This window comes from Carex rostrata, chromosome 21 (genome assembly GCF_964058835.1).
Source record: "Carex rostrata chromosome 21, lpCarRost1.2, whole genome shotgun sequence".
Lineage (NCBI taxonomy): Eukaryota > Viridiplantae > Streptophyta > Magnoliopsida > Poales > Cyperaceae > Carex > Carex rostrata.
The window spans coordinates 4,058,520-4,202,698 of NC_135938.1; the positions used below are offsets into that span (position 1 = coordinate 4,058,520).

At 32.3% G+C, this 144,179-nt stretch overlaps 8 protein-coding genes, 2 long non-coding RNA genes and 2 other non-coding genes across 18 annotated transcripts; 9 read left to right on the forward strand and 3 right to left on the reverse strand.

Moving 5' to 3' along the window:
- Positions 1 to 23,506: 23,506 nt before the first annotated feature.
- Positions 23,507 to 25,495, forward strand: LOC144573456 (uncharacterized). Of its 2 annotated transcripts, none has more exons than XR_013517978.1 (3): positions 23,507 to 23,665; positions 24,095 to 24,173; positions 24,630 to 25,495. It is a non-coding gene; the product is annotated as an uncharacterized LOC144573456 (long non-coding RNA). The 2 variants fall into 2 exon arrangements; XR_013517979.1 differs by having other exon boundaries at positions 24,095 to 24,169.
- A 1,769-nt stretch (positions 25,496 to 27,264) lies between these two features.
- SRR1 (sensitivity to red light reduced protein (SRR1)) lies at positions 27,265 to 28,820 on the forward strand. Its single transcript, XM_078323013.1, has 2 exons — positions 27,265 to 27,879; positions 28,287 to 28,820. Exons 1-2 carry the CDS (start codon positions 27,298 to 27,300, stop codon positions 28,629 to 28,631), a joined length of 927 nt encoding a protein of 308 aa, XP_078179139.1. The 5' UTR covers positions 27,265 to 27,297; the 3' UTR covers positions 28,632 to 28,820.
- A 5,239-nt stretch (positions 28,821 to 34,059) lies between these two features.
- LOC144573019 (uncharacterized) lies at positions 34,060 to 38,573 on the forward strand. 2 transcript variants are annotated; one of them, XM_078322682.1, is made up of 3 exons: positions 34,060 to 34,809; positions 35,226 to 38,180; positions 38,268 to 38,573. In XM_078322682.1, the coding sequence occupies exons 1-2, from the start codon at positions 34,392 to 34,394 to the stop codon at positions 38,108 to 38,110; spliced, it is 3,303 nt and encodes a 1,100-aa protein (XP_078178808.1). In that variant the 5' UTR covers positions 34,060 to 34,391; the 3' UTR covers positions 38,111 to 38,180; positions 38,268 to 38,573. The 2 variants fall into 2 exon arrangements, with proteins under 2 accessions (XP_078178808.1, XP_078178807.1); XM_078322681.1 differs by having other exon boundaries at positions 35,226 to 38,173.
- Positions 38,574 to 42,034: 3,461 nt separating this feature from the next.
- LOC144573275 (kinesin-like protein KIN-5A) lies at positions 42,035 to 51,397 on the reverse strand. 2 transcript variants are annotated; one of them, XM_078323014.1, is made up of 23 exons: positions 51,244 to 51,397; positions 50,476 to 50,656; positions 50,259 to 50,388; positions 49,686 to 49,847; positions 48,769 to 49,248; positions 48,229 to 48,326; positions 47,986 to 48,142; positions 47,833 to 47,902; positions 47,655 to 47,731; positions 47,497 to 47,550; positions 47,305 to 47,385; positions 47,107 to 47,218; positions 46,733 to 46,819; positions 46,124 to 46,299; positions 45,405 to 45,566; positions 44,909 to 45,016; positions 44,596 to 44,754; positions 44,415 to 44,498; positions 43,985 to 44,190; positions 43,682 to 43,783; positions 43,137 to 43,246; positions 42,677 to 42,828; positions 42,035 to 42,589 (listed from the first exon to the last, which is right to left on the reverse strand). In XM_078323014.1, exons 2-23 carry the CDS (start codon positions 50,640 to 50,642, stop codon positions 42,356 to 42,358), a joined length of 3,168 nt encoding a protein of 1,055 aa, XP_078179140.1. In that variant the 5' UTR covers positions 50,643 to 50,656; positions 51,244 to 51,397; the 3' UTR covers positions 42,035 to 42,355. The 2 variants fall into 2 exon arrangements, with proteins under 2 accessions (XP_078179140.1, XP_078179141.1); XM_078323015.1 differs by having other exon boundaries at positions 50,476 to 50,627; positions 51,244 to 51,359.
- An 11,794-nt stretch (positions 51,398 to 63,191) lies between these two features.
- LOC144573662 (F-box/FBD/LRR-repeat protein At1g13570-like) lies at positions 63,192 to 64,022 on the forward strand. Its single transcript, XM_078323435.1, has one exon. It carries the CDS (start codon positions 63,192 to 63,194, stop codon positions 64,020 to 64,022), a length of 831 nt encoding a protein of 276 aa, XP_078179561.1.
- A 6,852-nt stretch (positions 64,023 to 70,874) lies between these two features.
- On the forward strand, positions 70,875 to 70,947 carry TRNAE-CUC (transfer RNA glutamic acid (anticodon CUC)). The gene has a single exon. It is a non-coding gene; the product is annotated as a tRNA-Glu (tRNA).
- A 2,535-nt stretch (positions 70,948 to 73,482) lies between these two features.
- Positions 73,483 to 73,555, forward strand: TRNAE-CUC (transfer RNA glutamic acid (anticodon CUC)). Its single transcript has one exon. It is a non-coding gene; the product is annotated as a tRNA-Glu (tRNA).
- Positions 73,556 to 73,606: 51 nt separating this feature from the next.
- LOC144573334 (uncharacterized) lies at positions 73,607 to 75,384 on the forward strand. The gene is made up of 3 exons (XM_078323088.1): positions 73,607 to 74,165; positions 74,360 to 74,574; positions 74,921 to 75,384. The coding sequence occupies exons 1-3, from the start codon at positions 74,067 to 74,069 to the stop codon at positions 75,198 to 75,200; spliced, it is 594 nt and encodes a 197-aa protein (XP_078179214.1). The 5' UTR covers positions 73,607 to 74,066; the 3' UTR covers positions 75,201 to 75,384.
- Positions 75,385 to 75,587: 203 nt separating this feature from the next.
- On the reverse strand, positions 75,588 to 80,299 carry PDE149 (integral membrane TerC family protein). Of its 2 annotated transcripts, none has more exons than XM_078323086.1 (12): positions 80,166 to 80,299; positions 79,541 to 79,617; positions 78,952 to 79,039; positions 78,311 to 78,391; positions 78,137 to 78,193; positions 77,927 to 78,008; positions 77,273 to 77,322; positions 77,048 to 77,104; positions 76,896 to 76,974; positions 76,758 to 76,816; positions 76,594 to 76,651; positions 75,588 to 76,020 (listed from the first exon to the last, which is right to left on the reverse strand). In XM_078323086.1, exons 2-12 carry the CDS (start codon positions 79,579 to 79,581, stop codon positions 75,920 to 75,922), a joined length of 753 nt encoding a protein of 250 aa, XP_078179212.1. In that variant the 5' UTR covers positions 79,582 to 79,617; positions 80,166 to 80,299; the 3' UTR covers positions 75,588 to 75,919. The 2 variants fall into 2 exon arrangements, with proteins under 2 accessions (XP_078179212.1, XP_078179213.1); XM_078323087.1 differs by having other exon boundaries at positions 80,149 to 80,271.
- Positions 80,176 to 81,334, forward strand: LOC144573336 (uncharacterized). The gene is made up of 3 exons (XR_013517930.1): positions 80,176 to 80,308; positions 81,044 to 81,142; positions 81,203 to 81,334. It is a non-coding gene; the product is annotated as an uncharacterized LOC144573336 (long non-coding RNA).
- A 12,036-nt stretch (positions 81,335 to 93,370) lies between these two features.
- LOC144573476 (Nitrilase/cyanide hydratase and apolipoprotein N-acyltransferase family protein) lies at positions 93,371 to 96,642 on the forward strand. Its single transcript, XM_078323258.1, has 9 exons — positions 93,371 to 93,595; positions 94,048 to 94,184; positions 94,725 to 94,853; positions 94,959 to 95,017; positions 95,448 to 95,560; positions 95,656 to 95,748; positions 95,856 to 95,958; positions 96,061 to 96,143; positions 96,376 to 96,642. Exons 1-9 carry the CDS (start codon positions 93,398 to 93,400, stop codon positions 96,415 to 96,417), a joined length of 957 nt encoding a protein of 318 aa, XP_078179384.1. The 5' UTR covers positions 93,371 to 93,397; the 3' UTR covers positions 96,418 to 96,642.
- A 9,579-nt stretch (positions 96,643 to 106,221) lies between these two features.
- Positions 106,222 to 110,671, reverse strand: LOC144572975 (APETALA2-like protein 3). Of its 3 annotated transcripts, none has more exons than XM_078322618.1 (10): positions 109,546 to 110,671; positions 109,418 to 109,443; positions 109,283 to 109,313; positions 109,093 to 109,180; positions 108,848 to 108,993; positions 108,360 to 108,404; positions 108,134 to 108,237; positions 107,841 to 107,941; positions 107,429 to 107,503; positions 106,222 to 106,704 (listed from the first exon to the last, which is right to left on the reverse strand). In XM_078322618.1, exons 1-10 carry the CDS (start codon positions 110,184 to 110,186, stop codon positions 106,447 to 106,449), a joined length of 1,515 nt encoding a protein of 504 aa, XP_078178744.1. In that variant the 5' UTR covers positions 110,187 to 110,671; the 3' UTR covers positions 106,222 to 106,446. The 3 variants fall into 3 exon arrangements, 2 of the variants coding, with proteins under 2 accessions (XP_078178744.1, XP_078178745.1); XR_013517853.1 differs by having other exon boundaries at positions 106,608 to 106,704; positions 107,750 to 107,941; XM_078322619.1 differs by lacking the exon at positions 108,360 to 108,404.
- Between the last annotated feature and the right edge of the window lie 33,508 nt (positions 110,672 to 144,179).

Consider the following 144,179-nt stretch of genomic DNA (forward strand, 5'->3'; position numbering starts at 1 on the left):
AGATAGGGCAAATATATGAGTTTGTATAATTTTCAAGGATAAATATGTAATTACTGATTTTGGAGGGATAAATACGTAATATTGAAACTTTTGAGGGATATATATGAAATTTCTCCCTTTTTTTACAAAAACAATAAGAACGGAAATGCCATTTTGGTCCGAAAATGACAATATATATTTTTGTTTTTTTTTACCGAAATGACAATTCGGTCCGAGATATTTTCACAAATTTTTCAACGCATTTTTTTTTTCTCGAAATAGGTTAAAACGACTCGGATTGAATTGTCATCTTGGTCCCAAAATAAAAATGGGACCAAAATGACATCTCAGTTCTTATGGTTTTCGTAAAAGCCAAAGTAATCAAGTTAGTTTGATAAAATCTATTTTTTATTTATGGTTTCTAAAAAAAATTCATAACAACCTACCGTGTATAATATATTTATATGTATTATTTACGTTGAGAAAGGTATCGGTCCTACAATTTTGTTCATCAATGTAGAGAGTCAGTATTACAGTGGCAAAAGACTGTTTTTTGTGTGTTCAAAATTCAAATAGAAATTCTTCATGATTATTGAAATTTTGAAAGCTAAATGTCCGTATTTATCTAAAAATAATATAGATCATGAAAAATCATTTAATTTCTTTTTGAGTTTTTTTTTTTTTCGTAGATTCTCCAGTACTCGATCAATATTATTTAGTATAATTTTCTTAAAATAGTATCTTTCAGTCCATGCAAAAAAATGAATGACTGACGAAATATAAGAATGCGGCACGTGGGTTTATACTCACTAAAAAAAGGGAGAGAATTTCATATATACCACTCAAAAACTGTGAAATTACATATTTACTATCCAAATTTCTATAATTACATATTTACTATCTAAAAATTTAATAACTCACATATTTATCTAATTAATCAAAAAATGATATTAATTAAGTTTAAGATTATATAAAATATAATTAATAAGTTATTTAGTCTCTTCTCCTTCTCTGTCCCTTCCTCTTTTACGCACAGATTTTTCTCTTGTCTTTTTTAGTGTAACTTTCTATTTTCAGCTTTTCGCTTAAACTCTCTCCTCATCTCGTTTTTTCCACTTAAAACAAAAATACTGTTTTTTTAGATGGTTAAGATTTACTGATTTTGTACCTATCTAAAAAAATAGTAAAAAAATTCCTAAAAATATAAAATTTGGTCTCCAAACATATTTTAGTATGGAGGTTAGGTTGAGCGGTTCGGATCGACTGTTTGAACTTTGAAAATGATAGAGAGAGATAGAGGCATGATGGAGGCACAAAAACATGGAGGCATTTGAACCCTCCTCTTTTTTAATACATGATGATGCCGCAGTAAAATTGTTTAATAAATGGGTATTACCTTCAATTTATTTGCTATTTGGTAATCTTCTCGTGTTGCATTTGAAATTAGATGTTAGTTTATTTCTCCTTTTTCTTTGTATGAAATTTTGTAATCTTGTTTCGTTTCTACTAAATGTTTCTTACTACAATATTCTAAAATAAGAAAGACTAATGATTTAAGTGAAATGATCATTATCTAAGGTTAAAGATATTAACAGAGCAATTTTGACTAATTATCATTATCTAAAGAAAGAAAGACTAATGATCATTATCTAAGGTTAAAGATATTAACAGAGCAATTTTGAATTTATAGAATGCACAAATCATATGCATCAATGCATCATTATTTTGACTTTATTATTTGTACACCGTATGAAGCCAAAACTTCGCTGTCAATATCTTTACGCATTATCTATTTGTAATTTTCTTTTTTACTCCTAGCCGAAATTTAAAGTTCTGTGTAATTAATTAATAATTTGCTGCCCGGTAAAAATATTCAAAACTTTGCATTTAGCAACAGAAAGTTATTTTGAACAATACCTGTTAAGACATTAAATAGAATTTAATCCATTTAAAGCCTGTTGCATAACATTGCACATTGATCACAAAATTAATTAAGAAAATGAATACACTTTAAATGTGAACTGTTGAAATCCAGCTAAGGGTTTGTCTTAACTAAAATCTTTAAAGCAAACAGGAATCTAATTAATTACTGCCAGCATTAATTTTTTGCACTAAATACTGCAGACTTTATATTGGATACAGAGGGGGAAGCAAATGTAATAATTCTCTAATTATTTTGCTCTTATCATTATATCAGTATCAGACCTAGCTGGTCTTATAGTCTCTCCTTTCACTTCAAAATAAATGCTACAGAATGTTATCATTTTGTGATTACTCTGACAAAGAATCCAAAGTAGTTGCACACTTACATTTGGGTAAATTTTGTACCCCCCATAACTAAATTTGACTTGATTTGTGCATTAATTTGTAATTGCTTCAATTTTTATTGTGTTGCAATATTAAATAAAATATTAAATAAAATGTACAAAAAATCATAAATATAATTACTAAACACATGTTTTTTTAATCAAATTTTATATATTACAAAATAATAATAAACTTATTTGTTAAATTTTATTTGAACTCATTCACATAATCCGTAAACACTTTAAATAAAATTTAAATGACATTTACACGATAGATCATTTCTTTTTTATTATAGCCACAAATACTGCATGAAGATACCTGATTACAATTTACAAAACATCACAATACATACCAGTTTCATGTAAAACAGAGCTACAATCATACCACTACCAAAGCACTCACATCAACTAACTAACACATAAGCAACTAGACACATTAAGTCTGCCCATATGCAACAATTCAAAAGCACAATAACCATAGCATAAGCTTAATTATAGCACAAAAGCTGTAGTACTATAAGATATTCAAAACCAGCATTCAGAGCTCAATTAAAAAACATAAATCAATCAGACTCTGCATCGCTAGGTGGATCCTCTTCTCCACACATTGATGGAGAGTACTGGTCCTACCCTCCATGTCTAATTTCAGAGGAAGATTCTCGATTTCCTAAGCTAATTAAACTTTACACGATAGATCATAATCATATAAAATAAAATAAAATTATTTTGATCAACTTAACAATAATTTCATTTCCAAATTATTTATATCAAATTTATAGGTATGTTGTGAATATAGATAATCTGACAATCAAATTTCAAGTATTTAAATATTGTTTGATAATGCATCAAGAACTGTTAATTTTATATTATTGTTGAATTCACTTGACACATGGTGAAATATACATCGATCAAATCTCATCATTTTTTATAGACTTCATACAATAATGTTCAAAATAATGAAAATAAGAAATTATCAAAGTAACCCCCTAATCAATAAAAATCCTTCACGAATAAAAATAATGAAAAAAACAAAAAACATACATGCGCTATTCTATGATTGTACCTGCATGCACTGCAAACATTTAAACTGTGATTTACATTCTTTCACTTCAGATTCTCCGTGGTCCCAAATCTCTGCTCCTATTAGTTATTTTTTTTGTACTATAACTCACAATTGTCACTTACAGAGTTATGCTCGTCAGTAATTAAGTGGGGCCACACATTAATTTGTAGTCGCTGCAATATTACTATAGACAAGATGATTAGCTGGTCGTTCAGGTCTGGTTTTGTACCACTGCCACAGATTACAAGTTTGACCTTTGAATTATATTAACAAGTTCCCATAAATAGTCTTTGGCTCTTTACCCACATTTTTATTAATATCCACTTTAAAATATAAAATTACAATTCTATCCGACTTTCAATATTTAAAAAAAAAATACCCAAACTGTATCCTAATTATGTGGTTTGGATTAAAAATTCAAAACCGCATAATTAGGATGCAATTTGGGATTTTTTTTTGTTTTGTTTTTTGAACTATAAATACTCTGTTTCACTCTCCTCCCTCTCAAACTCACCAGGATTGAAAGAGAGAAAGAGAGGAAGAGAGAAAAAAAGAAGGCAATTTCTCAAGCGAAAAGGGCTTTTTCTTTATGTGTTATTAGAAAAATATAAATATGCTTTGAATTTGAGTTATTGATCGCGGTTTAAAAGTCACTTTTAGGTAATACATAAAATATTGCGATCTTTATAGTACATTTAATTTCTAAAAAGTTATATCTATTTTGAAAATTCTTTTTGAATAACAATCATTAAATAATTTAAAGTTTTTTTTAAATAGATACAACATTTTATAAATTAAATGTATTAGAAGGATGACAATGTTTTCTGTATTTACATAGAAGTAACTTTTAAACCGGGATCAATAACTCAGAATTCAAGTATTTTTATTTTTTTTCCAATAACACATAAAGAAATATATTAATTTTTTCTTACAACTACGAAAAATCCGACCTGAAAAATATTGATCTGGGTTATTTGTCACAGTATTTCTAATAAATTAAATTATATTGTAATCCATCTATTTTCAAAGAAATATATTAAACATTTCTAATATTTAAATACAATAAATAAATAAATTTTAAAAAAATCTGTTTTGTAAAAAAAACAGATAAACAAAACCGGTGAGAATCTCATCGGAAAGAAATTATAGAACCGGTGAGATTCTCACTGGTTTGGGCATTTTCCGAAATTCCGCTGAAAAGCGGGTAGAATTTGAAATTTTTTAGTTTTTTTGGATATTAATAAAAATTTCGGAAATTTTTCATTTCACCACTTTAATTGTAATATGTAATTTCTTGTGGGGTGGATCTTATTATTTACTATTTTTGTTTTTGTTTATCTATATATTATTCAAATTAGATTTTTTTTTTTTTTACTATTTCATCATGAAAATAAAGTACGTATTGAAGAATGAATTTAATTTTTAAATTAAGACAATTGTGTTTAAATAAAATGCAACATCAAAAACTATATAAACTTCAATTAATAATTACATGATAAAGTAATTAATTTCTTTATCGAATAAAGTATACACATTATCAAATACTTATTAGTAAAAAACTAAAATAAGTTTAGTCACACGATTATAATTTATCAATAAATAATAATTAATATATTGATTAACAATATTTAATAAGGGTAAAAGTTTTAGAATGAAGTGGCAATGTGGCATTATAAAATTTTACTTTTTGGGTGTCGTGTGGGACTTGTCACAAAGAATAGCAATTCAGTCCCGAAATTATAAGAACCGAATAGCAATTCAGTCCGAGATATTTTTAAGAATACGCGCTCATTACAAAAATTATAAGAACCGAAATATCATTCTGGTCCCGAATTTTTTTTTTCTTCTCTAGGGACCGAATAGCAATTCAGTCCGAGATATTTTTACAATTTTTAATGTATTATTTTCTCGAAATTTGTGAAAACGGCTAGGACCGAAATAGCAATTCGGTCCCAAAAAAAAGACTCAAATGGCATTTCGGTTCTTATGGTTTTAGTTTAAAAAAAAAATAAAAAGTAACCATGTTGGTTTCATAAAAATCTTTTTTCTAATTATGGTTTATAAAAAAAAAATTTACTCTTACTTTTTCATTTGACAATAGGAGGAGTCATAAAATTGACTGATCGTAGGTGAAGACTGATACTGCTGTTCTTGGAGATGTCACAAAGTTCTTGCATGAGTACAACACGTCAAGTCACGCGTGTTGGTCACAACGTAACACGCACCGATTGACATATCTCTTCGCATGATATATTTTGTTCACCTTAAGATAACATGATACAACATGTTATGCAAACTGATCTGGTCTCGTGACGTGACGTGATAAGTTTTTTCAACATTATTTCTTTTTTAAAATCTTTTTTTTTACTTGTTCTATTTTTTAAAATAAACTAACTTAATTATAATCCGTAAAAACTAATTAAATTAACATGACCACATATGACGTGGTTGTTCCTAATTAATTATTTTGATCATGTCATGTTAATTAGAGTAGATATCTTTTACGTGACCTTTTTTGTACACTACTTCTATAACCGTTAATTACACAGATGGCTACACGCTGCACATCCGAATCGTTTAATTTAAATTTGCACAAATATTAAATATTAAGCGAGCCAGTATATTAAATAGGCCTGAAAAAGATTTTGGTTCGACTTTGACTAACAGCTGGTTATTACCCTATTGATCAGTCTTTCATTCCTCCTCTGCAACGAAGCAAACGGCCTGATATGGCTGTATGAATTCCAGTTCTTCCTTTTCCTGCAACCGTTAGCATTTCCAGCCAGTAAGCGGACCCCACAACGAGAGCGATGCCTTGACATTTCATGTCTTTACCCATAATTAATCAAGTACTGGTATTGGTATGTGGTCTTTACCCATAATCAAGCCAATATGTAATTCTTTTTAAATAACTCAGCTACAAAACTCATCTGAGCAGGAAGGCTCACATGGATATCTCTGGCTCGTCTTGATTACAATAACACTGTGTGTAAATATTTTTCTTATCTTAATATATTGTCAGCAGGCTTCTTGCCATCTGACCTTCAAAAAAAAAGATTACAATAACACTACTTTGTGCTAATGGTAAGAAATTATACAGATTCACAATCTACCAATCTGAGCATGAGCACAAAAAATAATGCAAGCTCATTATATACTGATCCGAACGCAGTAACCCTTGGTTCTGCTTTTTTTTTTCTTCTAATTTTTCTTGTCTACTTTTGCAAAGGGGTTTCAGTTGTAATAGTGTAAGTACTGGTACAAGTGTTGTATATACTAGTACGAAACGATATATAATTAATTTTGTTATGATTAATGAAATATTACCTACGGGCTTTCAACCAAAAAGAAAAGAATCAAGCCAATATATCTGAAATGCACGATTATAAACTTGTACAACTCTAGATATGAATCCAACGACTGAGAACCAATTAGCGTCATAAAAACTACAAGAATGGGAGAGTATTCGCGAGAATAAAAGTGACTATCTACGAGGGTATACCGAAAATGCAAATAAATAAGAAGATAAATGAGTAAAATGGTAAGTAGAATGGCAGAGGAAGGATTTAAATATATACATATAGGGATCAATATATGCATAAAAATTTATAGAATGCAATTTTTATTCTTTGAAACAAGTATGGGTCAAGCTTAAATAATTTAGAAAAAAAAAATAGAAGTCAAATTTAAATATACATATTGTTTATATTTAATTTTATAATTTATAGTACAAGTTTAAAGAATTTTTATAATAAATAATTGACTCTCATTTGACAAAAGTAAATCCGTCCTACCATGGAATTAATCTCAAGAGCAGTAACTGCACAAATTAAAAGGAAAATAAAACATCCATTTCTTACTTCTGGCAACATAATTAGGCCTGCATGCTTCTGGCAACATATAGGTTCAAAAATGACCATTGACTCAACATTTAGAACTATGAGTCTTCTTAAGCTCATCAAGTTCTTTGATGAACATAACATTACAACCTGTCGGATGAACTTCGAATAATGAATCAACACCGTTGAAATTGATCTACCTCACGAGCAATGCATTTACGTGTCAAATTTACAGATTTTTAAATTAATTTAGTATAAAATCAAACGGTAAGAACACAATAAAAAATAACATATTAAAATTAACTTACAGACCTTATTTTTGTGACTACTTGACTTTATATTAAATTAATGAGCAAAGTTAGTGTGTAGTGCTCATCAAGAGAGTTCAGTGAGTACAACTTCAAATATTAATTGGATTGGATTAAAATGGCGAATCCAAACAATTGAAACCGATCTACTTTACGAGTGATGCATGTACATTCAAAATTTTAAAATTTTTGAATTCATTTAGTACAAAGTCAAGTAGTAAAAATATAATGAAAAATGAGTGCATAAAATAACTTAGGAAAGGTTAATTTTCTTTTTACCTCTTGACTTTGTACTAAATTAATTTGAAACCTTCAAAATTTTGCATGTACAGTTGTACACACATTACTCATGAAGTACATTTGTTTCAACGGTTTGGATTCCTCGTTTGAAGTCAATTCAATAGATTTTTGGAGTTGTGATCACTACACACTGTAACTTTGCTCTATATTAATTGAAAAAATTATAAATTTGATATGTAAATGCGTCACTCGTAAATTAAGTAGATCAGTATGAACAATTTGAGTTTGTTATTTGAAGTCATTTTGATATATTTTCGAGTTAAACTCACTAAAGAATTGGTGAGCTTAAAATCACTCTATTCTACTCCTACATTTATACTAAAGTGTAAAAATTTAAATTGTAAATTTATTTCTATGATTCAGATATGTTGTATATCAAATCTGATGCCAATAAAACTCAACTATTTTTAATTTTTTAAACCGCTCGGTGGATAATTAATTGGTTTTTAAAATTGGAAATTTAATACACTATATATCTATATTTATAGAGAATATATGTATAGCTTTATTCTTTATAATAATAACTATGAGTCAGTTATCGAGAAACTATTTTATTATCAAGCATATTTATATAATCAATATAAGCAAATTAAGAGAAACATTCCCAATCATAACAGCAGAATCTGAGGACTGTATGCGGAGCAGACGTACATATACTTGACTCTGAATCAATTAACGGCTATGATCTGTTCTGATGCGCAGTGCTATTTTGATTATAAACAATCCAATCGAACACAGTGATTCAATCTTAAGAGAAAAAATAATAATTCAAAGATGGACAAAAGAAGCACAATATTAAGTACTAATAAATTAAATTAGTGCATATTAATAGTTCTGAATAAAAAAAAAAAGCTACATATATATTGTCACAGGACATGGACCTAACAAAATCTAACTTCACTAGATTAATTAGCATTTGATCACCAAAATCTTCATTTTTTTTTTGTTATCTAGAATTCTACTTCAACGCATCCTAGAACTAGTTTAATTTGTTATTCTAATAATCTCCAATATAAACGAAATTTTGGATGATCAAATACTATAACATCTAACAAAATACAGCAAATTATATGTATCCATGCATATAAGAATGCACCTTTAGCAGTATGTAATTGTGCAAGAAGAAGTGGATTTAGATGAGGTGCATTCTTCCTTTAATCCAGTGCTCTTTGTTGGAAATAAGTCAAGGGTCTTAAGGGGCCGGCAGCACGGAGACGCCGCCGATTCCAAACCCATCACCTTCATCAAATCATGATAAGTTGGATCGTTGGCATGAGCCGGCAACACGTGTGCTGTCTCCCATGGACGTCTGTCCGATCCAATCAGAAAGCTTGCGGCTGGCTCGTTAATGACCGCCTCCTGCATTGGTTCTGCTCCTGCCTGTGCCAAGAAGCAATGTAAAAACATGAGCTATATATGTATATGCAGTATATTTAGGTCAGATGTAGTATCTACATTCTTATCGCCAAAAATTTTACAGTTAAATTATATGAAAACAATCAATTTTACTGAATATTGTATATTTTTTGTTGTGCGTAAAGAAATTAATTCTATTAATGAATTCACTGAGAGATGTTAATTAATAGAGCCGTTGCATCAAGAAATGATGAAGACATGATTGATATGTCTCTCTTGAAATGAACAGGATTGACCCCATCATTAATACTGCTTTATTTTTTGTACTGGTGTGCAAGTTGTAAATGCATGCATGATTCACAAATCAATATATCAAGAAAACAAGTCATGGATTTAATGTAGTTATTAAGTAAATCTACACAGACTAAATTAAGTCTAGTAAAAGCTTCATTTCCTTTTGCACTATATATTTATGATATACAAATGTGATGAAGTTTACACAAAAAAGTTCCTAAAAACTAATGTATATGCCTAAAAATTTTCAATACAAATGATGGATTAATGATTTCTTTATTTCCTGTCTTTTTCTTTACATTTTCTTTTGTATTCATGAGCCTTAATTTTCATTGAATTCTATAGCATGACTAAGAGTACAGCAAACCTATAAATACAGAACCATTAAAGATACTTAATGCCTACAGAAAAGCTTTGTAAGCATCCTCATTTCATTCAACCAAAAATATATATACTACTTCATAGTAGCTAGCGACACCTAAGAACTAGACCTTAATTAAAAGCTGCTTTTCCTAAATAGTTATATATTAATTAATGCAATAAAATATATGCTAGGTACAGTCAAATTTATTTCTTATACAGTTTTAGAAATTCTGTTAACATGCATGCAACATTTAACCAACACCCGTTAGAACTTAGAACAATGACAAATTTATATAAGGTAGTGCCACAGTGGGCTACATTTACCTAGTTAGTCACAAAAGCCTCCTTGTTCATAACTTCAATACCAATAATATATATGTTGTTTTGGATAATTGGATACATCTGTTAATACTCTTTTCAATGCTAGTCAATACACTTTGTACATGCCTTATATATATGTATGCTATGTTACAGCATCTGAAAAGTATATATTCTGTATGTTTCCTTTCATTCTAAACATAAAAGTACAATACCCATAAAATTTTACTGTTCATTTTTTATTAGCACAAGTACAGTTAGAGTTTAGAGTTTATATCATGTTACTTGTGAAATAGTGTCACATGAACAGTTTAGTTTAGAGTTTAGCACAAGTACACACAAATTAAACAAATTATTTGAAAAAGAAAATTTGCATGTGGTCTTTAAAAATAGTGTCACATGAACAGTTTAATTTGCATGTGGTCTTTAAAAATTATTTGAAAAAGAAAATTATATTCATCTATATTTAAAACAAATTAATGAAAGCTAATTTATTTACTTTACCTGGTGGAGGAAGGGAACCGTAGAGGCGGTCTGAATCCCCATGAATGGAGGCAAGAAAGTTGAATGAGGTGAAACAAACCCTTGGTCCATGAATTGATGGTGCACCAAGTTTTGATAACGGGACTGATGAGCAAAGTAGTAGCTCATGGAGAGCCTCCTTCTAAGCTTCTGCCTATCTCTTGCCTTGTGGTTTTGAAACCAGTAAAAGACATTCTTGCCCTCTATCCTGCCATAGCAAGACAACTGCCTTGTTATTTGTTGGATCTGAGATGCATTTGGTGTTCTCAGACCGTTTCTATACATCTCTTCTAGTATCATAAGCTGCTCTGGTGTGGGGCACCACCTTGTGGTTGGACCTTGTGGCATGTTCTCTTCTTTTCTTCTTCTTCTTCTTCTTTGTTATCTTTTTTCTTGCTTTTGTTTTGTGTTGGAAGGAGACAAGAGACAAAAGGGATGGTATAATGAGAGGGGTTGAGGGAAACAAGATGCAAACTTTGGAGGTTATAGAAAACGACTATCTAGAGAGAGAAAAGGAAAGAGAGGAAATAAATACAAATACTGTCATGCTGATGTTATACTCAAAAGAAGAAAGACATTGATTGTGTTTTTCTATTTTTTTACGAAATTTTCTATGTTTCTCCTGTTTCACCTTTTTTTTTCTGACTATTTACTCCAACTTTTGTATGGATATGAGAGAGAGAGAGACTGAATAAGTCTGAAGAGAGAGAGAGATATGCGGAGCTTGTCAATTTGTCGTCCCAGTGGAATGTATATATATATACTCTCACACGACAAAGTCTGTCTGCCTAGCTTAATTTGGAGATGCTAATGCAAAAATCATGAGGTTATCATGATCAGAACCTGAACCATGCAATGTGATATATATAGTGCTGTAAACACTTACTTATTGTATACTTGATAGTCTTTACCAAGTATTTCAAAAAAAAAAAAGCAATGTGATATATATATAGGAGTTGGCTATGGTGCTACGCGTGGCATAAAAGGTCTCTATGCAACGGCCCAATATTTGAGTTTTCAAAATCCTAACAGTCGATCCAAACCGTTCAACGTGATCTCCATATGAATATGTACTTGCAAACCAAATTTTGACATTTTTTAGAAATTTTTTACTATTTTTTTAGATAGGTAGAAAATCACTTGATCTGAATGGTACCGTTAAGATTTTGAAAACTCAAATATTGAGCCGTTGCATGGAGACCCTCTATGCTACGCGTAGCATATTAGCATTTTCCACACACACGCATATATTGTTTTATTGGTGGATTGTTATTGTCAAATTAAAAAAAAATTATCATGATTGTTACGTGCATCTAATTTAACATTAGTTTGATTATCACTCTTTTAATACTAAAAAAAATATTTCTTCAGTGTGGAAACAAGTTTGAAACTTAATTAATTAAGATAATCTTAGTGAATATTTAACTTCAAAAGTTTGGCCTTTTTTTTATTAAAAAAAAAAGTTGTCATCGGATCGATTGAAAACTTTTTTAGGCCTGATGCATGCATGCACTTCGTACAAAATTAATCATACAAAGTTGTTCAGATCTATTGCCTATTTATTATGAGTCATCAAATTTCTGCTATGAAGAATTTAATTAATCATTTGATAAAAGACTAAACAATTATGAAACCGGTCTAAATTTAATATACAGTTCACAAAAAAAAATAAGACATACATGTAACTAGGGGAATAGTAACCCTAAACCCTAAGTCAATTGAAAATTCTATTGCCCATTTATTATGAGTCACCAAATTTCTGCTATTTAGAATTTAAATCATTTGATATATAAAAGACTAAACAATTATGAAACCGGTCTAAATTTAATATACAGTTCACAAAAAAATAAGAAGTACATGTAACTAGGGGAATAGTAACCCTAAACCCTAAGTCAATTGAAAATTCTATTGCCCATTTATTATGAGTCATCAAATTTCTGCTTTTAAGAATTTTTAATCAGAGGCAGAAAACGGTAGGGCTCTTGGCAGATGAATCTCTGTTGAAGACAAGTAGATGGATAATTAATTGCTAATAATACGCGCTCATTAATGGAAAGAAGGGATAATTACTGATTGTTGTTGTATATTTATGTTTCTGTCTTTTAACAGTTTGTAAATAACTGTTTATCAATGGAAAATCGTAAGAAAGGCAATTGCGCGCCTCTTGTTATCAAAATAAGAATTTAAATCATTTGATAAAAGACTAAACAATTATGAAACCGGTCTAAAATTTAATATACAGTTCACAAAAAAATAAGAAATACATGTAACTAGCCAACTAGGGGAATAGTAACCATTTGGCTATATATATACACACACACTTAAAATATTTGTATGATAAAAGTCAAATAGGAGGGATCGAAATCCCAAAAGAACAAAATGAGAGATAGGTGCAATAAAAACCCTAATAGCTAGCTGTTCTGTTCTAGTAGAATCTAACGAGAAAGTAGGTGTATATTAGGGGTTTTTGGTATCAATACCGATACCTGATACCGCTACCTGTTGATCGTTTTGTCATGCATCACAATCAGACTAGAGAACTAGGTTCCAAAAAGAGCTGTTTTGCTTGTCTCCTATACACAAAAAAAAGTATAAATAAATAAATTATATACAACTTCTCAGATCTGAATCTGGTGCAATAGTTAGTACATGTTGTCGTTGACATGAACGATTCATAGTCTGTACTCTGTACGGATAATTCTATCAAATTTCATATCACATTGAAGTTTCTTTTTGGTGACAGCTTTTTTGTAAGTAACAGGAGGATATATGTATGATATGATAGAACTTGTTGAAAAAAGAAAAATTGTAAGATACATACAACATTGGTTTTGTCAAATTCGGTGTTGTTTGACCGGTGCAGATTTGAAATTCTGTAGTAGTGTGGGTTGTTGTAGGTAAGTTGTTTATCGGTAAAATTAAGTTGTGTGCAAATTAAATTTGGTCCTAAAATCTTATCTGAAATTTAAACGCTTGGCCTAATTCATTTTTTCTGAAAAAAAAAAATCAAACAAGAAAATAAATACTCATTCACAATGAAACGTGTTTTTTTTTACATTCAACAATATATTATTTTATTTTTTTAATTGCATACTCAACATTTAATATTCTATCCAATTATTAATATCAGTAGTTGTTAATTCTATGACAGGTAGAAATTTAAAGTTACAAGATTGACAGGAAATATATAATATTATATATAGAATTTTTCCTCCTTTAACAAATCTACAGTCCACACTTATAATTAAGAAAAAAAAATTGTTCATGCTTCTTTTTCTGATCATGAGCTGTCGGAACAATTCTCTAGAAATTTACGGTTTCTATCTTTGCTTTACTAATTTAGCTCTCTTAAATTTGTAATAAATCGTGTGCATTAACTTTTGGCTTGTGTTTTTGTGAAAAGTTCTAGCTTGGTTTGAACTTTGAACGGAGATGATAGAGAAATTATTGAATACAGTATTACACCGGTTTATGTGAGCCAGGTTTTTCTGTTGCACAATGATATAACTATCAATGTAACGATACTCTCTTGCATCCTTGTTTCGGTTAAAAACATTCAAATCTGCATCTTTTCTAAAGGAAAAAAAAATTACCTAGATTTGCTTCACAAATCACAATGCTTTGGTTAAAGGAAAGTTGGGGGTGGGGGGTGTTTGAGAATTCACATCCTCCCTGGTACTGTAATAGAAAATCTTTTACAATTATTGGATCTGGATCGTTCTTTTTAACCTGGCATGAATCTCAAAGCCTAGTAATGCTGCCCCTTGTGCTAGCCTGAATCCCAAAGCGGCTGGGAGTAAATCTTAAACCGTAAAGTGAAGGAAATTTTTTACAATAATGGAGAGGATACTTGTTCGGGTGTTTGAGCCACTAAGAGCATACTTGACCAACATCGATTATTTGTTTCAGAATTAGAAAATTTTAAAGGGAGCGAACTGAGATGATCTGACTGTGGTTACTAGCTTTAACACCGGTTACTTGCAAGTGATCGAGATCAACTGCGTGTATAAACTTCGTAATTTGCTCAGCTCTGATTCAAAGTGTATATGAGGTGAACTCTCTTGTGTCTCCTCTCATTTTTTTCGTCTCTTTCCATTGCGCAAGTATTTATGGAGCACAATCTTAGTTGAATAGTTAACTGAGACAGAAATATAAATGGTTACTATCTTTTCTAAGATTAAAAAAAAATGCACAAGAATTGAAATTTGAGAGCTCTTGAAGGACAGAGAAAAGAAACACAAAAGGCTACAGGTATTAGAGAAGCAGGAGATCCGAGTTGAGGGGTCAGATCAATTGTAGAATTCAAGGTGTAGACGCTAGATACTACTTCTAAGGAGCGTATCCGTATCTAGCATTTATTTTTACCTTACTCTTTTTCCCAGAGAATTCATATGGCCTATGATTTGATTGATCAAGGAGTTGACTAGGATACCCCCAATTGAAATCTTTAATGACATTTAATATTAAATTCGAGAAACTAATTCTATTAAGTACGTTCAATTCTTAAAATTTGAACTTCTAAGTTTTCTAAATTTCGTTTAAATAACATATATCACATAGCACAAGCATATCTCTCTCTTTTCATTATGATAATTAATTTAAAGATATTTTTATATGACTAATGCAACATGATTGGCTAGGAATAGTCACAAAAAAAAAATTCAAAAGGTTTGTTTATCTGGGGATAATGTATAAGAATATAAGAATCTCAAGGGTTGTTTTTGCAAAAACAAGAACAAGGAATATATAAGGGTTTAATGTTCTCTGGGCTTAGGTCATAGATTGGGCTTTTTGGGAAAAAGGTCTATGAACAGTACATATCTGAGGAATTGGATTGGAATTTCATTCTCATTTATTTATTCGAGGAGCAGGTTTTTGTTTGAATTTCAAAAAATATTGGAACGCATGAGCATGATGCATGAAATACCAAATATATGTATTTAAGTTAATCAATTTTTATTGGTTGAAAAAAATAACATATTTAAGGATCCATTTTATAAAATTGGAGCATAAATAATTTTCTTTTTTTTTTGGCAATGTTATATGGAGTCTGGCTAGTATGACGTCAGTGTCATTTCAGCCTATATAACACCAGCTCCAAATCCTACCGAATTGATTTCAAACGGTGAATCCAAACCGTTCAAATCCCTCTATTTCATTAGTTGTGTGTTACATGCAAAATTTATAATTTTTCAAATTTATTTAGTATCAAGTCAAGCGGTCAAATGTACGAGTTTTTAAGTTAATTTTAATGCATTTATTTTTCAACATTTTTGACTGCTTGATTTGATACTAAAATAACTAGAAAATATTAAAAAATTGCATGTAAATGCATCACTCATAAAATAAATCAGTTTGAACGTTTGAATTAGTCATTTGAAATCTATCCAATTAATTTTGTAGTTGGTGTCATAAGACACCGATGTCATACTAGCTGGACTATATTGGAGTCATATGATTAGAAAAGTTTAAGAAGTTTTAAGAGTATTTAAAATAATGATGATGCAAAATAATTAATGGACATTAACTTCGAGCAATATATATTAAGTTGGCACACTGACGAGAATTAAATTTTCATCTAACCAAGCAACTGTAACTCGGAATAATAAATTTCAATCTGCTGATATAATAACCTAGCATTCAATTAATAACCCTAAATAAAAGTGGTTAAATACATTGACCCTTTCTTAAGGGGGAATTCCACGTATACCCCTTAAAAACTTCAAAATTACTTATTCTTCCCTTTAAAATTTAAAATTACATATTCCCCTCTAAACTTCAAATACTCACAAATTTACTTATTTTATTGTCTTTTATATTAAAACTCATTCTAAATTTATAAAATACTCATTTTACCATTTATTAAAAGCATATAAAGTCTATCAAACTGAAATTTGAATCTGAACAATTCCTCTACCGTCCAAACGGCTTTTAGATATGCGCACGCAAGATCAGCACAAATCTTGATGCGAACACGCACGTATATTGAAGCGACGTGCACAGATTTTAATGCGATGAGCACAGATCGGGATTGCTTTAAGATCCATGCAAGCTAGATCAGCACAAATATTGAAGCGCTACGCATAGATCTTAATGTGATGTATGCGAATTGAACGGCAGGGAACCTTTTAGATTTAAATTTGAGTTTGATGGGCTTTATATGCTTTTAATAAAGGATAAAATGAGTATTTTAAAATTTTAGAATGAGTTTTAATATAAAAGACAATAAAATGAGTAAATTTGTGAGTTTTCTAAATTTAGATGGAAATATGCAATTTTAAAATTTAGAGGGGGAAATACGTAATTTTCAAGTTATTCAGGGGTGTACGTGAAATTCCTCCCTTTTTTATTAAGCCATCTTATCCACTCTCTATTCCTAGGTAGGTACCATATATACTACATTCCATCATGAAAAGTACCAGAGAATATACATCAATCTTTTTATATGAAAATAAATATACATGTACATTTCACAATGTACAAAACAATGAATTAAGATGAAGTACGGTACCTGACCATGTAGAATGAAATGATCTGAGTCATTTGTTTTAATCTGGCCTGACTATCAAAGAGGAGGCCCTAACCTCTATTTTTCAAATGAATTCCAGAATGATTTGTTTGGTCAAGTACTGATTTATGTCAACGATAAGAAATTATGTAGACTCACAATCTATCAATCTGAACATGACCATAGAAATTATGCAGGTTCAATATATATCTATCGATCTGAGCGCAAAAACTCCGCGTTCTACTTTTATTTTCTGAATTTTCTTGTCTACTTCTGTAAAGAAGTTCAATTGTAATATTTTATGTACTGGTACAAAACTATATAACTAGTTTATCCTGATTAATAAAAATATCGCCTAGACTTTTAACCAAAAAAAAAAAAAAAAAATTTGATTTTCGCTTGATACAAGACACTGACCAATTAAGTCTCTCACAGTTCAGTACAAATATTACATTACATTGATAAAATTGAAGCTTGGTTCAATATCCTCGTTCTATGTTTAAAAAAAAAAAATATGAGTCCTCTTCTTCATCTAAGTTCTCTCACTAGGATGCTAGCTGGAGGATTTTTTGTAAGTCCATGATTAGTTGATTACACATAATTCAATTTGTTTTAATCTAATTAAAGTTAGATTATGAGCAACATAATTCTCATTAAATAAACATATATATCTACCTGATAGAGAAGGTTCAACAAATTCAAAATAGACACCCTTTCTTAAAGGGCAATTTATGTATACCCCTCAAAATCTTCAAAATTACGTATATCCCCTTGTAAACTTCAAAATTACCTATTTCTCCCTCTAGACTTTTAAAACTCACAAATTTATCCATTTTTATTAACTTTTATATTAAAACTCATTTTAAATTTATAAAATATTTATTTTACTCTTTACTAAAAGCATAAAAAAACTATAGCTCGTTCAAGAAAAATGTCGGCCTTATATTTGATCGATTTTCGAGGACAAAATTGATATTTTATAAAGGTAAATGGTATAATGAGTATCTGGTTTTCGAGGTCAAAATGGATATTTTATAGATGGTAAATGGTATTCGATGTTATTTACTTTACATACATATAAAGAAATTGTATAATATTATGGTTCCTTTTTTATGTGAACTAGCAACCTAAAAATTCAGCATCAAGAAACTTTCAATTGTAATATACTTTTACGAGTTTGTAATATAATTTTAATTACGAGCACATGATCTCAATCAAAATAACATCGAAATAACATACATACTTATAATTTGTACGTAGAAAAGGAGGGCATAAAATATTTAATAACTTCGTAGATAATATATTCCAGCTTTAGGCTTAAAGAGGAGGGATCGGATGACATCTTTTTTGGTGACATCGGATGACACCGTGCATTTTCAAAGTCTAAACAGTCGATTCAAACCGTTCAAATTAATGAATATGTTAGAATGTGCTTGCAGATCAAATTTTTCATTTTTCTGAATTTTTTTACTATTTATTAAGGTGGGTACAAAAATTCAACGGTCTGAATATAACGATTTTGTTAAATACTTAATAAATAGTAAAAAAATTTAGAAAAATGTAAAATTTGATCTGCAAGCACATTTTAACACATCCATCAAGTTGAACGGTTTGGATCGACTGTTTGGACTTTGAAAACTTTGAAAATGCACGATGTCATTCGATGTCACAAAAAAAGGTGTCATCCGATTCCTCCTCTTAAAATTATTGAAGTTTTAAAAATAAGACGTAATGACCAATTAATGACTTTTAAATATTTCATAAAATAATTATTTTTTGTTCTACGGAGATGTCCATTGTAGTCATAAATGGAGAAGAATTAGCAAGGAAGTACTGTGGTTGTCCAGTTGACGTGAGAGAGAGAGAGAACTCAGAAGAAGTTTAAAAAAAAATAAAAAAAATAAAAAAATAGGATACTAGGTATAGCTGTGCCATTGCCATGACATGAATGCCATGCCATGCAGAATTTTATAGAATAGGAAAGAAAATCATAATTTCATAATCTAGCGCCAAAAGAAAGGTCGTTCTTTATCCTTATCTTTCCTGCAATAATTTAGGTTGAGCTTTTTTGTACCTATGTATATATCCTAATATTACAAAAGCTACTTCAATGAAAGCTTTAAAAAGTTTACCAAAACTATGTTTGTTTGTGTCAGTTCATGCACACCACGTCGCCAATTTTGTTTTGTGTAGCGCGCCGCGCTCCGTGTGAAAACAGCTCATTTGTAGCCACACGAGACTAATTAATACTAAATAGTAAATAGACATAAATTTGTGAACTATTCGAACAAAACATTTTTAAATATATAGCGTAATTTATTTCATTTAGTAGAATTTTATCTATTACCTTTTGGGGTATGTTTGGATGTAGCGAGAATAGTGCTGTTCCGAGTCATCCAAACATACTCCGGAACAGCGAGAATAGTGTTGTTCTCACTGTTCTTGCTATTCCTACAAAAACATGGAATAGCAAACATACTCTCTCAAATGTTCAATCGTTGTTCTCGTTATTCTAAATGTTCAATCCAAACAACTTCCGAATAGCTTTGAGTTAGCACTATTCTTAAATAGTAGCTATTCTAGCTATTTTTAACCTACTATTCTCAACAGTAGCTATTCTAGCTATATTCTCAACAGTAGCTATTCTAGCTATTCTCTAGTGCCTGTTAGCGATGATGAAGGGGCAGTATTATTTGTGCTTTGAGATTCGTGCCAAGTTGAAAATACCAATCTTGGACCGTCCGATTTAATTCTACTGTCAAGTAACCTAAGGGGATAGGAATTCATCTATCAGTGCATCTGTGCATGCCTGATTTCCTTAATTTAATGCACCTGTACCCCTCTCTGATCCAGTGATCCTGTTTGCATCTCTCAAATCTCTCTTTGTCTTTACCGATAACATTCCCAAGTGCCCACTCTCTCTCCCTCTCTCTCTAGACTCCAGACTTTGTCTCTCCTTTGCTTCCTTTGGAAATGCAGTAGCCTTAATTGCGCTGAGGAAGCAAAAGAGCTAATAAGCTAGCACTGGGAAAGCAAATACAGTATATTATATAATATATATTTATTGTACATATTTTTAGTATATCAGGCTTTTCCATAGTAGTCCCTGAAATTCTTATATCTCTCAATTAGTATTTTTTTTGGGGGTCTGAACTATCAATTATTTAATAAATAAACAGATGGAAAAGCTATTTGAATTTTGAAGTGATAAACTTTTAACTAAAAATTTGTTGTATTTAATTACTTTATTTTAACTAAAGGTGGTGAAATTATATGAATATTAATGCTTGCCTTTTTCTGCAGACCAAATTAAGTACAAAATTAGGTTTTCAAGAGCCCAAAATGAGAAATAGATGGTAGGACTATCATAAAATATATTTCCAAAGATTTTTTTTTATTGAAGTATTCTGGTATACCCCAGCATTTGATAGTGTTATTTTTGAAAATTTAACATCCGTTCCTGTGTACAGAGACGGAACTCGCGCCACTGTACTGAGCCCTTAGTTATTCAAGGAAATATAAAAGAGAAAATTTAAGTTGCAGTCCCTTAAACTGTTTCAAGAGATTCAATTAGTCCCTCAACAAGTTATTCTTTTATATTTACTATACAGGAGCCAATTTGATAAAAGATGCACCAAATTATTTCTTATATTCAACAAAGGTTAATTTTGCCTTAAATATCTTTAAAAAGAACAAAATAATCCTTTTGTTAGTTGAGTAATTTGATTTTTTTTTCTTCTGAAAGTTCATGGTCTGACTTGGATCTTAAAGGTAAAGATCATTTAAAAAAAATTCAAGAACTGACTGAATTTTTTTTTTTAAGAAAAAAAATTAAGGATCAAAATTAGAATACTCCAAATTAAATAAACTGAGAATGATATCAACTTATGGGCCTTTTTTTCTCATAATAATGGACCTTGAATTGGATCCAGCAACCAGTTCCAAAAAAATTGTACGACAATAAAAAATCTCTATTGTATCGACAATAAGATTTGATACAATTTGTATCAAATTGAAACCAATCCTGCTAATGTAACTTGATACTTTGTATGCGCTGATAGGTTAATCTCGGCCGTGTAATTAAATCACACGGACAGGAAGCCGCAAGGTCTGTGGATTGCACTCGGAGAAAACGGGAAAATTTCTCTAGAACTGGTCCACCTTAATGTTTCACACTCTAGTACACTGATTGTGGGGACCATCTGTCTGTAACAATTTGCTTAGTGTGAATTTTCTTCATACATCCCCAAAAAAATGTTTATTTCCAAACTGCAAACTGAGACCAGGAAGATGAGCACTATTTTTTCTCTAATACTTTCTCATTTCCTTTGGTAATTTTGCATGGTTTTGGTTCAAGAGAGAATATTTTTTCCTATGTCTACTTTAACTTGTTTAAGTATCATATATAGTTTGTTTCTAATTATGATTGTTTTGTTACGTCATAAATTGTTAGCCCTAATATTTTAGATCGAAGGCCGGTGCAGATTTGCTCTTAGTAAATGAGAGTCAATTGACTACTATTTATTTTGAAAATTTTCATACTTGTACATGATTTTTTTTATATAATTTAGAGTAAAATATCATGGATACTATAAAATTGTAAAATTGATCACATTTGTAATATGAAAATTTTATATAATTGACTCTCATTCATATCTGTCCCCAAAGTTAGAAAGTTTGACTCTATCCCCGCTTGTGTAGTCAATTTTATTAAATGCAATTCCTATTTTATGTCATATTAAGTAACAACTTTATCTTAATTTTCTACTGTTTGGGGAGGGTCCCCCCTAAGGTATGGGAGGGTACAATTAGAAAAGAACAGTATAGATTTAGTTTCAGTCAGGTTAAAAAAAAATTGGTGCCTATTTTAGATATAGAGAATTCATCTTTACATGGGCGGAGCTTTAGGCAAAGATGACTAAGCCACCTCTATAATTTTAAAATTTTAATTTTGTATATTGAAATTTAATTAAATTTTCGTTTGTTTAAAGTTTTTATATAGTTTTGCCTCTCTCGTAAAATGACAGATGCGTACGTGTAGCCTAGCAGTTAGAGTTTTACTTAGTGTTAATGAAGTCTTGAATTTAATTCTCACTTTTGCAATAACCATACTTTTTTAGGTATGTCTTTTCACATATTATATATTTTATAGATTAGTTTCTCTATTCAAATTTTATAGTTCCATTATTACATCTTGAAATTTATGTCAGGGTTAAAGAACGGTTTTTATTTAATAATTGTACTCTCCGGTACCTGGGAAATCTGAATTCAGAGGGGGGAGGGAGAATCTATATCTTTGCATTAACTCAAAAAGAAATCTTTTGAGTTAATGAATCTCAAATCAAGATGTGCTTGGAGATCAAATTTTACATTTTTTGAAATTTTTTTACTATTTATTAAGCCACTTTGAAAATCGCTGATCCAATGGTCTAGAAAATGTAAAATCAGCGATTTTCAAAGTGGCTTAATAAATAGTAAAAAAAATTCCAAAAAATGTAAAATTTGGTCTCCAAGCACATCTTAATATGTAGATCACATCTAACGGTTCAGATTGACTATTCGGACTTTGAAAACGGAGAAAAAGAATTTGAAAGATATGGTGCATTTGGATGCACAAAAATTTGGGTGCATTTGAACCCTCCTCTCGTATCTTTCATTTGATATTTTTATATTTAATTTACAGATAATTGCATTATTATTATATCTGTGTCACTTCGTATTTCTGACGGTTTGATTGTTTTTTTCCCCTTTCTATAAAGCTATTGTACTTTTTTGCATTCTTATCATATATACGCTGTTGGTGATTTTCATGAAAAACAAGTTCGTTTAAATTCCTCATGTTTTCTGCCTATTATCAATATTACCGTACCTTAGTGAGAATGGAGGACATTTTACTTAATTATATTTGTAAATATGCGATGAGTTTTACAATTTGAAATAATTATCCGCCGAAATTTTTATTTGTAGCAAAAAAAATAAAATAAATACCCTAGATTTGGAGATTTCTATATTTACTCAGGCTGCACAGCTAATCTGTGACCCATTTATTAGGGGGGGAGCAGGTTGGTTTAGAGGTCCCCAAAAGCACAAAAAATGCACTGTAATATCGAATATAGTTACGTTTTGGGGATTTCTAAGCCAATTTGCGGCCCCCCCATAAGGAACCGAATCCTCTGCCCCCTTGTGGGCAGGAAAATCCTGCCCACATGTGGCTTTGACCGTTCGATCTGCTTTTGGATTCGTGCTGTGATGAAGCACTTGATGAAACGGAAAAAAAAAAAAAAACTGAAAAGCTCCGTTAGCTCTCTGTTCCTGGGTCTGATCGATACTTTCCTCTCCCCTCCCGTTCATCACATTTTTTTCCTCTCCCCTTCCACTCAACACCTCTTCTCACTCACGAGCTACGCTTCTTCTCCTTTGACTCTCTTTCGTCCAATAGAGAACGAATCTGCTCCATGACTCCACCCCCCTTCCAATCTGTTCTTCCCATCAATTCGATCAACTGAAAAGTATTTTCTTTGATTGATTTATATTTTTTTTTTTGCACAGGTCTTTATCATAGTTAGCGAGCAAATATTCGTTTCATGGCAGTATTGTTGAGTACTAATTTTGTCCATTAAACTTGTTTATTTTGATGAATTTAGTAACTGCAATGAAGCCCCTTCCACCTAGCAATCCCTCATTAGTTTGTTTTCCTGGGCAGAAATACTGAATTCAAATAAACAAATACAAAAATCAATTCAGTGGGGAGCTACAACATTATGCCTCTCAACCCTCTCAAGTGTCAATCCGAATAAAAGCCCTAAAATTTCAAAAAATAAAATACCTAAACTTGTTAGTTATGATTTATGTTAAATTCAACTGGTATGCAATATGTATCTGGTAAATAGCTGATGTTGATAAAGTGTAAAAATGATATTTTCCTATTTGTGTATCAGGTAAAAATAATGTGCCATTTGCACCATGATCATCTATGTCCTGTTTTCCATATTTCTAGGAGGATTTTCACAGCTGTAAGTATGTATCACAAACTTGCTCCTAAAGAATAAGAAGCATTGCAAACTTATTAATTTTGATTTATTTATATTTTTCCGGAATGTAATGTAGTTCATGCATCTGTACCTTACAGCTGTGCAAATCCAAAATTAAGAATAATATCAGACAAACCAGCATCAACTGCTAAGCATTCTAATTGAATTACTATCAAATTTTCATTGGTGATTTATGTTTTTAAAGCACAATTTGATTTTGGCCATTGCTTTTTATAAATTTGAAATATCTTCATTTGGTCAGAATAGATATTAGCAATATATAATTTCATAGGTGGCTACTACAAATTGCATGAGATTATCATCTTGATTTGTCTCTAAAAGTTCCTCCTTCATTTACCAGTATTTGCTTTATCCACCTCTATGCATTGTAATTCCGATTCTACCCTTGTGCTTAAACCTAATTCAGATATCTCCATTGCAGTTTGACTTGATCGAGTAGATAATCCAGATGCTTCCTCCATGAGTTCCCTAATTTGTTTCAACCTTTCGAGCAATTATGTAATTGTTTTACAAAAAGAATAGCAGAAAATGGGGAAAGCATCAATTTTACTGATAGAAGAAATAAAAACACAATGACACTACTTGAATTAAGATGACAGGAGGGGAAAACATCAATTTTACATTTATTGTACTAAGTTTATTTTGTGTTTCTTTTATTGTCTTAAATCTTTTATTTTTTTTTAATCAGGCTCACGATTCCTGAGCCTTCATCCATATTTATACTATAGGTTTCAGTTCAAATTAAACCTGAACTTTTAATCAATACGAAAAATGAGGACTTAGATCCTCATTTTTCTTCAGAATTTTTTTTTTTACTAAAAATGAAGCCACTAACAGAGATGTATAATTAATTTCCAAATTTAATCAGTATGAATGATATGTTAATTTAATAATCTTATTTTTTAGTAACTAGGTTCAAAGTGTAGTAAAGAAAACAGTGAAAATGACACCTCGTAGGAGTTTATGTTGACAAGGCGGCCAGCAATACACTTAGGTGCTGTCGTCTCTCTTCTGATTTTTTAAGTGGGTCTGTTACTGGCAGATTTCCGGTCAAGGAAGTTGTACAGTCGTGAGATCTGCTGAACTCCGAAATTTATATAGTTTCAATTTGGTCAGTACATAGGAGCGGCACGAAAGAGAGTCAAGGAGAAGAAGCATAGATCGTGAGGGAGAAGAGGTGGTGAGCGGGAGGGGGGAGGAAAAGATGTGATGAGCGGGAGGTTGAGAGGAGCAGAGGTGGTGAGCGGAGGGAAGAGGAAAGTAGCGATTAGACCCAGGAACAAGAGAGCTAACAGAGCTTTTCATTTTTTTTCCGTTTCATCAGTGCTTTATTACAGCACAAATCTGAAAGCAAATCAAACGGTCAAATCTACATGTGGGCAGGATTTTCCTGCCCATAAGGGGGCAGAGGATTCGGTTCCCCCCCATAAATGGGCCGCGGATTGGCTGTGCGGCCCGGGTAAATATGGAAATTCCCCAAATCTAGGATTTTTTTGGTTTATTTTATGGTATTTAAAAAAATTTCAGAATTATCCTGTTGTTAAATAATACTATATTGAATATTTCCTTGATACCCATAGCTAGTGAAGTAAAGCTAGCGTATACTATGCTCACTGAGAAGACTTAATGAGCATAACTCCAAAATCTAAATGACAAAATTCAAACTTTTGAAACTGATCAATTTCATGAGTGATGTATGTACATACAAATTTTTTAATTTTTGGAATTCATTTAGTACAAAGTCGAATGATTTAAAAAAATGAAGATTTATGAGTTATTTTAATGCATTCATGTTTCATTATTTTTTGACCGTTTGACTTTGTGCTAAATAAATTTGAAAATTTGAAAAAATTTCATGGACATACATCACTCATAAAGTAGATCGATTTCAATAGTTTAAATTCGTCGTTTGAAATAAATTTAATAGATTTTAAAATTATACTCCCCAAACCTTCTTGGTGAGCATAATGCAAGCTAACTTTCCTCTAATTAGTGTTAAATAAAGAATGGTGAAGTTTTATGCAATAATTTTGTACACCTGTTTTCTTATTATGTAACACTGTCTGCATGATTAATTGTATTTTGAGATAATATATCCGGTAGGGATCCGGCCAAAATACATGGAGATAAAATTTAAAATTCATGTATATTATAAATATTTTGAATTTAGTTAAAAAAAATGAAATGTAACATCTGTTTGCATTATGAATTGTGAAGATATTTGACAGTGAGATTATGTTACTTACTACCTAGTAAAGTACGGATCAGTTCGAGTTATCCATTTATATCTCACTTTTTTTTGTCTTTTTAAAAAAAAAAAAAATAGTTTGACAACTGCTATCAAGTGCATATTTCTGTTTCTAAAGTCTAAATATTCAATTCGAACTGTTTTAGATGTTTTATGTATGAAAATATATTTAAAAACTAAATTTTACATGTGTTTAGAATATTTTACTATTTTTTTAAATGGATAGAATATCACTGCTTTCGGATATAGTTCATAATATTTAGATAATGTCATTTTCTATCTATTAAAAAATAGGAAAAAATTTCAACAAAATATAAATTTTGTCTCCAAACATTTTTATATAGCAAATCACTGGTCTCAAGAAAAATAAGTGCTCAACTTATATATTCAATCAACATAATATAAGTGCTGATACAAAATCAAAATTTTGTAAAGTTGATTTGTTGTTTCTAACTGTACAAATTAACCAATTACCTACAGTGTTGAGAGTTTGCACTTGGAACTCTTGGCCGTTGGAATTCACATCCCCTCAGGTTACCTGACTCAGTACAATTAAATCGGACGGCTTGAAGTTGGAATTTTTAACTTGGCACGAATCTCAAACCACAAATAATACTGCCCCCCTACTGCATCCCGAGCAGGCACCGGATAAAACTAAATCTGGGGCGTCCATGGTGCCTATTGAAGCGGGGGGATTTGCTTTGAGATTCGTGTTAAGTAAAAAGAACAATCCAGATTTGACGAGGTGATACGATTCATTTTAGTTCTGACTTCCCTCCAAAAAAAAGAAAAAATTTCTAAACTTTGCTTGTTTTATCTACCAAATCATCGCTTTCACAATATGTCAGCTGCTCCGGCTGTTTCCTCCTCAAACCCTAATCCCAGTTCGAAACCCGACCATGACAGCTGGACTATCGTCGACCGCTCTCGCCGCCGCAACCGCTTGCGCTCCACCTCCGGCGATCGCCGCCTCTCCCAAAACCAAACCCTACCCTCAGATCTTTCCTCGTCTGATCCCACGCCATGGACACCCATGGATCCGGTCGTTGATCATGCCAGATCTGTCTCTATCCTTCGCAAGATTCAATCCACAATCGACCGACTTGAGAAATCAGAATTCTACAGACGGTTTATTTCTAGCTTAAATTATTCAGAAATTCAGGATGGGCTTACTAAAATTAGGGTTTTAGAATCGGGAGAGAATTTACGGAAAATTTGGATAGTGGCATATGGTATTGGCAGTATTGAATCGTACCCAGCTCCGCGGCTCCAATTAGCTTTGATTACACTGCTAAGACGCCAGCTCGGTGCTGATGTAGCATCAGCTGAGATCTTTGACCCTGTGCTTTCTGCAACTGAGTGCCATGTAGTAGAGCAGTTGGGGTTCAAGATGGTAACTACTAATGAGCATGGCTGTAGAAAGGTGAGGCATATTTGTAATAGTGTAGGTTTTATAATTTGACAAATATGTAGTGCTGGTATGAATTTAATGTCTGTAACTGATAGTTGGTATTGACCATTGTTAGTTTCCAATTGATTAGGATCCTGCAAACAGTTGTGAAATATTATGCACTGAAGCAAATAAAAAAGAGCCCAATTATACTGATATCATGTGCAAAATGTTAAAAGCACCTCAAGGTATGTTACATGTAGTTATGTACTAAAATATTAGCCATTCCAGTTACATTAGAGAGGCCAATAACAGTAATGTGGTTCTATCCAGTCAAGGTGCATGAAGCCTGGCTATGATTCAATTATGTAAAGCCGTTGATCATTTTGTATGGTACAGTGTCCTCATTTTCAAATTAAAATGTAACATCGATATTATAGGTAACGCCTGAAACACCTACACTATTCTTCATGCCACACTGTGAAGCTGTCCTGTATGACTCTCTGCTCAGAACTAATTGGCAACCGTCGAATTTGAGAAGAATGGCTGTGATCGGCAACAGCTTTACAAAATATGCAAGGTATGTGTCAGAGGCTGGCAAGTCCATCGGATCTGTGAAAATACAGGAGGTTGCAAGATGCGTGCTTGAATCAAGAAATTTTGTGAGGGAAGTAGGGGTAGAGTGGGAATTCTGTGGGGAGGAGACCGGCTTAGATCTTTTCCAGGCATTTCATGATACCAGTTGGCATTTTTTTAATGTGGAAGGCGGTACTGATTTGTTTTAAGATAAATGACTGAAGTGATAAGATTGGGTTGTTTTTTTTTTCTCTCGATGCGCTGTAAAGTTTACCTATTATTTTGGTATTTTTTTGGCTGCTGGGTATCAGTTTATTTTTGTTTGTTTAACTGACTTTATGAAGCGACGTGCATGTATCAAATGTTAAAAGTTTAATAAGACTGGTAATTTTACTTTTTGGCAAAGCTTTCATATTTTATAGTTTATACATAGTATTCTTGATTGAATTTATATCTTGAATTCTGGGCTGATTATTGGTCTTATAACATTATACTGGTTTCTTTTTTTTATTTTATTCAATCAATATTATATCTTAGATGATAGCTTTCGGTTTGTATAAACCATTATCTAGATGGAAGAGGGGAATTTGAGGGCTTTCGATACAAAAGTGGATCATTAATTGCTTTGTTTAATTAATAAATTCTATTCTTAAGTTCTATACCATGCACCATTGCTTGTATTAAGCCTTCTGGTCCAATTCCACCGGGTGTTGCACAGTTTCGGTTTGGTGGTGAAAGTGAATGGCAAAGCTCACGAGGTTTTGGATTTGGCCAGAGGGCCTGCCGCTTCGAGTGAAGTGAGGCACATCTGATGCCGACTTGGAACCATTCGATTTGCTTCATAATTCGTATGTGTTTGATCAGCATGGATATTGAAGTGCCGAGTACAAATCATGAAGCGAATCACATGGTTTCGAGCGGGCGTGGGACCGATTTGGATCCGATGCCTATCAAATGCACCCCGCTCCCTGCTTTCAGAGGCTGAGGGAATTGAACCATCAAAGCATGTGCAATTGAAGTGGGTGTGCCAGAATACTGTGAAGAGGAGAGGTCTCGCGAAGATCATATTATATACTGTGGAGGAGCTGCTTTAAGATGCATGCTGAGTTAAAAGAACGGTCAGGATTTAATACTTGCACCTCAGCTACCTAGGTACCTGGAGTGATACGGATTCAATACGATCTTTCATTTGAACAAGCATAGAGGCTAAAGAACAACAGTACCAAAGAGATGCTGATGTTTTACTTGCTCAGGTTGTGAATGAGAATGCCGCATGAGATGCTAATTTATGTGTCGAGTTTTGAATTTTGTTGGTTGTTAACTTGTAACACCTTGGGTCTAGTAATGGTAACAATGATAATAGTAAAAATAGAGTAGAAGTAGGGTGTTCTTAAGCTCAAGTCTCTTTGTGAATTTAATTCAAAAACCCATCGGATTGATTTCAAGTGACACATCCAAACCGTTGAAACTAATCTACTTCACAAGTGATGAGTTTACATGTCAAATTTATAAATTTTCAAACTAATTTAATATAAAGTCAAGCAATAAAAATTGATGAAAAATGAACACATTAAAATTAACTTATAAACCATTTTTTTTGACCGTTTGACTTTATACTAAATTAGTTCGAAAATTTATAAATTTGACATATAAACGCATTACTCGTGAAGTAGATCAGTTTCAACAATTTAGATGCATCGTTTGAAGCCAATTCAATAAATTTTCGAATTAAGCTCACAAAGAGACTCGGTGAACTTAAGAACACCTAGTTCTAATCGTAAAAATAATATATGTATAATATGAGGCTTTTCTTTCACTAGCGAATAATGATAATAGTGAATGCTACTGTAGCATGAAAATATATCAGTTTTTTTTTTAACTTCAGTTAGAGTCATGTCCGCTTGGTTGGTAAAGTGGACTTCGCAAAAATATATTTACTCAATTGCTTTTTAATTACTCCCTTGTAAAATGACCGTCTGACTATTCATTTGTTTGTTGCTGTTTATTGCTGTTTTTTTTTTTTTTTGGTTTTTTGTTTTTGGAGTAAAGGTTAGAGCTCAAGCTATCCACTCAACTATTTAATATTTTTTATTATTACAAAATGATATTTTTTTCTATCTAAATTTCAAACTCGTAACCTTTCACACAAGACACCATATACCTTTGTCGCTATTTATTAGTTTTAACAAATTATATTCATTAATTACTATTTGCTCCTTCATAACATAACATAACATAGTACTAGTGATGAAGTCGCATATGTATTTAGAATAGGGTTAAAATGATTGATGCCTTTCATACATCCAGCGTATTAAAATGCGGTCTATATGATCGCATATGCATATTTGGTTTCAATCCGTATAGGAAATTTCTATGCGGTCTAACATGCGGTTCCGCATATGCTACCGCATATTCGGTAGGATATTACTACTGCATATTCAGTCGCATATTACCGCATATTACTACAAACTTGTTTGTATGATACCACATATTACCGTATACTTGTTTATATATGTATGAATTCTTATTTTAAAATCCTCATATATAAGTCCACATGAAAATATGCATTTGGACTGTTATAAAAAAAAAATGTTGTTATATTTATAATTTTATCAAATGCTGATTCACTGATAGCTGCTATCAGTTTTTCAAAAAAAAAAAAGACTGTTATATAAGTCCGTATGAAAAATCTGCATGCCGCATGAAAATCACATTTTAAAACATTGCATACATTAGTTTTGTCTCATATATTTTGATTGTTATTAAAGTCCAAATAGTAGGTCCAAAACATTTAAAATGATGTCTATATTAAAATGTATTTAGATATTAAATTTTATATTTTCTTTTAGAAATTATTTACTATTTTTTAGATAGATACAAAATTATTGGTTTTGAATGGTCCAAACTATATAAAACATGCTAATTTTGTACATATTTAAATAAATAGTAAGAAAATATAAATTTTTGTCTCCAGATATATTTTAATACGAAGATCATATTGAGCAGTTTAGACTTCAGATCAACTATTTAGACTTTCAAAAGAAAAATTAAATTGTAAGGCGCAATTAAGATGTGAAAGACACAAAACATTCGAACCATACTTTTTTTATTTATATGCTTTTCTAAAAAAAATTAGAACAATGTATTAAGATTCATAAAATTATAAATTTATATCTTACTCTAACATATTATTCAAAATATGTTTTTGTTTATATTTTTTTTCAATAAAAAACTATTCAAATATACTTAATAATATTCAATAATAATTATAAATTTATGTCTCTCTAACTTTTGTAACATCATTGGTTCCGCCCCTATGTGATACCATGTCATGTGGTAGAGGGTATTTTCTTTAGCATGGTTGTAGGAAAGCGATGTAACAAATAAAAGTATTGGGCTATACATCACGATGTTTTCATTTTGAAGTTAGATGAAAAATGTTGTTATGACGTGTACATGTTGATATCGATTGATACAAACTTTTAATTGGTATAGATCATGTCCAATAACTATTTATATTTTTGTTATGACGTGTACATGTTTATATCTTTAATTGGTATTCTCTAAAACCAATAACTATTTGCATAACTAGAAAGTCTTGATAAAGAAGACTGAAAATTAAAATATATAACATGATGAGTGAGATTTGAATCCAATACATTTCAACTGTAAGATAAAGCTCTAACAACTAGATTACAAATAAATATTTGATTATGAGTGAGTCTATAGTACTATGCATATCACGGGTTGTTACTGTGCTACGGCTCTATATTCGAGTTTTCAAATCCTAACGGTCGATCCAAACCGTTCATCTTGTTCTCCATATTAATATGTGTTTGGAGATCAAATTTTACATTTTTTGAAAATTATTTACTATTTTTTTAGATATTTAGAAAATCACTTGATCTGAAAATTCTGGACCATCCAAAAACAGTGATATTCAATAAATCTAAAAAAATAGTAAAAAAATTTCAAAAAATGTAAAATTTGGTCTCCAAACACATATTAATATGGAGAACAAGATGAACGGTTCGGATCGACCGTTAGAATTTGAAAATTCGAATATAGAGCCGTAGCACGCTAACAAATCGTAATATGCATAGTACCATAGACTCACTCTTTGATTATTATTGAGGGGTTGAACTATATAGAAAGTTTTGAAAAAAATAAAATTTAATTAAATTTCAATATATATAACTAAAATTTTAAAATCACATGGGTAGCTTAGCCACCTTTCCAATACACTGAGATCCGTCCCTGACTATTTGCAATAAACTTCTTTTTAGGCCCTTTAAATATATTATTGTTGTCACTGTCACAGTTGTCATTACTTCAGTAATAATAATAGAAAAAATAATTAAAAATGGATGAAAAAGATAAATATCTTTTTTTATATATAAAAAAAATAGAAGAACGAAGAATGCGAGCCTTGGAATTTTTTTCCATTCAAGAGATGAAGAAAACCTTTTAACTTGTTTTGAACATCTTTCATTTATTTTACTTGTGTTTGTAAACAAAATGTTTATAACATTCCAAATTTAGTATTTTGTCTCTTGACCATTATTAGATAATAATAGATTCCACTAGAAAGAAATAACGAAGAAAGTAGTATTTATGATTTTTAAAAAAGAAGAAGAAGAGAGATTTGTCATTTAATTTAATGTGCGAGTAATCTCAACAATAGCATCGTTAATTTAAGTATTTATTTATTTTTACATTGCCGCCAAAATTAGCTGAATCCACAACAAGCCAATCTTCGATCTGTCTCCAAATCAGACGGCTAGGATCTCTTGCTGATTTAGGGCGTGCGCGTGGTGCTTCTCTAAATAGCACTGGTTAACCGTTGGAGATATCGGATCTAATTCAATAACCCGATTTTAAATTACTATTTTTGGAAATATTCATTTGCATATGACACTTAAATGGCCAAAAAATTATGGAGAAAATGCATTACGGTGCAATCATATAAATATGGTAATATTGAATAATCCAAAAAAAAAGAAGAGAGACTTCATATTTCTCTTACAAATGAAATGTTACTGTGTATCATAATTGGCCTTCATAAGTTTCAATTCTCAAAATCACATTGTATACACTTAAAATTTTGATTTTATTTTCTTAAATGTTATATTTTCATATAAAATTTATTTTTGATAAAAAATACATTATCAAATGTCAAATTTTTTTTTTGTAATACTAAATTTGTGAGTAAGATGCTAACGAGCATAATAGATATCGAAAATTTCAAAATACACTAATTACCTAAATATTTTGAAGTAAATACTAACATGTAGTATATAGTTTTAAGTTCTAATTTCTAAATAAAATTATGTTGTTGTCGCTATAAAAGGGTAATGGTTTTAACAGATTAGGTTTGGCTCCATGCAGCGCACTGACTATAGAATCAAAACAGGGCTGCACATGGTTGTGCACTGCACGCAGATAAAGCTGCTCTGTTAAAATCCTTATCCCTGTAAAAAGGCGATTCGATTAATTCGGATTTGCTCAAAAAAGGACCCGCTATGATAACGGGTCGAATTGTTCCGTGGGGCCCTCCGGACCTTCTCTGTCTCTCTTCTTCGCCCGTCTTCTTTCTTCTCCTTCTTTCTTCTTTTTGCACTTTAGTCCCTATCTTTTTCAGAAATTGCAAACCAATCAGCCACGCTCTTTCTCTCTCTTTCTTCTCCTCCTCACCCTTTTTATCTCACTTGACACCTTCTCCCACGCCCCTACAGCCCATCTGACGCCCCACAATCATCCACGTCACCATCTTCTTCTTCCTATATAAATCCTGAGCGCCTCCGTTCCTTCTAGGGTTTCCTCCAAGCCCCAATTGTCGATCCCATCGCTTTCTTTCCTCTTTATCCACCAAATTCTCGCCGACCAATCTACAATCTCTCTCGATCACTTCTCTTTCTCATGCGATCTCTATTCTGATCCGATTCCCCACACAAATTTTGAGTTTCTCCATGGCGATCGTGAAGATTGGCAACGCATTTAGGGGTTCTCCATCAAGTCACCAGTTGTATGAAGAGGAAGAAGATAATGAAGCACAAACTACATCTGGATCGTCAGATTCAGCTCAGACCGATACTTCAGGCTCCACCTCTGGTTCTTCTGGGTCTGAATCAGACTCCGGAATGGGTCCTGACGAGCCAGACCTAGACCTGACTGGGCCAGTTGAACCTGGTACCAACTTGTGCCAGGTCAGGGACCAGACGTGTGCTCTACCCACCGAGCTCTATGCTTTAAACAATTTATCAGATATTCTGTCCATCGAGACATGGAATAAGTGCCTCACTGAAGAAGAAAGAGTTGCTCTTTCGGGTCTATTGCCTGACATGGACCGTGAGACCTATGCAAACACCTTGTCGGAATTATTTGAAGGTAATATTGCTGCTATTTTGATCTTTATAGGCCTTTGTCATTGAGATATTAGCGGCATGGACTGGTTTGTGGCTTTGTGCAGTATTGGCAACAACTGAAAATTGCAAGTTCTTTTATTTCTTTTTAAAAAATATATCTAATGGCATGTACCAGTTAAGTTCTATTTGTCAAGATAGAATGGAATATAGCCTTTTTAAATTTTGCTATGTATATGGTTCTGTGTAAACTTGGCTGATAGTGTTTACTAATCAAGTGTTCTGGCTTGCATGTATTGTCCTATTTGGACCCACTACTGGCTAGTACCAATTACTTTGTGCTTGCTAAGACCATCATAAGGAATTTTCCACAATCTCGTCTAGACTTTTATGTTTCATTGAAGAGTTCATTTTATATAAATTTACTAATGTACATTTCAGGTAAAAATTTCCACTTTGGGAGCCCAATGACTACATTATTTACCCAGTTAAAGGGTGGCCTCTGTGACCCAAGTATTGTACTGTACCGCCGTGGGCTGAACCTTTTACAGAAGAAAAAATACTACATCAACCTTAAAATTTACCATGATTCCATGCTTGGTTCTTTAATGGAGATGAAAGATGCCTGGGAGAGTTGCAAGGGTTACACTGTACAAGAGAAATTACAGTTTTTTGATGTTATAAAAAGTCAGAAGTCTCTGCCAACTATTGAGAATGACAAGAGAGAGTTCGAATCTGAAACTGACTCTCAGGAATTGGAAATTTATCTTAAGAAGAAGGAGAAGAGTAAATATGGAAAAGGTATTGTACCAGAGCCAGTGAAACCAAAGGAGAAGGTGAAGAATTATGGTGGTAATTTTGGGAATACACCGTATGATTACCATGGCAAAAAGCCGGGCGTGAATCAGGCTGTAACTGTGGCTGCTTTCGGGCACCGCTCATCGGAGAATTCCAGAAAGGGGAAGCAATTTGATAAAAGGGAAGATTTGGTTTACCCGAGGCATCAGGGTAAAATTAAAATAAAGCAAGCCACACCTTTGAATCCTCGGTTGCACAAGAATAACATTATGGAGAGGTCCACTCGAAAGGCAAAAACATACCATCAAAATGAGGAGACTGAATCTGATTCATCAGAGCAACTTGCGGAAAGTGAAGAAGCTCGCATGTTGAATTATGGCAAAACCAAGAAGGCTCAAGAAGTGACTTTACCAGTTAAAAGAGAATATAGCGAAATTTCACGAGAAGTAGAACCATTTTCTACAAAAGCAAAAAAGAAGAGCAAAACAGGTGAGTCGAGTTACGCAGAAGAGGAGGTACAGCTGGTTAAGAAAGTTTACATACCTGTTTCTAGGGACAAGGTAAAGCTACCACCAGTTGAGAGTTATACCCTTGAGAGGAAACGCAAACCAGTAGCAGACCCAGCTTATATTTCACAGCAGGTGAGCTGTGATACCAAATCCAGTTTGAGTAAAATAAGGGATGATTTGAGTAATAGTACTAAGCTAGCTACTAATGAAGAGTACTTTGGCGAGAGTAGGGTGTCTGCCCCACCTCTCTCTAGTTGCTCCAAAAGAGCAAAAGGAAAGGTAAATGTTGCTAGCAATAACAATTCAATACAGATGGAAAAGCAGGTTGATCCATTGGGTCCAAGTCAGCATCTCGGGGATGTCAACGTGACAAAGAAGAAGGGCAAGAAGAAAAATGATCCAGTACAAGAACTTAAACCTGTTATCCCTTCAGAACCTGTCTTGCTGGAAAAGAGCTTACCAGAACCAGAGCCAGAACCTGAAAAACCAGTAAAGAAACCATCCATTTTAATCACCCCTACAATTCATACTGGTTTCTCCTTCTCTATCATTCACCTCCTGTCAGCTGTGAGAAAAGCGATGATTTCGCCTGTCGAAGAAGATACTGCTGGTAGTATTGGCTTGAATTTGAAAAAAGAACAGAAGCCCAGCCTACCTTCTCTAACAGTGCAGGATATAGTCAACCGGGTTAAGTTAAATCCAGGAGATCCTTTTATCCTTGAGACCCAAGAGCCACTTCAGGATCTGGTGAGAGGTGTATTGAAAATACTTTCTTCCAAAACTGCTCCTCTTGGGGCAAAGGGGTGGAAGCAGCTTGTGTCGTATGAAAAATCAAACAAGACCTGGACTTGGGTGGGGCCTGTGAACCCAGCCACCTCAGACAATGATCCAGTTGAAGAGGACACCTCATCTGATGCGTGGGGCATACCCCACAAAATGCTGGTCAAGCTGGTTGATGCATTTGCAAACTGGTTGAAAAGCGGGCAAGATACACTTCAGCAGATCGGTTCCCTCCCACCCCCACCGGCCTCTATGCTCTCCTGTCCAGACGAAAAGGAGAGGTTCAAGGATCTTCGTGCACAAAAGAGCCTAAATACAATTAGCCCCAGTTCTGATGAGGTCAAAGCTTATTTCCGCAAAGAGGAGGTTTTGAGATACTCTATACCAGATCGAGCCTTCTCTTACACAGCAGCAGATGGTAAAAAATCAATGGTAGCACCGCTCAGAAGAGGTGGTGGTAAGCCCACCTCAAAGGCGCGGGACCACTTCATGCTGAAACCCGACCGGCCACCCCACGTTACGATTTTGTGCCTCGTCAGGGATTCGGCCGCAAGGTTGCCAGGTAGCATTGGAACTAGGGCTGACGTGTGCACCTTATTGCGAGACTCACAATATATAGTGGAAAATGTGGAAGATGCGCAGGTAAACCAGGTCGTTAGTGGGGCCCTTGACCGGTTGCACTATGAGCGGGACCCATGTGTGCAATTCGATGCAGATAGGAAGTTGTGGGTTTATTTACATAGAGATAGAGAAGAAGAGGATTTTGAAGATGACGGTACATCCTCAACTAAGAAATGGAAGAGACCGAGAAAGGATGGTACAGATGCCGATGCTTGTGCTGTTGTTGGTGAGTCCCGTTTGGATCCAGATGCGGATGGTGGCACAGGAACAGGTGCAGGTGCAAGTACATCCACAGATCCACCTATTGAGAAGGTGGAGAAGGTGGAGAAGGTGGAGAAGAAGGCAGAGAATGTTAGTGAAATTGTGCCCCTGGCCAGTAAATCTTTTACCGGAGGTCCGGTGTCTACCACCGGTCTGATCAGTACATCTTCCTCTGGAGGTCTGTCATCTACCGCCGGCCTGATTGCTGGTAAAGGTTTTGGTGTTGGTACAGGTTTCAGTACGAGTACAGTTCTGGGTGGTAATGCAAAGATGCTGTGTCGTGAGAATTCAACAAACGATGATTTTGATGATGAGGATGCTGGGAAAGAGAGGCTCTTTGGCGCAATCTTGATGTGATTTAAGGTTAGGGTATTTTTGTCATTTGCCTGCGGCTGGTTCTACCTGAGCTTCAAGCTATAGGTAATTAGTATTATCATTGTATTAAGAAGAAGAATTTTTTCGTGAACCGAGGTTTCTCAATTCTGACGTATGCTTCATGTTCAACTCTGTGCAGAGTCAGAATAACTGGTGTGTACCATTCTTCTGTGTATAGACGTGACGGTTCATTGGCTTCTTTTACATTTACTTTTGCAGCTGCTATGTTTGTAAATTCTTCTCTAGTGTAGTGAGATATTGCACAGTTTGGAATCCCAAAATGTGCATCTCTTGGCATAGCTAATTAGTAAAGATGCTTAATTTTGTTCTGGAGATTAGATAGATCTCTTGTATCATTTCTCTAAACCCTCCCTCGCAATTTGCTTGTATATAGAAATCGCCTTTTAGTTATTTGGCTTAGTTTACAGTTATGGGGCAATCTGCCAATTGTGCCTGATATTTCCCTGGTGTTTTGTTGTTTTTATTTTGGCTTCTATTTCTACTCTTGTTTAAATTTTGTTATGGGGCCAAATGTTTTTCTTTTTCATTTTTTTTTTCATGTTTTGAGAAATTGCTGCAACGTTCATTTTGAAGAGAAGAGAATTTTATTTTGTCTTTTATTTTATGGTACATCTGGAAGATGCCCTGCTCCGTAACGAGACTTTTATTAGAAGTATTCTTGATAGCGATGCTCCATGCTATTTTATTAGAAATATTTGTAGACGGTTCAGAAGAAAAATACAAAGGAAACAGGCCTGAAAACTCCTAAATATTTTGTATCTTGTACATCAGTTTATTAATAATAAATATTGATTCGGGTTATTTGTAACCGTCTTTCTAATAAATTAAATTATATTAAATTATCTAGTATTTTATTTATTTTTTAAAAAATATATTAAATATTTTTAATATTTCAATATAAAAAATAAATCAATTATAAATGTTTCTATTTAAATAAAAAAATTCAAAAAAAGTTGAAACCTCAAAAAAAATTTTAAATGCAAATTTTTTTTTTGTTGTTTTGGAATTCCAAAACCGCAACTTTTTTTGCGGTTTTAAACTGAATTATTGCAAAAAAAAATTTGTGGTTTGAGTAGATTTCAAAAAAATAGAAAAAAATAGATAGTTTCTAAAATTTTATATTTTTTTAATATTAATAAAATTTCGGTGTTTATTGTGTCCATATATATTTGCCTATTATATTGATGCACATTTTAGTTAAGAAGACTTTTGACTGCTATCAAGCCATTTTTTTTTTTGAGTGAAGTTAGATGTGGCATCCAACTATTTTAATATTCACAAAAAAAAATATTTGGGTTTTGAAGTGACATTCTATACGGTGAATATTGTTTTTGTGGCTAAATCAAATATTGGTTCTCTTACACCAATTTATTTGAAAAATATTGTAATTGTCAACGGTAGTTTTGATCTTCCAAATTTGTTTCTTAAACCTCTTAAAAAAATACATGACCATTGCATACTTAAATATTATAATAACGCACTTCGTATATCTTTATTTTTTAAAAAGTTGACCAAAAAAATAAGAGGAAATTATTTTGGGGATGGAAGATTGGAGCTACGTATAATATGTCAAAAACAATAATTTCAAAATGTTCAAATATAAAATAGACATTAGATATGTCCCTTTCCGGTGCTATTATGGTGATGGGTAAAGATTTTATGGCACGTGATTTCGATTGTCTGATTCCGATCCAACATTGACAATCTGACGTGACTTTAAAACAGAAATTTATTTCGGATATAAATCTGCTGTTATTTCAAAGGTATGACAGGACCATGTTATTTTGTTATAACCATTTAAAGTTTTTCAAGCGCGAATCTCAAGAGAATTTTTTGTGTCTGAATCTCGATAATCAACGGTTGAGATCGGAATAACATAATCCTGTTATTCCTTTGGAATAACAACATATTTATTCTCATTTATTTCAGATCACATATTATGACAGCGGACCAGCGGAGTGAATGCGAGTTCGATACTCTGCCACTCGGGAGTGGGAGCCGTTTAATTGGACATAGTTCAAAGTTGATTCTATATCTGATTGATGATTGATATTATTCACTTCGCATTAAGATTTGTGTGTATTCTAATACAATTTAGATTATATTTAGCCTTTCATTTAAAAAAAGAAAAAAATTCCGTGTGCACTTAGTATACAGAAATTCTGAAACTATTTATGTGAACTGAACATTTCTGATCGGACATCAACTTTTTATCCAATATCTTCGGACATTTGTTTCTTAATACATGTGCACTTGAATTACATAAATATCACGCATAAATATTAAAGAAGTGCACACCACACACGGATCATAAACTGGTCGGACAGTTTCGAGTGTGCACCGAACCGATTTGAATCCGATAATATATGGAGATATTATTTTTTTGAGAAAATATATAAAGACATTACAATATTACATCCGAAGCGGACTCCTGTTCTAAGGAACTTGTAGATAGATTTGGAAATTATGGAAGCAATCGGTGTAAGTAAAAGAAATAGCACTATACATCAGAGAAAGATGCTTCTTATATGCTTCTGTTATATATTATTTTTCATGTAAGAATATTTTATTTACAATGAAATATCAGCCTGCGCCTTTTGACTGAGTTGCGCTGGTTGAGCCTAAATTGCGCTGCCGATAGTGAATTTGGTTGTGTTTGTACAGTACAACTAAAGAATCATGCATGCATAGGTGCACTAGCCTGTTCTCTTATAACATTAATTTAATTGTTAACCAATTATTGAACTAATACCAAAGAACAATATACAACTTTGATGTATTGTAAACATCAAAGTTATGCGATGACCACGTAATGAAAATGAACTAATTAATCTATACAACTCCAGCTAATTCATTAGTTAGTAAAACTTACACGTGATGACCACTTAAAATAAATATGAAGAAACGATGCAAGCATATGAACAAATTTATGCATCACCCTGAGAAATCATCTGCCATTCAGTACAATTGCAGAGCAGTTGTCAATATATCAGTTTAAATTATTTGTTATTTCGATCCCTGAGTTTATTTTTTCAGACCAGCATTAACTACAGCTATAATTATAAATTTCAAATTACTGCACATGTATAAATTAGAGAATTGTTCTCAATGAGATTGCTTCAGTAAATTGGTACTACTTTTTATGTCATTTCAGCCTATATAACACAAACTTCAAAACTCATCGAATCGACTTTAAACGGTAAATCCAAACTGTTCAAACTGATTTACTTCATTAGTTGTGCGTTTACATGCAAAATTTATAATTTTTCGAATTTATTTAGTATTAAGTCAAGCGGTCAAACGCACAAGTTTTTAGTTAATTTTAATACATTCATTTTTTAACATTTTTACCTCTTGATTTGATACTAAAAAATTTACATTTAAACACATCACTTATAAAGTAAATCAGTTTGAATTAGTCATTTGAAGTCTATTCAATCAATTTTGAAGTTAGTGGCATATATACTTATGTTATACTAGTCGGACTCCTTACGTATAAGATATGTCGCACCATACATAGATGAGACTATCTATTGTCAGAGAAAATTCAAATAAAAAGATGAACGGGGTTGTGTAATTTTTTGGTATTTAGTTAGGTATTGCGATCTACCATCTAATAGCATTATTAATTCTCAAAGCTAGCAGCTTCCTCAGCAAACTAACGATGTCCCTTGTTTTAAATGCTCTAACGGTTTGATGTTAATATTTTCACATTATATATATTTTTAAATGGATAAACTACATGCAAGTTGTATGCATTTTTTTTTACTGATTCTTCATTTTTTATGAGGTCGAACATCTCACATTGAGGTGTAATGTATAAGCCTCAGACATTGCTAAGTTCTACTGATAAGAATATTAAAACAAGTACCAAGTTTTAAATTCAAATTCAAGCACAGATAATAGCTCAAGATCTTCTGTAATACCGCATAAGGTTCTCTCATACAATTAACAAAACCCAATTCTTCACAAGATCAAGCTAGGCAAGCTGTGCTAAAAACAATAATAATAATAATAATAATAATAATAATAATAATTAATAACATAATGACTATAATACCCACAAAACAAATATAAATGAAGAAAATAACTATAAACAACCTTACAAATCACTAAAGACTAAACTGCCCGCATCTCTCCTGTACATTCTCTGTATCATAATAAGTTGATATATAACCTCAGAATATATAATGCTCAACCTCCACTTCAATTTTTTGCTGTAAGTGGAACCCGTGGATCCCTCGTAGGTTGTGAAGGCGACTCATACGAACCCCCTGAAGGATGCTTTACATCACCATTGACTTGTTTGTACGTCAACTTCCCTTCCCAAAACGAATTTAACAACTCTTCAAAATCAGGGGTTCTCAATTCCTCTATGTACTCTACACTAGGCAAGTTGATTTCCCGTTTTCTTGGTGTAGAACAAGATGGCTCGTCCAACTAGTACATGTAATGTAAAAAACATAAATTAGAAAATTTTCCTTCTTTCCCACAAAAATTGTATACAAAATTAGAAAACGTGTGTACCAGATAATCCTCGTCAAGGCACTTGCTGGTATTTTCAGTAATCTCGACGACCTTAACATAGTGGCCACTTCTCAATTCCATTATGCCATCATGGCATGGCTCCAGAATTGCATTCATGTTTTGACAGGCATCATGATCTAGTTTTAGTGAACCTGGCAAAAATTTTAAGAGTTATTATTATCCACCTTCCTGTGGTGTAGATTTCTAATTTTAGTAAATCAAGAAATTACACAAGATGGTGTACTTTATGTCCCTAAGCATTTCAATTTTGAAATGAGCATATTTGGAATAAATGAAAAGCCAACAACTTTTCCTTTTTAAATAAAATTGACTGGAGACCTCGAACCCTTGATCGAAGGTTTAGTGACTAACTGACTATAGAAGTAAAATTGATGACACTTGATCATTTGCATCATATACTCTTAAGAAAACTAGTCAGAAAGAAAGAAAAAGTTCTTACTATCAATGGAAGAAAGGAGCTCATCATTTGCTAAATCAACATCCTGAAGAGTTCTTGTAGCAGCTGAAGAAAACTGAGTACGTACCAATTGATTTGCCTCCATCCCCCTCCTTTAAGTCATAAAACATTGTGGTTAGTTCACATTAATACGTAAACATCAACGTGTATTATTTTTTCATTTATCCATATTTTCAGGAACCTCACGATACATGGCAAGTACAGAAGATGTTTGACAATCAAATTTAAGCACTAACTGGAGAAGTACAGGATCATGCTGTCCAGAATTATAGAACCTAAGATAATATCATTATAATTGGGCAATGACTAATGAACACTTTTGTGCAAGCTGATGGGCAAGTTTGTCCGGAGAAGATGAGTATTATAAAATAGGTGTTCGACACTCCAGACAACTCTAGATGTACTTTATGCAAAAGGAGATATGAATATATTGTTTTTTTGGAGTGATATATTGTAATGACTAAAACAAATGTTAATTCTTTATGAATTATAAACTAAATGCCAGAAAAACATAATAGATAAATTACCTGACAATAGAATCGACAGAATCCACATTATCTTTCCCAAGGCTAAGTAAAGAATTGTGAGCATTTCTCCATTGCTCGGACCCCAAGCTTGTTTTTTCCTTGCTACATAATTAAAACAAAAGTAAAAAAAAAGTCAATTACAGAAATGGTCTATGAACAATCACATGCACCCATTTTATTCTCTTAAAACAACCTTTATATTTATTTGCTTCTACCATCAACATGCAGAATTTTCTTGGAAATGAAAGGTTCTCCAAATACCAGTTTAGCCATATAATTCACTCTAAGAAAATAAATGAGTACCATTCTTGGAAGCCATTATCAAGAGAGATTCGGCCAGCTTCTACAGAGGCAGTATTCTCAACATAGTTTTTCTCAGCTTCCTGCATGTAAACTTCCCACTCTTGTTTTGCAGAGGAAGTAAAGTTACGTGCAGTTGAGATTTCCTTTTGAAGATTACCAGTTCTTTCAGCTGCACCTGTCCTGAGACCATCAATTGCTGTTTGCACCTGGAAACCAGATACCAAAGACAATGATGTATCAAGTGTCAGATTGAATTAGTGATTTCTATATTATAATTCAGTACAAAAAGAAACTGAAGACAAGGATGTAACAGGAGCAGCAATAGTGATGGCGGTGGTACAAGCTACAAATGTAGTAAGCATAACAGCACTACTAATAACAAAAAATGTATTAAGGAAATAAAACGAGATAACAAAAAATTCTCATGTACCAATTGTTTTTTCCTAGCACTTGAGATTGCGAGCATCTCAGCTACTTTCTCCAGAAGTTCTCTCTCCTCATTCGCTGCACACTCCTACCCCGATGAAAATTTAAAATAAAAATTGGAAAGACAATGTCAAAACAAGTTATTTTTTAAGTCCTTGGTAATATACATTGAAAGAAAAGAGTACCTCAAATTTCTTCTCAAGCTCAAGGAGTTGGCTGTTTTGCACAGTTTGTGACTCATCCAATATACTGCTGAGGTTTGATGCATGAACATCTAATGAATCAAAGAAACTCGATGTGATACTTGAAATACCTCTTGTTGCCTCTACTGCTCTAAGATACCCCTATTGCATAGAAAAGAATGACACTATTACAAAATTTGTGCAATTGTGTCAAGAATACATTTGGATAGAAATTAATTTAACAACTGGAAAGAAATTACAATTTTCCCATGATTGAGAAAAATTACAACATGTTTGGCAAAGAAGAGCTCCTGACCTGGCGTTGCTTTTGAGCAAATTGGGAAAGCTTTTCCTCTTGTTTTGAAAGACTGCTCTGAAGCTCATTCAGTAATTGATCTGCCTCTGTTGCAATTCCCTTGAAGCACTGTAAGAACACACATATGATTCTGATTGATTAACCAATTGAAAAGATTTCACATGTACCCTGGCAAATTGTTAAAATAACATTTATACACAGTCCCTGCAGAAAAGAGGAACATCACGTCTGACCTTAAAACCTCAGAAGGATCACACATAACCCTAAAAATAAAAGATTGATATCTTATAAACCCGTTCCTTATTGGCACCAAAAAGATCCCTACTACCTCACTGTTTACCCCACATAGATGAGGAAGAAAAGGGTTTACTTTGGGCTTTTCTTAAAGAAATTAGGAAATAGGGCCATAAGCATTTCATGGTGTCATGGCAAAAAATGATTTCCTATTGGTACAAAGTACTTCATAAATTTCTGTAATAAAGAGAGAATTACTTACTGTTTCAAGAGATTCAGAATGCGACTTTACTTGAGAATTCAAATTTTCAAATGTTGATCTCGAATTCTTTTCAAGTTCACCTCCTAGATCATCTAACGACCCAATGCCTGTACCATACATTCCCTTTAGCTTAGCAACTCTTTCCTTTAGTCCTTCAGCAGCCTGATTAAAGACATATCAATGAACAGATAAGCAAATGTCAAATGAAATATATAAATGACGATGTATATCAGTACATATTTTAAAAATGTACTGGGACAAAAGTGTTGGTTCCACACACGTTGCAATTAGTATTGGATCGTACTTACCATTTGAAGTATGTTTTCCTTGAAGAACATAAATAATATCATGTGCTCTCCTACCTAATTAGAAACTCACCCACTAACATTGAAAAATTGCATTTACTTCTTTCCCGCAATTTATTGGAATGCCCAAATTGTTCTACTTTTTCTTCCTCGTTTATGTTTGAATAAAAAATCATGGATGGACATTTTTTTGGAGTAAATTAAAGATGAAATAAAACGGATACTTTTCTTGCTTTCAAGGGGTACATATAGTAATCTTAATATCTTTTCTTTAAGGAAACTTTTATATCTTAAAAAGACATAAAAGGATATTCCTTGTTTTCCATGTTAATACGACCCAATAAACATTTTGCAGGTACAGATGTTATTTCAGGCTTTGTTTAAAAGTTGAAAAGCAAAAGCAAGAGGGAATGCCTCAGATTTCGAAGAAACAAAGGATTGCATATCTGATTCCAATTCCTGAAGCTGGCTCTCCTGTTGTAAAACCGATGCAGAAACTGTGTTGTGCAATAATTCCAGTTGCTCTGTTAATTCTGACTGAAATTTCTGTACGAGGACCTTATTCCCCTCCTCTACCTTGTCTTTTCTCTCTGTTCAGAAATAATATTGGAAAGAGGAAAGTCAGAGTAGTCCTTTTGGGCTCACTATACTACACTCTTCGGTCTGGTATACATTTTGGTGCAGTGCACTTATGTGATCCATCACAATCCTTTATCTTGTCAGTTAAGCTTTGGTGGTGTTTAAATTTTCATTTGTTCCAAAAAAATAAAATCAAAAAAAGGGATGTCTACTTTTTTCTTTTAACTTTTAAAGGCCTATTGTCCCTTAAAATTTTTGTGGTACTATTCTAGTTTAGGTGTTGGACTTGACTCCTACTGTAGAAAAACTTAAAACAGAAAATTGTCATGTAATCGAAAAAGAACATAATAATTAATAGATCTTAGAAGATAGCAAGTGGTACTGGACGATAAACCATACCAGTGCATTGGTAGCAGCTGGTATGGTAAACTATGGGTCACATACCTATTTTGGAAAAGAGGCCTGAGATATCAGAAGCAGCACATTCAAGCTCAGTTCTGAGTTGGTATGCACGCTCAACAAGTGCTTTCTCTGCAGATGATAAAAGCAACTCAAATTTAGGTTCTTCAGAATTCCCATCTCTTTTTACAAACAAACATTTGTCAGAACAAAAAAAAAGTACAAGTTGGAGTTTCTGGCAAATCTGTAATTCCAAATCACTTTTAAATTTCTTACATAGACCCATATAAGACTGACTTAACTAATAGGTTTGTTGAATAGAGAATTCTCAGTTGGACCCTTCCAGTGAAATGCAAGGAAATCATGAAACATTGTAACAAAAAATTTGAAACTTCAGTAATTAAAAGCAATTTACGGACCTGATTTGAGGAGATTAGAAATCAAAAATTCCTTTTCCTTTATGGTACATTTTGCTTGCTTATATCTCTCTTCTAGGTCAAGCAGTGCATCCTTGGTATCCCCCAATTCTTTCTGAATTTTGTAATAAAAACAATTAGTTTCAAAAATATTTTATTTTTAAGGTATATATACTAGGCAACATGTCAAGCAAGGTATACCTGGGTCTTTTCAAGTTTTTCACTCAATTCTTCGCTTAATTTTTGTTGAGAATCATAGAGTTCTTGAATCCCTATCAGTTGCTGCAAAAGCTAATAAGTTAGTTCTTGTACAAAGTAAAACAATACCACAATAATTCTGGTAGGTACAATCAATATCTATCATACAAAACCTAAGATAGAGAAAAAGAGCACCTTTTCCTTTGTATCCATATCAAACTCTAGTTTCTCAATTTTCTCTGTCATGGCCTGGGGGAAAAAGGAAGTGACGTAGAAGAAAAGTCATAAGAGTTTGTCCCTAGTTATTTTTCCTCTAAAATTTCCCATATTTTATTCAGTGGTGCAATAAAAACCTTTTTCTCTGCTTCCTCTTGTAAGTATCGATCCCGTGGTATGTATATCCCGTTCTTCTCCCTTGCCGCAAATACCTCTAGAGAGAGAGAAAGAGAGGGGGAGAGAACAAACAGCGTTATTTTTTTTAAATTAGAATACACATCTAATTGCACAAATGAGAGGATTAGATGGCAAAACCTTGCTTAAGACGGTCAATTTCATAGTACAAATCTTTAATCACAGCCGATTTCATCATCTTCTGATTAATCTATAGCACCATAAGAGAGATAATATTAAACAAAGTAACATACAAAGTATTTTAGTAAAATCCAAATTGAATGAAACACTGACCTCAGGTCTGTTTTTTATATTTTTGGCACGGTGCGCATAATCAAGTGTGCTCAGAGTCTCTTCTAAACAATGAACAGATGGAGAAACAGTTGCAATAATGCAAGTCTTTGTTTTCCCTCCCAAAGAATCTCTTAGCAATCTAGTCAATTTGCTTTCTCTGAAACCATGTGAAAAAATATTAAGTAATTCAGGGACTAAATTTAAATTTTTTAAAAAATAGAACAAAAGGTAGCAAGGAGTTACCTGTAAGGGACATGGACAGAATGCTCAACAAGAGCATTGATTACACGCCCAAGTGTAAGCAAGCTTTTGTTGATCTCTCCAGCCTCTCTAGCTCTTCCCTGCAATTTTTTTATAATTTGTTTCCATTACAATATTTTTTGGCACCTTGCAATACTATTAAAGGTGAGTTTTTTTTTTTTTTTTTTTGAGGGGGGGAGTTAAGGTTTCTGTTAAATCAATCATGACTATAGATGTAGATTATGTAGTTCCTTGCACTGAGGTGCATTTAGAACGTATTTAATATGGTGTATATCAATGCTGTACTCTCAAGTAAGAAACCAGCATGAACCAGTCCTTGCCAGTAAGAACTTTGGGAAGATGTCTCTTTTCCTATCTATGCATTAATTTGAATTCTAGTATATATCTCTCTCATTTCATAAAAGAAATGGCTATTGATCATTTACTGACAAATTCTATATCGCGTAATGAAAATTACAATAGAAAAGAAAGCACAACACATATTTATACTCGACCTTCAAAAAAACATATATTTATACTCACATCTCTAGCTCCAGATCTAGAAATATTCTCCGATCCAGCAAGATCCACCAGATTAAGCTTCCCAATCTTAATCATCTCCTCTCCTTCATGTGTCAGTTCTTTTATATGAATAGTAATTGAGAAAATCGAGTGGGACCTACTGCTCTGTTTATTCAACAAAGTCTCTGCTGTCCGTCTCTTTGCCGAACCCTTATCCAATATCTTGTAAATCTCACTAGCAGAATAAACAATTTCCTCTTCTAGCCCTCTGACAAAGACGCCTCCCTTCCCATCCTCCATCAAGGCTATGGGCTTTTTTGTCTTTTCATCCGATGTCGTGAATTTCGGCTCCTCAGGGGCTAAAAGGTCAGTTATTTCTTCATTGTATAACTCAAGGAATGTTACTTTCATGCTGTATTCAGCACATTGGGCTTCTAGAATGTCAAATATTAGTCTGACAGCTCTAGGGATTACACCAGCATCGCTCGGAAAATCTCCATTCTGTAAAATATTAGTACAAAATTATAATTCTTTTTCCTCAGCATGACAAATGGAGGAAAAAGAAAACAATTTGACTTTTGAAGTTTCCATAGTGTTTATTAAGCTATGGCAGCTGTTGTGTAAAAATTTACAATCTATGAAAAAGTCAAAAACACTCTTACTTTTTAACAGAAATGTATTTCAGTAGCATTTTGCATTTTGCTATGTTATCATAGTATGGACTGATGGGCTTTTACGAGACCTTAAAGGCACATTATATGAGTAGTACAGGTACCAATTAGTCCAGATAGCTCCCAGGGGTACCCATACAAGTAACACCAGAAAGAAATAAAATGATATAGTAGGTAAGTACTGTATACAGTCCCAGCATTTCCTTAGTACTAAATTTCACAGGTTTAAAATGAAGCATATTTTTTAGTTTTATTTTTCATTTGTACCTTGATTTTTCGGCTCCCACCTCCTTCCATGGTGTAAGTTTTACCAGTACCGGTCTGGCCATATGCAAAAATGGTACAGTTATATCCTTCAAGAACCTCATTCACTATAGGTGAGATGGACTGATCAAACAAATCCTTTTGTCTTGATGCCGGCCCAAAAACCTAATTTAAAAAACTTAAAAACTGTCAGAAATTACATGGTAAGATTACAATATCTCTTAAGCTTAAACAATGTAATACTACTCAATTATTTTCAGTTTCACGAAGATAGAGAAGAATATCAATGAAAAATGAAATTGTTCTGAGACACAAATTTACAGGAAATTAGAAAAAATGAGGCTCGGTTCTAATTGCAAGGATATTGTGACAAGAGTGGGTAAATAAAGAAAAAAATTATCTTGAAAGAAACTTACACAATTAAATAATAAATAAAAGATGACTATGCCCAAAATAAAATTCTAAACATGGTATTACTTATTTTGTAGGAGATTTACAGAAAAAAAAAAAAAAAAAAAAACAGATGACTTTATGAAAGATCTAAAAGATCTGATCAAATAGAGGAATCTACATCACCTTGTCGAAATTAAACAATTTATCAATCTGCTTATTGGCAATTATTTGAACAGCTGAAACCTCACGCCTTCTTTCATTGCAAGAGATAACAACTGGCGTGTTGACCCGTGCCTCTTCTTCACTCAACGGCCTAAGTAATTGAAAAAAAAAATGAATAACAAGATAATTTAAAGAAATACAAAAGAATGCAGTTTTGAGGGAGTTGAGGTGTATTTACCTGCACCGAACAAGAACTTGAACATTGACTCCTTTCTCTTTATCATACTTTGAAGAATTTGAGTTCCCGTTTGAATCATTTGATCTAAACTCTCGATTTGATTTATCACTCGATTTCGGTGAAGGTGACATGAATGCAGATCCTCCTCTCTTCTGTGAACCGTCCATTTGTAAGTATCACTCTAGTAAAAAAGTTCAAAACATAAATGTGTATATAGAAAAATGTATATAGATCCAGCTTTAAACTTGAACCTGTGAAGCAGAAAACGAACAAAAGATAACTAAAATCTGGGGAAAACAAGGAAGGTAGAAGGATGAGTTTTGGCTAATTTGGAAGAATCTTTCTTTTTTTACTTTGTCTAGATTACGTCAGCTGGAGAAAGACAAAATGGGCAGTTGTTGAAACATCAAAACAAGATCTTTCTTTAATTTCAATACAAGCATCGAGTTCAAATCTGTAACTTCTAACAAATGAGACATAGACAGAGAAAGAAACAACGAAACAAAGAAACAAAGAGATGATGATGCACCTAAGTTAGCCTTCCAAATGGTTCAAAATTTGAAGACGATTAGGAAATAAAGAGACAAAATGGACAGCTGGTGGTTCAAGGAACATCAAAATCAAATCTTTTTCTCTGAAAAAGTATACTAAACAAGTGATTTTTAGGACCCATTACAGATCCAAGTTACCAAAATCCCACACCAAAAATCAAGATGCTGGAAAAGAGAGCAACAATGGGGCAATGTGGCGGGGGCAAGAGCGACGTACCGGGGATCCACGGCCGTAGAATGTAGATCGGACGGTTGACAGAGACCTGAAATGGAAGAGAGCTGCAGTTGAATGGGAGGAAGAAAAGAGAAGAGAAAAGGTCCCTCTCTCTTTTTCTCTCAGTCTCGTGGTCTCTTTCAATCTCCCCACTAAAATCAACTTTCAATTTTAAAAATTAATTGTGGATGTGTTTTGGTGGAAGGGTCTTAACTTAAATATAATAATTAATGAGGGGGTATTCGACAAAGCCAAATTTAATTTGCAATGGCGGTTAAAATATCAGAATTACAAACGGCCGAAAACTGACTCCGGTGTTGAAAGCTTAGAAACTAAACGTACAGGAGTTAATTTAGTCAAATATAAATAGAGATTAATTATATAAAAAAATAAGACTAAAATTGGATGCTGTAAATAGTATAATGTCATCTCTACTACGTTCTTAAAAATCTACATATAAACTTTAAATTTCAATTTAACTATCTCGATAAATTAGTTATATAATAAATTTGTACAATACTAATTTTTACTATCTTTTATGATTTAAAAAAAGGGTAAAAAATGATCTAAAATATTGATAATTTTCTTTTTATTTTTAAATTATTTTTTGTCATCTTTCATAAATCATAAAAAATAGTAAAAAAAAATTCACAAATAGTAAAAATTGGTATTCTACAAGTTCATTATATAACCAATTTATTGAGCTAATTAAATCGAAGTTTGAAGTTTATTTGATAAATTTTTGAAGCCGTAACAAAAATGACCTTATGCTATCCATAACACCCAAGAACTCAAAAAAGAATTGCTACGAATAGGAATCAATTTACAGTATCTATAGTATTTTCTTCTAAACTATATATAAAATAGCTATAAATACAAAAAATTAAGAAAAAAAAATGAGGCTAATTGACCCTCATATATTGTTATATATCTGCCTCTGGATCTAACCGTACTATTCATTTATTTTTATAAAGACTAGGAGCAAATCTAGCATGCATTAAAGTGTTAATTTATTAGATTGACTTTAAATAATAAATCTAAATTGTTGAAAACTAACTCATCTACTTCACAATTAATGTGTGTGATGCCGGTACATACAAAATTTTGAAATTCATTTAGTACATAACTAATATAAATTTGATGTTTTTAAGCTCACAAAGTCACTTGTGAAATTAACTTAAAAATTTATTGAATTGAGTTTTAATGGCGAATTCAAACAGTTGATGATGCATTTTTATGCAAAATTTATAAATTATCGAATTAATTTAGTACAAAGTTGAGAGATTAACAAAATAAGGTTTATAAATTTATTTTCAGTACATTTATTTTTCATCATTTTTTAACCGTTTGACTTTATGCTACATTAATTCAAAAATTTATCTTTCTTTCAGTATTATTTTAACTCTATTTTTTTATACAACAGTAGAGTTAAACTACTAAAATGCACACAATTCAATTCGAATTCGTATCCTCTGCATTAACTCAAACTTTGACTTAAGATTTAGACCGTTTGATTTAAATCTGTACTAATATTAAAAGGCCCCGTGCATTATATGCATAGGCCAGATTGGCCTGAATTATAATCGTACAATTCAAAAATTAACTCAAATAGTACGTTAATGCAGAAGATTCAGATTTATCTAATTTCCATAGACCAGATTCATCAACATTTGTTCTATTTAAGTTCAATTTAAATATAAATCATCCAAAATTAAATGGATGTTAGAGTTCACGAGGACTCTTATTTCAAACTAAAACATATCCTCTTATATCAATTATCACCGTTCTTAATAATAAAATATAAAACGGTAATGAAATTTGAGTGGCTTACAGGACTGAATAAAACGAGAGCATGCATGTGCTATGGTTCCCTATGAGCTATGATAGTCATATTTTTCTACTCTTAAACAACCGACTGTGTGGTTTAAATCATAGTAACAAAGTTCTCAAATGAACTCTGAATTATATACCAAAATTATTTTCTTGGTTATTCACCGAATTTACAAACAATACAAAATTTATATAAAAAAATTAATGTAAGTGTTTATTACATTACGAGGAGGGTTCAAATACCTCCATTTTTTGTGCCTTTATCATGCCTCCATTTTTAAAAATTTTAATAACTCAAAATTAAATCTTAAAATTCAAAATGAAACCATTGGATATGAACTATATCATTTTATCTATGCACATGTAAAAACTTATGACATTTCAATTTTGTTTTGATTGTCATCTTGAGCTTGTAAAAATGTATACAAATGTGGATAATTTCTAGACGTTGATTTTTCAACTTATTGATTCATATAAAAGCAAAATCAAAATGTGATAATTTTTTATGGGCACATAGAGAAAATAACATAGATCACATCTAATGGTTTTATTTTGATGTTTAAGTTTTAAACTTTGAGTTATTTAAGTTTTAAAAAATGGAAGCATGACGGAGGCACAAAAAATAAAGACATTTGAACCCTCCTCATTACATATATACTGACCAGTGTTGTCAAAAACATCTGTTTAAGCCGATTAATCGTCTGATTAGTTGTTGACAGTGATCAAACCGTCATGAATTTTCTTGAATAATCAGCCGATTATTTCCAATTATGTCTAATTATTCCCGATCATTCCCGAATAATCGTTTGACGGTACCCTGTTCGTTCGATGAGCGCATACCGTTATTTACAGCACTGATACTGACATAATATTTATTTATAAAATAACAAATTATTGTCGAACTATATATATTCATATTTATGGGGTACGAATTTCAGACATCGACCAAATATTCTGTACTCACACTATATATGGTTTACATTTAATTTGCTCAATATGTCGGTCTACTTGTCTGCGACTTGCTACAGAATGTTAATTTGTGGTGCAAATATCTGTAACTATCGTTACCTTTTGTCATTAAAATATAATCCAATAGAAATAATCCACGTCATATGTAATAGCGAATTGTAAAATAACAACGTGCGGAAGTATTTTTTGTTTTGTTGAGCCGTTAAATTTTAAGGTGAGCTAGAATCCAGTGCAATAAAGGCACCCCACTAACCAACCCTCGACATTTTAGCTTCATTATTTAAAAGAGTTACTACATTTACAAAATAACCCTCGTGAATAGTTTCTCTCAGTTTATTTTGTTTTTTCAAATGAGATTTTTTTTTTATTACACTAAATAGCTCAAATTTAATCCCACAGTGGAAAATGCTGTCAATCTCATTCCGAAAATATTTCACCACGAACGGAGGGACAGAAGTATAAATTTAGATTGAGAGACTAAAAGATAAAATTCTAACATTTTATAAAAGGAGGGGGAGGGTGTAAACGATATAAGAACTTAAAAACAATATATAGAAAGTCAATTAAATTTCATTATACAAGATTAAAAAATTTACGATCATATATAGAGGCGGCTAAGTATATCTCTGACATATATACAGTTCGTCTCTAATCACAATGACTGTTTACAAAAAAAACTACTACTTAGAAATACTATATTATTTTGTAATTAGTTGGGGAGAATTGAGAAAATACTAAACTTATTCATAAATTTTTAATCCAAGTTTTCAAAATTGTTTAACTCCCTTTTACAATTTTCAATTGGTGGGATAAAGAATGCCAGGTGTCAGCTTGGGAGGTGGCAAATCTTTAAATAAAATTGAAGGACTAAACTGTCAATATACCACAACACAAAAGGCTATCTTTATAAAAAAAAAAAAAAAAAAAATAGTTTCACTTTATCCTTTCACACAAGGATCTTTGACCATCATTATTCTCAGACTTCCAGGTGACATGCCAGATCTAGAAGCGAGTGCAATTAAGTAAAATAGAAAAAAGCTCAAATCATTACAACCAAGATCTAACCATCTAACGGGCGGGGGGGGGGGGGGGAATATATCCTCTCCAATACCTGATAAGGGAATATTTTACAATTACTAGATCTGAACCGTACTTTTTAACTTGGCACGAATCTCAAAGCCCAAAAATGGGGCCCCCTACAGTGACCCGAATCCCAAGCCGGTTGAGATTTAATCTCAAACCGTTAAGTAAGTCATCCTCTGCAATAATTATGCAATACCTGAGAGGATACGGGTTCGGGGGGGGGAGGGCAAATAAAGCTCGTAGCTTGTGGTTCGATCGTGATTCGTACCTGACTCGCTTGTTATTAAACCGAGCTGTCAACGAGCCAGCTCGTTACTAGCTCAGTTCAAAATTAACGAGTTCAAGTTTGGATCTAGCTTGGCTAGGCATTAATTTGTCAATTTGTATGAATTTGTGTGCATTTTATACTGTTTAACTCGGTCCAGCTCGGTTCAGCTCGATCAAAAAAATTTATTTTCTTCTTAAAACAAGATTCAGTCAGACCCAGCGAGTCAACTCGTCAGTTCGCAAGCTAACCCGAACTGACTTGTCACAATTTTAAACTGAAATTTTAACTCGAATATTCTAAGTCCAGCTTATTCAGCTATAGCTTGGTACAGCTCGTTGACACCCCTACGTCTAACCAAGTTAGCATTTCCCAAATTAGTTTACTTCCCCCAACTTAATTTACCTAACCTAGGCTTTGGGTAAAGTTACATAACAGTGCTCTTTTTGTCGTATTCTGTGATTGGTTGTAATTTGTAAACTTGAAAATATGCAACTTAAATATAATTTTTTTTTCCAAACTTTCATAAAAGTAGATGATGTTATTCCAACAACCATGGCATCACAATTTAGAAAAATGGAGCAGGCCAGTGGGGTCCCAAGATAGTTGCTACGTGATGCCTTCACCTAAGTTCTGCTAAGAGAAGTCTGGTTCTTCTGTGGCCTTTGTACCTGTGACAGCTGTGTAATGAATATCTACACCATGTAGGGTAGGCATAGTCACAAGATTCGCGAATTATTAGCGAATTAAACTCAAATAATTCATTTTTTTGGTGATGCCGAACCGAACGCCAAATTATTCGGTTGAGCGAATTTTGACCAAATTAAGTCCGAATAATTCGCGAATTGTACGAATTTTTCTCGAATTTTTTCCATAACTTTTTTGTTTTGTTTTGCTCTCTTGCAAGTCTAAGATCTCTGGTCCAAATAATTCTGAATCATTCCCGAATTATACCCGAATTATTCCTGAATCACGAACTTTGAACCTTGCCGAGGGTTCTATAAGAATGTAACAAGGGGACCCGTTTCACCAAAATATTTAGAATTATGGACATACTGTGAAATCTACTCAAAACTCAACAGCTAATTTTTCTCTTTTATCACTCTCTCTTTTGAGTCTTTTCTAAAGAGTTCGGAGCGATGACGCCCGTGATTTTTGCAGAAACAAACGGAAATTGACGAACAAATCAAGTGCAAATTAAAACACTAATTATTTGGTTGCTAAACTTTTTTTTTTTTTATTTCAGTTGCTAAATGCTAAAACTATTGTGATAGTGCGCCGGGCATCAAGAGAAATTCCGATCCTTTTATCCGTAGCATTTTAAAAAAATAATTTAAGAGAACTATTATTATTTGGTATAGTGACAAAAGCACATAGAAAATATGTGAGAGATTATGAGTTCGAAATTCAGATAAAAAAAATCCTTGGTTGTAATAATAAGAGTATTAAATAGTTGGGTGACTTGATCTCTAATTTTAATAAAAAAAAAAATTAAATATAATATCATTTCTGAAAAATCTCAAAACAGATTTGTGGGTTTCGATTTTTTTAATACTACTGTTAAATAATGGAGTTAATTTTACTTCTTAAAATGCTGAACTATGAAGAATCTCAACTGCAAAACATGCAATGCATGCCTCTAGGTGCCAAACCTACAGTACATGTACTTGCTACCATAGTGACAAATGAATTATTCGGATTCGGTTCGGCGAGATCAAAAATTCGTGATTCGGAAATAATTCGGATATATTCGGAAATGATTCGGAATTATCCGGATTAGAAATCTCAGTCTTGCAAGGAAGAAAAAAAAATTGTTCTTGAAAAAATTCGGGAAAAGTTTGTAAAATTCATGAATTATTCGGGTTTAATTAGGTCAAAGTTCGGTCAACCGAATAATTCGGCATTCGGTTCGGCATCATCCAAAAAAGAATTATTCGGATATCTTGTCACTATGCTTGCTACCATTTGGTGGCTATGTCACAATCTGTTCTCCGTGACCAAATCTATTTACTGTATTAGTGATGTGTACGTTAACATACAAAATTTATATTATTTTGAGTTATTTTAGTATTAAGTCAAACGGTTAAAAATGATAAAAATGAATGCATTAAATTAACTTAAAAACTCTCACATTTGACCGCTTGACTTGATACTAAATAAATTCTAAAATTATAAATTTTACATGTAAACGCACAACTAATGAAGTAGATATCAGTTTAAAAAGTTTAAATTTGTCGTTTAAAGTCAATTTGATAGATTTTAGAGTTAGTGTTATATTGACTTGAATGACACAGATGTTATACTAACCGGACTCTTCATTTTAATCTGAAACACTATATTTGATATTAGATCATTTGTTAAAAAAATGAAGATCTCTATCTGTTTGGGACCACTTAAAGTTGCATAATTATTGCAATTTGGAATAATAACAACGGTTATTTAAACGGGTTTGAATGGACCATGGATGAAAGCATTTTTTTTTTCTAGCGTTAGAGAAACATTTTAAAGATTATAATTAATACAAGTAATTATTTCTTAGAGATATATATCGGTTGACCGTTGACCCATCACATGCATTAGAAAAATACAATAATAGAACAAAGTAAAACAAAAAGGCAGCACCGTTTGCTTGGATACGAAGCAACCAAAAGGTTTTTAGTTAAAGAGGGGACACATTTACAGTTGTTCTCCTGATTGTTCTCTTGTTCGTTCGATCTCCCATTCTCCCCTATTCTATTCCATGCTATATTTTTCTTATTTAAAAACAAAGAAGAAATTGCATCCCATGTAATGTATGATCATATCTCATGCTAGGGTCTATTAGAGAGAGAAAGAGAGAGGAGCGTGCGGTGGCACAGTAGCTACACGTGAAGAGAAGTAGAGAAAGATAGATGAAATGGGCCTTCTCATCAGCCTTTTTTTACTGGAACAGGGGCAAGTTGGGCTGGGACCCCATGCCACGTGAGTTTTACAGGCGCACTTGCTTCTTCTTTTTTTTGTGAGGGGAACTATTTATATTTATACACTTAATGATATATATGGTTTGCTGCTAATTTATAATGGTGTTATGTTACAGATATATATGTTTCTGGCTCTGCCAGTTCATCCAATCAAAATTGTGTTCACTTTTCTTCCGCGGTTCCCTTCGGCCTTCACAATCGTCTTCGGTTTTATTTTTCTCTTTTGATGTAGCGTCGTGAGTTTGTGACAGATTCAATTAGAGTAGATTATAGAAAACATGTAAGGATAATAAAAAGAGATCTTTTGGTACTTGTCGTGACAAATTTGGATTGCAAGGAAATTAATCATTGATATTGGATTGTAGACTTGTGGTAGAGTAGAATTTAATTATAGGTAGGCCAATAATTCAAATATATATGAGCTACTAAAATTCAAAATCAAAGATAAAACATCTGTTCTACTCTGTAGCACACTGGTTTCGTCTCTGATAATAACTTATTTCTTTCAAGAACAACCAAAAACAACATCAATCGTTGATTCTCATTTCACAAATTGTCAAGATTGAATCAAATAAAAAAATAAAGCCTCAGAGAAAGGAGAGAGAGAGAGAGATTTAATGAGTTAGTGAGATCCAACGACCTTGAGAGATTTGAGATGTGAAGTGGCGACTCTGAGAAGAGGATTTGAGAAATGAATCGAGGTTTTTGTTCGTTTGATTCCACATATTTTAATAAAAATTGGCTGATTAACCCCATTGTGATAGGTTTATTAACATAAACGATTCTTATGAAGAACCGAATCGGACAGATAGTTGGGTCTAGTTTTTTTTCCGGTGGAACTGACTGGTCTGTCTGAATCTGGTAACACTGCTCAAAACCATTCACGCGATTTTTTTTATAAAAGAAATGAATTTCTAGTCTACTAACTTTCATTTAATGTTTATAAAAACTCTTCATCCGAATTTCAAACCCTCAACCTCCTACTCGGAAGATGTTGCCCTTTGCGACGAAATCAAATGTTAGTTCATACTATTCACATGATTGTTTCTACAACACAAGAAAGCAATCAACTATTTTTTAAGAGCTAATAAATAAGAACAATACTTATATTAGATATTCATCTATACTCTTTATAAAAGGAGCTCATTCAGTTTATTTTTTCTCTAAATTAGATTCAACCATCACATTTCCCCGTGATTGTATCATCCAAGATTTATCGGTCAAGAAATAAATTTAAGTTAATAGAAAATCGAAACTACATCTCCTAATTTGCAACAAAACAATTCGACAACCCATTTAATATTATTTCAGTTTTCACCTCAAAAGTCAATTAATCATCTTATGCAAAGAATAAGGGGTAGGCATATCCACACCACACACATTTATATTAACACAATATTTTTACAAAAATTTAATGTATAGACAATTTTGATCCTCATTAAATATCTTTCTAACTATCATATTTTTTTTCATAATGTAATTAATATAGTGATCATTAAATTATTTGGTTTCCAAAATTGATAGATTTGTTTTCCTTTTTTATATTTTTGCATTCATGTTAAATCAATAGCTACAGAATTCCATTGATCTTTATTTGTTTTCATGAAAATATAGTTGTATAATTTACACAATAAAACATTCAATTCAATTAAGGTTTCAAGCAGTCAAGTCAAAATATGTATTAACTATTTTTTTTGTAATTTTTTTTAATATTAAGATACACTCGCTTTAATACGTGATATATTCCAACTCAAAAATATTTTAAATTTTTAAATATTTTTTCTTATTTTTGATACTTATAATCTATTAGTCTATTTTAATTAAAATTGTTAGAAATTTTTTATTGATGCTTTGTAATTAATTTATTTTTGTTAATTGAATAGATGGATCAATTGCCTAACCCGCCATAAGAAAACCTTGAAAATTAAATTTTGAATTATGCAAATTAAAGCAATCAACTTTTTAATTTGAAGTTTGAATATTTCTAATGATATGCTTCTTGTTGTTCGTGGTTTATATGGTGCTAAAGGCTATGTATGCTAACAACTCGCAACTTGTGACCAAATAAATTGGTTATTTTGTAGTGTTTTGCTGTACTTTTAATTTATTATTTTAATCATAAATTGAATGCGAAATTATTCATGATAATTTGCATTCAATATGTTTTTTAATGTAAGTAATCATGTCGTTTTATTAGTGTTATTGCGTAAAAAAATAATAGACAAAATAATTTTTTTTTATAGTAGATTCTTAGAAACAATTGTGAAGTTTTACAAAATAAATTGATATATACAACGTTGATAGATTTTAATAATATAATAAAATTAATTCACTGTTGTAATTTTCTTAAAAAACTTAAAGATTTGATTAAAATAAATAATGAATACTTATTGTATGATAATATAAAGTTTATAAATAGATTTTATAGTAACTTTTAAGTAACATATTTTAAAATAATATATGACAAAAAAATATATTTTACACAAAATAACATACTTTATAAAATATAACTTCTAAGAAAAAATAATTATGTGCTAATATATGAGAGAATTAGTTTTTAAATGAAACACTTAATGAAGGATAAAGTTGTCTATATAGTAAAATATTTTGATGTTGTTGTGTTAATATAAAATTGAGTTGTTTTAATATCATCACCCGAATAAGGCTATGTTCTAGTTGAAGGAAATATGGCTCATTAAAGGAAAGGGACAAGAGAGGAGGGGAAAGACCAGCAGATCGAATCTAACCGAGGTCGTTACCTTGTTCCAGAAGAAGAAAAACAGAGAAGCGGAGAGAAGCAGAGGGGAAGTTGGGAGAACTCGCCGTAGAAAAGCTTCGATGTTTGTCACCTCTGAATTGGAGTATAGACAGAGTAAACTGCCGCCGATCCCTTCCTTCCCTCTATGTGGAGGTTTTGTAGAGCATGACCTAAGATTTCCTTGTACATCCCAAATAAAATGATGAGCAATACAAAATGAAGTGAAAATTATATATTTAAAAGTAAACTAATTTTTAGAATCAAATCAGGGCTGATTAGTACTATTTTTAATGGGCTAAGCCTAATCAAAAAATGAGTTTCCTTTGCTTTGGGCCTAGCTTCAGAGTTCCGAGATAAAAATGGAGACGAAGTCGAATCTGATACTTGGACCCGATTCCTAATTTTGTTGTTTGCTCCAAAGTAATTAATTAATTATTATATTCTCCGTATTCTTTGGTTACTGTAAATTAAGATACAAAGTTACTTTGAAGATAATTTAAATATGGAAAAATAATTGGTAGTCTATTTTGTCCATAACTGTCATTATAAAGAGGGAAGATATTCAGCCTAAATTTGATAAAAAAATAATAATAAAACATAAACATTTTATCTTAAATTTTACCAATAATAAAACAGAAACATCTTAATCTATGTGTAAGGTAGATCTAAGAATATATATTTCTTTACTTATTGGATACATATGAGCGTCTTCCAAAAAGATCCTCCTAATTCATTAGATTCACATTTAGATCTTGTATGATCCCCATTCTGATTAATAATATATGTAAAAAGGATTAACCTCTAACGTTTAAATAGCAAAATGTGCTCATCAGATTGTAACTCAGTTCTAAATTCTCTCTGAATTTTAAATATAATGTTATATTATTTGTGCAATTACATATTAATTTGTGGTGATATGTATCCGTACTAGGAATCTATTTAGATCTTTGTAATTTTTGTGATTGTCACCATTACTTGTACATAATTGAATAGGTGTACAACAACAACAATGAATTCAATCTTCAAAAATATGAAGATATCAACATGCACATATAGTTATTAAATTATTGTACTTGTGTCAATTTTTACTTTTATCATATAAAATAATTAGCACAATACCCGCACCATATATCGTTTATTACAATTGTTCTGAAATTCTTTTCTCTTAAGAAATTATATGATAGCATATATTTGTAAAATAATGTGATATCAAGTTCACAAAAAACTTGTGTATATAAGCGTGATAAGAATCAAATTAATAGTTATCTTAGAATAAACTGAAAAGAGCTAATTAGTAAGCATATAGGAGAAAGCAAATTCATGATAACAATTAAGACAAGAAATATAATGGAAATCAAGTTGTTCCAGCACAATATTTTGATGACTTTGTAAATTTTACAAATGCAATTTGATCTTTATTCCACCATATTTTTAGTAATCTATGTATGGCTATTTTTCTCATTTTCTATTGTTAGAGTGGGTCATCGGCCGATTAAAATCATCTTTTTCCTACAAACTTTATAATTTATATCCTTTGTTTCTTCTTTTTTCCTCTAGCTTATAAAATTATATTATCCTTTCAACCCTTAACAGTTGAATAAAAATGTGATTAAAGAGGCTCATTTTGTTTTGCGTTTGCTCAAGGTATGTTTCATTTTCACTATATTAATTACTTTCGAAATTTGCATTCCCTTCTACGATGTCAATTGTTGCCTTCAATAACTATATAGTCTAATGTAATATATTGTGAATTTGAGATACAACTTAATACTTCATGCATCTTGTCATTCTTCCTTCCAAAAGAAACAAAAATTATTTGAAACATATTATGCATGAAGTAGAAGCCTAATCTAATTTAAAATTAAAATATACATGCCAGTTTGTCTCCATGGACCGTCGTCAAAACAAAGTAGATCAACAAAATTTTGTGTTGAGGACTTCTTGCTTCTTATCTAAGTTATAATTGCTAAAATTAAAAGAGTCAAATTTCTTAATTTGTAAGGTGTTTCAATTTGTAACAAGTTTACAATTTATGTGACTTAAATGTTGGCAGATCAATCAATAGAAGAGCTGTTATTTGTCAAAGATGGACAATTCTCAACCTGAAAAAGAATGTGATTATAGTTTTGATGTAATCAACAACCTTCCTGGATGCATAAAGGAGAAAATCCTTGAATATGTGCCAATAAAAGAGGCGGTGAGAACATGCATCTTATCAAAAGATTGGAGGAACACATGGTCTAAAATACATAATTTATATATAGATGTTGGCAAGAGAGGCTCAAATTCTGGTCAAAAGATGGCACCGGTCAATGAAGAGGATTTAAAGAGCATTAGATTTATTGATCAAGTTCTTAATCTTCACAATGGCAATGTCCATACTTTAAAAATTAGCGGTGCAAAATCCGACAAAGAGGATTTTGAACGATGGATGCTTAAACTATCACAAATGCAAATCAGGAAACTCATTTTAGACTTGGAATGTAAGAGACAAAGGTTAAAGCGCCCATGTTATATTGTTGGTCATTGTGCAATCAAGCTACCTGAAGATTTTAACGGTCTTAAGCTACTACGATCCCTCCATTTGAACGGTCACTGTAAAATCAATGAGACTGACATGACAAAGCTGATCTCGAGTTGCCCTCTCTTGGAAGAACTCATGTTAAATGAATTTTCTTATCGTGTTCTTAAAATTCATGCCATTAACCTTCGAAGGATATCGATTTTGGGTTATTTTGGAGATTTGTATCTACAAACTCCTAAGCTGGTGGAAGCTTTTATTATTATCGACATAATATTTAAGACGCTTGCGACCTTCAAAATGGTAGCTGGACGCAATCTTGTCGAAACTCTCAGTTCCATCTCTCACCTTCAGTACCTTTCTCTTTACAGACTATTTTCAGTAAGAAGCCATTAATTATTTTTCTAGGATGCATTTTCTTAAACCATTTAATTTTCTTAACAATTTTGTGGAGGATTCATTTATTTTTTTGTCCCATTTTTTATGTAGGATAATTTTGTTGGATCTTTACAGGCAAAGAATCATATGATACTTCGTAATCTAACTAATATGCACATATTTTTACAAACATCTGATACGGAGGTGACTTTTACACTTTTATTATTTCGGAATTCTCCAAAACTACAAGAACTCACGTTATCGGTTAGTAAAGAATTTAATTTTTTTGTCTTTTCTAACTTTTTAACCATATAGCACTTTATTAGTGCTATTGTTTTTATTTTGCTTATGTCTTCCTCTTTTTCTTTGGCTTCTAAAAAAATTGCAGTTCCAACTACAATTATCTGCATCTCTTTTCAGCGCTTATGAGCAACTTGAAAGTAGGCAATATGGATTGTTTTCTTGCCTTCGAAACGTTCTAATTAAACTTGATTCGAATTCAAATTGTTCTATTGCATTTGCAAAATTCATACTAAACAATGCACCTGTGCTTGAAAAGCTGACAATATGGCACGACAACAAAGATTGGATAAGTTCATGGTCACATGAGATTGAAAGACTCTCAGTTACTGCTGAAATCATATTCAAAGAATTTAGTTATAATTCATGGAATGAAATGGAACCATATCTTCATTCTCAATTCGCTTAAGATATGGTATGAGAATATGGTAGTTCATTGATTTGATTTTATTTTTATAATAATTTTTTTAGGATTATGAATCAAAAATCTAATCTTACTCCACAACTTAATCTTATATCACCTTGTGGTGAAGATGCCAGTACACGTGAAGTGAAGGAGAGAAAGATAGATGAAATGGGCCTCTCAGCCTTTTTTTACTGGAACAAGGGCAAGTTGGGCTGGGACCCCATGCCACGTGAGTTTTATAGGCGCACTTGCTTTTTTTTTTTTTTTTTTTTGAGGGGGAACTATTTATATTTATACACTTAATGATATATATGGTTTGTTGCTAATTTATAATATTGTTATGCTACAGATATATATAATATTTCTTTGGCGTTGTGAGTCTGTGTCGACAGATTCAATTAGAGTAAATTATAGAAAACATGTAAGGATAATAAAAAGAGATCTTTTAGTACTTGTCGTGACAAATTTGGACTGCAAAGAAATTAATCATTGATATTGGATTGTAGACTTGTGGTAGAGTAGAATTTAATTATAGGTAGGCCAATAATTCAAATATATATGAGCTACTAAAATTCAAAATCAAAGATAAAACATCTGTTCTACTCTGTAGCACACTGGTTTCGTCTCTGATAATAACTTATTTCTTCCAAGAACAACAAAAAACAACATCAATCGTTGATTCTCATTTCACAAGCTGTCAAGATTGAATCGAAGAAAAAAATAAAGCCTCAGAGAAAGGAGAGAGAGATTTAACGAGTTAGTGAGATCCAACGACCTTGAGAGATTTGAGATGTGAAGTGGCGACTCTGAGAAGAGGATTTGAGAAATAAATCGAGGTTTTTGTTCGTTTGATTCCACATATTTTTATAAAAATAGGTTGATTAACCCGATTGTGACAGGTTTATTAACATAAACGATTCTTGTGAAGAATCGAATCGGACAAATAATTGGGTCTAGTTTTTTCAGTGGAACTGATATGTCCGAATCTGGTAACACTGCTAAAAACCATTCATGAGATTTTTTTTATAAAAGAAATGAATTTCTAGTCTACTAACTTTTATTTAATGTTTACAAAAACCCTCCATTCGAATTTCGGACCCTCAACCTCCTACTCGAAAGATGTTATCCTTTGTTACGAAATCAAATGTTGGTTCATACTATTCACATGATTGTTTCTACAACACAAAAAAGCAATCAACTATTTTTTAAGAGCTAATAAATAAGAATAATATAAGAGCTAATAAATAAGAATAATATAAGAGCTAATAAATAAGAACAATACTTATATTAGATATTCATCTATACTCTTTATAAAAGGAGCTCATTCAGTTTATTTTTTCTCTAAATTTTGGGTCTTTGACAGATTCAACTATCACATTTCCCCATGATTGTATCATCCAAGATTTATCGGTCAAGAAATAAATTTAAGTTAATAGAAAATCGAAACTACATCTCCTAATTTGCAACAAAACAATTCGACAACCCATTTAATATTATTTCAGTTTTCGCCTCAAAAGTCAATTAATCATCTTATGCAAAGAATAAGGAGTAGGTATATTGACACCACACACATTTATATTAACACAATATTTTTACAAAAATTTAATGTATGAACAATTTTGATTCTCATTAAATATCTTTCTAACTATCATATTTTTTTCATAATGAATTAATATAGTAATCATTAAATTATTTGGTTTCCATAATTGATAGATTCGTTTTCCTTTTTTATATTTTTGCATTCATGTTAAATCAATAGCTACAGAACACTGTTATTAAAACCGGACCGGATCGACGGGTGAACCGGAAAAAAACCGGACCCGGAAGCAAATCCGGTTCGGTTTGAATTAAAGACCGAACATGCAATTAAACGGGAAATAAATAAACAACTCGGCCGGTTTTTCCAAAAATTCAAACCGATTATTTGATTTTTCTGATTCCCAAGTCTAAAATAGTGGGGCCCATTTATTCCTACCTTCTGCAGAGAAAGGTAAAAGTTGCTCCATGTGTTATTATGTGAGCATATCCATGTTGTCTTTTGTGTAATAACAATAATTTTTTTCTAAATAATTATGTATTTGAACCTGAAAAGTCATCATAATATTAATTTTTCTACTTAGAAAAAATTGAAGTTGCAGAAAATTTAATATGGATCGGTTATTATCTATCATAAAAATATGGAGTTGAAAATTTAGTTATTCAATTCTATAAAAAAAAATCAAAAGCTTTACATCTTAATTATTGGCAAATTTTTTTCAGCTTTGTGATTGAATTTTTTCTCCGCCATTAGATAAATTAGACTTTTATTTTATATATTAGTTGATTAATTTTAGTTAAGTGCAAGAGCTAATATATTTTTTTTATTTGGAGAATAACTTTTATATTTATTAATAAAATCAATGTTATTAAAAAATCAGCGATTGAACCAGTTGACCCATTGGTTCGACCAGTAAACCATTGACCCAGAATATTTTTGGATCGATGTCTAGTCCGATTCTGATAACATTGCTACAGAATTTCGTTGATCTTTCTTTTTTTTCATGAAAATATAGTTGTATAATTTACACAAGAAAACATTCAATTCAATTAAGGTTTTAAGCAGTCAAGCTAAAATATATATTAACTATTTTTTTTTTTTTTTTTCATGAAAATAGAGTAGACCCTCCCGTTCCCCTCTTGAATTTCAGGGACTATCCATGTTCGATAGAAGTAAATCTGAGCTTCACATCATGCAGGCACGAATCATAAAGTAAACTGAGAATACAGATCAAACCCGTAATTTTGGGTTTTATCCGACTTCGTTTTGACGAATCACATCAGATGCTCTGTTCCCTCTTTCCCCCTATTAATTTCACAGAAACCTTTCTTCAAAATAAAAAAATTCATAGAACCGACTTGAAAGAACAGAGCACTAGAGCACTATGGATAGCAATGGAGACGCCGTCAACCACGAAGACCGTGTCCAATACTATCGACAACGGTACGAAACGACACTGGATATGTGGGAAACGGAGCTTGAGCGCTCCGATGAATTGGAGGTATGTTTATGTTTCATTAGAGCTTCCTATCTTGGATTTTGGTCCGGCTGAGTTTGAGCTTTTGGCTCATTTTTCATTTTGGATAACTTGGAGTATATGAAATCTATTAAAAAAATATAAACATCTATTAAAAAAATAGTTTATATGAAATTGGTTGTTTCGACTTATATATATGTTGAAAAGAAACTGTTGTGTTAAAAAAAATCAAATTAATTCTTTTGTTTATTACATTATAGGATAAAGTTAGGGCCTGGAGTCAAATCTCAAAAGATTCCATAAATGATGTGAAGACAATTTATGAAACGTAATTAATAGTTATTGTTTTAATAATATAAAGTTTGTAGCTGCTTGATATATATTTTTTTAAATTTGATTTTCTCTGATCTCTTGTTTTAAAATTACGAACAATATATAAAAACTAAAATATAATTACTACAAGTACATTTCCACTCAAACAAATTTTTGAACTATTTTAAGAAAAAAGAATAGTAAGTTGGATTCACATTTTTAACAAAATATTTAAATCCTTGATCAAATAACATATGAATGATTGATCACGTAAAACTTCTCTTTCTCTCATGTGTAACTTCTTTTAACATGCATTGCATGCATCTCTTCCATGCTATACTTATTTTAAATTTACAAGTAACAACTTATAGAACAACTCAACTCAAGTTAATTAAATAACTAATTGTATATTTAGTTAAATTTTCAAGTGTGAAAATAAAAAGAAATTAACACAAAGTGTTGCAATATCAATAACAATACTAAAGTTAGATCTTTGTAACTAATTGATATATTACATCTTGATTAGATGATAAAAGAAGAGAGAAAAAATATATGTGCTCAAAATGTTGGAAACCAATGCTGTGGACATCTGCTATTTCTCTTGTTGGCGTTTTTTTTCACAAGGCCTTTTCAAAAAAGAAAAAGTAGTATCTTAATTTTAATACTTGGAATGAATTCTGTTGCTTAGGTCGAAAATGAAATGTATTTGATTACATTCTATTTTTGCTTATGAATTATATGTGGCTTAGTTGCTTAGAAAGAACTAGATAAAATATGTCATATCAATAATTTTGACTAGTCATAGTTTTATATTTGGGTTAAATATTCTTATCGTATTTGACCGGTCAATATTGTTTCTTTCCATCTCAGGTTTATAATAATTTATTATAATGTGAACTTATATTTTTATCAAGCAATTATCAATGGATTTTATAAATTTCTTAACTTAAAAAAACAGAAATAATGAAATATGCATATTAAAACTTTTAAATTTTATTTCGGATTTATGCTACATTCAATTAGAAGCACCTCATGCTACTTCGTTGGGTTCAAATTATTTTTTAATCAGTGTTTTCATTTTTTATTTTATAAAAAAAATTATAACGTGTTATAAAAATAAAGAAAAAATTATTATGTAGTAAGACTTTATTGATGATATGTAGTAAGAACCTTCCTGGAAAAAACAAAAACACGCACAACAAAACTTTCAGAATTAATTTTGTCCTGTTTAAATTATTAGTTTGTGTTTTAATTTTCTATATACAATAAACTAAAATGTGTTATAAAAATAAAGAGAAAGGTGTTATAACAAAATCATCAACGTTCAAGACTTAATACATGTAATTAATTATTCAAAAAGGAACTCAGCACAAACATTACCTTTTTTATACAATGATTCTCTCCATAAAAAATAAGCACACAATAATATATTCACTGAATCGACTTATCAACATAAGATTTGCATTGAAACCTGATTAATTAAACAAAAATCAATTAGTAATACGAGAAAATTATTATTCACAGAAAATATTTTCTTCAAAAATTTCATTCAGCGCAGACATGATAATGCAAAGAACATTTTTCTTTATTTCCAAATTTACAATGTTTCCAGGAGGTAATATTATACAAAGAGTGGATATACTTTATTATAAAAAAAACATTAAGCCGGAAGGAAAAGATGCTGAAATTTATGGGTGTGCACACAAAATATATTAAACAAATGTTTTTTATTTTTTTTGTACCTCCATGATGTTTATATTTTTAAAAACTTTAATAACTCAAAATATAAAATTTAAAAGTCAAAATAAAACCGTTAGATATGATCTACATAATTTTATCTATACACATGTGAAAAATTATAATAATTCAAACTTTGTTGTGTTTGTTATCAAGAGCTTGTAAAAATACACTGATGTGGATAATTTCTAGATGTTTATTTTTTAACTTATTGATTCAAATAAAAATAAAATCGAAATGTGATACTTTTTTATGAGCACGTAATGAAATTTATATTGATCATATCTAGCAGTTTTATTTTGAGGTTTATGTTTTAAATTTTGAATTATTAACGTTTTAAAAATAAAAAGTATGATAGATGAAAAAAAAAATAGAGACATTTGAACCATCGTATTAAATATTAAATATTGGTCCTATTTTGATGCTTATTAATGTTTTAGGCCGCAAGTACTTTTGAGAAAAGAAGCTGATCAATCTGGGCCGCTAGATCAGGAAATATGCACTGATTTTGATGGAAATAAACGTCCCTGATTTAAATAGCTGACGTGAACGATCAACGATATGACGTCGCCTTGAAGCTTCACCAATCATTTTAGAATACTGCTTTTGCACTTGCCACACATAAATGTGGCCCGAGAGCTCAAATGTCTCATTAATTCATGTTCTAATTGTATTTTAATTTCAAAATTCAAACAAAAGTTTGAACCGTTCTACATGATATCTACGTTAAAATGGGACGGGAGATCAAATTTTATATATTTTTTGAAATGTTTTTACTATTTTTTAAAATAAATACAAAATCATTGTTATTCAAGAAATTGTGAACATCTAAAAACAATGATTTTGTACATATTTTAAAAAATAGTAATTTTTTTTTTCAAAAAGATATAAAATTTGGTCTCCAATCACATTTTAACGTGGATATCATGTTGAGTGGTTCGAATAATCTATTTAAACTTTAAAATTGTAAATAAAGATATTGGAGTATGATTGAGATATGAAGCAATAAAACATTTTCCTCCCCATAAGAATATAGAGTTGGTAATGATATGATTATATAGATACAGGTTTTATATAAAAAATGAGACAGCATGATCAAAATCCGTTGTAGTCTAGCTGGTTAGGATACTCGGCTCTCACCCGAGAGACCCGGGTTCGAGTCCCGGCAACGGAATTCTTTTTTATTTATTTGATCAATCCTGAGACGGAGAGGCTGAGATTTAAAATTCGTACGGTGGGTAATTATCCTCTGAGATCTTATCCCTTTCCTATATATAAATAGGTTTTGGCTAATATGCTACGGGTAGCTAAGAGGCCTCCGTGCTACGGCTCGGATTTCGAGTTTTCAAAATCCTAACGGTCGATCCGAACCGTTCATCTTGTTCTCCATATTAATATGTGCTTGGAGACCAAATTTTACATTTTTATGAATTTTTTTACTATTTATTAAGCCACTTTGAAAACCGCTGATCCAACGGTAGTTTCTGGTTTTACTGTTGGGTTAAGCCACCGTTGGATCAGGGGTTTTCAAAGTGGCTTAATAAATAGTAAAAAAATTCATAAAAATGTAAAATTTGGTCTCCAAGCACATATTAATATGGAGAACAAGATGAACGGTTCGGATCGACCGTTAGGATTTTGAAAACTCGAAATCCGAGCCGTAGCACGGAGGCCTCTTAGCTACCCATAGCACCGTAGCCACGTCCATATAAATATCTCAAAAATTTGACTATAGTTTGTAAATTTAAGATAATGGTTACTTTATGTTTATTGCTTATTTTAGTAAAATTATCTTTCAGTGAAAGGCTTTTCCAGTTAGAAAATTCTCTAAAATTTTCTTTTGATGCAATCCTTTTTTTTTTTTTTTTTTTTGAAAATAGGCATAAAAGCCCTTTCATTGCATAAAAAAGTCTCATTAGAAAAGTAAAATTAGAAAGTGAATTTTGTACAGTGGCACAAGCGCAGGTTCAATTTTCCACAATGACGTCTAAAAGATGCTGTAGCATATCATAACTCTTTAATCAAATAAATTAATTCCAAAATTCTAAAATCACTGTTCTACGTTAAATTATTTTAACTGAGACTATTCAATTGGGAAGAAGAAACTTTTAAAATCTTCATTTTCCTTCATAATTTCCTAAACTTCTTATTCAACAATAACCTCTCCTCTACTCAAAGACTTTTTTTTTTGAAATAATTTAAATGTATAAGTGTTAATCGGAACAAACAAGTATTTAAAATTATAACCAAGGGTTTGTAAGAATAATTTTTATACTATAAGTAATCTATTTAATGTAAATAACACAATCACCATGTCAATTTTTCATTATTATATATTAAAACAACTAACTCACTATTAAAGACAACTTAAACATTTAAATGTCCAATATATCTGTTAAAAAAATTAGATACTAAATACATTAAAAAACTAAAGTAGAAAAATATAACTCTCTATACACTCCGAATATTTGTCAGTATCAGGGCTTAGAGGCAGATGCATAATTTTTGCTTGATGGTAGAAATTGGATTCAAATAGTTCATCGTATTTAAACTCATTAGCTAAATCATATACTGATAAAAATACAATAAAAATTTGGGTTCAAGTAATTAAAAAAATTCTGTTTATTTCAAGGAATTTAAGTAAATTTATCCTAATTCAAGTAAATTAGTATTCACGTAATTTATCTTAATTCAAGAGATTCAAGTAATTAAATAGCATCATTTAAATTACCATTAGTGCATTATCCATGACAACAAAATAAGAGCAGAAATTGAATAACCTCATTTAAGTTACCTAATTTAAGTTAATTCACAATCAAAGAAATCAAACAAGTACAAACAAAATTAAAAATTATGGAAATGCTCCAAGAGCGTCGTCAACGGAGAGGAGCGATTTAGAGACACGGATCCGTGTCCTCTCAGGTACCTGACTCAACACTATTGAAAAGAACGGTCCAGATTTAATTTCATCGGGTTCTTGCTCGGGATGACTGAGGGTGACAATATTATTTGTGTTTTGAGCTTCGTGCCAAGTTAAAAAGAACAATTTTGGACCATTCGATTGGGCTTAGGCTTGGAGAGTTAGAGAGAGATTGGGCTTGACCCGTTACCCGGTTTATATTTTTTTCACTAAATTTGGGAATCTAGAAAAAACTGTTGCTCCCTTTTGAGCCTCATTGGGGTCTGCCCCTGAACTTTCCTCTAAGATTATGTATCTTTGATTTGATTAGAGCATCTATATCCCAGCAATTCAAATGAGTTTCTAAATAACCGTTAACTACTTTTTAGAAGTTATAGTCTCTAAAATTTCTAACTCTTATATTTCTAAAATTAATTTTAGAGTTTCTATTAAACAATGTCAGCAAAAAATTAAAAATAAGAAATAATTTGATCCAATCATTTTGCCAATGTATAATTTATAGACAATTTTTTAATAAGAAACTTTACTGCATATATAGTTTATAAATAAAAAACTCTCCCACATCTCTGAAAATGATTAAAAAATTGTCACATCAGATTAGAAACTCTAATAATTTTAGGGAGAAAGATGCTCTTAGAATAATAATTGTTGAGGGGTTCAACTATTAGTATTCAGTTCTCACCTATTTTAATTGTACAGTTTTGATTGGAGTGGTTGCAACTTTGGTAGCTACCGCTGATTGGCTTATATCTTAAGTCAAGAGAAATTTAAAAGTAATAGAAAACAAGATCCGTTGTAGTCTAGCTGGTTAGGATACTCGGCTCTCACCCGAGAGACCCGGGTTCGAGTCCCGGCAACGGAAATTTTTTACAAACCGGTATAATTAATAAAATTCTATAATTATCAGATAACCAATGTACTTTTCCTTTTTTTATTTAAAAAAAAAAACTATTTAAATTCAATCAATCTAAAATAGCATTCTATAATTATCAGATATCGTTTAGAAAACGCTTGTTTATATTCACAATAGATCCATATTGATAATTCCATTAAACCTTCTTTGAGGAGACAACAAAAACCTGTAAGAACAAATTCAAAATTTTCTTTTATGTATTGTATTTTTAAATCCAAAGTTGTCTTGATTCTCTTATTTCTTCAAACTTAATTCCACTGGTTTAGATCTCTCAATTATCATCAAGGTTGTATTTTGTTTCTTCAATTGCCAACCCTTTTAATTCTCAATTGCAATATGATGCCTACATATTGAGTAATCAGTAAAATGTTTGGATACTTAATTTCATCTGTTGCTAACCACTGGTAAGTCAAATTTATCTCTCCCTCTCTTTGCATAATCTTTCAGAATTGCAAGAGATATGGCGGCTTTGGGTCAAACCTCGACAACATATACCTGGCTGGGGCTTTTCTTCGGTTTTCTCTCCTTTGTTTTTGGTGTAATTGCTGAAAATAAGAAGGTAAATTATGCATTACTTTAGTAAGCATTTTTTCTATATGATACATGAAATAGGTAAATACCTAATTCTTGTTCCAATATATATATATATTTTATTCAGGTCCTTTATCAATATACTGCCGAATAATTTTGTTGGTCTTTACCAGAATATCAGTTCTTTACAATAACATAATTGATATATACTTGCTTGTACAGGCTCCACTAGGAACTCCAATTCTAGGAAAAGATCTAGTTATATGCAATTATCCTAAAGACCAAACTGTAATATTGGGAGCTTTTTCGATCGTGATGCTACTCATATGTGTAGCTTCTAGCCAGATAGCGGTGTTCTCCCGTTACAAGGGCAATTCTATCAAGAGTTACCTTCTTTTCAAATGCACCAAACTGAAAGTGTTCTTCACCATTGCTTGGTAAGCCCTCTTTTGTTTGTCTACTTGACACTTTGAAGACTTTGCATTGCTCTCAACAACCTGAATTTTTCCTTCAAAAGCAATGAGCATTTTCCCTTACATTATGCCCATCATTTATAAAAATGCCAAACTGGCATTCAATTCTTTATCATCTCAAAGAGGGTTAATTTGGGTTTTTATGATGAATTAAGAAGGTTATACAACAAAAAAAAAATTCAACCATTTATAAGAAATAATAAAAAAAAAATCCTACAAATTTGAACAAAAAAAAACACTACAAATTGATATACTTTTGCAAAGCTTTACAATAATAATAGTCATGTAAGCAACAATTTACAATCATCAGGGTGGTATCAGTTGTGGCATTGGTGATTACGCTGTGGGCCACGGTGTCTCAATCTTCTATTCTAACAAATAACATCCACCATGACATGGCAACGCAATGCCCGACCGCTAAGACTGGCCTGATAGGTGGCGGCGGATTCATGTCTCTCAATGCTGCTCTCATGTGGTACATTGTTCACATGCTGAGTCAAAATAGGAAAGTGGATCTCTTTGACGAAGAATATGAAAATCACTATGATATAAGCTTGAATAGTATGGGTAATCCCTACCTAGGTCACTGAAAAAAGTTGATAAATGAAATTAAAAAAAAAGTTGCTCTATTATGTTGAGACCTTATTTTACTTCAGTGCTGATGGCTGGTGTTTGATCGGCTTTAAATTATAGCTCTTGCTTTTTTTACTTGGATTTTGTATATATTTCTCTGCATCAAAATCAACAATAGTGCAAACAAAATTTGAACAATTGCGTCTGATCCTTTCAGATCCCAGTAAAGATAATATTGGGATTTTGCACTCAATTTCGTTATCTAATGATAGCAATACATTTCTCTCGTGGTTTGATACTACACGCTAGTTTCATAATTTTGTTTTGATCCTTGACCTGGTTAATTTGTACTTTAAGAAAAGGAAAATAAAATAAAAAAAATAAAAAAATAAGAAATAACGAAGGAAAGACCAAAAAGTAGTTGGGTTGCCTTTAACATGCAGTCTCTTGTCATGAAATAAAATTGAACTATCTATTACATCAAGCTGGAACTAAAACTGAACTATTTCAACGAACCGACTACAAAAAAAATTGTACATGTATTTTAAAAGACAAAAAAGATAAAAAAGTTAAAATAAAATAAAGTGTGATTAATTATCAGCTCTTTCTATTTGCCTTCACTGATTATTGGCACCTCTTAACATCTCTTCTTTCAATCTTTATTTTCTCGTACTGCCATTGTATAAGTTTGAAGCACTTCTTTATTCCCTTTTCATTATTTTTCCAGCCAGTCAGTTTAAACAATTTCATCAGATTTCTTTTTGAGACTAAGAATCACCCCACCACTTAGGCATGCTGCCACAATAGCCAATGAGACCTCGGTTGATACATGAAAACCTGCATATAAATAATTCACATAATAAAAAGAGCCAAAAGAAAAGTACTACATCAATTGCTCATTAAGCCAACCATTATTTATTGGGATTTCCAACAGACACTCATAGCTAATACAAGTACTTAATTTGATGCTAGCCAAATTACAAAGTACTGTTGATTCAATGATACCAACAGAAGTTAATTTATCTTCTAAATGGTTATTTCTCTTTTTCTTTATAACTACTTTTCTTTACTTTTTTCCTATAATTTGTATAAACTTGACGTCGTTAAATTTTTTAATGAGAAGAAATATGAAATAAACAGAAGTTTCATTCAACAACAGAAAAGTGTGAATTTGTCAAAGAAAAAAGTAGTGCTATAGACAACAATTTTTTTATGTTAGATACATTCTCTATTTAAACTGGAAGTTTTTCTTGTAAAATGCAAAAAGAAAAAAAACAGTTATGGTTAAGCAGATACGGGATACCAGAAATCATGTGTTTTTTTCTGCACACAAGTACTGGATGTATTTTACAAAAGCACAAAAACTATATTGTCACTATAATGTTCCAAGGCCATGAGAAAGTTACTTACCAAAATAATCGAGTATCATTTTTGAGCCAATAAATCCAAGAACAATTCCAATAGCAGGCTGAAAAAAAAAAAAATTTCAGCAGAAAGCAACATTAGCCATGCATGCATTAATTATTCTTGAATAAATAAGAATTAGTGTGCAAAATATAAAGTAAATAATTCACCTGCAAGTATTCCAAATCAGACATCCCTTCAGAAATAAGAATAAATAGTGACCTCAAACCTACAAAAAGAAAAAGAAAATATCACTTCATGCAAAACGGTATGATGTTGTTTGAGAATTATAAAACTCTGAGGTATACCTGAGATGGCAAAAATATTTGAAGAAAGTATTATCAAAGGATCCCTTGTGACACCAAAAACTGCTGGTATCGAGTCAATCTGAAATCATGAAACCTTTTATAAGGATTCATAATCAAGAATAACTAAAATTTATTTGTGTAAGTGAACTTACTGCAAAAGCAATGTCGCTAAGCTCAATTACAGCAACTGTGAGGAGTAATGGAGTAGCCTACACAGCCATTCTTTAATTCATTAATTTAGCAATCAAGTTGAACAAACTTCTGGAGTATCACTTTAACAAAAGTGAGAACTATCTAATTCATCATGTATAGAAACTTCTTGGAAATAAAAAACATGATAACAAGGCATCTTTATGATTTAGCATTTAATAACTTACTTTCCATGCACCATCTTGATTTGTTAAGAACCGATCACCATCATAGTAGGCTATATAGCAAGAAAATTTTAAAAAATTTAGTAGGCACAATTGCCTAAGGTGTTTAACACGTTACTGAGCATAGCAAGTACTACTTTTTACTGTTACAAAGGGAATGTTAAAAGATACACCCACTATACTTTAATATTTTCAGAAAGAAACCTGACACTAGTATTTGAACAAGGACTGCACCTTCAATAACCCTAAAGTGGTTTCAACCCATTAAGACCTCATGCTGGCTCTAACAAAACAATTGTCTAATCTTAAGTTAAATCGCTGTCCTTATGATGCCTTTGTTCTACCTCCTCCTCCTTTTTTACATCTTCAAATCTTTGTTCTACAAACCCTAACCCTTGTCACCTAATGAGGAGACTGTTGAACAAAACTGGGTTATATGCAGAGACAATGGTGCAGATTCCAACATTATAAAAATCATTTTTAGGGATGAAGAGAATAAATAATGGACTCTTTGTTGTCCAAAATGGTTATTTAAGCAAATATCAAAAGTTGTCATGCTTCTGCAAATAAATATAAATACCGGGTGCCTGTCTCTAATTTGTAATAACAAAAGGGTATATATATAAGATCGAATTATATTTAATTAAGACAACTTACTAGTAACAGGAATAAACCTCTGACACGTTTTGACTATAAAATTGTCTGACAAATCTGTCTCCTCCTCTTCAGCAGAAAAAAGCTGTCATAGATGAAACAGTCACATAGATAGAAATCCTAGGCTTGTAAAATTCATTCTTCAAATTGAATATCTAGGTATATTTAATTTCCTTTAAGAGGATATAAACAGATAAAGGACTTCCAATTCACCTTGTAAGAAGTAAAGAGAAGAATCAGCGCAAGAAGCAAGTTCACTACTTCAAATCTCTGTATAATACGAACTTTCAAGTCTTAATACAACTGTACTTGTCAAAAGAAAATAGAAAAACAACATAAAAGGGAAGGTAAGGGAATTGAAATAAAATAATGAATTTATGTATTAACCTGAAGGGTAGCTGCTCCAAGAAGTATCATAGTAGCACGAAATATAACAGCTCCAACAATACCATATGAAAGTACTTTTTTCTACATAATAACAGATAAAAACCTGGAAAGGCTAAGTACGAAGCCTTAACATGATATAACAAACAAGGAGGAATCAAGTTACAAACTTTTTTCTGTAATCAATTAAAGTTGCACTTCATGATGCACTTTCTATACGCTTTTAGCAGAGATAAAATTTCAAGTTCTAAACAACATTCATAATACATTGATGTTGTTCTATCTTTCGAGCTATGGTAACTCGTTGAAATTGGGAAACTAAGAGCTTTTCTACGAGATCATAAGATAAAAAGAATCAATGCACCAAATAATATACAACTAGCTACTGATTTTTCCACTCCTTCACATTATACAAAACCAACTTCAAATTTTATTTTTGGACGCACATATATTGCTCATGGATGACACGAGATTAATGGTTCAGATGTCCTTTGGGACTCATAATTTTGAATAATTAATGTAAAGAGAAAGCGTGTGATAATGTGTTACAAAAAGGAATTGCCATTTGATCCCTTCTCATTACAAAAAATATAGTACGAATACACTATCAAAATTATAAAATATAAATAAAAAATTGAGCTAACCTGATATTGTTTTGGTACTTTGAAGTATCTAAAAACAAGAACAAATACAAAAAGATTGTCCACCGACAAACTTTCTTCCAACAAATATCTGCCAAAAAAAAACCAAGGGTTTTACATTGTTAGCACTTTTAGGGTTTTATCTAAGAATGGCAATGGGCTGGATCAGATCAGTGCTAGGTCTGCGCTTTTTAAAAAAGTCAATCGGGCCCAGACTCCAAGCTGACCAGAGAAAGTATCAAGTAATACAGACCTTAGCCAATTCATTAACCCATCAGGCTGGACAGAACACCCAAATTGTCAAATTTGGTTGAATTTTTAATACGCTGCATTTTATATACACATTGCTTTACATTTCTTAGCAAGAAGTATTGGCCTAATTTGACATTTGCCTAGTTCTATTCTATAAAGAACTGAAATTAAGCACTTAACAGGTCAGGTAGACCAGAAGCACATGGTCAAGAAAAAGGTTACCATGCACAGTACTTGGTAGTTTATCTGGTTGGATAGGTACTCAGCAGTCCATTATGTTCTTTTGTCAGTTTTCAATTTTTTTTTTTCTTGTGCAACACTAAAATAGTATAGAAATTACCCAGCAAAGAACTCTGATGATTTTCCTAGTCCATCCCGCATGGCAATACCGACTCCAAAAGTCACAGCAGCTAAAACCTATTAAGTGGAAAAATATTACCTTGTATGACTGTATACTCATCAAAACATCCATGAGAATATAAAAAAAAATAAAAACCATCCAAAACAAGAGATATGCTGTATGTCCTTTGGAAAAAAAATTAAAAGATCACACAATTTATCTTTATCTGGTAATTTCATTTAAATATCCAATAACCCTATAATCTTCCTCATTCATATGGAAACAAACAGTGTTGAGAGTTATGTGCTAGTAGCAGTATATAATTATACTTCATGCAGTTTATGCCTGATGCTTCCATGTTTCGTGGAGTATGTACAAAAGATATTTTGTTTCTACATAACACTTAGGTTTTTTTTGCAGGTATATGCAACATAAATTATCAATTCACAGGGTTGACAAGTTTCATAAATTGCAGGTTATAGGTGAAATATACCCAACTTTTTGTTTTTAACTTAAAGTGAGGTAAAGGGCTCACCAGTTTCTATTACAAAACCAAAGTGTTTACAAGACCTAATACCAAAAAGAAAGATTAAAAAAGATAACAAGACCGAGATTCATTACACACCCATAATGTAACAGATCTTAGAGAAGAAGCTTTGCTTTTTTCTGAATCCTTTTCCTTGTCTAATTCTGCTTCAATTAATGGCACTTCAACAACATTTATTTTGTTATGTGACTTAGAGCTGACCTCTCCGTCTGCCTCTGAAAGTATATGCAATGTATAACCATGGAGTTTGATTAATAAAGCAGTAATAATATAATGTATGCCCCTGAGAACTATGAGTCTAACCCACCTTCAACCCCACCCCCTCAGAGGCATGAAAAATCATGCACCCTCTTTCTCTTTCTTTCAAATTGCCCAAAGCACCTCTAATTTCTTCCATTCTTCCGTAGAGAGAGAGATTGAGAGAGAGGTTCTTCGGGCAGCTTTTCATGTATATGCAAAGGGAAGAGTGGATAGGATGTTCACATTGTTTCAGGGAAATACATGGTAATTTCCCTTAAGAAGTAATACATGACATATCTCAAGCTACAGAGGATATTTAATATTTTGACATTTTAAAGACAAGGTGAAATTGGGCCAGCTAAACAAGAAATAAACATTTTTTTTCTTTTTTAGAAAAAGTAGATATTTGGACGTGATGGGTAAATCCAACACAGAAAAACTAATTTGATTTTATGAGATATGAAATAAACTCCAACTTGCAGTATATTACACTACTTTCTTTGCAAACAACACTCTACATATGTGCATTTGCAAAGTAACACCAAACACTCGTTACAAAGGTCATTTGCAAACACCCAATCTTTCTGATATTTGTACATACATTTACAATTTCAGCAAGGAGACAATACATTTTGACAACTTCACATCACAGAGATGATTTTTTTTCCCTATAAGGGATTAACAACTAAAATTCAAAGAAAGAGAATCAAAACCAGTAATAGATAAATCTTCATCTCGATCGGTTCGTTTGGCACGCAGCACATGAACAGACCCGCCGCCAGATTGTCTCATCCTCACTGAAATCCCAACGCAGTGTCAGAACACCATGTACAGACGGAATAAGCCACAAAGTGATAAAATTCGCAAACCTGAAGTGGAGAAGCAGCGGGAGGCGCAGGCGTGGGGAAGAGAGGGGGTGAAAAGAGAGCGAGCGCGCGAGGTAGAGAGAGAAATTGGAGATGGTCTTGGAATTCCTCGGTGAGGAGGAGAAGGCGAGGCGAGCGCCATCGCGATATTTTGGGAAGGGAAGTGGCGCGCACGGATGATGATTTTATCGTTCTCCCTTGCTTTTTTCTCTCTGCTCCAGCACTGCGCTGACACTGATTCGCTGCCTCAGATCGGACCCGGGCTTGAGGGTTTCGGACCTCTTTCATACCAAAACCGACTCCGATTTAGGGCTGGGCAAAAAAACTCGAACTCGTAACTCGCTCATTTACAACTCGTTTAACTCAGCTCATTTACAACTCGAGTTGGCCAACTCGTTTAATAAATGAGCTGAGTTTGAGTTGGTCCTAACTCGCTCATTTATAACTCGAGTTACATAAAGTTACATAGTATTGGACACAATAAATTCCAAAATAATCAAATCCGAATCTCTAGACTATTATTTGTGCTTTGAGATTTGTGTAAAATATGTTTGAACTTGTATTGTAATACTGTCACTGGTTAAACAAGTTACAAACGAGTTGTAAGCCAACTCGAGTTGATAACGAGCTGAGTTTGAACTTGTGTTGTAATACTATCACTGGTTAAACGAGTTGTGAGCCAACTCGAGTTGATAACGAGCTGAGTTCGAGTTGGCTCTACAACTCGTTATTATCATCTCAACTCGAGTTGGCTCACTCGTTTATTAAACGAGTTGAGTGTAACTCGCTCAAACTCGGCTCATTTACAGCCCTACTCCGATTGCCGATGCTTTCACATCCTCTCCATTACTCCATAATTTAAATCACTTTAAAAAAAAATGAGAACAACAAGTGCTACTCATATTTAATTAGAGAATTACCACATAGTAGGGCTGTCAAAAAAGCTCGTGGCTCACCTCTAGCTCGCTCGGTAGTGGACCGAGATGTTAACGAGCCAGCTCGGCTCAGGCTCGGGCCAAAATAAACGAGCTGAGCCAGAGGTCAGCTCGGCTCGTTAAGCTACAGTGGATTTAGGGTTTAGTTCTGTATAATTTTAAGTCCAGTCTCATTTTCAAAGGAACAATTATGCAAAATTGATGTATTTTTGGTTTGGGAAGAAAGGATATGGGTTTTAGTTGCTTGAAGATGTGCCTGCTGGACAATTTCTTAAATTTTTTGAATGAGATTTCTTATTTTTTTTATTTTTGAATTTGTATAATAGCAAACTAATAAAGTCCAGCGAGCCAGCTTGTCAGCTCGCGAGCTAGCTTGGGCTGGCTTGTCACAAGCTGAGCCAGGGATTTTGGCTCGGGTGACCTAGGTCTAGCCAGCTCGTTTACAGCCCTACCACATAGTAACAAATAATATAGTGAGGAGAACTAAGGTGTTCTTCAACTCACCAAATTTCTTTGTGAGTTTCATTTAAAAATCTACTGAATTGATTTCAAATAACGTATTCAAATTATTGAAATTAATCTTTTCATGAGTAATGTGTTTACATGTTAAATCTATAAATGTTGACTCATTATAGGTTCGACCAGTACTAAATCGTTGACCCAGAACTTTATTGGACCGATGCCCAGTTCGGTTATAATAATATTTGGTTTTGAGAGAGTGAGAAAATGTTTAGTCCAAACAAAGGTTTTTTTTTTCTATAGAAATGAAAGCTTTAGTAGTATATCACTCCAAATAGGCAAAAAAAAAAACAAAAAAAACTACGCTTAAAACATTCTGAAAATTGTCTTTCATCTAAATAAAATTTCCCATGTATTTTCATGGTTTTGATAGATGTAGAGCAAGATTTATGTCTTGTTTGTAATTTTAGTATCAATAATTACTAGCATAGTCTCTCGAAATTTACTCTGAAAAACAAAACATATATTGAAAAAAAATATATTGTTTAAAATTAGACGGTCAAGATTTGATTTAAACTCATAATTCAACTGCGTGTTTATACTTTTTTTATTTAGTAGAACTAGGGTGTTCTTAAGTTCACCAAGCTTTTTTGTTAATTTAACTCTAAAATCTATCGAATTTGTTTCAAACAATGAATCTAATTTATTGAAATCACTCTACCTTTTGAGTGATACGTCTACATGCAAAAAAAAAAAAATCAAATTAATTTATATAGAGTTAAGTAGTAAAAAATGAATACATTAAAAATTAATTTATAAACCTTCTAAATTTGACCACTTGACTTACACCAAATTGATTCTAAAATTTAAAATTTTGGCATGTAACCGCATCATCCATAAGGTAGATTGATTTCAACAGTTTGGATTCGCCTTTTGAAACTAATTTGATAGACTTCATAGTTTTATTCACAAAGGAACTTGATGAACTTAAGAACACTCTAATTTTCTCGTTTTAAAAAAATATCTTCTAATACAACATTGCTTTTAGAGGTAGTAGGCGTAATGTTGATTCTTTTTTTTTTCTTTTTCTTTTTTGAAAAAGTAATGTTGATTCTTAGTAATGGCATTTGCGGTTGATGACAGTCATAACTCGGAAGTATATATTTCTTGAACATTTTGTTCCTTCAAAATTGTACTTTTAGTGAAAGGTACTGGATAATAACTTAGAGAGAGTCTATGGTACTATGCATATTACGATTTGTTACCGTGCTATGGCTCTATATTTGAGTTTTCAAATCCTAACGGTCGATTCGAACCGTTCATCTTGTTCTCCATATTAATATGTGTTTGGAGACCAAATTTTACATTTTTTTTGAATTTTTTTTACTATTTTTTTAGATTTGTTGAAAATCACTGTTTTTGGATGGTCCAGAATTTTCAGATCAAGTGATTTTCTAAATATCTAAAAAAATAGTAAAAAAATTTCAAAAAATGTAAAATTTGGTCTCCAAACACATATTAATATGGAGAACAAGATGAACGGTTCAGATCGACCGTTAGGATTTGAAAACTCAAATATAGAGCCGTAGCATGGTAACAACCCGTGATATGCATAGTACCATAGACTCACTCAATAACTTATCTCTATATTATTGCTTTTTTCTTATGTTTGCTCTTAATTTGTTGAAAAAGTATTTTATTACATTTAAAGTGAGTTATAAATTATATGAACTTTATATAAGCATTGTAAGATTCTTTGCTTCTATAATAGAACTGAAGAAAAAAAAACTCTTGTGTGTGTTCTGGATAACCGTTTCATCATATGTTTTGATTGTAATTTTATAATATAACATTTATCCTTAAAATTTAACATCTTAAATCAAGGATTTCGCACTTTTAAAGAAAGTTTATAGCAACAAAATCTATAATAAAATAAAACAAAACAAAAATTCCAAAAAGCCCAATTATAAAAAAAGCTGGGTTTAGTAAAACTAAAGTTGAGCTTAATTAATTTGCATTCAATATATTAAAAAGGGAAGCAATCAGTATTCTAGCAAAATTACCATAAGAAAATAATTAAAATCTACGAACTTCCATTTCTTAAGCGAAGTAAGAATGACCATATGGTTCCCTTGCAGCTTTTGCATTGTAACTACAAATTTGGTTGAACTTTGAATATGATTTCAGTTGTAACTGAGAGTTCTTTAAGCTCACATGATCATGAAGTGACGAGGGTTTCTTAGTTTATTATTTTTTAAAGAAATGTTATATTTAAAAATTTCGGAACAAGGGGTTCGATGTAGGGGTGTCAACGAGCTGGCTCGATCGGTCCAAGCTAGGTCCTGGCTCAACTTGTTTATTCTGAACCGAGCTACAGCCGAGCAAGCTGGACCTATGGCATCCGAGCAAAAACCTTAGCTTGATCTCGTGACAAGCCAGCTCAAGCTAGCTCGTGAGCTGACGAGCTGGGGTTGATTGAATCTTGTTTTAAGAAGAAAATTAATTCTACAAACTTTTTAGATCGAGCTGAACCGAGCTGGACAATATAAAATGCAACAAATTCATACAAATTCACTAATTGATGACTAACCAAGCTGGCAAGCAAGCTAGGCCCAGCTTGAACTCGTTAATTATGAATCGAGCTAGTGATGAGCTGGCTCGTTAACAGCTCGGTCCAATAACGAACGAGGTGTTAGCGAGCGAGTCAGGTGCAAGTCATGATCAAGCCACAAGCTACGAGTTTTTTTTTTTGCCACCCCTATGCATTCCCTTCTATCTTGTCAATCGTCACCTTTAATAACCAAGTGGTATAACAATATGTGGTAAATTGTGATAATACTGCATGGAAACCTAATCTGAATATCAAATAGGTTTAACATGTACAGATAATCCTCCACCGTCCCCAAAACAAAATACCTTAACATAATCTGTTGTTTATGGTTTCCTTCATTCTCCATATGAATTATAATTGTCAAGAAAAGTCTAATTTCTCTTTCAAGTATTTCAATTTGCAGTAGGTAATTTACATTTTGTATGACTCGAATCTTGACAGAGTCAAAAATTAAGAGCTGCAACTCGTCAACAATGGATAATTCTCATCCTGAAAAAGAATGTGATTACAGTTTTCATGTAATCAACAACCTTCCAGAGTTCATAAAGGAAACAATTCTTGAATATTTGCCAATAAAAGAGGCGATTAGAACGTGCATCTTATCAAAAGATTGGAGGCACAGATGGTCTAAAGTTTATAATTTATATATAGATGTTGGCAATAGAGACTCAAATTCTGGTAAAATAATGGCACCGGGCAGTGAAGAGGAATTAAAGAGCAATGAAGAGGCTTCAAAGAGCACTAGATTTATTGATAAAGTTCTTAATCTTCATAGTGGTAATGTCCATACTTTAAAAATTAGCAGCAAAATCCAATGAAGAGGCTTAATCTTCATATGTTTGGTTGGATCTCTACAGACGAAGAATCCTCCGATATTTAGCAACTTATTTAGTATGGGCTTATATTTACGACCAACCGATGCGGAGTTGACTTTAACACTTCTCTTGTTTCAGAATGCTCCAAAATTACAAGAACTCGGATTAACGGTTAGTATAAACTTAAACATTTTTATCTTTTTAACTTTTAACCATATGTTACTTTATTAGTGGTGTTGCTTTTATTTTATGGAAGCGTCTAATTGTCCACAGTTTTTTGTCCACCATTTGTCCACAGCTTTGACTTGCGCGAATACTGTAAAATTACTTCTACATGCTGTATAATTATACAATATATCACATAAAATATATCAGTTAATCACAAAACATCCAGCAACTATTTGAAGTGGTCACATGATAGTTAGAAAAAGATTGCAACTTGCACAACAGGACAAAATAAATGTACTTTCAAATTGTACTTTCAGAAATAACAGTTATAGGAAGTTATTGGCAGTTAGAGTTAGTTATCAGCAGTTATTGGCAGTTAGAGTTAATTATTAGCTTCCGCACTGGGTTGAATCTTGTATACTGTAAAATTGAATCTTTTATACTGTAAAATTGAATCTTGTATACAGTAAAATTTTCAATTGAATCTTGTATACTGTAAAATTGAATTTTGTCTACTATAAAATTGAATCTTCTACACAGTAAAATTTACAATTGAATCTTGTATACTATAAAATTGAATCAGTAGAACTGTAAAATTGAATATTGTATACAGTAGAATTTTCAATTGAATCTTGTATACTGTAAAATTGAATCTTGTATACAGTAGAATTTTCAATTGAATCTTGTATATTGTAAAATATATACTGTAAAATTGAATCTTGTATACTGTAAAATTTTCAAATAATACTGTAAATTTTCAATTGAATCTTGTATACTGTAAAATTTTCACATAATACTGTCAATTTTCAATTGATTCTTGTATACTGTAAAATTTCTAAAACTAAACCATAAAATAATATCATCTATACTGTAAGATAAAATGTAACAAATGCTATATTTCAGTTTAAACTACAACCTACAAAGAATCATGTATACTGTAAAATTTCAAAATATAAACCATAAAATAATACCATGTATACTCTAAAATTGATAAATCTATACATACATCCATCATCACACAAAAAATCTGTTTACCACAAAACAACATATGTTCATCACAAACAACATTTGTTCAATACAAGATAAAAATATTCACCACAACATTCAGAATAGCATATAGCAACAAAAAAACTATGGATAAATAACTTTTACATTAAAAACCTCATGTGTTCATTGTTCGGATGAGTAAGAAGCCTCATCACAAGAACAACACGTTCTTTTGAGATGTCATCCTGCATAATAATAAAATAAACAATGAAACAAATTCGATTTATAACAAATAAGAATTATAAAATAATATTACAAGTTATTTACCTGACTGAAAATCATAGGAGTGCCTGTAATATGAAAACATTTCAATATGCACCAATACTGTAAAATTCATCATTCAATGTTGTAACTTAAATAACAAATCCTACAAAAACGTACTTCACATTTTCAAACATCCAGAAACTTTCATAACAGTTCGATATCCTGTAAAACTAGTTCGAGAATTATGTAAAATAAAATTGCAAGGATCCGGTAAAATAATTGCAAGAATCATGTACAACTAGTGCAAGAATCATGTAAAACAATTGAATCAGCTGGAATACTAACTGAACAAGCTGCATGAATCAATCTAGATATGTAAAATAAAGAACTGAAAACTATTGCATAGATCATGTAAGCTATTGCATATATCCTGTAAAACTATTTAATAGATACTGTAATCCTAATCGATCCAGACTGTAAACATAACAAATCGACACTTTAAAACCTAAACAGATCAAGTGAAACAGATAAAAAAGTGCTAAATTTTCAATTCAGATCTAAATGTGTTGCAGATCTAAATATGTCTATTTAGATTCAAATCTAAATGTGTCAATCTTTAATGACATCATTTGCAAGTTCCAACTAACATAACAAATACATCTAAATATGATTATTTTCAGGGACATATATGAAAAAAGTAATGTTGCGTGAGATTTTTTTGATTGTTTCTCCACATTTTTACCTTCCTTTTGTCTTTTTCACACAGGAGATATATCCGAATCAAATTTTATAGAACAAGGCCTATGCCTTCATTTTACTCGTATCTGTTGTCGTTCGTATTCGTTGTCTTTTTCTGTCTTGAACGAATAAAAACTTTATTTAATTTCGATTAAAAAACGATAAATATCATCAAAACAAAAATCGAGAAGGAGAATTGAGTAGAACCTGAGATACGATGAGAGGAAACAACACTAAGGATCGTACGGTAAGAAGTGTACCGGCCGATAGAGGAGTAATAAGCGGCACAGTAGAGGAAGAGAAGCCTCCGTACGAAGGCGGAGGAGGATCAGAGCATCGTCGTTATTGATTTTTAATCGATCGACGGATCGAGGCTGTGGAGAGAGAAAGAGATGTGGTTTTCGTAAAGGAGGAGAGAATACGGTTATACGGATTGAGAGAGAGATCTGATTTATAAAAGGAAAGTAGAGTCGTTAAAATCAGTTAGAGTGGATAAGGTGGTGGACAATTTGTGGACAAACGTCAGTGGACAAAGAACATTTCTCTTATTTTATTTTTGTATGTCTTTCTCTTTTTCTTTGACTTCTATATATACATTTTGCAGTTTCAAAAACTTTTATATTCATCTCTTTCGAGCGCTTATGAGCGACTTGAAAGCAAGCAACAAGGACTTTTTTCTTGCCTTCGAAAAGTTATAATTACAATTGACCCGGCTTCAGATTTTTCGATAGCATTTGCAAAATTCATCCTAAATAATGCACCTGCGCTTGAAGAGCTGACAATATGTGGTGACATCGAAGATCAGAAAATTACTTCATGGTCATGTGAGCTTAAAAAACTCTCAGTTACAACTGAAATCATATTCAATGTTCAACCAAATTTGTAGTTACAATGCAAAAGTTGTAAGGGGACCATATGGTCATTCTTACTTCGCTTAAGAAGTGTTGTCAGAATATGGAAGTTCGTAGATTTTAATTATTTTCTAATGGTCATTTTGCTAGAAGACTGATTGCTTCCCTTTTTAATATATTGAATGCAAATTAATTAAGCTCAACTTTAGTTTTACTAAGCCAAGCTTTTTTAACCGAAATTTTTAAAAACACCATTTTCGGAAAATTAATAAACCAAAACACCCTTCATGAAATTTTTTATTAAAACAGCATGGCCGCTTCTATAGAAAGCGGCCACATACAATCGGGCCGCTTTGGGGGCAGCGGCCACTGAATTTTGCTTTTTTTTGTTTTTTTTTTTTTTTGGAAAACAGAAATTTTTTTATTATTTTTATTTTTTGTATTAAAATATTAGAAATGTTGAATATATTTCTTTGAATATAGATGGAATGCAATATAATTTGATTTATTAGAAAGACTGCAACAAATAACCCGGATCAATATTTTTCAGACCGAATTTTTCGCGACTGTAAGAAAAATTAATATATTTCTTTATGTGTTATTGGAAAAAAAATAAAAATGTTTAGATTCTGAGTTATTGATCCCGGTTCAAAAGGCACTTCTAGATAATTCAGAAAATATTGTGATCTTTCTAATACATTTAATTTATAAAAAATTATATCTATTTTGAGAATTATTTTTGAAAAACAATCATTAATTAAATTAAAGTTTTTATTTTTTTCAAAAATAGATACAACTTTTTATAAATTAAATGTACTAGAAGGATCATAATATTTTCTGGATTACCTAGAGGTGACTTTTGTACCGGGATCAATAATTCAGAATCTAAACATTTTTATTTTTTTCCAATAACACATAAAGAAATATATTAATTTTTCTTACAGCCGCGAAAAATCCGACCTGAAAAATATTGATCCGGGTTATTTGTTGCAGTCTTTCTAATAAATCAAATTATATTGCATTTCATCTATATTCAAATAAATATATTCAACATGTCTAATATTTTAATACAAAAATAAAATAAAATAAAATATTCTGTTTTCCAAAAAAAAAAAAAGCAAAAAAAAGCAAAATTCAGTGGCCGCTGCCCCCAAAGCGGCCCGATTGTATGTGGCCGCTTTCCACAAAAGCGGTCATGCTGTTTTTAATAAAAAAATTCAGAAAGGGTGTTATTAATTTTCCGAAAATGGTGTTTTTAAAAATTTCGGCTTTTTTAATGATTGGGCTTTTTGGAATTTTTGTTTTGTTTTGTTTTATTATAGATTTTATTGCTATAAACTTGCTTTAAAAGTGAGAAATCCTTGATTTAAGATTTTAAATTTTAAGATGTTCTATTAATTATAAAATTACGATCAAAACATATGATGAAATGGTTATCCAAAACACACACACGAGAGTTTTTTCTTCAGTTCTATTTTATAGAAGCAAAGAATCTTACACTATATGCTTATATAAAGTTCATGTAATTACTAAGAATCAACATTACGCCTACTATCTCTAAAAGTAATGATGTATTAGAAGATATTTTTCAAAAACGAGAAAACTAGAGTGTTCAAACTGTTGAAACCGATCTACTTATGAGTGATGTAGTTACATGCCAAAATTTTAAATTTCAGGATCAATTTGGTGCGAGTCAAGTGGTTAAAATTAAAATGTTTATAAATTAATTTTAATGCATTCATTTTTTGACTACTTGACTCTATATAAATTAATTTGAAAATTAAATTTTTTTTGTATGTAGACGCATCACTAAGAAGGTAAAGTGGTTTCAATAAATTGAATTTATCGTTTGAAGTCAATCCGATAGATTTTAGAGTTAAATTAACAAAAAAAGCTTGGTGAACTTAAGAACACCCCATTCTACTCAATAAAGTATAAACACGCAGTTGAATTACGAGTTTAAATCAAATCCTGATTGTTTGAAAATATATTTTAAAAGTACATTTATTTTTGTCTAAATTTATTTTTACAAAAGTTGTCTAATTTTAAAATATGTTTTTTTTTCAATATATATATATTTTTTCAGAGTAAATTTCGAGACAACTCTAACAAAAAAGTTCCTTCTTTCTTTTTTCATTTCGCTATTTTTTTATTTATTTCACCTATTTTGTAACTTTCTGACACCACTGATGTCTTTTATTAATGGAATCTGGAAGCTAGACTCTCACATTTCTTCTTAAAAAAAATCGTGTGTATGGTTTTTGATAGAGAGAAGGAAAAATGTTAAGTCTGAACAATGTTTATTTTATTTTTGTTTTTGTTTATATAATTGGTTTTGATAGAGAAAAAAAAAAAATCTTTAAACCGTATTCGTATATCTATCCACTCATTAAAAAAAAAGATACAAATTTGATATTAGCTCCATTTACACTCCATATATATGGTCTTCAATTTATTAATATCGAAAGAACTCAATAATAATTATCAAATATATATTTCAAATTTTGACAATATTATGTGTATATGAAAATTGGATATTAATCAATGAACTCATTGACATGTGAAAGCGGAGGTAGCACAGTTGGCTAAGAAAAAAATTCTAAAATTGTTGTACCCAAAGGTCGAAAGTTCGATTCTCCCTCACGACTTCGCAGCTTCTGCGAAGGTTTTTAAAAAAAAACTCATTAACATGTGCGATGGGGAGGAAATGCTTGTTTATATATTCTATGATATCAATTGACAACCCTTCTAAATATAATGGTAGCCTATTAAGAAGGTTGAAAATAGAAAATTCTCTTGCATTTTTTTTTTAAATACAAAAACCTATTCAACTCATTGTGCCAAATAAAGAATTAAAATTCAGTGGTCTTATATACAATTAATTTAAGATAGGTCTATTCAATTAATAATATATCTTAATCAACTACTCTTCAAGTCTTCTCTCAAACATAGATTGTCATTTATTTTATTTATTTTTCCGAAAATCTAACGTATCTTTAAATACAACACATAGCACAATGATATTTGATTGAAAATGTAAAATAAGAAGAATAAATTTAGTGTGTGATGAATGGAAAAACATAACAAAGTTAAATGGTAATTTATAAATAAACAATTAAATAAAATAAATAAAAAATTATATTATATTATTCACATCTTGTATAAGATAATTATTTCTATTTTTCAAGCCAGACTTAATTATGAGAATATATATCAAAGAGGCTAGTTGAGACAATGTTTTTCCTTTATTTTTTTAAATTAGTTGAGAATATGTTTTTCCTTTATTTCAATTGACATATTTTCCTTTTGAATATATATCCATGATTGTTTGATACAAAAGATGTAAAATTATCTTCATAGTTAGGACATATACATCAAAATTTGTCACGATAAAAAGAAATGTATCACCTTAGTATATATCTCATTTCATTAACAAAGTGAACTATCTCATGACTATGAATCAACTATAATAACATATTATTATGACCATAATCATATGCAATAACATGAATAATTTTTTGGCTATAAAACCAATTCACAATAGCACATGATCTATGTTCCAGTTTGGTCGATGGATAGTATAGTGATGGATATCCATAGTGAATCCATATCACCCCGGGTATCTGAGGTGCAAACTGAAAATTCAGACCGTTCTGTTAGCTTGGCACAAATCTCAAAGCACCTCCTACAGTCAAAACAATACCGAATTGAGTTTGATCTGGACACAATTGATCTGCACCGTTCTTTCTTTTAAATTGTACCTCAAGTACCTGAGGGGACACGGACTCATCCATAGTTGTGATTCGATATATATTTACAACAATTTTTTTTTAAAAGAAAGATATTTTGTTCGAACTTTTAATGAAAAAGACATGCAATTTATAAAAATGTCCAGAAAACACTTACTAATAAACAAACATACATAAATTATATTATCAAAATTTAGCGACTATTCTACCATGCCTTTCACAAAAACCAAAATTTAGCGAGAAATACCAATGTGCCCGACAGTTTCATATTTTAACATTATAATAAATAAGTCATTATAATTAATAAATTTCTTACAACACTTTCAAGTTTTACATTTTGAGGCTAATCAACGTGACAATTAGAGGTTGCAATATTTTAGCATGTGTTATTCCAAAAATCGAGTTGCGCTCATTCCTCTTTTTTTTTTTTCTCAAGCCCATCTTGTTTAAGATTTAATCTTACTCTTGTTATAAGTTCGAAGGACCAAGTTTGATTTTAAAATAACTTTTAAGGATCTATTTGCTAAAAATAAAAAATCAGGAACTAAATTAATTTATTCTGCAAAACTTGAGGGACCAAAATTGAATTTTTCCTAGTTAAACCATTCAGCTCTCTTTGCACATTGTATGGCCTTCTCACTCATCACTAGCAACGCTCGCGCAATAGTAACAGTCCGATCTCGCCTCTCCTTGCATCTCCGCCGATCCTTCTCTGCCATCGCCGCCACCTCCGCCTCCAGAGAGATGGCGAAGGTCGGAGTCGTGCAGATGACATCGACTAACGATCTCGAAGCCAATTTTCTGACTTGCTCTCGTCTCGTCAAGGCAATCACATCTCCCTTTATCTTGTAATCTTTTCATTTTTTTTTTTTTTTTGTTTTCTATCCATCTTATACCGATTCGGTAACGGTTTGTAGTGGCTGGTACCTAGAAATTTCACCTCAATTTTATTTGGTAACAATGTTATAAGGAAAATCCCATATTATTGTTTATGACTTACAATCTAATTTTTTGGTGCCAACAATATGGTAGATTCCAACCGACCAAAAAATTAGGATTGTCTGATACCAGAACAGTTAGATTATACCACTCAGAAAATGGCCAGACGTTGTAGTTTATGTTTTATATTTCTTGTTTTGCAATTTCCTAATGGAGTTTTCGCAAGTATAATGTTTGTTATCTCAGCTTATCTTCTTAAGAGATATAAGTCGAGGCCAATACCAGTACCAGGTACTACCAAATTCTTGATTGAATCTGCTATTAATCCCAACTTGTAGGAGGCTGCTGCAGAGGGGGTAAAGCTGCTCTGTTTTCCAGAGAGCTTTTCGTTCATAGGTGCAATACTTGGAGAATCTATTAAGATAGCGGAGCCTTTAAATGGGCCCACTATGCAGAGATACTGCTCCCTTGCAAGGTACCAAATAAAGTTACTACTATCTTTCACTGGTTCCAATTGATAAATGGCAGGCAAGTTATTCTGATTCTGTACTGATGCATCACCTCATCAAGTCAATTTTATATGGGTCGGTTGACATTCCAAAACAACGGAGTGCATATGAATGTATACGGATAACCTTTGGTTCCTTTTTCTATTGTAATCCAGAGTGAAAACTATTAGACTAATTTTGGGCTTATTGGTACCAACATGGGTCAGTTAAGGTTGGGTCAACTGTCACAAATCAACATGCTTTTTTTCGACAATGCCAGCGGATATAACATAACCTGAAATGTTAGCGTGGCCGATCATAAATGGGTAAGTCCACGTCGATAATTGCCATCACATATGCAAGTCGTGGTTGGTACTGATTGGTACACTTCACCTTGGAAACTGACAAGATACCAGTCAGTATTATGTTTCATTTTATAATTCTGAACAGTTATTCAATTTTTTTCTTTCATCTGATTCTACATAAGCACTTTATTATTTTTGCAATTTTGGTTATTATAATGGCAGAGAAGCAAATATTTGGTTGTCGCTTGGAGGTTTTCAAGAGAAGGGACCTGATGATGCACATATATGCAATACCCATGTTTTGGTTGATAATTCTGGGAAGATAAGAAGTTCTTACCAAAAAATACATTTGTAAGTGTTTTTTCTAAGAATATTGGTTTCCAGATTTCAACTTTATTGAACCTTTAACATGTGATCATTTGACTTAATTTTCTTTTTTTAAATTTTGTTTGGAAGGTTTGATGTGGATGTCCCTGGAAACATGGTATACAAGGAGAGTAGTTTCACCACCCCAGGTTTGGTCTTACTTAAATTAACTTTATTTGAAACTAAAGTATTTTCTTCAAATTTTACCCATAGAAGCTCGTTCATGCATGCTAAATATCATCCATATGGTGCATTCAGTAATCACATAAAGGATCTCTATTTAGGTTTTTGTACTGGTTTAGTCAGGTGTTGTACACTCACAATTAGGATTAAGGCAGTTGGGTTACATCAAGGATAATTGATAATACAGTTGTAGGTTAATTTATTTGAATTGGCATTGTTGAGGCTTGAAATTGCGTAGTTGGGTTAGATTTTAGGGTTTAGGGTTTAGGGTTTAGGGTTTAGGGGGATCAGTGAGAATACCAGTCAGATTCCATGGTAGTATTCTGTACTAACCAGCAATGAAAACCAAAATTCATTCTCATTTTTTTATAATTTTAATGAACTTGTTTTGTATAGGCACTACTGCAGTGGCAGAGGATAGCCCAATTGGAAGGCTAGGATTAACAGTTTGTTATGATCTACGATTTCCAGAGCTCTATCAGATGTTAAGATTTCACCACCGAGCCCAGGTATATTTTTTGTAATAACTTATCTTTTTCCGTATCTTCAAATTTTCTGTGTCACAAGTATTAACATTTTTTTCAACAATATATTTATCATAAAGGTTTTACTAGTACCATCGGCTTTCACAAAAGTAACTGGAGAGGCACACTGGGAGATACTATTGCGTGTTCGTGCAATTGAGACCCAATGCTATGTAATTGAAACTTCTTCTTTTTTTTCATTTCTGGGCTTTCAATTGTAAATTTGTTGTTCTTCGTACTTTAGTACAAAGTTGTAAATAATTACTGGTTATAAATGTAGGTAATAGCTGCAGCACAAGCAGGTAAACACAGCGAGAAAAGAGAAAGCTATGGTGATTCAATAATTATTGACCCGTGGGGAACTGTTATTGCTCGATTACCAGGTTTTCAAATCTACTCGGCACCTTTTCTTATTTGTTTTTTGTGTCATGTGTTTTTCTGTGAATAAGAAATTGAAAGTTGGCACCATCCCATCATGTTACTAGATCGATTATGCACGGGATTTGCTGTGGCAGAGATTGATCTATCAAAGATTGATACTGTGAGAACTAAGATGCCTATTTCCATGGTAACTACTATTATATCAATTTTTATTTTTATTTTTGCATTTTGGAAGACTTTATCTCCAATAAGTCCTGCAAATATCGAACTATTTATAGTTCAGTCCTTGCATAATATGGTCCTTCTGTTAGTTATGTTTTTAATGACCCCATTGATAATGGCCATGCCATTGTTGTGCAGATTATTTTTTCTCAATTACTATATCTAAAGTGAGGTTTTTTTTTTTTCTTATTTTGCAGCACCGGGTGCTTGATAGTTGCTGGAAATCATCATCTCTTTGACATATCAAAATTGTTCCTTCATCTAGATTTGTGACTACTGACCGATCATGCCGGTCCAATGTGGGAGAAAAGAATACATGCTAAATGTTTCATGGGTAATTTTTTTGAGGAGAAATGAAAATAAGTGATTACCCTGTTATTTGTGTTGTTAATCATCTTATATTCGATGTGGAAATCAGCTCTTTGATGTTCTTATTTTCAAAATATGCAAAATGGACTAGTAAATAAGTTCAAGAAGAAGAGGGAGAAACAAGAAATTCATAGTAAACATCAAAACATTTAATTTGAAAGGCCCATTAACTAGTTTGGTTTTTTTTTTAAAACCGGGCCTAACGAGTGAGAAAGCCATACATGATCACGCTCTTGTTGAGTCGCGTGAGCGTTGAGTCGCGTTAGGTTGGGGTGGATGCAGGGATGAAAACGGATCAGATATTATCCGGGCCGAATTTGGATCCGTATTTAAAAATTAGATACGGATATCTGATATCCGAATATCCGTGTAGATAGTGATACGAATATGATTTTGAATTTTAATTATCTGTATCTGAATAGTAGATATGCACCATAGAGTTTAATATATATTATGCAAATATGTATGTATATATCTACGGATATCTGTATGTGTCTGTCTAATATTCGATTCATATCCGTATTCAGAAAGAAAAAAAAAAATGGATACAAATATGATTTTACCACTATCCAATTCATATCTGACCCGTATCCGATTTGTTTTCACCCCTAGGTGGATGTGTCACGCTTTCGTTGAGTGTATTAGTTGTATATTAGATAACTTTTTCTATATAATCCCTTTATTACTATCACTATCAGTATCATTCTTATTCAAATCCTCTATTATAATAACTATTATTATCACTCTCCTCTCCTAGCCTCTTTCCATAAAATCCAAATTTATAATCATTGCACGTTATTGTTTCTTTTTGTTTTCATTGTAAAGTCTATTATAATTTATTCTTTATTATTTGTTTTTGCAAATGCATCATACTTTTTTTTTCAATTTACATTGAACATGCATTAGTAAGCACTTGTTACTTTTTAGTTTTAATTTTCCACACCTCTTTCTGATAGTTTTTAAAAATATAATCACGTTAATTAAACTCTCTATGTGTGTGTGTGTGTACGGACATGAAACCTTACACTAAAATTATATTTACAAAGGATTATAATACAACTACCCTTAGCGCTAGCAATAACTTTATCATAATTTCATGAATTTTTATGTAGTTTATTTTTAACAATACTATGTATTTAACAGTTTTCTTCTATACTAAATATGTAAAAAAAAAAAAAAAAAAAATCTCACCATATGTACGTACTATATATATCATGTATTTATTTACAGATATGAAGGGTGATGAAGTGAGTAAATTATCTTTCGTTAATGGAGGTTTATTCATAGTTTCATACTCACAAACTACCTAACATCTCCTGCCAGAAATCGTTCGCAAACTAATTCAAGAATGATTTTTGGCATTGAAGTGTTGAATTAGTTTTTGAATGATTTCGGGCATGGATGTTGGGTATATAAGCACTTTACGGAATGATTAAGTGAGAATGATTTTATCTATTTCCACATAAGCACTTCATTTATTTTTGTGATTTTGGTTAATATAATGGGAGAGAGACAAATATTTGGTTGTCGATTGGAGGTTTTCAAGAGAAGGTACTTGATGATGCACATATATGCAATACCCTTGTATAAGTTGATAATTCTGGAAAGACAACAAGTTCTTACCAAAAAGTACATTTGTAAGTGGGTTTTTCTAAGAAAATTGGTTTTCGCCATTTCAATTTATTGACCTTTCAACATGTGATAATTTTGATTAATTTTCTCTCTTCTTTTTTTTTATTTTGTTTGGAAGGTTTGATGTCGATGTCTCTGGAAACATGATATACAAGGAGAGTAGTTTCACCGCACCAGGTTTAGTCTTACTTAATTAACTTTATTTGAAATTAAGAGTATTTTCTTCAAATTTTCAGTAATCACACGAAGGATTTATTTAGGTTTTGGTAACGGTTTAGTCATGTGTTGTACGCTCACAATCAGGATTAAGGCTAATCGGGTTACATAAAGGACCAGGGGCGGATCCAAGATTTTCGTCATGGAAGCAAAAAAATATCGAATCGGATTTAAACCCATTAACTAATTGGGTACTCAATAAAAAAATAATACTTTGACTTGTATTTTCCAATGCACTGACTTGTAATTTTTGATACTTTAACTTATAATTCTAATTATTAATCATAATTCAATAAATTTATTTTGATTTTAACACTAAATTTAATCCGAGTTACAAATCAAACATCCAGAAATGGAGCAAAAAAAATTCCAAAGGAGGGCAAAGTCAATCAGTACCGATAAATCACCACTAAAACTCAAAATTCAAGAGGGACGTCTGCCCCTGCGTTACATGCTAGGTCCGCCCCTGTAAAGGACCATTGATAATATAGTTCTAGGCTACTCAGGTCACAATCAGTGAGTATTCTGTACCAGCCAGAAACAAAAACCTCTATTAATTCTGTACCAGCCAGAAATGTTAGATGACCTAATAGTCCATGCATGTTAGATGAATTTCTCTATATAAGCTCTCTATTATTTCCACTATCATTATCATTTTCATTCATGAACTCTTTCCATAAAATTCATAATTTATTGGTTCTTCTTTTTTCATCGGTATGTCTATTATAATTGATGCTTTCTTATTTTTGCAAATGCGTCAAATTTATTTTCTATTTAGTGTTTTGTTCTTCATTTCTTCACACCTCTTTCAGATTGTTTTTAAGAACATAATCACACTAATTTAAATGTGTGTGTGCGCGTGTACCGACATGAAACCTTACACTAAAATTATATATACAATGTAATATAATACATATACTCTTTGCATAATTGATCATAATTTCATGAATATTTTTTTTGTCATTTATTTTTTTGACAATACTATATGTTTAATAGTTTTCTCCTATGTCAGTAATGATCTTTCACCTATGGAGGCTTATTCGTACTCACAACCTACCTAACACCTCATGTCAAAAATTGTTCGCAACATAATTCAAGAATGGTTTTCGGCATAGAGGTGTTCGGTAGGGTTTCGGTATGGATCGATCATTGATCGATGTGTTCAATTAGGCTGCGAATGATTAAGTGGGAATGGTTTTTGCCATGGATGTGTTGAGTAGGTGTTGGGTAAACCTCTATTCATTCTCATTTATAATTTACAATTTGTGGAACTTGTTTTGTATAAGCATTGTTGCAGTGTTAAAGGATAGTCCAATCAGAAGGCTAGGCCGGATTAACAGTTCGTTATGATCTATTAGATGCTAAGATTTCACCACCAAGATCAGGCATATTTTTTACTGGTACATTATATTTGTGAAAAAGGTTTTACTGGTACCATCAGCTGAGTAGAACTAGGCCAGGTGTGTTGTTCTTAAGTTCACCAAACACCTTGGTAAACTCAAGTCTAAAACCCATCAAATCGGCTTCAAATGATGAATCTAAACCGTTGAAATCCGCTTATCTTACAAGTGATGCGTCTACATGCGAAAATTTTAAACATTCAAATTAATTTAGTATAAAGTCAAGCAGTCAAAATTATAAGGTTAATAAATTAATTTTAATGCATTTATTTTTTGAACTTTTTTGACCTTGTGATTCTATGCAAAATCAATTTCATAATTAATTTTTTTTTACATGTAGATGCATCACTCGTAAGGTAGACAGGTTTTAATGGTTCGGATTCATCATTTGAAGCCGATTTGACGAGTTTTAGACTTGAGTTCACCCTTGTTCTACTCCCTTCAGCTTTCACGAAAGTAATTGGAGAGGCACACAGGTAGATACTATTGTGTGCTCGTGCAATTGAAATCCAATGCTATGTAATTAAAAAAAAAAAAAATCATTTCTGGACTTGCAATTGTAAAAAAAAATTTCCTACTTTTTGTATGAAATAGTATCGGAAAATTTAATTTCAAGGTCCATCGACCCAGTGCCAAAAAAAAGAAAAAAAAAAAAAAAAGAAAGATAAAAAAGAAAATAACAAAACAACAATATCAAAACATATATCAAAAAATCTAATTTGAAAGGCCCATTTATCAAAATTGGGTTCTTTTTTAAAATTTGGGCCTAATATGTACCAAGTGTGGGTACTACTTTTATCTAGAAGTTGCAAGGCACAATATATTTTTTTTATTCCACCAATAATTCTCAAAGAGAGAAAGAGAAAACTATTGTTTATGATATTCTCACAGATAATCTAATAAATAAACAATATTTTTTTGTCAAGAGATTGTTATACATAAACTATTGTTTCTTCATTGGCAAAATGATCTCAATGTATTCCTTATTTATGTTTAATTCTATCCAAAAATGTTATTTTTCATTTTTCAAATTTTCCTTTTTAAAAGAAACGAGTACAAGCGTCAAACTTGAAATTCACCCCTTAAATTATTTTTTCTCTCTATTTTTACAGCTTACAATTTGATTTGGAGATACGTAAGAGATAAAATGGGGAGACAGTTAGCAACCATAAAAAATAAATAAAAGATACCATGTGCAGGTGTTCTTAGTGACTTAGTCACCTCTTCCCCCCATCGAAAATCAAAACCCCAACCTTTTCAGATAAAATAAAAAATAAAACAAATAAAATAAAACCAACTTGTGCGAGTCTCCGATCGAATTGAAATAATCTCGAACTCCAGCGATCTATATTAAGTAGGCTTCAACTTTCGATAATCATTCGTCGAATCTAGGCTTGCTATATGCGTCCTTGCATATATTGATAACAGTTTTGTTATACCTCTCCATTTTGTCCCTTCTAGAGACTATGGTCACAAAATTCGTAAATTATTCGCGAATTAAACCTGAATAATTTGTTTTTTTTTTGTGATACCGAACTGAACGTTGAATTATTCAATTGACTGAACTTTGACCGAATTAAACCCGAATAATTCGTGAATTTTACGAATTATACACGAATTTTTCTCATAACATTTTTTTTTGGCTTTTTTTTTTGCTCTCTTGCAGAACTGAGATCTCTGATACAGATAATTCCAAATCATTCCTGATTTATATCCGAATTATTCCCGAATCACGAATTTTTAACCTCGTCGAATCAAACCCAAAATAATTTATCTGTCACTATGCTAGAGACCATAAAATTATGAGTTGCTACTACCATTAATTGTGAAACTATGACAGCTGAATTTTTTTATACCATTTTGGAAACAGTTGGTTTTAATTGGTCAAGTACTATACAATAGTAATTTTTTATTTTTCTTCAATTATAATTTAAATCTCACAATTCAAGTATGTTTATCATGTTGTCAGCACAGTAATGTTATTGCATCACCAAAAAAAGCTAATATCTAAACGGACAAATAGCTTATTTTTAAATTGATATATAACTTGAATATTTTTTAATTTAAAATAATATGAGGACGGTTTAAAAAAAATACCGACATAAGTATGCTATGTCATAACTCATAAAGAAACCTATTTTTTTTTTAAATGAGATATATTCAAGGGTTACATTTGTCTTTTCTAGTTGGCATAAACCTTTAGAAATCAGCCAATGAGATTTTAGCGATGTGAATCTTAGTTGGAATTAAGAAAGAAAAATATAAGGCGAATCATGGAGCACTAATTAGGATGCAAGTTGGGCTGCCGAAACAATTATTCTAATTTACAAAAGAAAACCAATAGAGAAAAAACTATTTGAAGAACAAGTTGGAGGCTTGAAAAGACGTAAGCCGTGACGCACTTGCCATTTGTGCGCCATATAATATAGCAAGCATCATTAGCCCAAGGTATCCTGCGAAACCTTACAACTTAAACCTTAAATTATACAAACTAATAGAGGAGAGAGAAAAAGACGGGTGCCCTGTTTCCTCTGCAATTTACAATGTATTTGACTAATTTAGAATTCTAATATCTCTGATTTTCTTTTTCTTTTTGAAACTTGACAGTGGTTGTCAAGTTAAAACTGAAAAAGGAAAAAATATAATTAGCACAGCTATTTTTAAAAATACAATCATTTCTCTTGAACAGCGTGCTCAATCAAAATTATGTGAACCGGCGTTTTCCTTTCAAACAACTATTTATTTCGTTGTTTTTGCAGATTCCTGCATGACAAAAAATGGAACTATAAAATTTAGATTGAAAGACTGAAACAAAAAATGCATAAAGTGTTATCATTGACCTTAGATCTTCATAGTGGTTTGCAACTCGGGCGGGTACGGGTACCCCGGGTATACCCGTCTCGGGTACGGGTACGTCTCGGGTACGGGTATACTCGGGTACAAGGGTATTCGGGTACGGGTATGGCGGGTATAATTTTCAAAACCCATACCCTACCCGTCCTATACCCTTACCCGTGTACCCTTGACGGGTACGGGTACGGGTAGGGCGGGTATGGGTTTTTTTTTTTTTTTTTTTTTGCTGTTTTTTTTCTGGTTTTTTCTGGTTTTTTCTGGTTTTTTCTGATTTTTTCTGGTTTTTTCTGGTTTTTCCTGATTTTTTCTGGTTTTTTTCTGATTTTTTTAGGGGAAAAAATCAAATTTTTTGAATTTTGAACTGTGATGAACAGTACTCGGGTATACGGGTATGGGTACTTGGGTAGTCGGGTACGGGTTAACTCGGGTATTGGTCTAAAATAACGGGTCCGGTCCGGTTTTTGCCCGTACCCGAGTACCCGACCCATACCCGGGCTCGAGCACGGATACCCTAGCTGGCGGGTACGGGCGGGTATACCCTTAACGGGTTTTATTCAACCTCTAGATCTTCACAACAATAAAGTGCAATTCTAGCCACTAAACTATAAGCACGTATTTGATATTTTTACGACTGAACTATATAAAAACCTTAAAAAAATGATATTTCAACTAAATTTCTCTATATGTGATGAAAATTTTCAAAATCATGAAAGTTGTAAAGCATTGGATTTTAAATTGCAGGTGCGTGCAATTGTGGGTAAATTGCAGAGTATTTGACCGAGATATTGGGGTCAACTGCATGTAGATTGTAGAATAAGGTTTAATGTCTAATTGACATTAGGAAATATTAATCAAACTTTTACGGAAAATAAGAAAATGGTAGAGGGTTGCTTATACATACTTGGCACCTAAGGCTAGTGTATTTATACTCAGGCGGGTACGGGTACGTCTCGGGTACGGGTATATCCGGGTACAAGGGTATACGGGTACTGGTATGGCGGGTATAATTTTCAAAAACCATACCCTACCCATCCTATACCCTTACCCGTGCACCCTTGACGGGTAAGGCGGGTACGGGTATTTTTTTTTTTTTTTTTTTTGCTGTTTTTTTTTTTTATTTTTTTGTTGGTTTTTTTTTTTGCTGTATTTTTTTGCTGGTTTTTTTGTTGCCTTTTTTTTGTTGCCTTTTTTTTGTTTGTTTTTTTTTTTTTGCTGTTTTTTTTTCGGTTTTTTTGTTGGTTTTTTTTTGCTTTTTTTTTTGCTGGTTTGGGGGGGGGAAATCTGATTTTTTGAATTTTGAAATGGGATGAACAGTGGTCGGGTATACGGGTACGGGTAGTCGGGTACGGGTTTAGTCGGGTACGGATAAACTCGGATAGGGTATGGTCGGGTATTGGTCTAAAATAACGGGTCCGGTCCGGTTTTTGCCCGTACCCGCGTACCCGAGTACCCGACCCATACCCGGGCTCGGGTACGGGTACCCCGGGCGGCGGGCACGGGCGGGTATGGTCGGGTATACCCGACCCGGGTGTTATTCAAACTCTACCTAAGGCTAAGGAAAAAACCGAGGAATCTATGTTTGTATGGTCCCCAAAATTAGATCAAAGGTTATCTCAAACTTACCCAAGTGCAGTAACTTATTGGAACGAGAGAAAAGTACAATCTATTCTCTTTTCAAAAAAATAAAATAAAGAGAAAAGTACTGTCTATTTTTTTGCAATTTGCTTCGTTGGAAAAAACAAAGATCGGATCTTATGCGCCATTATTTAACAAAAGAGGAAACCATGTTTTCATTTTAAAAAATAAAAATGTTCTAACATTACCGTGATAATTACCATCATCTATCACGGATTCAACATTTGGAGCGATCTGCTTTTTAGTTATAATTCATGTAACACAAACTTTAATTATTAATGTCTTTTGAATCATTGTACAGGGGCAAACCTACAGTGTTCCAGGAAGGCAGCTGTCTCTCTGAATTTTGAGTTTTAGTGGAGATTGGAATGTTCTAATCCACTTTGTTTCTCTCTGAAATTTATTTTTTTAGTTGAGTCATCTTTACTATAATTTTTTATTTTAAAATAATGGTTGAAGGTCAAGTCATCTAACTATTTAATATCCACAAAAGATTTCTCAATACGAATTTCAAACCTGCGATCTCTCATACGAATAGCGTTGTCTTTGCTACTATACCAAAGACTGGTTCTCCTCTTCACTATAATTTTTTATTATTATTAGACTCCTAGGTGATTAGTATTTTCAGTTAAGCACTAGTTCAAGAATAACCAAATCATCCGTAGCTAACCTAAAATTTTATTAATGTAACTCGAATTCTAATCAAGGTTTTAAATAGCGTGCTATAGCGCCGCTATAGCGTTTTCGAACTATAAAAACTATGACGCTCAGCGCTATAGCGCGCTATTTTGCGCTATTTGGGCATATCGTTATTTTTTTAGTCATTCCGCTATCACGCGATAAACGTTATTTAAACCTTTTATCCTAATTCATACAATATAAATGTTAAAGATGACTGCAGCCATAGTATCAGTATCTCTTTTTTCAAAATATGATTATTGCCAATTCTGTATCCATTTATATCATCGCGTTTATGTCAGCTGTTTAACCATTTTAATCGTATATAGATCTGACCTTGCTAATATTTTAACAATTAGCATATAATAATATAGGATTATCATCACGTTCTTTTATCATCTTACTCCTGCATTATTGTGCAAAATATTGATTTGATTTCAACAAGCAAACACACATTAATTATTTTTTCTTTCTTAGGCTGTACTGGTCAAACTCATGATTCATGCATGAGTTTGTTCAAAACAAAAAATTTAATATTTATGGATAGGAATCAAGAACAGTTAGTACTTAGTAGTCAACTCATGGCACAAACCGTACTGCATAGACCACCCAATTTACATGAAAACAAGTACACAAAAAGGGTAAAGTCATTTGTCTTTTACTAGCATTTGATATTTGCATCGTTAATTAATTTGAATATATAGAGGAGAACTAGGGTTTTCTTAAGTTCATCAAGTATCTTTGGTGAACTCAAGTTTAATAACTATTAAATTAGTTTTAAACAGAAAATTTAAACCATTGAAACTCGTCTACTTTATGAGTGATGTGTCTACATGTAAAAAGAAAGTTTTAAATTAATTTCGCATAGAGTCAAATGGTAAAAAAAAAAAGTTCAAAAAATGAATGCATTAAAATTAATTTGTTAACCTTTTTAATTATTACCACTTGACTTTGTATTAAATTAATTCGAATATTTAAAATTTTCACATATCGACACATCACTTGTAATGTAAGCGGGTTTCAATGATTCGAATTCGTTATTTAAAACCGATTTGACAGATTTTAGACTTAAGTTCACCGAAAGACTTGATTAACTTGAGAACACCTTAGTTCTACTCGAATATCTAACATATGAAGAGAACTCATATGAGAGCTCAAATAATAAGTGCAATGACATCATAATACGGTTTATTATTTTTTTATTTTGAAAGAAGCCCTTAGGCAAAACATTATTTGGAAGAAATATATAAACGCTAGTAGTATTAGGATCATAGAAATTGCATGAAAACTTAGAAACAATTCACCAAACCACTCGTTACAAGCTATAAAAAAATTAATCCCTAAGATGTACAAAAAGGAGGAGAAAAAAAGAGATTAAGCCACCCAGGAAATTTCTTCGCACACAAATCCCACCCCCCTAATTTAAGACCATCTATGTTTGGTACAACTCCGGGCACCACACAACATAAATTGCGATTTTGCAATTCAGTCCTTGAAGTTATAAAAACTGGAAGAAGAGGCCGCCGGCGGGTTGAAAAAGAGGGGCATAGAAGAAGAAGTGGAGGGGGCGTTAGAGAATCGTGATGATGCTGCAGAGTGCACTTGGGGGACATTTGGGGTGTTTCTATTATCCATTCCAATTCTTATTCCATTTTCAATTTTGCTTGCCGGCGGCGGCGGCCTTATAACCCAGCTCGGGACGCATTGTACTCCTGTTTCGGGCCTCTTCTCTCTACCTCCTTTCTGCATTGCACAAAAATATTTCTTTATATATTTAAAACGAGAAAACTAAATTTATGGTCAAGGAAGGGTAGACAAAATAATGGACAGTATCAATTAACCGTATTTAATTATATAACATTGTCATCACTTAATTGCTTAATTGAACGTGTAAACATGAAGGTACAGCCTATTTACATTAAATTACTCAGATTTGTTATTGGACCTAGTTGATGATTACTGCTATAATGACCAGAATATCGCAATTTGTGCAAACACAAGCGTATTAAAGAGAAAGGTTGACAAAGAAACTCCAGGCATTTATTCCAGGTCAAAATTTCTTTAACTAGTATTTCAAAATTAACAAGCAAAAGGTTGATAATGCTAGAACCATCCAACAAGTAGAGACCAAAAGCTATTGCCATCCTATCCAAAAATTTAGCTATTACTGATACGACACATTCAATGTGAATACCGACTTCTATATTTAATTTTGAAAATGATTTCCAAACTAGGAGTCAAACAAAAATTAGCTTTAGTAAAGATGGAATTAAGTTAAATTAAAGATCTTTAAGAGCAAATGTCAATCTCAGGGCCATATTAAACATAAATGCATAGACATTGAACATACAGCATTGTTATTCTATATGGAGAACTAAATGTAGCAGAAACTGTAAATTACTTATATAATTAACTTCTCGTGCATATTGTTATCTAGAAAGGAAAAAGTTTCACAAAAATATATTACCTCATTAGTTGAAAAAAATGTAGGAGATGAAATATTCCATGCATGGTTAGCCAATTGTGAAGAGGGGTCATCATCCTGAAAATAACAATAATTAACTATTATATTGACTAATTAGCAAACAAGACAAAATGGCAATAAACAAAATTTTAAGACAGTTAAGAGAAGCCGATCAGAAGGAATCTCCGACAGAAAGGATATCTTCATTGGAAAATTTCAAATAAACAAAATAGTATGGCCTTTCGAAATCAATTAAGTAAACAAAACATTTCAACTCTTAGTTTTCCGTCTCAATTTTCAAATACATAATGACCAAGTGCGCAACTCAATGTCATTTGCACTTCTCAAATCTCAAGATTCCAATTTTCATTGGAAAAATAAAATTCTCTGTAGAGATTAAATATAAGAAGTCAACCTTGGGTCCATGCTGAAGTTGACTGCCCGTTAAATTTTGATCCATCTTTGGGCTCCCAGTATTTGGTTGAGATATGCTCAAGCTCAAATCTACTTCAGTACCTATACAGTTATGTCCATTAATGTCATTTATAGAAGCTGGAAACATCTCAAAAACATTAAAAAAAATCATGTGTACAGCCTCAAAAATATTACAATCAATTAAACAATATAGTATACGACAAAATCAGAACTCTGTGAGGTTTTATTTAGAAGAATCCAACATTTAGTTTTTCTCATAAACAAACATAATACCTTCGCCATCATTTTCTCCGATCATCTCTCCTTCATAAGTGCTAGGCTCAAAGTTAGTAACAGCCTCTCTGCCATTGCACTTTATTGCCGCTTTGTCATAAGCCCTATTTTTGAAACCCAAAAGAAAGCAAAAAAGGAAATTCAAGTCGGAAAAGCGCCTTTTAAAAATTTTAAAATTAAAATAAGAATAAAAAATTGTCTTCAAAATCAGTGCTCTGTGCACAACCTTGCTGCTTCTACTTCACTGTCGAATAGTCCGAGATATATGTACCTGCACCATACCATTATGTTCTCGGTTGGTAAAAGACTTGTTTTGCCAATTTTGATTCTCACGTTTGAAAAGTCCCTTGGTTTAATTTAACTTACAAATAAGACCCAATTTAAAATAATCCCAAGACACTACCAACACAAAAGAACGACATAACGCATGAAAGGGTGGTCACAAAGAATACAATGTTTTGCAGCAAGGCCAATACAATACTCACAATAATCTAAGGAAATTAGGAATTTATCCCCCCCCCCCCCCCCCCCTCCCAAAAACATATTAATCCCACTACAGTGAGACTTTGACAAGAAAACACCAAATCCTTGTATATCCAACAGATTTTTCAACTGAGAACCAATTAAGCATGACTCCAAGTAACTAAAAATAAGTTTCTAATGTACAAGTAGATAAACAAATTGAGAAAATTTGAAATGGAAAAGCATACGCACTTTTTGCCGAGAAATTGACCCATTCGAGCCTCCCAGCGGCCACACTTGTGGAGTGTAACTCCTCGGTACTTTGAGCTACCTCTTGAGAATCCTGTGCTCTGCCGGCGTAACGCGTGCACAAACTCTTCCTTTGATAGATTCTTCATCTATTAAACACAAATTTTGAACTTTATATCAATCTACTTGTTAAGTTGTACCTGATTGATGCACTATGAGAAACATTGAAACATTTTCATTAATTATACCTGTTTCATATCTTCCTCATAATCACTCAGATTGAAATTTATGTCAGCATCGACCCCACGAAATTTAATTGCCGCTCTATCATACGCTCTGCAATTGAATATTTCAGTATATTAACTTTTCCTGTCTGATTTGGGATAATTAAGAGGTTCTTGTATTAATTTCTGTAGCAATAAATAATTTCTCTCTAACCTTGCGGCAGCATGTGCAGTATCAAATCCACCTGTTACACGAGAAAAGAAAAGTGGATAAGGTCAATATCAAATTTAACATCTCAAAAATTGAAACCAACAAAAGAGGAAAAGTAGAAGCCAGTTAAGCTCTTACCCAAATAAACTTGCTTCCCACAGTCCCTAGAAATCAAAAAGAAATTACATATTAGCTCACCAAAAAATAATAATGGAAATTCAAGCCATATAATTCAATCCAAAATAATCAATAAAAAGGGAGCTAACCAAATATGGGACTCCCATCTACCGGTTCGCCGGTAAAAGGTAACACCTCGGTACTGAGAGCTTCTGGACCGGGGGCCCCGCCTACTCTTCTTCACTTGTGGCTGCTGCTGCTGGTTTTGTTGCTGTTGCTGTTGCTGTTGCTGCTGTAATTGTTGTTGTTGTAATTGTTGTAACTGTTGTTGCTGGACCTGCTGTTGCTGCAACTGGAGTTGCTGCTGGAAAGCTCTAAGATCCTGCGGGAAGAACCCAGCCCACTGCGCACTGGGCCCCGCGTGAGAATTCACACTCACATTCACGTTAGACGAGGAAGAACAGTCGGTGGCCAGAGGAAACAGCGGCCTCGTGTGCACCGTACTCTCCAGTACTTCTTCCCTTTCCTCTTTTCCTACATCGTTTAATATGCTGAACCGGAACGGGGTGGCCGTTACGGTTGTGGATGCACTATGACCAGCACGCTTATCGGGTACTGGACCCGAACTCGAATTCTCTTCAGCGGGGCCCAGAAATGATGATCCATCGCCATTGAGTATCGAAGAATCAGACGTACCTGAGTTACCCGTGCTTTCTCCTAACGGGTCCGGGTATTGACCCCGATTTTGTGTTCTTCCCGGATGGAAATCCGCTAGGTTGAGATCCAACATCTCAAATCTTGCTACTCTAATGCTCTGCTCTTTTCAGTTAATTTTTAGAGTTAGAAGATCCAATATAGAAAAAAATAAAGGATCCGATATTTCCTCTTTGGGAAAAAAATTATATTGCACAACGGATTACACTATTTCAAGAAAAATAGCCAGAGCAAGTAGAGATAGAAGCACGATAGAGCGGAATCGTTCTTTCGGAACATCTGTGGCCTTATTTCAATCTACTTCCCTGATTATCATTCCCATGCCAATCAAAGCGAAGGTTAATTCTGAGAAATTAAAGGACTGATCCGAGAAGTGGGAAAAGTAGAGAGAAGAAGAAGAGAGCGAAAGAAGAAAGGAAGATGTAGGAACCGGAACAGAGAATAAAGGGATTATAAATAGAAAAATGAAGGCGATGACCGGTCATAGCCGGTTAACCTTAAAAGTTGCTCCAAAGAGGGGAGAAAAGATTTAGTTTTTGTGGGTTATTATAGTATTGAATTATTGATAGCTTTGTACGAAGAGGAAAAAAATATCTCGGAACAAAAAATATTACAACGGGGAGTGACTGAGGATCAGTTCCTCTCCAGTTAGTATATGGAAAATAATATCTTCAACGGTTTCGGACTGGAGAGTTGCGGTGCAAGAGGGAAGGAAACAGCCAAACCGGAGGTACCTGTGGAAGAAGAAAAGACTGGTAGCCGTAACAGAGATTCCAGTTAGGGAATGAATTGCTTCGCGTACCCCGCAAGACAACCTTGAGATGGATTTATCCTTCGGTTAACAAATAAAAATGACAGAGAAAAGAAAATGAGAAAAAAATTGCTTATCAGCGTCATAAAGAAATGACAAATATGAAGACACTTGGCATGTTGCATATTTACCTGATATAGAATTAAATCATGAATACTAAAAAGTTTTGTCACATCTAAGCCACTCAAATTGAGAATAGTGAAACCAAAAAAAAGAAAAAAAAATTGAGAATAGTATATGAACTTTTTGTCTTATAATAGTTGAATTGATTCTTCTTTACCGCTACTAAAAAGTCAATTTTCTTTAGTGCATTGAATTTTATAGAAAAAAATTATAAAGTTATATATAGTGACAAAGATAGAAATTCAGTTTGGAAAAAGAGGACGGTATAAACTAAACAGGGCAACTCATAGAGAGAATTATTGGAAAAAAAAAAAGTTTTCTAATTTTCCCGGCCTGAATTTCACCACTAATAAAAAGACTGTTAAAGTTGACACACCTCGAGAGATGTCTTTGATAAATATAGTGCAGTTTTATTTTATAAGACTGATAAGTATTAATTTTACGAAAAATACAGACTCAAAAGAAAATTAATTTATGAAAAGACTTAATTCTCTTTCTTTTGCTATTGTTCAAGAGAAAATTCGCAAGAGCGAGCCTTTTTACGATACTTAATGCTAATTAGTATCATATAATGAACTCGTTATCAATGAACAGGAATTCAAAAATTGGTGATTAATGTATCATAGACAATCAAAATTATTGGTCTAGTTTAAAACCAAGTACAAAAAGGTATCTCATTTAGTCCAATTTCCTCATAAATGAAATAAATGACAGATTGAAAAGATAAAACCTACCATGAAAAGGACCATAGTAGCTCAACTCCAATGGCAGCCAATTGATTTCAGTGGGAATCAACTCAACAGAGTGTGCCATAAAAGGCCCATTAATTTAGGGATTTATAATTGGGTACAACCTGTATCCATCTCCATAAATAGCAAGTTGATCTCTATAGTCTATAGACACATTTCTATTTCTATTTCAGGTTGGTTAAAGGTGCTTTTTGTAACACCTATCAACTCTTGAGTTGAGTCTTTGTTATGTGAACTCTAATTAATGTGCATCTCTACTTTTGTTTTCTTTTTTAGGTTTTTTGGGTAACAATATATTCTCAAATATTTAAATTTGTGGAGGACTTCAAAGAAAAAAAAATGAGAATTGATTTTCTTTTTTCATCTGGGCATTTTTTTTTCTCCGGCTTGTTCACCACTTACAACAACACACGTGTATATTTTATTATGTCAAGTGTACAAAACTACAAATAAATATATCATGTCTAAAAATTATATAATTTTTTTTAATATACAAATTAATGTTAAGCGCGAACTTTATTAGAAATTTGAATTTGTAAAAAAAATTATGAATAAATAACTTCGATAATTATTACCATACTTACAAGTAATTAAGAATTTCAATTACCAAATTTTAAATTAAAAGGTCCGAAAAAAAATAAACAAAAAATTACAGATTGGCCAAATTTAAATACAGGACATTCAAACTTTTTAATTTTATTACTTTGAATTGGCGTGTATTATTTGTATTTTAATAAAATGCACGCTTGATAACGTTGTCAATTTGTGTATTCTGGTTTTTTATAAAAGAAAAACCGAAATCATGTGTGGTGGAGGAAATTGGTTTTCCTCCAAAGAATTTTGAACAAATTTTATTCAACATTGGTTTTTAACAGTTGATTCACGTTGCGATTTGTGCGAACTTAATAAATTGTACGTGTGAATTTCAATACAGATCGGACCATTTAAATTGAGCTTTGAATAAAATTTTGATCCAATTATTGAATTTGCATCCTCTGAGATATCTCATAGGTTGCGTGATTTTTACTCTGAGATATCTCATAGGTTGCGTGACTTTTTAGAAAATCTCAACCATTCAAATACATTCTGCACGAATATCAAAGCTCAAATAATACAGCCCCTACGCTATTTCCGAATAGGCATCCAACACGTCGGTCACACAAAATATAAGATATCTCAAGAATACTCACTCAGTTTTTTTTCAAAGGTTTTAAATAGCGTTTATCGCATCATAGTAGCATAGTTAAAAAAAGACACTATGGTCATATAGCACTGCTATAGCTCGAAATAGCACATTATAGTGTTGATAGCGCCATAGCTTTTATGATCCGAAATCGCTATAGTGCCGCTATAGCGTTTGCAGACTATAAAAGTTATGGCGCTATCAGCGCTATAGCGGCGCTATTTGGGCATAGCACTGTTTATTTAATCAGTCCGCTATGACGCGATAAACACTATTTAAACCTTTGGGTTTTTTTAAGCAAAATCTCATCTTTGGCAGAGACATCTGGGGGTGTTATTGGCATCCTTTTATCCATTTATCTGACTCGTACCGTATTTGATAAAATGGATATGGATAAGATTTTTTTTGGTAAATTTATTGGGTACGGATAAAGATTTTTTTCGTTATCCTTACGGATACAGCATATTCCGTACCCGTTACCCATGGCCGGTCCTGGGGCAGGGCACCCAGGGCGATGGCCCCGGGCCCCAGGATTCAAAGGGCCCCAAAAATTTTTTAGTATGTATATATTACAAAAAAATTATTTGTATATATTGAAAATAAATAAAATATTAAAAATCAAACTTTATATATATAAAAGCTCTAAACTTTTCTATAAATAAAAATGATTTATTGACATATTAATAAAATAGTATATATATATAAAGGTAAGGGTGTAATCGGTCGGATACGGATCGGATAGTGATCAAACTGTATCTTTATCCGTTGTAATTTTTCAAATACGGATGCGAATATGGATAGTCTCGGATACAGATACGAATCGGATATTAAATGTATACGAATACGAATTATATATCAGACGAATATGAATATAATTCGGATAATTAAAAAAATTACTAATATACATTCGAGTATATCTAAATATAGTTTTTTTTTCATTCATTAATTAGATCTAATATTTATCATAATAAATTTGTTGGATACAAAACATACATCATATTACCAAAATATTAGTCACTATTCATCTCATAATGTTATATTGTTAATCAGAATATATCAATTAAAGATCAATAGTGTTTTTTTCTAAGCACGTAGGACAAAAATAAAAAGAGTCTTGAACCAGCTACATTAACGATCATATATCAATACCATGCAACTAAAATATAAGTAATAAATTATTGGTATTTAACAACTCATTTCTTATGGAGTAGAGGTGTAAATGGTCAGATACAGATAGTTACGGATAGTTAATTATTAAACCGTATCCTTATCCGTTGTAACTTTTCGGATACGAATACGGATGCAGATACAAATAGTTAATTATTAACCTGTATCCTTATCCGTTATAACTTTTCGAATATGGATATAAATACTGATAGTCTCGGATACGAATACAGATCAGATAATTTAAGTAATTTTTTGGATTCAGATCCGAAAGAAATCGGAGAATATCTTATTCATTTACACCTCTATATAAAGGACTCAAACTTATCTCCGGCCCCGGGCCCCAAAATCTTCAGGACTGGCCCTGCCGTTACCCGATCGAATAATTATAAAATAAAAAATTGTATGTTATGTATATTAATGTGTCACACCGCGGCCACGGGTTGCAACAGTACCCCGCCGTAAGCATACACTCCATGTATACTTACAAGGCATTTAAAATAAATTAAGCAATTCACAATAAAATAATATAAAAACAGGTTCATATATATATATAAAATCAGAGTACACAGTCTGGTCAGAATATAACACATCAAAAGTATCTCATCTGGATACCAACCATGAGGTCTACCCTAAAGCTATACAACAAAACATATCTAGGGTATGAAGGTAAACTACCAAGGCCTACTACTCGCGTGCCTCTCCGGAATCAGTCGCACCCGAACCTGTAAAATAACCCGAAGGGTGGGGGTGAGAATAAATTCTCAGTGCGAAATTTGCCACAGTTAGATTATTGGACTTGCAATCAAGCTCCATATTCAGAAATGAAATCCATACAACAACAATTCAAACAGATATACATTCATAAATAAAAGAATGCATATGCTCGACAACAATTCAACCAGATGAATCACAATTAACGGAATTTCCAAGATGAATTTCAAACACAACACATATTTGGCTTAATTCAACTCATTAGGGCTTGTAACAACTACAGATGTTCTTTCGAGCTGGACCCTTTATCAAACCCTCGTCTGTAGGGTTACTGACACCTACAGACGTCCCACCAAGCTGGGCCCTTTATCTGACACCCATCTGTAGTCGCTTGGCTTAACCGTTTATTAAGGTCTGGTTCAAGTCATATAAAGAAAATCCTCTTTGGAATCATTCCAATGTTCGTAATATTCAATTGACCGTCCAAATGCATTAACACGTAGGAAAATGCCACCGATCCACAGACGTTACACATGTCACCCACGACTCCAAATCACACATCAATACAATCACTCACCCCTCGTCCCAACCGGTACTGGGAAAACTGGGGGTCGTTCACCTAAAGCGCTAGAAGGATCCAGGGCTCAAGGTCAGCTATACAGCTCAACCTTGCCAATTCGTCGAATCCAAGTCAGCTATACAGCTCAAGTTCATAAATCCGCTCACATCCATAGTTTGTGGTGACTTTCAACCGAATCAGATCACAATAGATCGACACAAATGGCAACCTACAAGCATGCAAATCATTTCATTCACAATAATTCGAGTTTAATTTGATTGGGCTATGCAAATGATTTATGCAATTCAATGATGCAACAATCAGACATTCAACATGACAAACGAATAAACAATTTAATTCCTGAAAATGAAATATCAGACAAGTCTAAGAATTCCGCACCTGATTACGACGAGCGTACCGCTTACTTATGGATCAGACGTCTCGAAATGTCCCGCGAAGTCTTGCTCGACCGAGCCTACGCCTATATTACACATACACTTGGTTTAACATTGGTTCACAAATTCAGTTCCCGTAACAATTCAATTTACTGATTGGTTAACCCTAATTTGGTCAAAACCTCAAATTAGCCGTTAAACGTTCTAGAAATTCAAAATCAAGAGGTAACCCTACCGATTACAAGTCTAATCGGTTGGATTAAACTAATCAATTCACGATTATGCCCAATTTGGATTTTGGCACAAAACCCTAGAAATCAAAATCCACAACCGAGGTGAAATCGGGGAAAGAATCGGCAAATAAACAATCAAAGAAGCTCAAGGAGCTAGTCTACAAGCAATTCAAACACAAATATCGGGTTTAAAATGAAAACCCGAGAAATTGAGAAATCCGAGATTTTAGAGAGAAACGGGAAGAGAAAGGAATATCGAATAGGAGAGCTAGGAGAGATCTACGGCCGCTTGCTCGGTTCCAACTTCGATTTCTCGCAACAATCGGGGGTTTGAGAGGGAAAGGAAACTCTCTCACTCTTTTTCCTCTCTCTTGGGTGAAAATCACCAAAAATGGGGAAAGGGGCGGAGGGGAAAAGAGAGAAAGGAAAGAAAATATGGTGTTGGTTAAAAATACACCTTCAGTGCGGGTCGGCCACCCGCACTCAGCACTTGGACAGATTTTCAGCAGTTGAAAATACACAGAAATATACACGAGTGAGGACGCACTCATTTTCAGTGCGGGTCGATCACCCGCACTCAATACTTGGCAGAATTTCGGCAGCTTGGAAAACACATAAAAGAATACCCCGGTGCGGACGCACTTAGTACTTAGTCAAATTTTAATGAAAACGACACTGAACAAGGGAAAAGTCTGAGCCTAATACGGACGCACTCAATTTCAGTGCGGGTCGGTCACCCGCACTCCAAACTTGGTCAGAATTGGAGAAAAAGAGAAATTGGAGTCAGTGCGGATCACCCATCCGCACTCACACCAGTGCGGACGCACTGAGGAGAAATTCAGAAAACAATCTAAGGCAAACAGAGGCTAGTGCGGGTCAGCCACCTGCACTCACCACCAGTGCGGACGCACTGAGCCTATAAAGTCTCAAAATCTCGAAATTTCGAAATTTCAACGCGGTTTCGATTCACACTTGACTTACTTGTTTTGAGAGGCATTAATTAAGGTTTAAACTTATATTTTGTTAGCACAATTTTCGATTCTTGCTTTTAAATCATTTAAATTTTATAGTAACGATTTCGTACGTAACATAATGAGACAGAATTATCCATTTTACAATTACTCTTCGTAATTGTGAAACACTTAATTAATCATTAAAACAAGTAAATAAATTTCAGCAAATTCCAATAAAGTTTAAACCTTTAAAACACTTATATATGTGTGAAATGAACACGGTTTAATATTTTATTTAGAAAATAATAAAAATAATTATTATATTATGATTATTCATTATTTATCTGCTACCGTTACGTTATCTAACAACTACAACAGATAAGAATAAAGTATAAATAAGATAATTCGTAACGAATAAAAGTAATTCAGATACATATAAGAATAATTTATAATGAATATAGATATAAAAATGTTTCCACTTAACTCTTATCATATCCGTTGACACCGCTAGAGACACCGTATTTACATTTATTTTATTTTTTTTGCGCGGGAGTAAAGAAAATGAAAATTTATAATCAGAGCATATACGTTATATTTCTCGTTTTCATTTTCTCTCTGCCAAGGATATCTAAATCTCAAGAAAAAACAAATTTTTATATTTTCTTCGGTGCTAACGAGTAACCCATCTCTCTCATACACACAAGTTCCAATTGAGAACAAGTGTTGTTTTTTTATCGTGTTTCTTCTTTTGTAAGGTCAAAAACCATTATAACGCTTCTTTTGAAATACCTGCTCTTTTATTAATTTCAAAAGGCCGGACATTAGTTCTGCTAAATCCAAAATATTTTTTTATTATAACTTGGATATCTAATTATAAAATTATTTAATATTCATGTAAAATTCTCTATTCATATTTTAAACTTGTGATTTTTCATAGTTTTTGTCACTAAATCACCGACTATTTTTCACCGAACTAACAATTATGGATTGGTTAGAATTGAATTTTCAATTATTTCAATATGCCCCATTGAGAGCATGTTCGGATATTATAGGATTATACGGGATGAGATTTTACGGATTTGGGAACTCATATTCACAGGTACTCACGGAAATAGTTATGGAAATATGTTGAATAAGTGTTCGGATGTATCATAGAATTAGTTGTGAAAAATATTAATTTATTTACAAAATATGTATTTCTATTTAAAGATGTCATCTATTTAAAAACTTTCTGACTCGTATGTTCATTTTAGACATAGACAAAGTAGAGACTCTAATTAACGTTTAATATATTATTTGACGAATGTTTAGCATATTATTATTTAGTATATCTAATATTCCTGAACTTTCTTTCTTTCTTTCTATTTTTTTAGAAGTACAGATTCTGATGTATATTGTATCCTTAGCATATTATTATTTGAGGAGTAACAAAAGATGAGGTTATTTTTTTTTTTTTTAAATTACAAAATCAGTGATATCACAGCTACAATGTTTTGAAGAGCAAAAAAAAAAAAAAGAGAATGCAAGAACATAAAAAGTTAACAATAACACAGTGTGGCTTGTAGGATAGTCACAAATAAAAAACTAATTTAAAAGAGAAATAAAATGAGTTTTTGTTTGTGTTAACACTAACACAGTAACCGGCTAGCCCATTATTTTGAAAATAAAATATCAAGTCAGAGTAAATGTTATTGTTCCCATCTTTTTACAGTCTGGGCAAATTTTGATAAGAATCAGAGCCTATTCGTCTGTTACTATGTCTGTGGGAAAAAAAAAACTCACTCAGAGTGAATTTTTTTTTCCCACGGCACAATATTTCAGTCATAAAAAAAGCATCCAAAAAGGTAATGAGATCAAAATTCCAATGAGTCCAAATTCCTTTCATTCCCATAGAGAAAAATAGCATCCGAACAAGTCATGATTTTGTGTTCCATCCATGCTCCACATTGTTATCTTTATTTTTAAAATCCAAATAGGCGATTCGGACCGCTCAACATGATCTCCGTATTAAAATGTGCCTGGAGACCAAATTTTATATTTTTTTTTAGAAATCTTTTACTCATTTTTAGTTGGATACAAAATCATTGTTTTTGGACCATAAAAAAACAATAATTTTGTACCTATCTAAAAATATAGTAAATAAATTCTAAGAAAATGTAAATTTTAGTCTCCAAATACATTTTAATATGGATATCATATTAAGCGGTTCAGATTGTCTGTTAGAACTTTGAAAACAGAAATAAGGATGTAGAGTATGAATGAGGCACTCTTAACCCTACTATTATAACTATTACATATGCATAGTAAATATATGTTATATTATTTATACACTGCAGTATGTTGTAAGGATTGCTGTGGTGACTTATGATAATAAAATTGCATTTAAATTATCATTTGGTATAACTTATTGAACTAGTGCAAAAATTAAATGATATTCATCCAACTCGAACTACATATCGCACATGAAAATAAACAAGAAAATTAGCGACATTGATGGTTATAATTAATGATTGATTATTGGAGGCAATTATTTTATTTGATGGTTAGGGACAACCAAAATGACATTATGACTAATAATGACCACAATGTATTACTGGTTAATGATCGATGATTTATCATATATAGTTATTTTATTAGCCATATATATACATGGTAACTTGTGTCTATTTTGCTACCTCAAAATTTTTGTTGATAACGAACAAATAAAATAAACAAGGAAATTAGTTATTTCGCTCTCTCTCATTATTTCCCTTTCTAAGATAATAACTACCTATCTAAGAAATAGTAAAAATAGTTTAAATAATATATATGAAACTTGATTGTAGATACATTTTTGTATTAAGATCATGTTGAATTGTTTAAATCGAATGTTTGAAATTTAAACTAAAAATAAAAATTCCTAGTACATATCTACGTGCGCCATTACAAATTACCATAGCCTTATAAAAAATAATGTGATGCTCGTAATGCAAGATTAAGTTCCCATTATGAAATCGGAACTCGAGCACAAGTAATATATATGGATTTTTATCTCTCTTTTATTTGATCCTCTTATTAATTTCGGGAGTACAATTAAAAAGGAAATTCGATCATAATATATTTATATACAATTGATAACGCAATATTGCAACAACAAAAAACACTATATAAAAGAACAGGATTCGAAAAAGGAACCCTAGCCTCTTTGAGAGTCCAGGAGAAAGTGATTCCTTCCTCCCTCCAGTCTAGTCGGATCCCACCCCTCCACCTCCATTCCTTTTTCTCTTCCGCTACTCCTCTCAAGCAGATGTTTTCTATTAGTTATATGGTTGTTGCTTTCTGATCCATCTCGATCCGAGTTCGATTGAAGATGCTGTGAATTTGTTTCACTCCCGTAATATCTACTATAGCTATATATGAATAAATTACGTGTTTTGATGTTAAGATGTTCTCTTTGCTACTCTCATTCTTCTTCTTCTTCTACTTCCAAGCTTCTTTTTATGGCTTTCACACTGGTTGTTCCTCTGAAAGGTGACTGTCTCGGTCCGGTTGATGTAGTTTCCGGTTCGATTTGATTCAATGACTTCTTGGTTGCACATTCCTCTGAGAGGTGACTGTTCTGGTTCAGTTTGATCCAGTACCTTCTCGACTGTGCTCCGGTGTAGTCTGCCAGAAGAAACAAGAAAAATAATCGCATAGATGAAGCAATCACTAGGCTCTATAATTCAAATAAAGCAAGGATTATCAAATTTGTATCCACGGGATGCACATATCCCTATGTATTTTTTATTTGTTTTTACATTTGAATGCTTTCTAAAACATTCGTTGTCTAATATCAATGTAACAGCTGCTTGTAATCTTTTGAATCAATACAATTGTTTTAACCCAAAAAAATAACTATAAAAAGTTAAAAATCACGGCCTTTGTTAAGTAAAAGAAGCACAAAATTTGGGCATTTAGTAATTCTCTGAACAATATTATAATATTGTTCCTCGAATTTAACAAGAAAAAATAGTTATTTTGAGATGTGTACGAATTTTAACACCGCAGATTAAACTAAGTTCAACTGAATATGAGATTAAATTTGATTTGATACTCGTCAGAGTATCAGACTGCCCTCACACCCCTCTAAAATACATGATATTTTTTTGGTACAAGGGATGAAATACCTGAGGATACATATTTGAAAACTTTGGAGGATAAACAACGAAATTGACATAGAATAATACACAAGTAGAATGAACAAAGGGTTAGGAGCTATCCACGTTGGTACCTTTTGGATAGTTGTATTTAAACTTTAGTTTAATCCCATGATGGAAATTTTGTAATAATGTCTTTGTGCATGAATGCATACCTTCCTGTTCCGAGGTGATTCATGACGAATATGAGAAAAAATAATATAAAATTGTTAGTGGAGAGCTAGACTTCGTTATTTATTAGGTGAAATTGTCAAATCAAATGCGACATGCCGACAGATGGAAGTAAACCTCTTGAGTTTTATTATGTATAATAATTTATCTCTAAATTATTTTCATGATATATCGTCGCACCTTGAAGAGGCCCAAAGCAAGGTGCCAAGAGATTCAATTTTTTTATTTATATATATGTTTCCTTTTTTTTTGTGTGTGAAGGACGGGGTTGGTTGGTTAGTCCGGCTCCTCTTTCAGCCAAAAAAATTAGATGGGTTGTTTTGTAAGAACCTCAAAAATCTCAAAATCTCTAATTTGTGCACACAAAAAAGTACATGAGTAGATATAACTTGGTCATGAGTTAAGGGCATGTTCATTTGTCACCTGAGAGTCTGTTCAGCCGTCACTGTGCTTGTGAGAAAAAAAATTCACTCGGAGTGAATTTTTTTTCCCACGTGCACAGTGTTTCGACCATTCAAATTGGACCCGAATCCAAGTCCATTTTCGTTCTCTCCTGGTAGCCGAACAGGTCCGATTGTGCGGGATAGGATTGTACGGATTCGGGAACCCACTTTTTAATTTACTGTAGAATTATTGTGAGAATATGTTAAAATAGATGTTCAATTGTGAGGGGATTGAATTGTGAGGGGATAGAATTATTGTGAGAATTATTGTGAGAACCCACTTTTTAATTTACTGTACGGATTCGGGAACCCATTTTCGTTCCCTCCTGGTACACAAAGAAATTATTGTGAGAATATGTTAAAATAGATGTTCAATTGTACTGTAGAATTAATTGTGAAAATGGATAGATTAAATCGTTTCATTATTATTACAAACAGATTTTAGTAGGCATTCAATTTTAAAATTCAAAATTGCCAGTTTGTACTTATCTACAGTGGTTTGGAATTTAAAAAAAAAAATAGATTGAGGGGATTGAAATGTATAATGTGTGGCAATCAGAATTCGAACTCAAGTCTCCACGGTCAAATTATAGAGCTCAAACTGCCAAGTTAAAGCAACATATTTAGCATATTTATGAGGAAGGTGAAACAAATATTTATTTATATAAATTATTAAGTATAAAGGTAAAATTGTTAATTTGGCAAAAAAAAAAAAAAAAGCTCGTAACTCATGGCTTTATCATGACTCGCACCTGACTCACTTATTACTGGACTGAGTTGTTAACGAGTTACCTCGTTATTAGCTCGGTTCAGAATTAACGATTTCAAGCTGGGGCCTAACTTACTTGCCAGCTCGTGAGCTAGCTTGGCTAGGCATCAATTTGTGAATTTGTGTGCATTTAATACTGTCTATAGCTCGGTCCATCTCAGTTCAGCTCGATTCAAAAAGTTTATAAAATCTATTTTCTTCTTAAAACAAGATTCAGTCAGACCCAGCAAGCTAACTCGGACTGGCTTGTCACAATTTCAAGTTGAGCTTTTAGCTCAAATGTCCTAGGTCCATCTCACTCGACTGTAACTCGATCCATAATTAATAAGCTGAACTAGAATCTAGCCCGGACCGAGCCAGCTTGTTGCCAGCCCTAGCTGCCATCACTGAACTCTCTTTAAATCCGCCCATATTTATATAAATCAAGTACAAGAATGAATACCAGTCAAGGCAGAGTTAGATGATAAATTATATCGTTTGCTACATTTTGTTTGAATTTTTTTTAATCATTTTTCTCTTAAGCTTTGCATGGAATTTGTTTACAAAAAATTCTTATTGTTTGGTTCAAATTACAATGTAATGTTGTGTTTTCATCTTTTTATTGATAAAAGAAATTCTAATAGCGTATGCTTGTGATGACGGCTACAAATTTTCAATACACAAGTGATTGATATTTTAGAAGCTAATTTGGTGCATTGTACTTTACTCTTGTGCCATCTTGTGAAAGAAATTAAATCTATATTTATCACATTTTGGATCGGAAACTAGTTGAAAACTTGATCCGGCTGTTTGATTTTTTTTTTTTTAACTTGGTAGTGGCTACTTCCAATGTTTGCTCATTTTATTAGCAACTAAATGGGATTTTCCTTTGTCAAATATTTCACACTATTGTAACTTGGATCACATCTAATGTGTCAAATATTTCACATTATTACAACAAGTTACCCTAAATCTCAAACTGTTAGATGTAATCTCTACAATAAAATGTGCTTGAAGACCAAATTTTACATTTTTTGAAATTTTTTTACTATTTATTAAGATGGTACAAAAACTAGTTAAATTCAAACCATTGAATTTTGTACCCATCTTAATAAATAGTAAAAAAATTCAAAAAAATGTAAAATTTGGTCTCCAAGCACATTTTATTGTAAAGATCACATCTAACGGTTTGGATTAACGATTTGAACTTTGAAAATATAGAAAATGGTTGTGATAACTTGTTGTACCTCAAAAATTATTGTAACTTGATCCCTCCTCATATATATATATATAGAGAGAGAGAGAGAGATGAGCTACGGTGAGTTGCGAAGTAAAACACGTTTATACTCCATGCAATATCTTCATTTTCAAAGTTAAAATAGCCGATTTGAACATTCCAACATGTTCTTCATAATAAAATATGCTTGAAAACTAAATTTTACATTTTTTTTGAATTTATTTACTATTTATTTAGCCACTTTGAAAATCTGAAAATCTGAGTGAACAATAAAAATTTATGGACCACCGGATCGGCGATTTTCAAAGTGGCTTAATAAATAGTAAACAAATTTCAAAAAAATGTAAAATTTGGTCTCCAAGCTCATTTCAATATGGAGATCATGTTGACCGGTTCAGATCGACGCTTTGAGCTTTATAATCGCAAAATATGAGTGTGAAGTAAAATAGTTGTTTTTTTTTGCAACTCACTATGGCCCATCTCTCTCTATATATATAATATAACAATAAAAAATGAAAAAAGTTTGTGTTTCTTTTTCGCTAATAATTCATAAAAAAATATTTCATCTGCGTTTTATTGTTGTTTGGTTTAAAAATGTAAAAAAAAAAAGTTTTATTCAAAAATTATTTGCCAATAAAGCGTGAATATAATGACTATGCTGAGGAGGGATTGTCTGGCAATAGTTAAAGAGTAATGGTATAATAAGAAAGCGTGTTATTTTGACGAAACATAATTGTCAAATATGAATTATAGAGTTAATTGCTTTATTTTATTATGTAAATCCACAATTGCGGCAAAATGGTTGAATAATATACATCAACATTGTCCAGAATAGAAAATATTATTATTTTATAGGAAAAATTGATTATTTGCTACTCCAAAACCTTCAAATTAGAAAAATACCACTCCAAAATTAAAATTCATCAAAATGTTACTCTAAACTTAGAAAATTCAGAATTTTGCCACTCTAAATTATTAATGATCAAATTACCCTCCTCATCTCTTGTTCTCCGTTTTCTTCTTCTCCTCCGCCTCCCTGGTGGTTCTATCCCGTGCCTCCAGTTGGTGCATGTCACTATCAGTTACAATTGGGATCCGGTGAGCGATGGTGATGACAGTGCAGCCGGTGAACTCGCACTTGAGGACTTGCTGTAGCACGGCATCGGTGGCAGAGTCGATGGAGGCAATGGCCTCGTCCAGGGCCAGGATTTTGTTCTTTCTTAGGAGGACCCGACCCAGACAGAACAGCTGCCGCTGGCCCACACTCCAGTTCTCACCATCATCACTTACTGCCATGTAAAATGAAGTTTCTTGATTGTTTTTATTTTGGGTTAAGTTCATGTACTGGTCCAATTGTCTCTACTTGTAATTGGATTATAACTTGATTGGTTTTGTTTTGCATATATGATAATTTGGGGCATCCTACAATTAGTAATTGTGGATGCACCAACTGGAGGCACGGGACAGAACCACCAGGGAGGCGGAGGAGAAGAAGGAAACGGAGAAGAAGAGATGGGGAGGGTAATTTGGTCATTAATAATTTAGAGCGACAAAATTCTGAATTTTCTAAGTTTAAAGTGCCATTTTGATGAATTCTAATTTTGAAATGACATTTTTTTAATTTGAAAATTTTGGAGTGGCAAATAACCAATTTCCCCTATTTTATAACTTCGTTATCTTCGTCATCACATCATTAAATATTAGCTGACATAATTTTTTAAAATCTTGATACTTATGATTTTCATAATTATGATTTTAACTGTTTTACATCATCATCGTCATTATTGTTCAAGTCCTCCATTCAACTATTCAACTATTCCAATTTCCAATTAATATTTTATCAATAACATTTGCACTTTTCTAATACGTACACAAAAACATTAATTTTGTTTAATAACACTATTAACTAACAAAAAAAATTATCATTTAAATTATGTTATTCTATCCTTATATCTAAATTCGTCAAATAAGCTCTAATATTATTCTAACAAGATTCGCGAATTAAACTCGAATTATTCAATTTTTTGTGATGTCGAACTGAACGCCGAATTATTCGTTTGACTAAATTAAAGTCGAATAATTCACAAATTTTATGAAATTTTCCCGAATTTTCCCAAAACATTTTTTTAGTTTTTTTTTGTTGCTCTCTTGCATGACTGAGATCTCTGATCCGAATAATTATGAATCATTCTCGAATTATACCCGAATTATTTTCGAATTACGAACTTTTGATTTCGCCGAACCGAACCCGAATAATTCATTTGTCACTACTGTTTTAAAAATCGGTCTATTCAGCCGAATAGAAAATGAGTATTCGATCCAATATACGGTGTTGAATATTCGGCCGCATATTCGAATATTCAGTCGCAAATAATTCATAAAAAAAACGTTTTATTTGTATTTTATTTGTTGTTCGGTTAAGAAATGCAAAAAAAAACAAATTATTCAAAAATCATTCACGAATAAAATGCGAATCTAATGACAATGCTGAGGAGGGATTGTCTAGCGATAGTTAAAGAGTAGAAGTATAATAAGAAAGCGTGTTATTTTGACTGAAAATAATTGTCAAATTTGAATTATAGTGTTAAAATTGCTTTGTTTTATTATGCAAATCCACAATTTCGGCAAAATGGTTGAACAATATACATCAACATTGTCCAGAACGGTAAATATTATTATTTTATAACATCGTTATCTTCGTCATCAAATATTAGTTGATTTTCATAATTATCATTTTTACTGTTTTACATCATCGTCGTCATTATTGTTTAAGTCCTCCTTTCAACTATTTCAATTAATATTTTATCAATAACATTTGCACTTTTCCAAGAAGTACCCAAAAACATTAATTTTGTTCAATAACGCTATGAACTAACAAAAAAAAATTATCATTTAAATTATGTTATTCTATCGTTATATCTAAATTCGTCAAATAAGCTCTAATATATTGAATTTTCTTTTTATAAACCATAATCAGAAAAAAGATTTTTATGAAACCAAGATGATTACTTTTTTTTTTACAAAAACCATAAGAACCGAAATGTCATTTCGGGCTCGAAAAAAAAATTTTGGAGGGACTGAAATGACAATTTGGTCCCAGGTATTTTTACAATTTTTCAATGTATTTTTTTCTTAAAATCTATGAAAATCACTGGGACCGAAATGACAATTCGGTCCCATATATTTTTATAATTTTTCAACGTATTTTTTTTCTTAAAATCTATGAAAATGGTTGAACCGAAATGCCAATTCCTTCTAAAAAAAAGAGAGAGACCGAAATGACATCTTGGTTCTTATGATTTTTTTTGTAAAAAAGACAAAGCAATTAAGTTGATTTGATAAAATTTATTTTTTTATTTATAGTTTATAAAAAAAATTCTAATATATTCCCAAATGGTTACCATTTTACTAGTGGTTTGCTTTTACCCGAACGGGTATGACCCGTTTTACCCGACCCGTACCCGTTACCCGAGGTACCCGTACCCGTGCCCGGGTATAGGCGGGTAAACGGGTACACGGGTACGGGTTTGAGACGGACCGGACTCAATGATTCGGGAAAAAACCCGCCCAACCCGTACCCGTTTTACCCGTACCCGAAACCCGTCTACCCGCACCCGTTTTACCCGTACCCGCACCCGTTTACCCGACCTACTTTACCCTTTTACCCGTGTACTTTTACCCGTTTACCCATTACCCTTTACCCGTTTACCCGTTTTTTTTTAAATTCAAAATTCAAAATTATTTTGCCGCCGAAAAAAATAATATTAAAAACAGAAAAAAAAACTAAAAAACAGTATAAAAATAAAAAAATAAAAAATACCCGTACCCTACCCGCCCTACCCGACTACCCGTACCCGAGGTACCCGTACCCGTTACCCGGGACGGGCACGGGTTTGAAACGGGTAGGGTACACTTTTTTAAAACCCTACCCGACTACCCGCCCTACCCGTACCCGCCCTACCCGACTACCCACCCTACCCGTACCCGAGGTACCCGTACCCTACCCGAATTCAATCCACTACATTTTACCAACTTGGTACTAAACGTACTTCACGGGTTTCTCAAAATCATAAAAAATTATTTATACAATTCAAGATTTTTATATTCATTTCTTTAAGTAGGTTTCCAGCAATAAGACACCGGAGATCAGGATCTCACGTGGCCAATCAAGTTAATAGTTTAAATTCTACAATATCAACCTCGCAAAATAGTTTGTAGAATTAAATTTGCATTGAGGCCCAAAATTTACTTAGAAAGGATCAGAGTTAAAAATAAAAAAATTAGTAGGTTATATTGGAAAAGTTGCTAGCAGTCTACCACCACAAGCCTTGTTTGCAAAAGCTATTAAAATATAAAAGCACCAGAGACAGAGAGGGGTAGATCTAATATAAATTGTTAATATTCATAATTAAGAAAATTCCAAGGGCTTATTAGCTAAAACAAAGAAATGATTATAAAGCTTATCACCTCGTACGTGATATATTTTTAGATCCTCTCAACCACCGGGTCCACCGCGGCGCAAATACAACCCAGCATCATTAAATTTAATTGAATGACTAAAACACCCCTGTTTTAATTACTAATTAATCGGATATGATCCGGGCCGTAGAAATAAACGGAAGGGGAGAATGGAGGGCCCACGAGGCACCTAGGACGTGGGGCCCATAATGCCTTTCCGATTCCAGTAACCTACGGTAACCTTAAACCCCCTTTTTATTATTTCCTTTAAATCTCGTCGTATTCTCCGTTGCCCCTTTTTTCCGGTTTTGGCAAGAAACTGTTGAGAATGCGGCGACTGTTTCCACCGGCTACTCCCGGTTATGGCACTTTTTAAAGCGACCTCTCAACCAATGAAGGATGGCCACTTTACGTGCATAGAGGGATAATCTTACGGGTACATAATATAGTGCGCCCGGTAAAATCTCCATCTTTTTGATGAATTTGTCAGAAGCACGCCGTTTCAGTGTGCAACATGTCAAAAGTATGAATAATGTACAAATTTAAACCTTTTTTTATCACAATAAAATTTTAGATGAGCTGAAGATAAAATTTTCTATGAAGATTTTTAGTGGGCCTATTTTGTTTTAGCATAAAAGTCCAGAAAATAAACTCTGTTAGAGTAAATATGCTTGAATAATTATGAACGAGTTTTCTGTTTGATTGAAGATATAAAAATGTACAAAATGTATTCTGCTCATGAGTAGATATAGAAATATTCATTTGAAAAAGAAGTTTGTGATCCTTATTTTTTTTTGGTTCAAGATTTATAGTTGAAATTAAGATCAAGATATGTTTTGAAATTTTCATGATCTCGTATTTTAAAGTTTTAAACGATTAATTATTCGTATCATAATAAACATAACTCATTCTTGTAATATTCAAAATAGCTAAAAATATATAATAAGAGTGCCCATTATTACATTAATTTTTGTTTTCACGACATAATAATATTTAAGTAGCGGGAACATAATATTTTATCGATAAATAAACTAGTGATCCATTTGAAAAAACAAAAAAACAGCGAAAACAAATAATAAAAATATACAATTAGGCGATGATCTTTTGAGAAATTATTATTTAAAGGGTAGGATCCAAAATTACAATAAATAAATAAAAAAAAAACATGTTTGAGTGATTAATATATCTCATCTGTGTGAATTTGTTACCAATTATTTTAATGCAAGTTGCAAAGTAAGAGTTAGAGCGACAATAATGGAGCTGCACATCTAGATGACTAGATATGGTGTCAAGTGTCAACTAAATAGCCAAAAATTGCTGTTGATTTTTTTTTTCACATTCAACCTTATAAATAGCGTAAATTACCCTGGCTTCCAATGAAAAATGTTTAATTTCTCATTTCACTGTTTGTGGCAGGGGAGGATTTAGTTGAGGGAATGAGTTGTTAATTGACCCCCATTTAAATCTCAAATAATTGTATTTTTATGTGTTATTTTATAAAATTTTTGATAAAATTTCATTCATGATTGATCTTTGTATTATTTATTAATTGTGTCCATCGTTGATCCCAAGATTCTAAATAGCGATTATAGCGTTATAGCTTTCAAAGTCCAAAAAAACTATAGTCCAGCTATAGCGCAATCATAACTAGCTATTAAGAATTATTATAAGAAGAAAACAGTTAATAGCGTTATAGCTTTTGAAGTCCGAATAAGCTATAATGCATCTATTGCGCAGCTATTAGCTATAGCTAGTAATTTAGAATTATGATCCTGGTATTATATTTTCTGCTTCAATTTGAAAGCTTGTTAACATTAACCCTCCAACGAAAAAAATTATGCCTCCACCTCCGACTTGTGGGACAAATAATTAAGCTACGTATATCAAAGAATTAAAAGTCATGGTCTCACTAGATGCTTTATTTTTTATGAACATTATCCATAATTTTAGCAAACAAGGAAATTGTACCTTTACAAGGAATATAATACACTTCAAAACATGATAGAAATTCACTAGAATGTGTCGGCATTAAAGGATTCCTTTTTAATTATTAGCCTTTGCATAGAATCAACTTTGCATATGGATATGATAATAGATTATATATAGTCACTATTTTAATGAAATATTTTTTTTTTAAACATAGAATAATCAGGTTCCTATTTTCTCCCTTTTTGTTTCTTTACTTTTTACAATTTGCATTGGTGTCATGTCAAGTAGATCGCAATGCAGATGGTTTTGATTATTCTTTCATTAATTTCTTGTCTTGGAATGGTTTGAAAAGCATTTTTTATTATTAATAAAATATTATGATATATTGGTGTTTTTATGAAAATTCAGACCAATCAAAATCCCCACCCATAATAATTGTCATCAATTAAAAAACAATATTGCAGGGGTCACCATGTTGGATATGACAAGCCTCTTGTGGGAATCTCTTCATTTTTTAATTGGCATTTAAGCAAAAACATCCTTCAAATGTTGGATATGACATGCCTCTTGTGGGAATCTCTTCATTTTTTTTAAGACAAAGGCTTCTATGGACATAAGGACCTATTTGTAAAATGAACATATTTTTATTTTCAAAGTTCAAACAGTTGATCCGAACCATTCATCTTGTTCTCCATATTAATATGTGCTTGGAAACCAAATTTTACATTTTTCTGAATTTTTTTACTATTTATTAAGATGGGTACAAAATTCAATGGTATGAATTTGATATTTTTTGTACCCATTTAATAAATAGTAAAAAAATTCAGAAAAATATAAAATTTGGTTTCCAAGCACATATTAATATGGAGAACAAGATGAATGGTTCGGATCAACTGTTTGAACTTTGAAAATAAAAATATGTTCATTTTACAAATAGGTCCTTATGTCCATAGAAGCATCACTCTTTTTTTAATTGGTATTTATGCAAAAACACCCTTCAAATGTTGGGTATGACATGCCTTTTGTGGGAATCTCTTCATTTTTTAATTGGCATTTATGCAAAAACACCCTTCAAATGTTGATGACTAGGTCATGTGTCAGGCAAAGATTTGACTGGGACAAAATCTCATCTGTTGTTTTATCCACTCGTATCATATCATCATCAAAAGTGTTTTTATTTTTAAATTGTGTGTCGTACAAAAATCAAATTCATGATTTTGTAGAGTTATTCTAATAATAACTTCCTACTAAAGTTAGTATTTTCTAAAATATTTAATTTTGAAACTTTTTGTGGAATTCTGTAGCATCAAATATTTAAATTTAATTTAACTTGAATTGTGAATTTAGTTCTCTATAAAATTTGACCTTGCAAATCAATATTGGTTCAAATAAAAAAATTTGAGCAATACAGCTTTTAACATAAAAAAATTATCATGTAGACATTCCAAAAAAAAAATCTTTTATTTTATCTAAATAGCGGTTTGATGATTGATTTTTTTTTTTGAAATAGTGGGGAATCCCACCAGTTTCTATTGAAACTAATAAAGGATGGCTATAACAAACTCCAAATTTGGAGAATGCAATAGCATACAAGATCCACATTACAACACATAACAAAAAGAAAGAAGTAATTCAAACTTCAACATATAACAGCTTGAAACTCTAAACTAAACCACCACAAACTACAAGATACCAAAACATGACAAAACAAGACATATTAGCATTCAATTCATGTCAGAGCCAGAAGAAGGTCGGTACCAAGCATAAGGGTTCCATCGTTGTGTTCTAGTGGTTTTTATATTTTATAGTACATCGTACAACTAATGATGCAAAACCTAGAGAAATATTTTTTCTTGTTTTTATATTTCTAACCACCAGCTTGATTATCCTTATTTTAGGTCCAGCTCAACTAATGAAACAAATATAAAAAGTTGAAGGTGCTAATTGTATAAATGTTAAGAACTCGACTGAATGGAGTGAGATTTTTGAGGGACTAAAATAATATTTCCCTCTGGTAATGATGTTAATTAGTGAAGGTCCACCACCTGAGTCTAATTAACTAATTATGGTTAAATACTGTCACTATTAACTAATTATGGTTATCTAATGGATTACAAATTTCAAATCTATTTTTTTTCATAAATTGATGAATGATTTTTCTGAGCTGGTAAAATTAATATGATCAATATCTCAAAACAATGCAACCTCGAATTCGGTTGTGCATATTGCATTCATGCCTATTCGAGTTTTTATGGAAATGAGAATTTACTATTTAATTGATGAGAATTCACAAAATGAGTATTCGGTAGTACTACGAAAACAAATGTAAAATTTATTATTTTTTTAAGAGTTTTATGGCAATATTTAACTTCTTATTGATGTTGAATTTTATTTTTATTGTTTTGACAATTCTTCGTTTACATCATATGAAGAAGGAATAAAAATTATACTTAGGATAGCTACTTTTTGTTGTTGTAAAATAAGATATAAGGTGTTATTTCTTATGTTAATTATATGCTAGTTAGTGTGGTTTTATCTCTAAAATAACATGTCTAATCAGTATAACTGATGCTTAATAATTAATGAAACAAAAATAATGACATCAAGATTAATGTATAATTATGATGTTCATCTCTATTTAATTAAAAAATAACAAAATTTCACATAGTATACATTCAGGCTTAAAATAATATAGTGAAAGATAATGCGTAGAAAAAGAGATGAAAAAACTAAGCCGGAAAAATGTTTTTAGTCTGAGTGAATAAAAAAAAAATTTCATTAATTTATGAAGAGTTGGGAGGAAAGAGGGAATTCAGACCCAGTGAAGTAACTTAATTTTTGAGTTTTGATCAGAACCGCTCGATTTGTATCCGTGATAATTCATCTGAAGTGGAGCGCACATATTTCGAGCAACAAATCTGAATCCCAAGTCGATCTCGAGCGATGAATTCGAATCGAATGGTCTCGATTCAAAATCCAAAAGTTGAGTTACTTTAGGGGATTCGGACCTGGAAAGAGAGAAATTATTTCATTTACATAAACCAATGTTATTAAAACCAGACCGGACATCGACCCGGTAAATCTTCAGGTCAACGGTTCACCAGTCAGACTGGTGGATCGACCGATTCAACCGCAATTTCTTTTTTAATTATAAAATAAATGGATATTGACATACTAATACATGGACCTTAACATACTGTTATTGGATTAACTATTAAGTAAAGCTTATAATTAACTTAATAAGTAGTTTTGATATGAAATGAACTAATACAGTTTGGTTTGACCTTAATATGTTTATTTACATATGTTGCATGAACACTGGAAAACAACTTCACATAATTAGAATTGAGCATTTCATCAAACATGTTGAGAAATAGGATCTAGGATCTCAGATTAATAATCATCATAGATCTAGAAATAGAAGGCTAGGATTAAATCAAGGAAGTAAAGGGGCCTCCTTGCATATATTCAACAAATAGGTATACTGTACATAGGTACAAGGTACAAACGGTAACAAAACAGTAGCTTAGATGTTTGTAATATATATAGGAATGGAAACAGTGTAAAGAACTGATTTGAATGAAATAATTGTTTTCTCAAAATAATCTCTCCTTAGAAATTGCATAAATTCAACATGGTATCAGAGCATCAGTCTCTGTGACCGAAAAAATATCTTCCAAATTCTTACCAGCAAAACTGGTATATACACAAGCAAAATCAAAACCCATAAACAGAAGTCTAGCACGTCAAAGAGATGGCTTCAGAGGGGCAGCATTCGAAAGAAGCCACCAATACCTCAAAACTCACAAACTCATTGCTCAACGGCCAAAACTATCTCTCATGGGCAAGTGCCGCAAGATTATCTCTCAGTGGAAGAGAGGTTTTAGAATTTATCACAGGAGAGTCTGAAAAACCGGTTCCAAAAAAGAAAGATGAGGCAACTGAGGCCGAAAAAAAGGCAAGAAAACAGTGGCAATCTAAGAATGACAGAGTCATGACATGGATCATGCAATCCATGGAGCCGAGTGTTTCAGAAATATTCCTTGGCCATGAAACAGCTTTCTCACTGTGGGAAGGCATAAAAACGATGTATGGCCGACAAAACAACAATTCCCACATTTATCGATTAAAACTAGAAATCCAGCAAGAACAACAAGGGTCAAGGAGTAATATAGAGTACCTAGGTGCTCTTCAAAAGAAATGGCATGAACTTCGAGTTTATCGGCCACCCATACCAGATCCAATAGCCATTCAGAGAGAAGAAGAAGATAAGATCTTCCAATATCTCGCGGGTCTCAATCCAAGCTATGAAGCCGTGAAATCACAACTTCTTTTAACAACTTCCCTTCCCTCCTTTGCTCAAATTACCACCATGGTGGAGCAAGAAGAAAGCCGACGGCTTGCTATGAGTGGTCCACAAGTCGGTGGCAGCGAGGGACACGAGACTCATAGCTTTGCCACAAAAAACCCCAATTTCGGAAAAAACCCTAACTTCCCAAATTACTCAAACCGGTCAAGTATCAAGGGAGATAGATGCTCTCACTGCAAAAAAGAGGGTCACCAAGCCGAAAAATGCTATTTTCTTCACCCACATCTCAGGCCGAAGTGGTGGGATTCAAAGAGGGGAGGGGGAGACGTGAAAATGGCGGACTGGAATGAAGGGAAGAAGGGAAAGAAAGGGGCTGAGTCGCGTGGGGGCTATTCTGCTCAAACTGAACCCAACCGGCCAATAAAAATGATTGGTTCAAGTGAACCAGGGTCTAACCCAGATGGCGCTGGCGGGTCAAGCGGGTCAGATCGGATGCAGCAGTTTTTTGAGCAGTTCTCTGTGTGGTTCTCCAAGAAAAATTCAAACAACACTTGTGGTATTGTCTCTAACTCAAATTATTTAAATTTGTATAATCAAATAATTATAGATAGCGGTGCCACTGACCATATGTTTAGAAATAAAGACCTTCTTACAAATTTAGACATGGCAAAAAATAATCAATTTGTATTAGTGGCCAACGGTATGAAAGCACAAATTAATGGTGTAGGAGAAATTGATATTTTTAACAAAAAAGTTCATAATGTTCTATATCTTGATACATTCCCTATAAATCTAATTTCCGTAAAAAAACTAACATATGAGTTTAATTGTGACGTAATTTTCTCATATAAAAATGTTATCTTTCAGGACCGGAAAACCGGGAGGAAGATTGGGGAAGGTTTTCTTGAAAATGGACACTATCTCTTGAATTTACAAGAATTAAACGTTTGTACTTCCGCTAAATCTATTAACCAAGACATTTGGCATAAGAGGCTTGGGCATCCTTCCAACAAGATTTTAAATAGTGCACTAGATTTTTCATTTTCAAATTGTATCAATTGTGACATATGCAAGTTGGCAAAACAAACAAAGCTTCCTTTTTTCCAATCAAATAGCAAAAGTGAAGCATTGTTTGATTTAGTTCACTCCGATGTATGGGGTCCGGCCCCAATTAACTCTTATAATGGATTCAAATATTTTGTTATATTTATTGATGATTTTTCTAGAACTACTTGGTTGTATTTATTAAAATCAAAAGATGAGGTTTTCAATTGCTTTAAAGAATTTCTATGTCTCATAGAAAATTAATTTGATGCAAAACTTAAAATTTTTAGATCGGATAATGGAACGGAATTTGTAAACAAAAATTTCACAACTTTTTTTAAAGAAAAAGGAATCATACATCAAACTACTTGCATAAACACTCCCGAGCAAAATGGAGTGTCGGAAAGAAAAAATAGACATCTATTGGAAATGACACGTGCATTACTATTTCAAAATAATGTTCCAAAAAAATTTTGGTCGGATGCCATCCTTTGCGCCACTCATTTAATAAATAGATTACCAAGCGTTATTTTACAAAATAAAAGTCCAATGGAAATCCTTTACCAACGAAAAATTAATTTTGATTATCTAAGAGTATTTGGTTGCGTATGCTTTGTAAAAATTAAAAGAAAAGATAAATTTGACTATATGTCAACCAAAACTATTTTTTTGGGATATTCCTCATTTAAAAAGGGATATAAGTGTTATGATCCTATAACAAAAAAATTATTTACGTCTAGAGACGTTATATTTTGTGAAGATAAGTCATATTTCAAAACAATGGAAATGAGTGAGACACCACATGCAAGTGACCAAATAAATTTGGAACCAACGGTACTACCTCATGTAAATGACCAATTAGTTACACAAGATAATAACCGAGAGATTGAGACAAGTTTTGTTGAAGAAACAATAGAAAAATATTGAAACCAATGATAATGAGATAGAAGAAAATCAAGAAGTTAGACGGTCCTTAAGAACACCAATACCGTCCACTAGACTTAGAGACTATGAGACCTATACGGTGCAATACCCTATACAAGAATTCATATCATATAAAAATATTTCTTCTTCTTATAATGCATTTCTCACCTCCATTGAGAGAACACTAGAACCAAATAACTACCAAGAAGCCATAATTGATCCGGTATGGTGTGGTGCCATGAAGGAAGAGCTAAGAGCTCTTGAAAAAAATGGGACATGGGTAATTGTACAATTACCAAAAAACAAAAAACCCGTTGGTTGCAAATGGGTATACAAAACCAAATATAATAGTGATGGTACCATAGAACGGTACAAGGCTAGATTAGTTGCCAAAGGGTATACTCAAACATATGGAATAGATTACAATGAAACCTTTGCCCCGGTAGCTAAAATGAATACCGTTAGAATTTTATTTTCTATTGCGACGAATAACAATTGGAATTTGTACCAAATGGATGTAAAAAACGCATTTCTTCAAGGAACACTTGAAGAAGAGGTATATATGAACCTACCACCCGGCCATAAATTGGAAAACAATTCTAATTTAGTTTGTAGGTTAAATAAATCGATTTATGGATTGAAGCAATCTCCACGGGCATGGTATGGAAAACTTAGCTCTTATTTAATTTCTTGCAAGTTTAAAATTTGTAGTGCCGATCATTCATTATTTATTAAAAATGATGGAGAAAATATAACCCTTGTACTAGTATATGTAGATGATATTATAGTTACCGGAAATAACGTAGAAGAAATTAAAAGAGTTAAAAGCCAATTAAAAGAAAAATTTGACATCAAAGACCTTGGATATTTAAAATATTTTCTAGGAATAGAGGTAGCACATTCAAAATTGGGACTCTTCATCTCCCAAAGAAAGTATACTTTAGACCTCTTAAAGGAAACCGGTAAATTAGGATGCAAACCAATCTCTACCCCAATTGATAACCGGCATAAATTAAATGATGAGGATGGTGAGCCAATTAAAGACATAAACCAATTTCAAAGGCTAGTTGGAAAGCTAATTTATCTAACGGTCACCCGTCCGGATATTTCTTTTTCCGTAAGCCAAATTAGTAGATTCATGCACTCGCCAAGAACTCCACACCTAGAGGCAATAAATATAATTTTAAGGTATTTAAAGAAAAATCCCGGCAAGGGAATTTGGATGAAAAACAATAATTCTAATATCATATGTGGCTATTCCGATGCAGATTGTGCTGGAAGTTTTGATAGAAAATCCACTACCGGCTTTTGCACATTTGTAGGCGGAAATTTAGTCACATGGAAAAGCAAGAAACAAAACGTTGTGGCACGATCTAGCGCGGAGGCGGAATATCGTGCCATGGCGTCAACCGCATGCGAATTAACTTGGATAAAACATCTACTCAAAGAAATAGGCATTGCTTGTGATCAACCAATGAAGATGTATTGTGATAATAACTCCGCAAGACATATCGCATCGAATCCGGTATTCCACGAGCGAACCAAACATATAGAAGTGGATTGTCACTTCATTAGAGAAAAAGTTCAAGCAAAGGAAATAGAAACACCATACGTTAAGAGTGAAGATCAACTAGCGGATATCCTCACCAAAGGCTTGGACCCGAGTTCATTTGAAAAAATTTCAAGCAAGCTAGGATTGTATGATATATACATTCCAAGCTTGAGGGGGAGTGTTGAGAAATAGGATCTAGGATCTCAGATTAATAATCATCATAGATCTAGAAATAGAAGGTTAGGATTAAATCAAGGAAGTAAAGGGGCCTCCTTGCATATATTCAACAAATAGGTATACTGTACATAGGTACAAGGTACAAACGGTAACAAAACAGTAGCTTAGATGTTTGTAATATATATAGGAATGGAAACAGTGTAAAGAACTGATTTGAATGAAATAATTGTTTTCTCAAAATAATCTCTCCTCATAAATTGCATAAATTCAACAAAACATCTTGAGAGCGTTAAACTATACAATACGAATAACGAAATTATGAGCTCGTCAAACTTCCAAATCCAAATACTACTTAGAGCAATGGAAAATGCTAAATTATTTGCATCCAAGCAATCTAAGGCACAACATATAACATTTTGCAAATCACATAATAGCATGTAGCCATATGCTCTAAGTGCTAGGCTGCTACGCATACACAACAACACAAGTAAAGATAATTAATTTTTGAATGAGATTACTTGTAGGCTACAGCTTGGCTTAGAGCGTTGAACCAATGAAGTTAAGACTTGAGGATTAGTTTAAGAGTGAGTCTATGGTACTATGCATATTACGATTTGGCACCGTGCTACGGCTCTATATTCGAGTTTTCAAATCCTAACGGTCGATCCGAACCGTTCATCTTGTTCTCCATATTAATACGTGAGTCTATGGTACTATGCATATTACAATTTGGCACCGTGCTACGGCTCTATATTCGAGTTTTCACTCTTAGTTTAAACTATAAATTAAGATTTTATGTTTTCCTAGTAACATGGATGGATATGTTTTTCACTTCCAAGGCTTTGCAAATCCAAAGATTATTACCTTGTAATAGCTTGAGGGCATTAAACTTCAGTAAAATGTAAAAGAAAACCAATTATTTCACAAAACTGCACTGATAATTTGGTTTGAACAATTTATCAAACACATTGAGGGCATTAGACTCTTACACTATGGGGTTAAATATCATCCTTCTAGGTGCCTTCACTAGTGGAAAAACAGAAATCAGGATCGGCATATTAGGATCGGCTGTATGAACCAACCGATACTAATACCTATTTGGATCGGTTTTATCAATAAAACCGATACTAAAAGCTAATGAAAGCACAGCACATGAACTAATTGGATCGGTTCCTAGCTAAGAACCGATCCAGATAGTATCAGCATCGGTTGTTTATAAACAACCGATGCTGATACTATTTTTTTTTTTTTTCAAAGTTAGTTTTGCAAAAAAAAAAAAAATAGTATCAGCATCGGTTGTTTATGAACAACCGATGCTGATACTATTTTTTTTTTTTTTTTTTTTTTTTTTTTTTTTTTTTTTTTTTTGCAGAACTAACTTTGAAAAAAAAAAAGTATCAGCATCGGTTGTATTTAAATAACAGATGCTGATTTTTTTTTTTTTTTTTTTTTTGCAAAACCAATTTTGAAAAAAAAAAAATAGTATCAGCATCGGTTGTTTATAAACAACCGATGCTGATACTATTTTTTTTACTTGCCAGAATTAAATTAATTTGTTTAAACTTTATGAAACACCTATATTGAATCTCGATCATCTAGATTTTAGCACTAATATTTAACCCTTGAGCAAGAGAAAATTCCAGGTGAATGAAAGCTCTCTTTAATTTTAAATTTTGTAGGGAGCAAAGACCTAGGGGGGCTAAAAGAAACGTGTTGTTCAATTATTTTTTTTAGTTTTCAAAAGAAGCTAAACTTCTTAATATATAGCCATATTAAAAACTAGCTATGTTGGAAGCCATCTGTGTTGACTGTTTCATTTGAACACTGTTACCACGATAAAGATAGATATTTAATTTTATTATGTCATGATGTTTGTCTTTTAAAGGCAACATATATTTTAATGAAACAGCATCGGTTGTTTATAAACAACCGATGCTGATACTATTTTTTTTTTTTTTTAAATTAGTTTTGCAAAAAAAAAAAAAAAAAAAAAAAAAAAGTATCAGCATCGGTTGTTTATAAACAACCGATGCTGATACTATTTTTTTTTTTTTTTTTTTTTTGCAGAACTAAGTTTGAAAAAAAAAATAGTATCAGCATCGGTTGTTTATAAACAACCGATGCTAATGATAACTCCCTATAAAACCTGCTTAGGGTTCTTCTTATTTTCATTTCGCGCCTCTCATTTTCAACTTAGCGTCTCTCTCTGTCTCCGTATCTCCCTCTCAAAATCCTCAGTACTCTTTGTCAGCGAGAAGGCAGGGAGAAGACGCCGCAGAGTCGCCGTTTATGGCGCCTGACGGTGGTGGTCGGTGCAGTGTCAGCGATTCTCTTGGCGACAGCTATCAGTTCTAGAAGCTTCCCGATGCTTTGGATATCGAGCAACAGCTGTAAATGCCCCGTGGGTGAAAGTGTGAAACCTTCTTTTCCAGATTAAGTACGAATTTTGTGAAGTAATGCACGAATTAACAACAATTCATCTAAATTTTTCATGCTTATTTTCTGAAATAGGATGCAAGGAATTATTCTGGTATGGTGGAGGATTGCTGTTGCGATTATGAGACCGTCAATCATATAAATAAGGAAGTCTTGGATGGAGTTCTTCAAGAACTTGTTAAATCTCCATTTTTCAGATATTTCAAGGTGATATACCATACCACTTACATTTGGTAACTTATCAGTTTAGATGTACTGGTACAAATTGGTTTCAGCTTTACTCTCCATTTATAAAGAAAATTGGAGGTTCTGCAAAAAAAAAAAAAAAAAAAAAAAATAGTATCAGCATCGGTTCTTTATAAACAACCGATGCTGATACTATTTTTTTTTTTTTTCAGAACCATCTTTGAAAAAATATAGTATCAGGATCGGTTGTTTAAACAACCGATGCAGATTATTGAATTATCAGTATCGCCTTCATCAGGATCGGTTGTATTCCGATACTAATATGCGTATATAACCGATGCTGATTCCATATTTTCCACTGGTGCTTTTACAAACTGAAATGTCACAAATCATATGAGATACATTATTTGCTTTTGACTGCGAATTCGAATCACTGGAAGATGATGAGGATAAGCTTCTCTTGATTGAGTGATGAGCCCTTCACTGTAATTCCAAATTATGACAACTTTTCAATCCAACTAGAGAAAAGATGGGAAAGAGATCGAAAGAAAAAGGGAATCCAGAGAAAGAAAGAAGCATCGATAATATAGTCTGTAGACGTGAAGAAAACTCAGGTTTTTTCTTTGAACGGTTCATCGTTTTTCAAAAATATCGTTCAATTAACCCGGCTTTGACCGGTCCAATTACTTATCTGGTCTATTCAGCAGACCGAACCGGTGTAGCCTCCGGGTCCGGGTCCGGTCAAACCATCCGGTCCGGTCCGGTTTTAATAACACTGACATAAACTAACAAAAAGCTTACCGAAACGGATCCAGAACTTTTTTTTTATCATTGAGTATTTAAGTTAGAAATCTTAGAATTTTGTCATTTTGTTCACCTTGTTCATTTATAGACATTTAATTGCTATATGTGATCCATTGGTGGATACCAAGTGGCAGTAAAGCCAAGGTCTTCATTGTAAAAAATAATTTCATTTCTCAATTCATATAATTAATTCTATTAGGTTTGTTCGGTTGTCATTACATTGTCTTTTACAAATTCAGATGCAAAAATATGGAAATGTGCACGAATAATTGTTTAGCAAGGGAACAATCAAGGAAATACAGAGCTTAAATTCATATATATTAGTAATTTATAAATTTAAACAAAATTTAATTTCATTAGCTTCGGTTCTATTAAATTATGGAAAACATCTCCTATACTTCTATGAACAAAAAAAAAAAACAGAGGTTTAAACTGCGTTTATCGCGTCATAGCGGAATGGTTAAAGAAACAACACTATGCCCATATAGCGCCGCTATAGCGACGATAAAGCCATAGCTTTTATGCTCCGAAAACACTATAGCGCTACTATTTAGAACTATAAAATATATATATATATATATATATATATATATATATATATATATATAGTGAAACACCTCCATAAAAATATGTAACCAACTGAAGTACCAACATTTAATATGTAACCAACTGAAGTACCAACATGACAACACACCACTTTCTATGGAGGTGTCAATAAACCAAGCCACTAATTCAAAGGATAAAAATAATATTGGGAGAGAGCCAGACTTGCCCCATGAGGAAAAGAATATAGCACTGCTATAGCGCGCTATTAGTGGCTTGATTTATTGACACCTCCATAGAAAGTGGTGTGTTGTCATGTTGGTACTTCAGTTGGTTGCATATTAAATGTTGGTACTTCAGTTGGTTACATATTTTTATTTTCCTTTTTCACTATATATATATATAAAAGGGAAATAAAAATATGTAACCAACTGAAGTACCAACATTTAATATGCAACCAACTGAAGTACCAACATGACAACACACCACTTTCTATGGAGGTGTCAATAAATCAAGCCACTAATTCAAAGGATAAAAATAATATTGGGAGAGAGCCAGAATTGCCCCATGAGGAAAAGAATATCAAGTGATTAATTTTTTTTTTTTTCATTTATTTGTGAAGAGCGGATACAGTGAGACGAAATTTATATCCAATTTTATGAATGAGAATAAGTCTAATGAATAAACAGATTTGAAATACAAATTAATGGACATAATATCCCGATATTTTTATTAATAGCATAAAAAAAACCACCTCCAAAATAGAGAAATTTCACATTTACTCGAGTTGCCATACCAATATGAGGCCCATTTATGAGGGACCACAAATTGGCTTGGCAGCACCCAAAAGCCCAAAAAATACACTGAATATATTATAGTTTTGAGGGACCTCTAAGCCAATCTACGCCACCCATAAATGGGCCACAGATTAGCTTAGCGGCTCAGGTAAATATGGAATTCCTCTATTTTGGAAGTCTTTTGATTTTCTTTTCTTTGAAAGGATATAAATAAATTTTTTGGCATAATATCTCACTACTTTAATGTCATTTTTTTTTATTAATACTTGCTCTCTCGCGCGCATTCATACTTATTTATATAATTATATTTGGTCATTTCTTTCGGAAATTCCTAACATCATTATTGATGTGATATATGTCAATTCTTTTATTGTGTACATAAAAAATTACAACATTTTAATCTTACTTTTTGATATCAAAAAATTATAAAAATATATTGACGTAGATAATGCTTAGATATTAATATTTTAAATCTTTGATTTCCATAAAAAAAAATTAAATAATCTCTATTTACGTATGTAACGTACATGGAAATAAATATGTTGTTATTTCAAAGGGATAACCGGACTTGTTATTCCTATCCCAACCATTCAAAGTTTTTTACGCGCAAATCTAAAAAAAAAAAATATGTGCGAATCTCAACAAAGATCAACGACTGAGATCGAAAAAACATAATCGTGTTATCCCTTTGGAATAGAATTCACATCCTCTCCAATACCTAATAAGGGAATCTTTTACAATTACTAAACCTGGACCGTTCTTTTTAACTTGGCACGAATCTCAAAGCCCTAAAATACAACACCATAGCTTAAACCGGTTGAAATTTAATCTCAAACCGTAAAATAAAGTGATCCTCAGCAATACCTGAGAGGATATGAATTCTTTGGAATAACAACAGATTTATTTCCAACGTTCATAGGTAACATATATAGACCACATCAAGTGGTTACATTTTAGTATTTAATTTTTTTTAAAAATATTATAAACCCAAGATTTAAATAAGAGATGTGAGAGAAACATAAAAAAAGCATATAACTTTTGTTGTTCCTACATAGTATCTCTGATTAATTTATCTCAGATGTACTATTTATGTTGATTGCCCATTTGTACCATTATTGTTCTAGTTATAAAGAATTTAAAATGCGGTGCTCCAACTTGCTCTATCTTAGAAGTTCAAATGCCTCCATTTTTTGTGCCTCCACCGTGCCTCTATTTTTTAAAACTTTAATAATTCAAAATTTAAAACTTA

What these genes read in the sequence shown, in the direction of transcription:
- LOC144573662 (XM_078323435.1), top strand. Translation starts at nt 63,192, where the DNA reads ATGGACAATTCTCAACCTGAAAAAGAATGTGATTATAGTTTTGATGTA.
- LOC144573275 (XM_078323014.1), bottom strand. Translation starts at nt 50,642, where the DNA reads ATGGACGGTTCACAGAAGAGAGGAGGATCTGCATTCATGTCACCTTCA. An exon ending in CAAGTTCTTGTTCGGTGCAG is followed by an intron (nt 50,389 to 50,475) that starts GTAAATACACCT and finishes TCAATTACTTAG; the next exon opens with GCCGTTGAGTGAAGAAGAGG. An exon ending in GTGGGAGCCGAAAAATCAAG is followed by an intron (nt 49,249 to 49,685) that starts GTACAAATGAAA and finishes AATATTTTACAG; the next exon opens with AATGGAGATTTTCCGAGCGA.
- LOC144573019 (XM_078322682.1), top strand. Translation starts at nt 34,392, where the DNA reads ATGGCGATCGTGAAGATTGGCAACGCATTTAGGGGTTCTCCATCAAGT. An exon ending in CTTGTCGGAATTATTTGAAG is followed by an intron (nt 34,810 to 35,225) that starts GTAATATTGCTG and finishes TGTACATTTCAG; the next exon opens with GTAAAAATTTCCACTTTGGG.
- SRR1 (XM_078323013.1), top strand. Translation starts at nt 27,298, where the DNA reads ATGTCAGCTGCTCCGGCTGTTTCCTCCTCAAACCCTAATCCCAGTTCG. An exon ending in ATGAGCATGGCTGTAGAAAG is followed by an intron (nt 27,880 to 28,286) that starts GTGAGGCATATT and finishes TCGATATTATAG; the next exon opens with GTAACGCCTGAAACACCTAC.
- LOC144573334 (XM_078323088.1), top strand. Translation starts at nt 74,067, where the DNA reads ATGGCGGCTTTGGGTCAAACCTCGACAACATATACCTGGCTGGGGCTT. An exon ending in TAATTGCTGAAAATAAGAAG is followed by an intron (nt 74,166 to 74,359) that starts GTAAATTATGCA and finishes TTGCTTGTACAG; the next exon opens with GCTCCACTAGGAACTCCAAT. An exon ending in GTGTTCTTCACCATTGCTTG is followed by an intron (nt 74,575 to 74,920) that starts GTAAGCCCTCTT and finishes TACAATCATCAG; the next exon opens with GGTGGTATCAGTTGTGGCAT.
- LOC144572975 (XM_078322618.1), bottom strand. Translation starts at nt 110,186, where the DNA reads ATGTTGGATCTCAACCTAGCGGATTTCCATCCGGGAAGAACACAAAAT. An exon ending in ACTGCACATGCTGCCGCAAG is followed by an intron (nt 109,181 to 109,282) that starts GTTAGAGAGAAA and finishes ATTCAATTGCAG; the next exon opens with AGCGTATGATAGAGCGGCAA. An exon ending in CATTTTTTTCAACTAATGAG is followed by an intron (nt 106,705 to 107,428) that starts GTAATATATTTT and finishes TGTGCAATGCAG; the next exon opens with AAAGGAGGTAGAGAGAAGAG.
- PDE149 (XM_078323086.1), bottom strand. Translation starts at nt 79,581, where the DNA reads ATGCGGGATGGACTAGGAAAATCATCAGAGTTCTTTGCTGG. An exon ending in GAGGTTTATTCCTGTTACTA is followed by an intron (nt 77,323 to 77,926) that starts GTAAGTTGTCTT and finishes CTTGCTATATAG; the next exon opens with CCTACTATGATGGTGATCGG. An exon ending in ATCAAGATGGTGCATGGAAA is followed by an intron (nt 77,105 to 77,272) that starts GTAAGTTATTAA and finishes ATGGCTGTGTAG; the next exon opens with GCTACTCCATTACTCCTCAC.
- LOC144573476 (XM_078323258.1), top strand. Translation starts at nt 93,398, where the DNA reads ATGGCCTTCTCACTCATCACTAGCAACGCTCGCGCAATAGTAACAGTC. An exon ending in CTTGCTCTCGTCTCGTCAAG is followed by an intron (nt 93,596 to 94,047) that starts GCAATCACATCT and finishes CCCAACTTGTAG; the next exon opens with GAGGCTGCTGCAGAGGGGGT. An exon ending in AGATACTGCTCCCTTGCAAG is followed by an intron (nt 94,185 to 94,724) that starts GTACCAAATAAA and finishes TTATAATGGCAG; the next exon opens with AGAAGCAAATATTTGGTTGT.